Source organism: Moschus berezovskii, chromosome 14, assembly GCF_049115385.1.
Source record: "Moschus berezovskii isolate FMDL1 chromosome 14, NW_MosBer_1.0, whole genome shotgun sequence".
Classification (NCBI taxonomy): Eukaryota; Metazoa; Chordata; class Mammalia; order Artiodactyla; family Moschidae; genus Moschus; species Moschus berezovskii.
Genome location: NC_142473.1, coordinates 69,715,384 through 69,859,562, shown reverse-complemented (window position 1 = coordinate 69,859,562; position 144,179 = coordinate 69,715,384). Strand labels below are relative to the sequence as shown.

The window sequence follows — 144,179 nt, the reverse complement described above, 5'->3', positions numbered from 1 at the left end:
AAACAGAAAAGTAATAAGGATTTCCAGATTTGGGCAGAGAACCCATAATGTGAACTTTTCACTATTATAAACATGAAGAGAATAATACCCAGCAATTTCAGATTGGAGGTTACTTGGGATGGCATAGAGTGATGAAGAACCTGTCTACACTTAAGACTTCAGCTGGCTTGGTTTTTAAAGTGTTCTGTGGAAGGATAATTCTACACACTTATTTTGATGTTTGGAATAAATCATAATAAATTTCCATTTGTTTAGGATTAATTTACATGCAGAAAAGCACAAAAATCTTAGCTGGCCAGATTGGTGAATTTTTATATAGGTGTTCAGTTCAGTTCAGTTCAGTCGCTCAGTCGTGTCCGACTCTCCGCGACCCCATGAATCACAGCACGCCAGGCCTCCCTGTCCATCACCAACTCCCGGAGTACACTCAAACTCATGTCCACAGAGTCGGTGATGCCATCCAGCCATCTCATTCTCCGTCGTCCCCTTCTCCCCCCCCCCCAACCTTTCCCAGCATCAGAGTCTTTTCCAGTGAGTCAACTCGTCGCATGAGGTGGCCAAAGTATTGCAGTTTCAGCTTTAGCATCAGTCCCTCCAATGAACATCCAGGATTGATCTCCTTTAGAATGGACTGGTTGGATCTCCTTGCAGTATAAGGGACTCTCAAGAGTCTTCTCCAACACCACAGTTCAAAAGCATCGATTCTTTGGCGATCAGCCTTCTTCACAGTCCAACTCTCACATCTATACATGACCACGGGAAAAACCATTGCCTTGACTAGACGGGCCTTGGTTGGCAAAGTAATGTCTCTGCTTTTTAATATACTATCAAGGTTGGTCATAACTTTCCTTCCAAGGAGCAAGCATCTTTTAATTTTATGGCTGCAATCAGCATCTGCAGTGATTTTGGAGCCCAAAAAAACAAAGTCTGACACTGTTTCCACTGTTTTTCCATCTATTTCCCATGAAGTGATGGGACCAGATGCCATGATCTTTGTTTTCTGAATGTTGAGCTTCAAACCAACCTTTTCACTCTCCTCTTTCACTTTCATCAAGAGGCTTTTGAGTTCCTCTTCACTTTCTGCCATAAGGGTAGTGTCATCTGCATATCTGAGGTTATTGATATTTCTCCCAGCAATCTTGTGTAATCCACTCATATCAAAATATAGAACATTTTCAACTCCAATAAAGGAGAAAAATACCCCCAAATCACTCACAAAAATCAGTTTCATTTCTATACACTAAAAAAAATTCAAAAGAAAAGAAAATAATTTCATTTACAATAGCATTGTAAACAATAAAATACTTAGGAATAAACTTAACCAAGGAGGCCAAAGATTTATACACTGAAAATTACAAAATGTTACTGAAAGAAATTAAAGACACAAGTAAGTAAAAAGACAGTGTTCACAGATTAGAAGACTTAACATTGTTAAGATGTCAATACTATCCAAACTAACCTATAGAAGCAATGAAATCACTCTTAAAACCCCAATGATATATTTTCCAGAAGTAGAAAAATCCATCTTAAAATTCCTATGGAATTTCAAAGGACCCTAGAGAGCTGAAACAAATTTGGAACAGAACAATGCTAGAGGCCTCACAATTTCTGATTTCAAACTCAGTAATCAACAGTGTGGTTCAGGCATACAGACAGTTGGCCAATTTAATAGAATAGAAATATGTCAAATGACTTTTGACAAGGGTGGCCAGACCATATAGGGGGAGAAGAACAGTGTTTTCAATATACATTACTGAGAATACTAGCTTTCCACATGCAAAAGAATGACGTTGCACCTTTTCTTACATCACCTATTAAAAAAAACCTCACAATGATATATGATCTAAATATAATAAATGTAAGAGCAAACTATAAAGCTCTTAGAACAAAACATAGAAGAAAAGCTTCGTGACACTGGGTTTGGCAATGATTTCTTAGATACAACACTAAAGGCACAGACAACAAAGGAAAAACATAAATTGGACGACATCCAAATTTAAAACCTCTGTGTATCGAAGGACACTGAGTGGGAAGGCAACCCGCAGAATGGGGAACAATCTGTAAATCACATAGCAGATAAGGGGTTAAGATGCAGAACACAGAAGAAATGCCTACAATTCAGTAACAAACAACCCAATTAAAAGAATAGGCGGAGGACTTGAACAGATATTTCTCTAAAGAAGAAACAAAAATGGCCAATAAGTACATGAAAAAGATGTTCAAAATCACTAGTATCACTGGGCAGTGAAAGTCGCTCAGTTGTGTCAGACTCTTTCTGACCCCATGGACTGTGTAGTCCATGGAATTCTCTAGGTTAGAATACTGGAGTGGGTAGCCTTTCCCTTCTCCAGGGGATCTTCCCAACCCAGGGATCAAATCCAGGTCTCCCGCATTGCCGGCAGATTCTTTACCAGCTGAGCCACAAATGCAAATTAAAACCACAATGAGATACCACTTCACATCCACTAGGATGCCACTACAAAATTAAAACAAAATAGAAAATAACAACTGTTGGCAAGGATGTGGGGATATTGCAACCCTGTGGGTGGGAATGTAAGATGGTGCAGCCCCTCTGGAATCCGTCATGGCACTTCCTCAGAAAATTAAACACAGATATACCATATGATCTAGTCATTTCACTTCTGGGTGCATACCTAAAACAATTGAAAGCAGAGGCCCAAGAAGATATTTGTACCCCCATGTTCATAGCAACATTATTACCAACAGTCAAAAGATGGAAGCAATGTGTTCATTGATGAATGAACTGATAATAAAAAAAGTGATATAACATGCAATAGAATACTATTCAGTCTTACACAGGAAGGAAATTCTGACACACGCTACAACATAGATGAACCCTGGAGACATTATGCTGAGTGAAATAAGTCAGTCACAAAAGAACAAATACTATACGAATCCACTTAAATGAGATACTTTGAGTATTCAAAACACACAGAGACATAAAGCAGAATGATGGTTGCAAAGAGCTGGAGAAAGATGGGAATAGGGAATTGTTTAATCAGTATAGAGTTTCAGTTTTGCACAATGAAAAGCATTCTGAAGATGGATGATGGTGATGGTTGCACAACAATGAAAATGTACTTAATATCATTGAACAGTACACTTAAAATGATTAAAATGGTAATTTTTATGTTATGTGTATTTTACCATCATTTGAAAAAATGTCCAAGTATACTCCACAGAAATGTAATTCAAGAGGTGATTAAAAGGCCAAAATAAAGTATTTATATCAATATGAAAAAAATTTGTTTGCTTTTATTAAAAAGCATTTAATAAAGAACCTCTTTGAAAACTTACAGCATGGCACAAGAAATAGATGTTCATTGTAGAAAAATTTTAAAAATATGGGAAAAATAAGAAAATATATTTGAAAACCACCCATAATTTACCATCCAAAGATACCTATGGCAAACTTTTTGGTGTATATCCTTTAAATACATATATCATATGCATATGTATATGCTTGATATATGTGTGTGTTTATTTATATATGAGTTACACAGAGAGAACAAAAATTTTATTTATCATAAGATATTCATTTACAAAATGAAAAGATATCACAGGATCTGCCAACACTGGTCCTGACACGCTACTTGTAATCACAGTAATGTAATATTGCCTACGTTTATACTGACATCCACACATATTCATATACAATATTACCAGTGAGAATTGTTGTCTGTGGATACTGATAGGACTGAACAGATGAAAGTGACCCTTTCTACCACTGTACACAGGAAGGCTGTTTTACCCCCCGTTTTGCTATGAATACTTCCAAACAAACAGTTCAATTCAGTTCAGTCGCTCAGTCGTGTCCGACTCTCCGCGACCCCATGAATCACAGCACGCCAGGCCTCCCTGTCCATCACCAACTCCCGGAGTTCACTCAAACTCATGTCCATCGAGTCGGTGATGCCATCCAGCCATCTCATTCTCTGTCGTCCCCTTCTCCTCCCGCCCCCAACCTTTCCCAGCATCAGAGTCTTTTCCAGTGAGTCAACTCGTTGCATGAGGTGGCCAAAGTATTGCAGTTTCAGCTTTAGCATCAGTCCTTCCAATGAACACCCAGGATTGATCTCCTTTAGAATGGACTGGTTAGATCTTCTTGCAGTACAAGGGACTCTCAAGAGTCTTCTCCAATACCACAGTAAAGTTGAAATAATTTCCTAGTGAACACTGCGTATCTACCACCTAGGTTCTACCTTTGACATTTTGTTATGCTTGGTTTACCCCATCCATCTATTCTTTCCATCCATCAATATATCTTATTTTGTAAATTGCAGATGACAAAACATTGTTGTTGTCTGGTCACCCAGTCGTGTCTGACTCTTTGCGACCCCACAGACTGCAGCAGGCCAGGCTCCCTGTCCCTCAACATCTCCCAGAGTTAGCCCAAGTTCATGCTTATTGTACTGGTGATGCAACCTCATCCTCTGAAGCCCTCCTCTCCTTCTGACCTCAATCTTTCCCAGCATCGGGGACTTTTCCAGTGAGTTGTCTGTTAGCATTGAATGACCAAAATACTGCAGTTTCAGTTTCAACATCAGTCCTTCCAATGAATATTCAGGGTTGATTTCCCTTAAGACTGATTGGTTTGATCTCCTTCCTGTCCAAGAGACTTTCAGGAGTCTTCTCCAACCACCACAGTTTGAAGGCATCAATTCTTTGGCATTCTGCCTTCTTTACAGTCCAGCTCTCATCCTAAATATTTCATCATGCATATTTTAACTTGTTACTTTAAGATGAAATTTATACACAATGAAATGCACAAATCTAACACGGACATTCATTGAGATTTGACGAATGCATACAACTATTTAATCCAAACCTACCAGGCTATAGTATATTAACTTCACCCAAGAAAATTTCCTCATGCCTCATCCCAATCACCTCTGTCCACACTCCCCGGGGGCAACAAATGCTCTGATCTTTTTTCATGAAATTTGTAGAATTTCATGCAAGTGGGATCATGCCTCCACTCAGCATAATTAAGCCTCTTACTCATGAGCTCAGATAGAAGAATTTGGGAACAATTTACTTCCTTCTGGTCTCCAATGTGATGAGTCACTCATTCACTGCTGCTCGCCACTTGATGTAGCCATCCCTTCTTCAATTGCCACCACCTTCCTCTCCTGCAGGTTATTTCCCTCCTGGCCTCAGATTTCCCCAGGTAGGGGCTCATTTGCATTTCCTTATGCAGTTCATGCTAGTGGACACACAAAGGTGAATCTGGGGGCAAATTTAACAAACTGGAAGGATGATCTATTCCAGATTCTTCTGGAGTAGCCTGGTAGAGTAGGGTATTTTATTCGGTGCTAAATCCGTGCAAACACTAGCAGCTAGTTTTGTGCGGACTTGCCAGTCTGTGAAGTTGATGATAATGCCAGGCCACCATTCACTGGGGTCAGAGGAAAATGGAAATCATAGTTTAGGTATTTATGAAATCCATGCAGAAAACAGACACTGCCCTGGAGAGCACACAGGGAGAAGTCAAAACAGTCTTGAACTGTGGTTTTTGTCATCACTCAGTATAAATCATCTTATTTTGCACCTATTTTACAATAAATCTTGTAGGCAACAATGAGCCAATTTTTTTCAAAACTAAACTGAAAGTATACATTTAGTGAGCAGTTAAATACTATGCTTCTGTATCTCAAGAGAATTGATAAGTGAAACGTACACAAATATGTTTGGCATTTACTATCAAATGCCACATTCAGTTCAGTTCAGTCGCTCAGTCGTGTCCGACCCTTTGCGACCCCATGAACCGAAGCACGCCTGGCCTCCCCGTCCATCACCAACTCTCGGAATTCACTCAAACTCATGTCCATTGAGTCGGTGATGCCATCCAGCCCTCTCATCCTCTGTCGTCCCCTTCTCCTCCTGCCTTCAATCTTTCCCTGCATCAGGGTCTTTTCAAATGAGTCAGCTCTTCACATCAGGTGGCCAAGTATTGCCATTTCAGCTTCAACATCAGACCTTCCAATGAACATTCAGGACTGATCTCCTTTAGGATGGACTGGTTGGCTCTCATTGCAGTCCAAGGGATTCTCAAGAGTCTTCTCCAACACCACAGTTCAAAAGTATCAATTCTTCTGCAATCAGCTTTCTTTACAGTCCAACTTACACATCCATACATGACTACTGGAAAAACCATAGTCTTGATTCAGTTCAGTTCAGTTCAGTCGCTCAGTCGTGTCCGACTCTCCGCGACCCCATGAACTACAGCACGCCAGGCCTCCCTGTCCATCACCAACTCCCGGAGTACACTCAAACTCATGTCCACAGAGTCGGTGATGCCATCCAGCCATCTCATTCTCCGTCGTCCCCTTCTCCTCCCGCCCCCAACCTTTCCCAGCATCAGAGTCTTTTCCAGTGAGTCAACTCGTTGCATGAGGTGGCCAAAGTATTGCAGTTTCAGCTTTAGCATCAGTCCCTCCAATGAACATCCATGACTGATCTCCTTTAGAATGGACTGGTTGGATCTCCTTGCAGTATAAGGGACTCTCAAGAGTCTTCTCCAACACCACAGTTCAAAAGCATCGATTCTTCGGCGATCAGCTTTCTTCACAGTCCAACTTTCACATCCATACATGACCACCGGAAAAACCATTGCCTTGACTAGACGGACCTTGGTTGGCAAAGTAATGTCTCTGCTTTTTAATATACTATCAAGGTTGGTCACAACTTTCCTTCCAAGGAGCAAGCGTCTTTTAATTTCATGGCTGCAATCAGCATCTGCAGTGATTTTGGAGCCCCCAAAAATAAAGTCTGACACTGTTTCCACTGTCTTTCCATCTATTTCCCATGAAGTGATGGGACCAGATTAGACGGACCTTTGTTGACAATCCTCACTACTAAAGGTAATATCTCTTTTAATTAGGGTGTCATAGTGATATCACAATTACTTGAAAACCAGAAGGTACAAATCTGCTGCAGAAGAAGCGTCGTCACCGACTTAATCATAAGTGGATACTTTTAAAATTTTTAATGGGAGGATAATTGCTTTACAGTGCTGTGTTGGTTTCTGCCATACAACAATGTGACTCAGTTTTAACTATATATTCCCTCTTGAGCTAAGTGGATATTTAAACAATGTGTCTGTAGATAATGACTGCAGCTACAGAATGTACATTTATATATCACTTTATGAAGCATGGCTTTTCTACTTAAATCAATTGAATATTTTTCTAAATTAATTTCACTTATTTTTACTTTCAGATTTATTGTGCACATTTAAAATTAGTGTTTTGAAACTGAAAGGGGAAAAGTGGGAACTTTGCAAACAGTTAAATAATTTCAATTTTACCCACCACTGTCACTTGATACTTCATATAGAAAATCAATTATTTTCTGATATTAATTTGCTTTTTGAAATCCAAATTTCCTGGTGGCTCAGCTGGTAAAGAATCCACCTGCAATGCTGGAGTCCTGGGTTCAATCCCTGGGTTGGGAAGATCCCCTGGAGAAGGGAATGGCTACCCACTCCTGTATTCTGGCCTGGAGAATTCCATGGACTGTATAGTCAATGGGGTCACAAAGAGTCGGACATGATTGAGTGATTTTTACTTTCAAGGAAAGTTTTGGAAGTTTATACTGTTCATAGTGAAACACTTGAGGTTTTATTGAATGTTTCTATAAATTCAAGTGAAATGTTTACCAGTGATGACAAATTTATTTGCTTTTCCATTAATATAAAAGCAAATTTTGGTGAAGCATAGTCATATAGTAAAAACAGTGTTCTTATTAAATAAAAATAGCCTATAGAGTCAAATCACAGCTTATGGGTAAACACATAAGCCATAATTTTAAACAAACAAGTCACAGTATTTTACCAATTAAAAAAAAGAAGCTAGAGCTATCAAACTATATGTATACAGATACAAAAACTAAACTACCAAATTTTGTGACAAGTTTAATGTTGAAAATGAAAACAAACCTCAAACATTGGCACAGTAATAGGAGTTTTACTTCCTTGCTGCGCATAATCAGATGTAAAACATTTTTAGGTCTTTCAATTTTTATTTTGTTAATCAACCTGTGTGTCCTGTGTGCACTTAGTCGCTAAGTCATGTCTGATTCCTTGCGACCCTATGGACTATAGCCTGCCAGGCTCCTCTGTCCATGGGATTTTCCAGGCAAGAGTACTGGAGTGGGATGCCATTTCCTCCTCTGGGGGATCTTCTCCATCCATGGATTGAACCCATGTCCTGCCTGCATGTCCTGCATGACATTGGCAGACAGATTCTTTATCACTTGAGCCACCTGGGAAGCCCAAAAGAGAATAGTATTTAGCTCTTTTTCAAAGAGCTGTGAATATTGGAAAACAAATGGAATGAGTCCTCCAAAAGTTGGATATTGAAACCAAACCCCCTAATATTACAGAATTAAGAAGTAGGATCTTTTGATGGTGATTAAGACTAGTGTCCAAAAATGTATCAAACTTCTGTTTATTTATTTAGAAATGAGAGCTCTAAAACTTGGTTGAATTTCATTTAAAATAAGTTGGAAATTAAAGTATGCAATAAATGGAAAGCCCTCAAAGTGCAGCTTTTGGAATTTTGGGGGAACTGCCATGAATAAGGGAAAGCTTGCCAATGAGGAGACATTGAAATATCTTCTTATTAAAAGAAAGATGGAACTAAACAAGTCAAATAATGAGCATTCAAACAGTACATGAGATTTGATTTGGAAAATTGGTAATTGAGTTTGCAGTATCTCAACATGTAGGAAGAATAATTTGATGGAGCATCTATTTTTTATTAGATAATTTGATAATGTGTGCTGAAGTAAAAACCATATGATTTTTCACCATTTAAATTTGATGAAGCTTTAAAAATAATAATAAATACAGGCAGAGTTTTAAAAAAATAAATTTATTTTTATTTACTTACATATTTATTTGGCTGCATCAGGTCTTAACTGCAGCCCTGACCAGGGATTGAACTCAGGCTTCCTGTATTGGGAGTGAGGAGTCTTAGCTACTGAACCATCAGCGAAATCCTAATACAAGCAATCTTTATGGTCAATTTTGTCTTTAAAAATATTTGTCGAAAAAAGTTACTTCAATTGAAGCTGAAAGATAGTATCTGAAGTATTCAAGCTGAAATATTTAGCTATTTCAATATAGAAAAATAGTTTTGAGAATATCCTTCATCTAACATAAATCATCCTGATCTTACCAGCATCTGTAACTTATTTTTTCAATTAAAAATATATATTTTTTACTACAAATAAGAGTTAATTGAATATGTCAAGAATTTTAAACCAGCCAGAAATTACAATTTGACGATCTCAGAAATTTTAAGGAAAAAAATCCAGACAAAAATAGAAATACACTAAAAAATTCTTTGGAAAAATACTAGTGACACTGTTTTAGAGTTAAAAATGGCTAATGAATAAGCAGAACATAGATGATTTTTCAGTCCAGTTCAGTTGCTCAGTTGTGTCCGACTCTTTGCGACTCCATGAATCACAGCATGCCAGGCCTCCCTGTCCATTGCCAACTCCTGGAGTTCACTCAAACTCATGTCCATCGAGTTGGTGATGCCATCCAGCCATCTCATTCTCCATCGTCCCCTTCTCCTCCTGCCCCCAATACCTCCCAGCATCAGTCTTTTCCAGTGAGTCAACTCTTCTCATGAGGTGGCCAAAGTATTGGAGTTTCAGCTTTAGCATCAGTCCTTCCAATGAACACCCAGGACTGATCTCCTTTAGAATGGACTGGTTGGATCTCCTTGCAGTCCAAGGGACTCTCAAGAGTCTTCTCCAACACCACAGTTCAAAAGCATTAATTCTTCGGCAATCAGCTTTCTTCACAGTTCAATTCTCACATCCATACATGACCACGGGAAAAACTATAGCCTTGACTAGACGGACCTTGGTTGGCAAAGTAATGTCTCTGCTTTTTAATATGCTATCTAGGTTGGTCATAACTTTCCTTCCAAGGAGTAAGCATCTTTTAATTTCGTGGCTGAAATCAGCATCTGCAGTGATTTTGGAGCCCCCAAAAATAAAGTCTGACACTGTTTCCACTGTTTCCCCATCCATTTCCCATGAAGTGATGGGACCAGATGCCATGATCTTAGTTTTTCTTTTTTCATGCTGGGTGTTCTACACGACTGTTGTCCCTCAAGTGGCTTGAAGCGCCATGGCTATCCCATTGCCTTTGCTGAAAACATCGCCGTGACTCCCTTTATAGAACTGCTTTCAGTTCTACAACACGAGGCATTCTTTTAACTACTCTCGATCCCTGGTATAGGATCAAAGATCCCATGTGTCTGTAGCCAAAGAAAACAAAACAAGGGCTTCCCTTGTGGCTCATCTGGTAAAGAATCCATCTGCAATGCGGGAGACCTGGGTTTGATGCCTGGGTTGGGAAGATCCCAATGGACAGAGGAGTCTGGCGAGCTATAGCCCATGGAGACGCAGAGTCAGACATGACTGAGCAACTTTCACTTTTCATTCTAAACTGGTTATATAGGCTTGATACAGAGAAGTGAGAAAACATGGAAAAGTAAAATCCAATAAAAATAATCTAAAATATTATCTTCAAGAGAAAATTAGTCATTATGAATATTCTGGTTTGTATATTCTTCTAGTGTTAATTACATTTATACATTTTGTTTTAGATAAAAGTGGAATTATATTACAGTGTTGATTTTATAAAAATAAACATCGTGAATGTGTACAAGGAGTGTTTCTTCAACTGCCCTTTCTGTTGCCACCTCTCCTGGAGATTAAAGTCTCAAAGTAGATGTATTAATTTAGCAGAGGGAGAGTTAAGATGTCTCATTAAAACTTGGATGAACTCCCTCTCTCATAGCTTATTTATATAAGGAGCTTTCTTAAATGGAGAAGGAAATGGCAAACACCCCAGTATTCTTGCCTGGAGAATCCCATGGACAGAGGAGCCTAGCAGGCCACAGTCCATGGGGTCACAAGAGTCGGACACGACTTAAAAGACTAAATGACAGTGACGAGCTTTCTTAAAATCAATGGCTCTAACAAGACATCCACATTAATGTCCCAGAGCCACTGAAACACCTACTCCTTCCTTATGTGTGTGTTGTGAATATATATAATATGTATATAGTATATATATAAATATATAACATTTTTCCTAATATTGGTAATTTGTGTGGGCTTTTTTTCCTTGATAAATCTTGCTAGGGGATTAAAAATGTTGTTAATCTTTTAAAAAACCGATTTACTTTATTCATTTTCCCTATTTTCTATTTTACTGGTTTCTGTTCTCAAGTATTTCCTTTCTGTTACTCCTTTTGGCTTTAACTGACTCTTTCCTCCCTTCCGTGTATTCTGCACATATAACAAACATTAGCTGAGATGTGTCAGCTGCTCTGAAGGGCAAGATTAAAAAATTACACTTCATTTATGATTTCCATGAACCCCAAAAAAGAAAAAGAAAATCAAAGCACAACCATCCGTGTCACACTGAACTTGGAAGAAAGTATAAATAAAACACGCTTTGAACAAAAGCTGCTGGAATATGGAAAAATCTTTCCTAGCCAAGGATCGCCTTTGAGGTTCACTCCAAAACCAGGCAACCACTAGAGACAGTTGGTCCATAATTTTGAGTGTCTAAAGTGCAGCAATTCCAGTTCATGAGCACTAATATAATTTGTGAAAACAACGCATGCATCACTGGCATCAAACTCAAAGTTTAACAAGATCTCTCTTCTCCCGGAGTATATCGTTGGCTGATTGCTCTGAGTCATTAAGTTGGAAGAGACAGTCAGGGAGGATGCATTGGAGGAGCATACAGAACCAGGTGATTTAATTATTTCTCACATTTCTTTCTTCTTGGTAGTTAATTAGCAAACATTCCTTTCTCTCCCTTATCTCTTTTGAGGTCATATCAGCAATTATCGCCCTCCAGTTTATGCAAAAACTACCCGAATAACTCACAATGCAGAAGAACTTATCTGCTTTCTTCCATTTCCTTTTGCCCAAGAATGATTAATAATGAAATATTTCAAACATATGGCAAAACAGAGAGGTCAATAAAACCACCCAGATTTAACAGCTGGTAATGCTCCACTGCACATACTTAATAAAGCTCTTCAGTCATCCCTGCCACTTTTACAAGAATATTTGGCCTTTTCCTATCACATGTCTTAGGCACACATCTTTGTGCATAAATCTCTACATCTCTCTCTGAAGCAGCTGCAGAGCTGTCAGCTCCATGGCCTTTATTGTTGCAGTAAGTCCAACTCCCCAGGGCAGGGGTGAGACACAGTGGTCCGGTGGTTGCAGCGTAGTTTGGGGGCTGTACAGATCTGAGTCCCAAACCCTGTCAACTAGTCGAGTGAATGTGGACAAATGTCTGTACCTAGGTTCTCGATACCTCCTTCTAGAGATGTTGGAAGGCGATGTAAGTGAAGCATTAGAAGAGTACGCAGCCCATGGTTAAGTGGTTGTTATCAGCTTATCTGTTGTATATGTACTGAACAATCCTTATCAAGCTTGTGTCCATATCCAACTGAGACTATATTTACCAGGAACTAGCCAACCACTATCCAGATAATTAACAATTCCTTACCTGCAGACTAATACATATCACCTTGGTATTGTTGTAGCCACACGTTCCGGGAAACAAACTCACTCAGAAGGACAATGCAGATAGTGGAGTGCAGTTTATTACACTGGTGGGCCCAAGGCAGATTCTCCTCTTAGCCAAGGACCCCAACCAACATTTGTGAAAATCTTTTATACCCCATGCGTACGTGTCTGAACCCACAACTCCAAATTCCTTGAGACTTACATAAACCAAGGAAAATACAACCCCAGTAACCCATCATTCATGTGCTATGTGCTCATGTGCTCAAACAGTCAAACAATTAGCCAATAATCAATAAGCCCGAGGTTACACTCAGATAGATACAGAAAAATTTACGGCCTGTCTGGAGGAAGGGGTGATTAGTATATGTTTTCTCTTAGGCGATGAGTAACTTAGATACGATCTTCAAGGTTCCCCTGTCTGGAGCGGGTCTTATCCTTCTGTTGACGTTTTCATAGGCACTAAACACAGAGTTCAGAGTCCACTGGAAAGGTGGCTGAGCATGGTCAGCCCTAAGATGGAGTCCAGGCCCTACGAATTCCTTCTTCAGTATGTGAGGCCAGATACAGCCCAGGGAAATGGCAGTCTTTTCCTGTAATAGTTGGAGGTGGCTTTTTCCCAGTGCTTTTGATTTCAATAACAAAATTGAATTTTATAGTTTTATAGCACTTACTTTGATGTAAAGTCAAATTAGCCCACGAGATAAGGCAACAAATTATAAAAGCAAGGTGCCTTATGATCATGGACATTATTTAGTTGTCTTTTTTAAAATTTATTTTATTTTTTAATTGAAGGGTAACTGCTTTACATTTGGTTGTTTCTATTTCTATAAGCATCTCCTTTTTGTATCCTTAGGTTTCTTTATTATTTGCATGAAAACAAATTACCCTTAAAAAAAATCTACATTTTTAAACTCAGTTTCTCAACCGTGGCTGAGGCTCAAGGGCACCTGTTATCCATCCCAAGGTCCCCACCCAAGACACACTGGGACTCTCTGGGAGTGATGGGGGTGAGAATAAGATGGATGGGATTAACGTTCCATTCAAGTGAGGCTGTTGTAGACCCAGAATTGAGAATCACACTGGGTTAACTACTTGAAATGGTACCTATCTGAAAGGCAGTATTAGATTTTGGGATTAATCAGAAAAATCCTTCTATTTGTTTTCCCTCAATAGCTTAGCAAGGATGCTGCTATGCCAAGTCTTCTGTTGCAGCTTACGTCTTCCATAAGAATGAAGGGTATGCACGGTCAATCCAGGCACAGTGTAAATCAAAACACATGTCAACCTCTGGAACAAGTGTTCGGACCATCTAACTGGATTCCACTAGAATGAGGCTGTGCTACACCACACTGAAGTAATTGAAAACCAACCCCTCTTTAGGATAGCCAAAACATACAAAAAATTGGATTTAACTCAATTTTCAAAAAGAAATTGCTTCTAATTGCATAATGCATATATCATATCCTTTTGCAAACAAAACACACCAAATGTCAGAACCTGGCCTGAGAGTACACTGGTTTCTAGCCCTGAATTTGTTGCCTATTCCTGCCAAAGTTCACCTTACCTCTCCTGCTTCTTTATTCCCATGAGCTGCATGCTCTGAGGTAATCGGGCAGAAAAGTACATCTGAAGATGGAGACCATTAAGAAATCACGCTTCTCTTTATTTATTACAGTCTCCATGGCAAGAGCAAAATAAAAGAAAACTGTGTTTCAAAGCAACGACAATAAAGGAAGCAGCGTCTCTCTCAGGCAGGCAAATCTCAGAAACTATATGCTTGGTGTCAGACGATGCCATGTGCCCTGCCCCACATGGAAATGCATGACTCCCCGTGGGGCTGGCCTTATGTAGACACACAAACTCCAGAGAACCAGAACCCACTGCTAGAAGGTGCCAACTTTTATACTGTCTTTGGGGATCAGGTTGCTAAGCTTCTCTTTCAACTGACTTCCAGATATCAGATGTGAAATCTCTGGGGCTTTCCAGGCCACCTAATTCAAAGTAATCAGGAACCTGAGGAGGGTCAGAATGCTGGCTGACCTCTTTCAACAAACAGGGACCTAGACTTTGGGCTGCTGAGACAGCCAGTTCTATAGCTCTGGACAAGAGTCAGCAGATAACACGTTTTCTAATACTTGAGGCAGGCAACTCCAAAGCTTGGCCCTCTCCCTCTAAGAAGTCGGGGTCTCCAGACTTTTTAGTAACGCAGTAGTGTACTCCCTCAGTGTAGTCTCATCCCATTGTGTCACCTTGGCCGTGTATTCAAGTCCTTTGACCCATATCAATTGCAGCAAGTTGCTTCCCCCTTAATAAAGGCTCTGAGTATCTAATCATAAATTTCCTGAACCATCTAACCCAATGACAGTATTCTCCCTGGTGAGCTTCCAAGAATCCCCACCTCCTCTCCACTCTACCCTAGAAGAAAGTGGAAAAATAGGCATAGAGAGAATGGTGAAAGCAGTAGTTTCTAATAGCTTGCTTGCTTTTTTTTTTAAAGGGAGGAAATTCCCTTTGTGGATTTACTTAGAGCAAAAATGCTATCTCGGCTTTGGACTTGCCCCTATATTCATTAACGCTGGTACTTTTTATTTAGTTTTGTAGGTTCCCTTTGCTTAAAAACCCAGGGGGGAAAACCCAACTCTTTAATTTACTCACATCCTGCTGGGCTTTCTCAGGCTAATCATTTTCACACCAGCATTAACTGCAACATCCTAGTTAGAAGGAAGGGGAGACAGTTCTACTGGAGGTGGCCAGACCTTAGAAGGAAGGAGGTCCGTGCCTCTTGCCGGAAGCCAATACCAGGCCCACCCTCAGCTATTTCAAAGGTCAGCAGGCGCAGTCCTAAAAGAAAACTCTACACTTACTTCCCAACCTGCAGGGCTCAGGGAGGCATAAAGATTCAATTAAGTAAATTAACTGACAACATGCGGTAACTGCCAGTTCCTGAGAACCCAAGAGATAAACAGTAAGTTATCCTCACCCTTCAGGTGATTGAAGAATCTATCTTGATGCAACAAAAATAATTACTTAACAATATTGTGATGGTTTCTGCCATACATCAATATGAATCGGCCATAGGTATACATGTGTCCACCCATTCTGAACCCCCTCCCACCTCCCTCCCCGCCCGATCTCTCCAGGTTGTCACAGAGCACTGGCTTTGGGTGCCCTGCATCAGACAGCAAACTTGCACTGGTCATCTATTTTACATATGGTAATGTATGTTTCAATGCTATTCACTCAAATCATCCCACCCTCTCCTTCTCCCAAAAGTCTGTTTTAAATGAATAAAAATTTTTTAAAAGAATAGGAAAAAATAAAGCAAGCGTGTGCTCTGCAGACTTGGAGAGGAGCTCTCCTCCTCGTCCTGGGGGTGACCCTGTGTCCCTGGCTCTGGGAGACCACTTGACCAGCAAGGTTGACAGCTGCCCCCCACCCTGCTCCCCCCTACACAAAAGCATAAACTTTGTAATCATGGCAACTTAAGCCTGGGGACTAGTTTTATCCAAAGGGAGACCTTTCTTTCCTATCACGGCAGTTCACACTGCTTCATCCTGATCTTTAGACTGAGGTTCAGTCACAATGAAATGGACGATAAGGGTGATCGAGAAGGAGCCAATGGGGGAAGGAGGCAAAAGAGGCAGTCAAGAGGGCCCTACTCTGTCTGGTTGGTAAGGACAGTTAGGATCTTGGGGGAGGGATGGTGAGAATATTATGTTGCTACTGTGTGAGAGAGGATTATATAATAAAAGATGCCCATTTTACTGCCTGGCTGCCCAACTGAATAGGTTTAAGAACCACAGGTCTCTTTTCTAAGTCCTGGCTGGCAAATCCCCTTCCCCCTCCTCCTGTGCAGTCCCCCTTGGTCACCATAAAGTCATCAGTTCCCAACAGAGTCCCAGGGCCCTCTAAGTAGGGGCATTCTGGCCCCTGGCTATTTGTAATTTCGTCCTCTGAAATCCTTGTGTCTCCTCCTGAGTTTGCACACTGACTTGGGCATTATATTCTTAAACTATAAAGTCATCCCCTTTATGCCCATTCAGAAAGCCTAAGCAGATAAGACTAGCTCATCTGAGAAATAGCCAGCTTGCTATATGGAAATCTGATTCTCTCACTGCCCACAAACCATGGACCACTAAAAAGATGCCTCAGTTGGCAGAGCTCAAATGCTTGACCTCCCTCTATCCCTAACAGCCATGCAACTTTGGGAAAAGTTCTATCTTTTCTTTGGATTTAAGTTTTTTCCTTTATTAAAAAAGGGGAACAACCAGCCCCACCTCTTTCAGCTATAAATTCTATGTTTGGAATTGCAAGGGTGAAGATCTGAGAATCTGCATGCCAAATGGGCTTAAAAATAACAGTACCTAACACTCAAGTCGGAGAAGGCAATGGCAAGCCACTCCAGTACTGTTGCCTGGAAAATCCCATGGATGGAGGAGCCTGGTAGGCTGTAGTCCGTGGGGTTGCTAAGGGTCGGACAAGACTGAGTGACTTCACTTTCACTTTTCACTTTCACACATTGGAGAAGGAAATGGCAACCCACTCCAGTGTTCTTGCCTGGAGAATCCCAGGGACAAGGGAGCCTGGTGGGCTTCCGTCTATGGGGTCACACAGAGTCGGACACGACTGAAGTGACGCAGCAGCAGCAGCAGCAACACTCAAGTACTTCACAAATATTAAGTCATTTAATCTTCATTGGAGGGACTGATGCTAAAGCTGAAACTCCAATACTTTGGCCACCTCATGCTAAAAGTTGACTCACTGGAAAAGACTCTGATGCTGGGAAAGATTCGGGGCGGGAGGAGAAGGGGACGACAGAGAATGAGATGGCTGGATGGCATCACCGACTCGATGGACATGAGTTTGAGTGAACTCCGGGAGTTGGTGATGGACAGGGAGGCCTAGCGTGTGTGATTCATGGGGTCACAAAGAATCGGACACGACTGAGAGACTGAACTGAACTGAACTGACTGAATCTTCTCCAGAACCCTATGAGGAAGGTATAATGATGACCCCAGGTTTTTCAGATGGGAACAAGTCAGAGAGGTTGAGCAGCTTGCCCTGTGTCACATAGCAGTGGTAGAGTCAGGCTCTAAGGTAAGTGCTTGTGATCACCATGGATACAGGATAGCAAGCAGATCAGAGGGCTCAACTTCCTCTTCACATGCTTAGGTGAGAGAGGAAGTGTTAAGATGACAGTTTACCTGAAAGTCAACAGCATGAACAAAGAGCCAAAAGGAAAGGTAGCCAGTGCCCGCTCTCTCTACCTACCACCTGCCAGATTTCCCTGCATTATTTAGTGTACACATCACCATAGACAAACAAGCACTTCATGGCAAAGGTGTAAATTGGGATGATCCTGGCAGTAAAGCCTGAAATCATTAAAAAAAAAAAAAAAACATTGATCAGCTTGGGATCTCTTTGCACCTATCAGTGCATTGAAATAGTCAAATGATATTGCATGAGGGAACACAATAGGCCAGACCAAAGAGAGCCACTTTCAAGACTAGTTTAGAAAAATAAGCTGTCTCTAGCGGTCTTTCAAACAAAGTCACTGAGGTTCTGACCGCCCTATTCTAGACTCCCAGCTTTAGGTTCCTCAAAAACAAGTGCCTTTCACTGAGTCCAACACCAGTCCAGCAAGATCTTCGCAGAGGAAAAGACAACATGCTTGACCATTTTTAAAAACAGGTACAGTAACAGCCCCAAACCCTACAAGACTCTCTACCAGGAAATTCTTGCCAATTCACTGAAGAATGATACTGATGAGAATTTATAATACTATCTTGATTCTAAGCTTATAGCAAGCACTACGGCCCAAGATCCTGAATTCAGCCTCTTTTCAATGCTTAATGACTACAGAACAGTTTCATTAAAATGAGTGGTGTTTGGTTCTGTGCCCTTCAGGTTTTTTCCATCATTAATCCTTTTGTAGCAGGGTGGGGCTGGGCTGGGAACGACACATAACTCTGGTTGCAGCTGTCCTTGTGCAACACAGCACATCCACGAGTTACACATGACCTTTTGGGGGAAACCAACACAACTATGCTGTTTTATGCAGCTTTAGGCTGTTAAGTGGTCACTGATATGTACTACCATCAACTTGGAAAGTATATTGATACTTTCTTCGACCTTATCAACCAGATGGCTGTGTGGCATACATGCTGTCAACCTGAATGAAACATCTCTCTTCCCCTGAGCGAAAAGCACACGTATTAAGAAGCTGTAGATTCTTTACTACCATGTCATTGATTTACCTACTGGACTTTGTTAACCCAGGAGAGCTATGAATCACCCTTCTTACCTTTCCATTTAATAAAATAGGCTTCCTTTTGATACAATCTCTTCTTTATCTAGATTTATTTGTTCTGAATCCTGAGGCATTCTTATGGCATTATTTCTTACCAAAGACAGCTCTCCCTCAGTGTTTGTTTAACGATAATTTTTATTTCAAGCTCTTCCTGACTGGTATGTTTGCCCTCTCTCAAGGCTTTATATTCCTAGGAATACTTGAGTCACATGTTGTCAGACTGCCAGCCCGCATCAATCACAGACGGGGGTCACTCACACAGGTCACAGGATGGTGTTAGAATTCTTTAAGAGTTGAGCTCAAAGACAATCTTTTTTCTTTCTTTCCTCTCTTCGTATTCATTCATTTTAATTCCCAGGCATGCAACAGGTCATTCATTCATTCAACCACTAGTTGAAGAATTACTACATGTCAGGCATTTTTGTTGGGTGCAGGAGATAAGAGTTGAACAAACATGGTCTGCTTTTAGGAAGGTCACCATGTGGCAAACAAGAAAGGTCATGATTAGATAAAGCTAGAAGTGTCCTAAGGAAAGATCCACAAGGTATTTATAGGTGTGCAGAGGGCTGTTTGACTCTATCTAGAAGATTCCAGAATACATCCCAGAGCCAAGAAGTGATGCTTGATCTAAACCTTATTTTAAAAGGCAAGCAGTGGTCATTTCAGGGGAGGCCAAACAACAGATGGATCCATGTGGATGCAGTGAGGGACATGATTAAGGGAGAGGCTAGAGACTCTGTTTCTTGAAAGTCAGATTCTGTGCCCATTAGCTCCATCTGGCATTGCTTCTTGGCCCCAGGGACAGCATACAGAGTATGCAGAGGCTAGTCAGGGGTTAGTGTCAGTTCAGGGCATCAGCCTACCCCTCCAAGAGACCTACAGCAGTGACCTTAGGCTCAGCGGCACTTGTTCTGTAGTCTGGTCTGCAGAGGGTTACAGGGTAGTAATCATCCTGGAAGCCTCCCTGGAACAGCATCTCTTTGCATAAGGTCATGATATGAGGGATCCACGTAGCAAAGAGCAATGCAAATGGCATTTGGAGATAGGAAGATAGTGGGTGCCCAGGGGTAGAGACACCAGTCAGTAAGCCTCACATGTGACATGTCAGATAGACAGGGGTAGGGGAAGAGGTGTGTGCATGCTGTGTGCTAAGTTGCTTCAGTCATGTCCGACTCCACAACCCCATGGACTGTAGCCCACCAGGCTCCTCTGTCCATTGGATCCTCCAGACAAGAATATTGGAGCGGGTTGCCATGCCTTCCTCCGGATATCTTCCCAACCCAGGGATGGAACCTGGGTCTCTTATGTCTCCTGCAATGGTAAGGCAGGTTCTCTATCACTAGCGCCACCTGGGAAGCCCAGGGGAAGAGGTAGGGGACACAAAAGGGGTCAGATCTGCTGGTTCCCTTTGTGTCATGGGCATGCTGCTGCACAGACTATTACAGGTTTCCAGTCAGAGCGGCTAAAGTAGAAGAAAATAAGAGTAAATGGTCTCGGCACAGACGTGAAGTACTACCAGAAAATTAGTAAAACAAATCTCATGGTTTGCCTGCTTCTCTTTTCAACCTCTGTTCTCCACGTCCAACAGCAGCCTGCCTGTCATATCTAGTTAGACATTCTCCCTTTGAAATCATACATTCATAGAGCTTAAGGAAGCTTTTAGATAGCAAGGTCATTACTTAAAAAAAGTAAAAATAAAAACTCAAGTAATGCCGTAATCATCTCCTATTTTTGTTTCTGTCTGTAGCATAGCTCATATGCACTAATGTACTTAATGCTCGTCAGAAGACTTGGAAATTGCTCAGGAGGAATGATCTGACTTCTAATGAACCCTGAAAGATCCCCCCTCCATCCACAGGCACTAGCTTTTTAAATTTTCCATTAGAAATTCTGGGTAAAATGATTAAATAAACAATACAATTTTATGAGTCTATGCAACTTTAGGTTTATCTGATTTCATGCTTTGGCCTCTCGGCTCCACAACTCATAAATTTTTCCCCGATATATATGCTTTATGATGGATATTTCAAGAATTTAAAACTTTCACTCCAGCTAAGGTTCCTTAATTCTCATGAGTAATTTCACTGGCCAGGATGTGTTACAGGGACAAAAGCAGTTTCAAAATTGCTGGCTCACTCCTGCTGCCTGCAAATTATTCAGTCTAGCAAAGAAAAAGGTTTTTGTGTTTTGACTGTCGCCAAAGTCACTTAGGATAGTATGTAATTCCCCAATTCTCTCCCCAACTCTGTCCCAACTGGCCCATAATTTTTATTGCAGTTATAAGAAGACAGGGGCTTCCCAGGAGGTGCTAGTGGTAAAAGAATCCACCTGCCAGTGTAGGGAGACATGAGAGGCAGGCTGGATCCCTGGGTCGGGAAGATCCCCCAGAACAGGAAATGGCAACCCACTCCAGTATCTTGTCTGGAAAATTTCATGGACAGAGGAGCCTGGAGGGCTACAGCTCATGGGATTGCAAAGAGCTGTACACGACTGAACGTGCACACACACACACAAGACGGGTTCTGGGTACTGCACAATGAATACAGGTTCAGTCTGTTTAATGCAACAGGAGTATTTCTACTAATACATGTGTCAGTGAGGATTTTGCAAGCACCATTTAAAATTATCTGAAGGGTATTTTTTAGGTGACTTTCTGCTTTTCATAAAGCAAAAATCCTTTTGAAATGATGATGATATCATTCCCCACTTCCTATGTTCTAATTTCAGGTTTTTATGAATTAATTTCAAAAAAGGATGGAGGCTACTGTTCTCTTACATTTGTTGAATAGCCTGCACACCAACACAAGAGCCAATCGAGCTTTGCTGCTAAGGTTTACTAAACAAAGACATGAAAATATGGGCTATAGGCGATAGAACTTACCCACGAGTCAGTAGCCAGCCAAAAATCTTAGTTCCAACTAATTAGCCCACAGCCTTTCATATCTAGTTCTGCTTTTTCAGTATTTTCTAAGAGTCTGATTTCTAGTCAGGAACTGAGAAAGTGGGGTAGATTCTACTTCTGTAGGATCCACAGGGGTGCTAGCCGAGATTCCCTGTGTTAACAGTGGTAGGAAAAGTGGCTGAGCCCCAGGGTCCTAAACACAAGAACTCGTTCTCCTCGGCCTCCATGCTTGCTCCTCTCCCCACCAGAAGATTCTAAAGGGACATAACACATGAGCAGAGAACAAGGCAAGGCAAAGGCAGACGCGAATGTTAGTAGGACTCCTGCTGCAAACCCTGACATGATGGATCCTGGTGAGCTGGCTTGAACTGTAAGCACTCTTGCCAGAGGTTCCGTTCTGTTCCGTTCAGTCGTGTTCGACTCTTTGCGACCCCGTGGACTGTAGCCTACCAGGCTTCTCCGTCTATGGGATTCTCCAGGCAAGAATACTGGAGTGGGTTACCATTTCCTTCTCCAGGGGATCTTCCTGACCCAGGGATCGAACCCAGGTCTCCCGCATTGGAGGCAGACGCTTTAACCTCTGAGCCACCAGGGAAGCCCTGAGGAATGGTTCTTAAATCTGGTCACACATCACAATCACCCGGGGAGGTATGGTTTTGTTCTATAGTTTTAAGTCTGCTCTCAGACTTATCTCCAGGGGTGGGGCCCTGGACTCTGTACTTTAAAAAGCATAGCGTACTGGCATGTCTTCTCCTGTCCCCAGCATTCTTGGTATTAGGGAACCACTGATTTGAGTTGCAAACGGTAAGGTCAGCGGTGTGCTGAAGATGGCTTGTACCAGCTCGCCAAAGCCGACTGTTCATAATTTTCAGGCACTTTTACAAACACTTATCAAAAGTTAGATTATATAAGCTTACTATTAAATGTGTGTGTGCTCAGTTATATCTGACTCTTTGTGACCCATGGATGCCATGGGACTTCCCAGGCAAGAATACTGGAGTGAGTTGCCATTTCACACACCAGGGGACCTTCCCGACCCAGAGAGTGGACCCAGAGGATCTTCTCTTGGGTCTTCTGCATTGGCAGATGGACTTTTTTTTTTTAAACACCGAGCCACTAGTAAATTATATCAAAACCATAGCTAGTATGCAAAGCTCATTATGTCCTAATCACTTACTACATTTAACTGTTCCCTATGTTCTTGAGGTTTTTACATCTGTTGTCTATACACTGGTGGGAAATCCAATAAAATGGCGCAGAGCCATGCATCTCTTCCCAACTCCACTGTCAGTGACAACACATTGGTAGCTTGAGATTAGAACATTTTATCGTGGAGATCAGCAAATGCTAAAAAACTGGAAATTGATATATTGCTGTCTCTAGACTTGTTAGTGATGAAAAAATGCAAATAATGCAGATTAAACTTAATAATATGTCATGCTTGTAGCTGGTACATTGTGAATAGCACAAAATTCGAGGAAATGTTAATACGTATTTAAAAATTGTCTGATTTTAGAGAACATGTTACTCTTTATTGACAAATAAATTCCAAAACATGACATCTTTGTTGTTTTAACTATCACCTTAACTTTTTTTTTGGCCATGACATGTGGCATGTGCTATCACACACACCCTGTACAGTGGAAGTGCGGAGTTTTAACCACTGGACCACCAGGGAACTCCTTCACTGTACTTTTTCATGTTAAGAAAAACATCAACCGACATTCATGTTGGGAACCCCTTACTCATCAACTGCATTCAACGAAAGCATTCGTTGAGAATCAGTGAGCTATATAAAATTCACAATAAAGAGTACTGTATGTTCTGTGTGTGAACTGCATACTTTTATTGAATTCTTACTGTATTTATACACGTACTGTATTTGAAGCACAAGCTGGAATCAAGATTGCTGGGAGAAATACCAATAATCTCAGATATGCAGGTGACACCACCCTTATGGCAGAAAGTGAAGAAAAACTAAAGAGCCTCTTGATGAAAGTGAAAGAGGAGAGTGAAAAAGCTGGCTTAAAACTCAACATTCAAAAAATGAAGATCATGGCATCCAGTCCCATCACTTCATGGCAAACACATAGGGAAAGAATGCAAACAGTGAGAGACTTTATTTTTTTGGGCTCCAAAATCACTACAGATGGTGATTGCAGCCATGAAATTAAAAGACACTTGCTCCTTGGAATAAAAGCTATGACCCACCTAGACAGCACATTAAAAAGCAAAGACGTTACTTTGCCAACAAAGGTCCGTCTAATCAAAGCTATGGTTTTTCCAGTAGTCATGTATGGATGTGAGAGTTGGACCATAAAGAAAGCTGAGCGATGAAGAAATGATGCTTTTGAACTGTGGTGTTGGAGAAGACTCTTGAGAGTCTCTTGGATATTCAACCAGTCAATCCTAAAGGAAATCAGTCCTGAATGTTCATTGAAAGGATTGATGCTGAAGCTGAAACTCCAATACTTTGGCCACCTGATGTGAAAAACTGACTCATTAGAAAAGACCCTGATGCTGGGAAAGACTGAAGGCAGGAGAAAGGAACGACAGAGAATGAGATGGTTGGATGGCACCACTTACTTGATCGATATGAATTTGAACAAGCTCCGGGAGTTGGTGATGGACATGGAAGCCTAGTGTGCTGCATTCCATGGGGTCACAGAGTCGGAGACGACTGAGCGACTGAACTGAACTGCATTTGTATTTAATGGCATTGTATATTCTATTAAATTTGCAAATTGTATATATTATCTTTTGTGTATCAGTAAAATTTCTAATAGACTCACTTTCGATTATATATGTATATACATTTGTTTTCCAGAGAGCTGGCTGTTCAAACATTTACCAGCGCACTGTGGCCTAAGCCAAGAACAAAAACAGGTTGAACGGCTTCCGTGCCTTCTATCCTATAGGTCCATGCCCTTATCTCAGTCCTTCAGTTTACCATTCCCCAGTCAAGAAGTACACAGTGAATTGTACAAGAACACAAGTCAAAGGCAAGAGATTTTCCCGAAGATGCAAAGCAGATAACTGAATCTGCCTAATTCGGCCCTTCCTAAGGAAGCTGTCTTCAAGTAGGGACAGCTTTACACTGACCTGACCACACCTGCCATGTGGAAAAATAAGGGAGACAACAGGCAGTCTGGACACCATGGCCTAACGAATGTCCTTCCCCTTGAAGCCACATCAATGTCTCCTTGGGAGCAGAGGACAGGCAGGGAGAGGCGTCGAAGCAGTAAACTGGGAGTTTGATCTTTTCGTCAGATTTGGAACACATTTGGTACACAAGGGTCAGTGAGCATCTCCACCTTTCACCAAGCAGAGTGTACACAAACATCATGACTCCTTACACATTTTGTCACAGCTTATGGTTTAAACATATCTTTCCAAAGGTGAAATAAAATGCAATTATCAAACCAAGCTGGCACTAGTGGTAAAGAACCCTCCTGCCAAGGCAGGAGACATAAGAGATGTGGGGTTCCATCCCTGGTTGGGTAGATCCCCTGGAGTAGGGAGTGGCAACCTACTCCAGTATTCTTGCTTGGAGAATCCCCATGGACAGATGACTGTAACTGGAGGGTTACAGTCCATGGGGTCACATGACTAAAGTGACTTAGCATGCAGCACTCATGCATTAAAAAGATGTATAGAAATGTAAAAAATTCTGTCGCTTGGTAATCTTACTGTTTGAAACTTCAGGCCAATGCCAATAGCTAACACTCACCACTAAGGAGTTTCCTTCAGTGCTGGGGGAAACTGCAATGAAACTTTGAAGTTTTCTTTTAACAAAATTTGTCCCTAATCAGATTTCTGACTGTCCATGTTACTTGTGTGTCCCAGTCCATGAATCTATTCAATAGAGGAGTACTTTTCCATTTGTCACAATCTTATCCCCCCTCTAACTTCTTAATTTTAAATACAAAGAAGCAAAAGTCCGCCACATATCTGTTATTTTTATCTGAGTACCATGTGGCAGAAACTTCTGCTGAAGAGTCATCCAATTAAAGTGTAATTTTTCAATTATGAAAAAAACACAACTGATGCAGGTAAGGGGTCTTCAGGTAAACTGCTTTTGAATGTCTTGCGATACTGAAAATATAAAAGCACAAGAAGACCTTTCTGGCCTCCTAACAAAAGATGAGTCAATGCTACCGTTACAAAAATGTTCACATATTTACCCACCATAAAAGGGAAACTGGCCTCAGAATATCTTAGAGAAAACACAATGTAATGGGCTAGTCCTGACAAATGGTAATACTTTTACTTAATCGGTATGTTCTTGAAACCTAGGTACAGAACTGCTCCAACAAGATTCCCCAGGTCCTTAAAATAGGAATGTGTTTGGTAAAGGTCAGACTGACACACTGAGGGACGGCGAGGGATGAAGAGTGGGAGAAACTCAATCAGCCTGACACCCTACAAGATATGAGCCTTGTGTTATATTTTACAAATTAATAACCACACTGGTGATGGTAAGGATGAAGGGTGGAGAGGCAATACACTTCAAGAAAAAACACATCAAGATACACTTGCAAAACAAGCTGGGGGAAATCAAGGAGTTATTTCTATGTACCAAGCTCTGGTATCTACACAGAAAGAACATGTACTTTCAACCACAAAGACATTTATTAAGTTAAAAAAAAAATTAGACATTTCTTTTTCCATAGCTTGTTATCTCATAGCAAAACTAAAGAATTTTTTTGGTCCTCAGCTAATAACTTGCCCTTTAATTAAGAACCCGGGGTGTTTTTCTGGTGGACCCTTAATTATTAATCCATACTATCTACCACCACTCATGAATCAGAAGGTTAAAGGAATAGATCATTCATTACTGTTAAAATCCAGAGGACAGTAAGATTGCTGTGGCTTTAGCTACAGATTTCTGTAATATTCTTATTTCTATAGTCCTGTAGCAGGTGCTACCGAGAAGTTCAACAAGTCATTTTCACTACATTAACAGGCATTTTCCCAACTCATTAAGTCTTTAATGTCTAATCTCCAAGATTTACTACTAAATTGCTATTTTTTGAAAGAGGAATCTCTTAGGAGGCTCTGGGACCAAGCTGCCTGTCTTGAATCCTGTCACTGTTACTCAACATGTCCTTAGTGAAATGCTGATAATATGAATATTGACCTTACGAGACAGTAATGAAACTTGAGTTAACCTCAGGGTGAGCATATGTATAGTTTGAAGACAAGGTCTGTATCTTACTTAACGGCAATGAAATTAACCAGGTAATTAGAAAATTATATTGAAGTTATCTACCTAGAAAATGGGCTTCCTCTGTGGCTCTGCTGGTAAAGAATCCACCTGCAATGCGGGAGACCTGGGTTCGATCCCTGAGTTGGGAAGATCCCCTGGAGAAGGGAATGGCTACGCCATTCTGGCCTAGAGAATTGTACTGTCCATGGAGTCACAAAGAGTCGGACATGACTGAGAGACTTTCAGTTCACTTCACTTTGCCTAGAAAATAAGAATCCTGTAGAGAATTTCTCAAATGATACTTTCAAAACATTTGTTTATTTTTACCAGTTTTTCCATTTTTAAGGCTTTTGAGGAAGCCATTCCTCCTAATACTTTCCAAAGTTGTGATGACTCATTCCGGAAACAAGAAAATACACAAAAGACCCGTACACACTGAATACTAAATTTCCAGTTCTGCCCCATTCATAGGCTCATATACTCTCAGCTGAAAGGAATAATGACTCTTAAGTTTTCTCCAAATAAATGACTAAAATTGAAAAATTTAAAGAGATAGAGTTTGCTCTCAAGAGCAGCTACAATTATAAACCTTAGCATCCATTTCCATTCTAAAGTTGCATGAAAGCACAGTATAAAGAGAATACCTTGGAACTCTTATTTTGATTAGTATTTAATTAACATTTGAGATAAAGTATATTCTTGCTAATTCATCAATAATAGATAATAATTTAATTTTGGTGTCAAAATGAAATACCCACAAATAGTATGTTATTTAATAAGTAATGAAAACTAGTTAACTGTGAGAGCTGTGTAACATAGGAAGAGCTACACGGTGCTGGAAGATGAAGAGAGTTGGCCTCAACTTTGCTAACATTCATTTTGAATTAATACATGGAAAGAACAAACTAACTTGATATTTAGCATTAGAAATACCAAACTGTAAAAGTAAAACTTGATTTTTACCTGCTCCTATAGTTTTGCTGTCTGCTGGAGAACAACTATTAGAAATGGAAAATGGTATCTGAATACAGAACTATCCCAGCTGAATAACACAACCTAGAAGGTCATATACTGCAGTGTGCGGAGCTTGAACTTTGGCACTGCAAAGACCGAGGTTCAAATCCCAGTCATGGCACTTCTGAGCTGTGTGCCACAAACAACGTAATCCCTGAGTGTGTTTCCCTAGTCTGCCTTGCGATGATGGTCGTAAAGTAGCACATACCTACCTCATAAAACTGAGAAGATTAAACAAGATAAATAACCATAAATGTGATTCATTTTCCCTCCTATTTCTTCACGTTATAGGTAAGAGAATACTGAAGTACAGAAATGAGGTTCTTTACCAGCAGCACAGTAATTTACAGATAAAGTTGAAACTAGGCTTAAAATATTCTTGTGTTAAGGATGCAAACATGGCAAATGATGTATTAAAGACCAGTAGCTCCACCGAGAAGGATGGTAATTTATTAAGTATCATCTTCCCTGGTGGCTCAAATGGTAAAGAATCCACCTGCAATGCGGGAGACCTGGGTTGGATCCCTGGGTAGGGAAGATACCCTGGAGAAGGAAATGGCAACTCACTGCAGTATTCTTGCCTGGAGAATCCCCATGGACAGAGGAGCCTTGGCAGGTTGTAGTCCATGGGCTTGCAAAGAGTCCAACATGACCGAACGACTAAGCACACACACACACACACCTTATAGCTAAACTGCCATTAGAAGTCTAGAACAAGTGCAACTCATGTGATTAAAATTGTAACATTTATACAATACTTTATACTTTATAAAGTGCTATGACTAATATAACTTAACCTGACCACAATAGCCTTGTCTTTTAAAGACCCATTTTTTTTTTTTTTTGGTTACAAGAGTAATAATTTCATAAACTAAGAAATCTCAGAAAAAACAAGTTACTCTAGGTGTGAATAAAGAAAAATCAGGAAGAAGCAATGATTTTGCTAACAGTTTCTCAACTTTTAATAAAAGCCCAAGTTTCTCTTAACTGTATATATCATACATATGTTAAATTAGAGGCTTAAAAAGTAGCTATTAACACTTTGCTAGGAAGGAAAAGGCTGCTTGGATTTGTTGCAAAAAATATAGGTAAGGAACTTCCCTGGTTGTCCAGTGGCTAAACTCCAAGCTCCCAGTGCAGGGTTCAAACCCTGGTCAGGGAACTAGATCCCACATGCTGCAATTAAAGAGTTTGCATGCCGAGACTACAGATAACGCCTGCTGCAATGAAGATCAAAGGTCCCATGCGCTGCACCGAACACTGGCACTGACAAATATATTTTGTTTAATTAAAAAAAATTGGTAAAAATTTAAAAATTTGTAAAAAATTAAAAAATTGGTAAAAATCGTTAAAAAATTGGTAAGTGATAAAATGTCAAAGTAAATTTTATATGATCAAAGAAGTAAAAGATTGCTACTAATAGAGGCTAATGGTTTTTCAAAATAGATCTTTATACCTTAAATTTCAATTAAACAGTGTCTTCAATGTTACAAGTGGCCAAACCACACTTTCCTTAAAATCCAGCTGTCCTCTTCTCTCGAAATCAATAGAGATGCTAGAAAACAAATTTTAAAAATCCACAAAAGTATTTTAAATGATTTTAATAGAAGATTGTTGTATTTCCCATTTTTTAAAAGTCAAAATGTCTCCTGAAATATAGAATTTGCTATATGTAACTTATCAGAATCTTAACCATTTGTACACTGGTGATGAGGGCCATGAAAGGTTCTGTTTTGGACTGGGAAACTGCATCATTGTTACTGCATTACCTGACAGCACACATCTACCCCACATAATAAGGCTGTTATTGTTTAGTCACTAAGTCATGTCCAACTTTGTGACCCCATGGACTGCAGCACACCAGCCCTTCGTGTCTCCTGGAGCTTGCTCAAACTCATGTCCATGGAGTCAGTGATGCCATCCAACCACCTCATCCTCTGTCAGCCTCTTCTCCTCCTCCTGCCCTCAATCCTTCCCAGGATCAGAATCTTTTCCAATGAGTTGGCTCCTGTATCAGGTGGTCAAAGTATTGGAGGGTTAGCATCAGCTCTTACAACGAATATTCAGGGTTGATTTCCTTTAGGAAATATTCATAACATCCCACCGCAAATGAACACGCCGAATATTCTTAAGTTCTCCGTTCGTTAAAGTCCCTGAGCTGACAGAGAATCTAATCAATGGATCTTATACATTGTGGCCAAATTAACTTGAAAGTGATTCTGCACTGTTACTTCCTTTTCAAAAAGTCAACAAGTTTCCTACTAAAAGTGTCACATTTAAAATAATGGTTAATCCCTACCTGCAACACACTTCATTCTTTTATTTCATCACTTCACTTGACCATGATGCAATGTGTAACGAGGACAAATTTTCCTTGAAAACTAAGAATTGTTATTGCTATTTTTCTCCCACACTCTCAGTACAATATATTAACTCACAGCACCACCTATCTTTGAATAAAGGTTAGGAAACTAGTTTTACTTTTAGCATAGTGCCCAAATATCTGGCCTTTACAAATTAGTGTGAAATTAAGTCCAAAATGCCGAAAGAAAAAAAAAAATCTAAAAGCAGAAGTTCCATTTACATGTACACTCAGACCAGTACATATCAATTTCTTAGCAATGTTTCAAATGAGTCTGGCAAGCAGCAAATAAAGATTTTAATTTGCCACAAAATAGTCAGTGAGCTAACTGTGCCTGAAAATGTTAAGTACACGTTGCAGTCAGGGAGAAGCAGGGCCATTTTGACTTCAGTTCAGTTCAGTCGCTCAGTCGTGTCCGACTCTCTGCGACCCCATGAATCACAGCACGCCAGGCCTCCCTGTCCATCACCAACTCCCGGAGTTCACTCAGACTCAAGTCCACAGAGTAGGTGATGCCATCCAGCCATCTCATCCTTGGTCGTCCCCTTCTCCTCCCGCCCCCAACCCGACTTATCAATTCTAATATTCACTGATATTTTTATGCCCAAGTGTAAACTAGAATATGTGTTGCCTTCTCCTTAGCAGTCTTCTCAACATTTTGGTCATTTCCCTTATTTAAATTAGAAAGGAAAAAAAAAAACAAAAAACAGGTATAAAGTTTCATTTTCACATCCTGTCAGTACTACAAATAAATATAAATTTAAAATGTGGAAGACAGCCTGCTCATATAGCACACAGTTCATTCTCTGTAACAATCCCAATCAGGGACACTATGCCCCTTTCTCAAGAAAGTGTTATTCTCTGACCCTTCCATAAACCTAGGAAGTATAGATATATTAAGAGAAAACACTGTTAGTCAGAATGAATGAGCATCTCTACCAACAGCTGAGAACTCAAGCCATGAGAAGCAACTGATTATAGGAAAAGCTTGGCTGTGATGTCCATGAAGAATTAAAATTTATGAATCTATGGAGCATCTCTCCTGTGGAAGGCAGGACAGCTTTGAAAGGCAGGCGGGGCCAAGTATCATCACCCACTTCACCTACCAGGAAACAGACGTGACTACAGAGCAAGAGTGTCAGTCCACTGGCAAAGCAGAACTCCAGGCCAAGGGTGATTTATGGCTGCCTCATGCTTTATTACTCAGATATAAAAATTAGAAAAAAAAAAAAAAACAAACACAATTTCAGTTAAAATGAACTGAAAAAAATGTGACTTATCAAAGTTATTTTGAAAATAGCATTTGGTTACAATTTTTAGTATAACTGTTAATATTACAAAAGTTTTGAAGAGTATTTTTAAAGAATGGTTTGTTAAAACTGAGTAACTGGATTAAACCACTTAGCAACTGATACATTGGGGCTCTAATTATTTTAGAAAGCTCTTTTGTTATAGCATAAGTAGATCATCACATCATAGTATACAACTTGTAGTCACTGGTAAATTAAATCCATCCAATTCCAGTTACAGTTAGTTTCAGAGTTGTTAAAAGAAGGTCTTCTAACCTTTACAACAAGTAGTCAAATTTTCACATTCAGTTCAGTTCAGTCGCTCAGTTGTGTGCCACTCTTTGCGACCCCATGAACCGCAGCATGCGAGGCCTCCCTGTCCATCACCAACTCCCGGAGTCCACCCAAACCCATGTCCATCGAGTTGGTGATGCCATCCAACCATCTCATCCTCTGTTGTCCCCTTCTCCTCCTGCCCTCAATCTTTCCCAGCACCAGGGTCTTTCCAATGAGTCAGCTCTTCGCATCAGGTGACCAAAGCATAGGAGTTTCCGCTTCAACATCAGTTCTTCCAATGAACACCCAGGACTGATCTCCTTTAGGATGTACTGGCTGGATCTCCTTGCAGTCCAAGGGACTCTTAAGAATCTTCTCCAACACCACAGTTCAAAAGCATCAATTCTTCAGCGCTCAGCTTTCTGTATAGTCCAACTCTCACATCCATACATGACCACTGGAAAAACCACAGCCTTGACTAGACAGACCTTTGTTGGTAAAGTAACGTCTCTGCTTTTTAATATGCTGTCTAGGTTGGTCATCACTTTCCTCCCAAGGAGTAAGCATCTTCTAATTTCATGGAATTTAATTTCATAAAATGTTCATATTACCAATGGAACAAAAAGGATAGTTCTCACCTGCTTTACAGGTCTTCTCTTCCACTCTTTCTGAAGTTTTACATTCCACATCCGTGATTTTCCTAATGTCGTATTACAGGTGACCCCACAATAACATGAGTTTGAACTGTGCATGTCCACTTAACACATGGGATTTTTTCAGTAAGTACCTACTATAGTACTACCCAATCCCCATTTGGTTGAATTCCCGGATGCAGAACCAGGGATGTGAGGGATTGACTGTAAACACAGATTTTCAACTGCATGGGCCACCATTATCTACCTTGAGTTGTCCAAGGGTTAACTGTAATTTTAAATTCCTTCTCTCCTTCTGTAGGATCTCGTTGAAGCTGTTCCAGGGAAATTACTAATCTATTTCAAGTTACTAAACTTCTGTGCCCTAATGTTCAAAATACAATAGAAATTTTTATATTTTCTTATATTTTATTGCATAATATAAACTTGATTTAAAATGTATTAACAACATTATGTTCAAATCAACACGAAATTAAAATGTTTGGCAGGAAATTGCATGATTTATTTTAATATATTCCAACTCAGTACGAAGGTGAGCGAGCAGTTTATTTCTGAAGTTTTGGATATTTTAACTATAATTCATTATCAAAACAAATATTTTGGTCTCTTTCTTCATCTTTAATTTTTTAAAAAATTCTTCTTCTTTAAGTTCACAGTGTCATGGAAGTGTAAAATAAGACTGATAAAAACCACTTTAAAACATATGGCTTTATATACATAAAAAATTCAATAATGTTGCCACAACCCCTAATGCAGTGTGATTCTTATTTATTTACTAGTATCCAGAATAAACTTCTGTACATATTAAATTGTTCAAGTATATCTAGAGCAGTGCGTGTAAAAGTGAGGTCCCACTGCTGCAATAATGGGTATCTCTTTGAAGACTTCTAATTCCAACACAATTAAGGTAGAGTTCTAAAATTTTTTCATTTTACAGTTTATCATACATCCTCAAATATCCTAAAATGCTCCATTGAGCCAAACATCTAATTTAATTTACATCTATAGTTTAACATCCCTTTAGTACAGCACCAGTGGTTAAACTAAAAATGCATCTGACTAACCAAATGTTTTCATTCTTCTGTTAGTTACAGTTTGTTATTTACTTCCATAACATCAAACCCAAATGAAAATGAAGACGACTCAGGTCAAACTCTTTCACCTTAAATAAATAGACATTTCATCCACTTCATACTTAAATACCTAATTGTTTTCCTATAGTGTATGTTTCTCAGTAACAGCAATACAATTAACTAAGCTAAAGACCAACTTCTTATCTTTGAGGATCAGGCAAGTCGGAGAGGATTCTCCAGGTTTGCTTTAAAACTTTCCAGAAACCTGGTGGCCAGTTCATCGTCTACCACCCGGCTGTCACTGGACATGGTGACCGTCATGAGCTGACGCTGCTGCAGCTGGGCATTACCCTCTTCATCCTGAGTGAGCTTCAGCACAGGTCGGAATCTCCCTACAGCCAAAATGCAGGCCTGAGGAGGGTTGATCACGGCAGTAAATTCATCGATGCCAAACATCCCCAAGTTGGAAATACTAGGGGAAAACAAAAAGCTCTGAAGGTGGTATGTCTTTAACCAAAGAACCCTTTCCCTGAGTCATACATTTCTACTTTACTGAAAAACTGTGCCCAGTTATTCAAAGACCAAAGAACACCATTTACTATAGTATCAAAAAGAAACCAAGTAACAACACACAAATACTGTATCTAATATAAACATATATTCAGCATTGAACTGTAAACCCCAGGCAGAGAAATATGGCAAGAAAAAGAAATAGAAAAAAAAAAAATAAATAGAAGAGTATAAGGGTTAGAAAAAAGAAATAAAATTTTGTCTGCAGATGAACTGACTGTGTACAAAGAAAATCTACAGATAGACGAGTAAGACTAGTGAATTTAGCTAAATCACTAGATAAGTCAATGTAAAAATTTGTATCTATATACAAGTTGCTTTCATTAGAAAAAATTAAAATAATACCATTTATAATACTATAAAAATCTAAATCTAATAAAACATACATATGATCCCTAAACAAAAAATTACAAAATACAGCTGAAAGAAGTCAAAGAACTAAGTAAACAACGGTTTATACCATGTTCATTCACTAGAAGACTCAATGCTATAAGGATGTAAATTCTCCTTAAACGTAAATCGATCAACAATTCAATGCAATCCCAACAAAAATCCCAGCAACATCACTGCATGTGTGTATGAAAAAAAGACAAGCTGATTTAAAAATTTATTTGGAAATACAAAGCCAGGAAAGACAATCTTGATGGTGAACAAAATTGGAAGACTTCGACTGTCATAGATCAAAATTACAGTTAGCTTGTATTAAGCAAGCAAAGGACAAACAGACCAACTGAAAAGGTGAGAATACAGAAAAGAACCAAACATGGTTACCTTCTCAATGCTATAGAGTAGTAACGGTTTCAATAACTGAGATTTAGTCATTTAATTATACACAGGGGGAAAAAAGAGAACTTTGACCTTTACCTCCATATCACAGACAAAATCTGATTTCAGATAGATAGTAATCTACGTGGGAGAAACTATAAAGCTTTGAAGATAACACAGAAGAATAAAACTTCATGACTCTGGGATAGACAATAATTCCTAGCAGAAAAAAAAATAAGAGTACTAACAACAAAGAAAAATACTAATACTGATAAATAGGATTTTATTAACTCTGAACTCCTGTTCATTAAAAAACACCATCAAGAAAATTTCAAAGGCAAGGGACAAAGAGGGAAAAGTATTTGAAATAATATATATCCTAAAAAATCTGTGTATCGGGAAAAAGAAACTCCTATAAAACATTTTAAAAAACAGACACAAACTTCAGCAGGTGTTTTACCTGGTAAGTAACCAGATACCCAAATGGCTGACAGATAAATGAAGACAGTATTCAACATCATTAACTTTCATTTCCCTTGGGCTTCCCAGGTGGTATCAGTGGTAAAGAACTTGCCTGCCAAAGCAGGAGATGTATGAGACACAGGTTCGATCCCTGGGTTGGGAAGATTCCCTGGAGGAGGGCATGGCAACCCACCCCAGTATTCTTGCCTGGAGAATCCCTTGGACAGAGGAGCCTGGTGGGCTACAACCCCAAGACTCACTAAAACCTAATAATACCAATAGTTAACAAGAATATGAAGCAACAGAAATTCTCATACACTGTTGATAGGAGCAAAAAATGGCAGAACCATTTTGAAAAGCTATCTGGCAGAATCTATTAAAGATACAAACCCAGCAATTCTACTTTCATGTTTATATACACCAAAAAATACATACACATAATCACCATTAGACACTGACAAGAACGTTCATGGCATCGGCATTTGTAAGAGCACTAAACTGTAAACAACACAAATGCCCACCAGCGGTGAAATGGACACTGGCATATTTACACAGAATACTACAAAATGCTCCAGTGCAATAATAAGTAAATGACTTCACACAACATAGTTCATCTCCCAGACGTTAACGCTGAGTGAAAGAAGCCAGACACTGAAGAATGTGTATTTACATAAAGATCAGAGCTGGCAAAGCAAAAGCGCTGGTAACAACTTTCAGAACTGTGGTTACCCTCTCGGGGGTCAGAATTAGGAGGGATAAAGGGAGGCTCATGACATGGAGGGAATGTTCGTAATCTTGCTTTGGTCGGTTACACAGATTTCTTCACTTTGCAAAACATTCCAGCTACATTCAGTGTACTTTACTGTATGTAAGTTACACTTAAACAAGAATAGAGCTGATAATAACTCAAGAGTCAGAGTGTTAATATTTTACCCCAAGAGACCTTAAAATAAATCACAACTAGAAAAAAAATAGTTGGGGTTTATAAACCTACTTACTATATGTCAGAACCTGAATGTCATTCTGTGAACATCTGAATGGGCTAACCAGCTAACCCTAATGGCTTTCTACTAGCTTTGATATGAAAGCCTAACTATTCTGAAGAACATTTTCACATATTCTCTCGTCTAAAGCATGATATTTAGCTTAAATTTTAAAAAAAGTTTCAGAAAATAAAACAGGTTGACAAGTACTTTATAAATCTTATGTCTGTTTCATGCTACCAATAATTAAGAGTTTAAATTTTACCTAAAAGATCCTCCTTGATATTCTTCAGGTAACAATTTTCCATCTCTGGCTTTCTTTGATAGAGCCTGAGAAAAATATAAACAGAGCATGATAACCAACACTACATTATAAAGCTGATTTTGTCACTTTAAATATATTTTATAGGGTACACTCTCATCTTTGATAGGCCTCGACTTTATAAGAGAGTATACATACATATGCATGTACATATTCATTTTAAAATTATATATATATAATTTTCTCTACACACTTAAAAATGAGTAAGTTAGAGCACAGTTAATCCAAGAAGCTATAAATCTGTGAATCAAAACTCTAGAAAAATCATTTCCATTTAAAACCTGTTCAAATATTGGAATTATCTTGTATACTATGCAGAGTGTTTCAGTGTTCTTTATATATACAATGCAATTTCTGCTTTGCCTATAAACTTTTGTTCTTGCAAGACAAAGTATTAGAAGAGCCCTTTTTGTTAATCTAGTACTTTTTAAATAAATTATTCAATGGCAACAATCTTACAACCAGCACATCAATTTTCCTCTTTCAGCATTTGCTTCTCTTTTACCCATAATAGACTAATTTCAAATAGTTGCTAAAAAAAACAGAATTTTACATTTACTTCACAATATTATAAGCAGCTTCAGTGTTACTCTTTATAACTGATTTTTTAATGTCTGTTTACCATTTCTAAAGATTGCATCTGCCACAATTCAGTCATTTTCCTAGTGGTGTAATTTGTTTACGTTGTTTCTTTTGAATTATTTCATATGATTTCTCAGAAGTGGAATTACAAAGACCTAGAAAATGGACTTTTTGTTGTTGTTTTTGATCCTACAGCTAAAGCATTTCCTGAATGAGCTAGTCTACACTGCTACAAGGGATGTAAAAATGTAGTCATTTCATATCACCCTAAAGCTGATGTCTAAAAACTTACACAGGAAAAGACAGATAATACTCTGAAAGCGAAAAGCAGTTAAATTTTTCTCTACTTGTATTTGCAATTAACCGTACTTCTCTTAATTTTTATTTTTCAATGCTTCAAAATCAAGGGGACAGAGACTGAATCATTACATATGAATAATAAAGAATTATTTTACAGAGTAGGGATAAATGAAGCTATTGTCATTGGGTAAATGATACAAATCTAGGTCTTATTCAATATGATGTATTATATAGATAACAAAGGTTCATTTACCACTGATAGCTATTTAATTTTAAATCATAGATGATTCAATTTTTGAAAAATAATTCTTTAAAAATCTAAAAATGATCTCAACACATCATTGTGACTTACTTCCAAATGCATCAATTACAGATTTATATTATTAGTATACAGTTACTTACAAAATTATATAGATCCGGAATGAAAAATTAAGAGATGAATTTAGACTTGTACTTGGACTATCAAAAATAGAACAACTGACAAATGCATTTGCTCCTGCCTTAAGCAATATAACTTCACATGATCTGAACAACAAGCACGATCACATGAAACTTAAAAGGTTTTCTCTAAAGGCAGATGATCACAACACATCCTGATAAGTTACCAGGCTAAAAGAAATAAAAAATATTTATTAAAAAAAAAAAAACAACAGACTGCAAGCATACATAATACACTTAAAAAAAATCTCTATAAACCCAAAACATATCAGTAGGATATTCATGTCAATGAACTCAAGAGAGAGCATGGAGTAAGGATAGACTCTGATAAGGATCACTGGTTCTAAAATTAACTAATCCTCATTGGGATTTCCTGGTGATGTGAACTTAAAAATCAAAGCACATGTTCCTTGAACCATCCAGTTGACAGGACATAATACAAGCTAACTAGCAATTATTTACAAAATTACCTCGTGCATGCATGCTAATTCGCTTCAGTCATGTCTGAGTCTTTGTGACCCTATGGATTGGAGCCCACCAGGCTCCTCTGTCCATGTGGATTCTCCTGGCAAGAATACTGGAGTGGGTTGCCGTGCCCTTCTTCAGGGGATCTTCCCAACTCAGGGATCGAACCCGTGTCTCCTGCATTGCAGGCGGATTCTTTACTGCTAAGCACCAGGGAAGCCCAAAATATATCACATGCCTTACTAATTCATTCAAAAAATTTTCTGGCTACTAATGAGGTAAACTTTGCTTCTGTCTCTTAAAACTGCTGCAATTAATGAAGAATAGCGTGGAATTTAAGGCTTGTTACTGTATTACTTTATTTAGGAAATATAAACCTGAACTTTGCTGAGGCATGCCTTTAGTCCCAGACACTAACAAGCTTGCAATTCTTAAGCATCAAGAAGTACTTAGAGCAGGCATTCTTAACTTAGAGTCCAAGGATAGATATTCACAGTCTAACAAATTCCTTGAGAAACTACTTCCAACAGAATAGTTTTTATTGAAACCCTTCTTTTAAATAAATTCACTGAGCAACTATTATCTTCTAAGCACCATCCAGAATTAGATATATGGCAATGAACAAGACAGTCAACATCAGAGTGTTGGGAACATAGAGGCGTCGACAAATAAATAAACAAGGTAAATTCAAAGACTTTTAAAGCATACGAAGATAATAAACAGGGTAATTGTTTATTCAGGAACCTACTTTAGCTATGGAAGCCACAGAAGGCCTAAGAAAGTGGCAGTGGAACTGAGAAATGCCTGGGTTTAAATGAACAACTCCTAGTGCTTTCCAGATGCAACACTGTGGGTAATTTCTTAAAAGTGCTAAATCTCAGTTTCTTCAGTTTGAAGTTAAGGTTCTAACTATGATATAAAGCTACTAATATTGAGTGAAGCGCTTAGCCTACTGTCTGGTACATTATAAGATAAGATAAGATAAGATAAGATAATGAAGTGAAAGTCACTCAGTCGTGTCTGACTCTTAGAGACCCCCACGGACTATACAGTCCATGGAATTCCCCAGGCCAGAATATTGAAGTGGGTAGCCTCTCCCTTCTCCGGGGGATATTCCCAACTCAGGAATCGAACCGGGGTCTCCTGCACCGTTTATCAACTGAGCTATGAGGGAAGCCCTGCTGCTGCTGTTAAGTCACTTCAGTCGTGTCCGACTCTGTGCGACCCCACAGACGGCAGCCCACCAGGATCCCCAGTCCCTGGGATTCTCCAGGCAAGAACACTGGAGTGGGTTGCCATTTCCTTCCCCAATGCATGAAAGTGAAAAGTGAAAGTGAAGTTGCTCAGTCATGTCTGACTCTTCGCGACCCCATGGACTGCAGCCTACCAGGCTCCTCCGTCAATGGGATTTGCTAGGCTAGAGTACTGGATTGGGTTGCCACTGCCTTCTCCGGAGGGAAGCCCTGCTGTTGCTGCTGCTGCTAAGTCGCTTCAGTCGTGTCCGACTCTGTGCGACCCCATAGACGACAGCCCACCAGGCTCCCCCGTCCCTGGGATTCTCCAGGCAAGAACGCTGGAGTGGGTTGCCATTTCCTTCTCCAATGCATGAAAGTGAAAAGTGAAAGTGAAGTCGCTCAGTCGTGTCCAACTCTTAGCGACCCCATGGACTGCAGCCTACCTGGCTCTTCCGTCAATGGGATTTCCCAGGCAAGAGTACTGGAGTGGGTTGCCACTGCCTTCTCCGGAGGGAAGCCCTAGTGGTCACCGACCTTGAAGTGGGAGAGAGGCAGGCAGAGGGGGAAGCTCAGACAAAAAGCCAGAGCGAACAGACCCAGGAGCTGCTGGAAGTTACAGGAAATGCTCAAGGCCCACCAGAGGCCCTGGGACATTCCCAAGGGTTGGGAGGGCCCTTCCCATTGCTGGGAGGCGGGTGACACTGCTTCCTTACCACCTCAATTTAGTTTCTTTTAGGATGCAAGGAACAGCAAATGCTAACATGGCTGCTTTAAGAATCATATTATAGGACTAAAATTGATAAATTGGTTAGAACCAAAGAAACCTCCCTGTAACAGTTAATTTTTAACTCTATAGTTAAAGGAAATTCTAACTCTATTGTTTAATCTAATCTCATATGAACATCACAAAAACACTAAAATTACATGTATTTCACTGCTGCTGAAAACTGTTCATGAAAAGGGGTGCAGCATCTAAGTAATCCAACCTTTATTACTTTTTTGAATACCACCCTTCAATTTTAAAAAAGTTCCTTTTTCATATATAAAAACACTCTGCAAATCTTTTCAAAGAGGAGGGAAGAAAGATCTAAGTACACAAATTCCACTAAGGTCACCTTTAATTATATTTAACTCTAAGATCCAAGACTACGCATTTTAAATTAGATTACCTACCATTCATTGGGGCTTCACTGGTAGCTCAGCTGGTAAAGAATCCGCCTGCAATGCAGGAGAGCCTTATTCAAGTCCTGGGTTGGGAAGATCTGCTAGGGAAGGGACAGGCTACCTACTCCAGTATTCTCGGGCTTCCCTGGTGGCTCAGCTGGTAAAGAATCTGTCTGCAATGCAGGAGACTGGGTTCCATCCCTGGATTGGGAAGATCCCCTGGAGAAGGGAAAGGCTACCCACTCTAGAATTCTGGCCTGGAGAATTCCATGGACTGTATAGTCCATGGGGTTGCAAAAGAGTTGGACCTGACTGAGCAACTTACACTTTCCATTCATTTATTTACCTGGGGTAAGTAGGTTTACATATTTATACAGCTCCATAAAGAAGTATTATATTCTACTTTTTAATCCCCCTTATAACTTGTTTTACACACACACACACGTATTTTTATCAAGGACCTGAGAGAGATATATATGGAAAAAGAATCACTTATCTAAATGAATCTGAAATTTTCAAAGGTAACACTTCAACACCTGGGATACTTCTGTCAAAAATTACCCTTGGATATTAATCGAGGCTGTCAAAGCTGACCTACTGTGTATGTTCCTTGCCTATTCAATGCAATAATTTTGGTGAGAGCTGATTCTTCCATATTAGAGCCCAGGGGAAAAAACAAAACTTTGCTTCTGGAATACTAAGTACTTTCAGTGGTCTCAACCCTAGAGAGGAAACGAATAAACTTTTAAGAATAAAGTGCTGTGAAAAGTGAGCACTTTAATAAAAATATAGTTTCAGCTTTAACTTTAAAATCTATTTAAAATATTATATTTAGGGTCAAATTATTTAAAGCAGTCATCTGTAGTTTGAATGCAGCTGGCCCTAAATATGCATGTTATTTCTGAATGTTTGAATGCAAAATAATCTGAAAATGGGTTGTATCTGGATCAAAACTTAAAAACATCTATACATAATCGATAATCATTTCAAAATGTCAAAAATCTCTCTCTCTCTCTCTCACACACACACACACACATCTATTGCACAGTGTGACCGGATCATGTCAAGTCTTTCCCAGAAAGTAAATTCCAACATTCTGCAAGTATAGTATTGCTTAAGACCTACCTTTACAGAGTCAGCAATCTCCTGTAGACCCTTAGCAGCAGCATCTTTTATGACTGGTGTAATTAGACCTCGGTCTGTTGCCACAGCCACTGAAATGTCAATACAGGGCAGTTGCTTCGCACTCTCTCCATCCCAGCTTGCATTAACATTAGGCATTTGCTAGAAAGCACAAGAAGAAAAAAACATGTTATTAAAGAAGGCGCTTTAGACTAAGGTTATTAGAGAAAAATAACTAATGCTATGCATTTTTGAAAGTGAATATAGCTAGACTGAAGGAAAGAAAAATTTGATTTGAAAAAAGTGGTTTGGACTTCTATATTAAATAATTTTTATGTTTGGGAAGAATAAACACACTATCTTTTTGAAGCAAGCTTAAGGAAATTCTGATGATACATGTTTTGATCTCTTTATATAATGGTTAAGAAAAAGGCTTTTTTTCTTAAACCTAATTGCTAGGGAGTATTTAATGTTTGTGAGCCTTCCTGCCTCATATGATGACTGACATGACTTTGAGGAGAAGAGAAGAAGGTAGAGGGGTAGTGACATTCAAACACATTATTCCTGTGGCAAAAGGAAACCTGACTTCTTAGTGTAGCCCTGGGTGATATTAGCAGACCCTTAATAAATGACTTCTCTATTTAAGAGAGATTTCCTAGGCTTCATTACATATGCTATATACTATATATGGGGCTTTGCTGGTGGCTCAGTGGTAAAGAATCTGCCTGCTAATGCAGGAGACATGGGCTTGATCCTGGGTTGGGAAGATCCACTGGAGAAGGATATGGTAACGTGGCAACCCACTCCAGTATTCTTGCCTGGAAAATCCCATGGACAGAGGAGTCTGGCAGGCTACAGTCCATTGGGTCGCAAAGGGCCAGACATGACTTAGCAACTAAAATAGCAACATATACTACATATGAGCATGTACATATTTAATATACATACAACTGCACTGAGGATGAAAAAAAACAGAAGAAATTACCAAATGCCTGGAAACAGTGTGTATTGATAATGTCGTCAACTATCCCAAGAGAAAATGATGCTGAAAAATGGAAAGCAACAACTAATTTCTTTTCAAAAATTTGTCACTTTCTGCCAAGTTAGATCCAAGCCTCCCAGCATGTCATTTAAGCACAGCAATCCACAATTTGATTCCACCCAGTCTCTTTAATTTTACTCCTGACCACTCTCTTAAAATGAATTTTCACTCAGGTTTCTCACAGTTATGCTACACTGATTTCCATTTCATTACTGTTCAACTACTCATTTCACTTCTCCATCCTTCAAGGCTCAACTCTTTTATTCAACGATGCCACTACATCCAAATAATAAAGCCCCAACCTTCTGAGGATATTAAATTCTTCATAGATAATAATGAAATGAAAGAAGAAAATAAATCAAAACAAATCCTCACAAATGAAGAATGTCTGGTCCAAAAATTAGAGACTACTTTAGAAGCCAAAATTATCTGGGCTTACTTTAAGTGTAACAGCTGCTGCCTTGATGATAAAATCGTTTACTGATACTTTAATGTCATCTGAAAGAAAAATAGCATATGATGGTTAATATCCAAAATAAAACTTTAAAATGAACAATTATGATTTCAAACTCAAACTATGAACTGTACTGACAAACAATGGTAAAAAAAAAAAAACATTACAGGTCTTTGTTTGCTTAGTTATAAGGTTTCCTTGAGTAGAAAAATTTGCGTTATATGAGGTCGTGGATAAATAATATTAACCATGAAATGTAAACATTTACTCCTAGTCCTGATTACAATTCAGATATCATACACAAGTACTTGAAAGATACATGACAACCATAATCAGAAAAAAAAGAATCAAGTCCTGTGTCTCTAAAAAGAAAATGGTCTGTCCACAGAATGTATAGTCAGGAAGTTTACAAGAAGATTCATTTTCTTCCAAATCCTTTTCAAATGTCCGTATCCTGTGTACTCTTTGTAATACACTGAATATATTAGAACAATCACCTTAAAAAAACAAGCATATATATATATATACACACATATATACACACACACACACGGGTGGGGGGTGGAATTTTCAGAAATTTCTTTTTACTAACAAGGCATGCAATGAAAAAATTTAAAATTACTACATTAAATAAGAGCTGGTTTTTAACTTAACCAAACAGGATATAGTAAATGCCAAAGATGAAGCAATGTTGGCACGGATCCTAATGCAATGAATGATATGAGGTCTCTCACTAGTTTTATGGTGAATTCAATTAAATCAATGTTCTTCCAGTATACATAATGATTTTAAGATAAAGCTGGGGTCCCCTCCCTTCCCAGAGGGCTAGTCATAACAAAAGCATTGGGTTTATACCTCTGCTTTACCAGTGTGTATGAAAGTGGAAAATGGAAGCTATATTTGATTCTTTATTGCATGGGCTTCTAGAAAAAAGACTTTAAGATCAATATCTAGTCATGGTATGTGGAGGATACACAAATCCAGTTACTATAGTATCATGGAATTTTACACAAACAACAGTTCATTCCAAAGGCATGCTAAGATTTCAGAAAGGGATTAAATGTATCACCATAAACTGAAGTACTGCCAAACTGTCACAGTAACTGTCAGCTGCTTTTCTAATATTCAACTTTATAATTCAGATTTCCAGAAATACAGACATCTTTGTTTAAAACTCCTTTAAGAGCAGAACACTGTGCTTATTTCTCGTGTAGCTCAGCATCCTTCTCACTTTACCTACTATTCATAGGTGTCCCCAGTGAAGACTTCCCAAATCACCTACCAGCTGATGATTTCCAAATCTAGGGCCCTAGTGGGCAGTCCTCACCTGATTTCCCACCCTCATCATATCCTGTATTTGACTACTTTCTTCATCTTGAAACACGTTCTCTTTCTGGTATCTGTGTTACAGACTCTCCTGGTTTTATTCCACGATCTGCTCACTCTCTTTCAGTCAGATACCATTTATATGATAATGATTCCTTCAAATTCTATCTTAAATCCTTCTGTATCTGGAGTTTCAGTCTCAAACACACACTTTCTCACATGACATTTTCACTTATATTTCTGATAGGCACCCCAAATCTAGTATGTGGAAAGAAGATGTTTTCCCCAAATTCCTTTCAAACATATAGAAAGGATACCATTGCTAACATTTTATTAAGAACAGAGTAGGACATAACTGTGGAAAATTCTGAAAGAGATGGGAATACCACACCACCTGACTGCCTCTTGAGAAATCCGTATGCAGGTCAAGAAACAACTGTTAGAACTGGACATGGAACAACAGACTGGTTCCAAATTGGGAAAGGAGTATGTCACGGCTGTACACTGTCACCCTGCTTATTTAACTTATTTGCAGAGGACATCATGTGAAATGCTGGACTTTTCGAAACAAAATGGAATCAAGGTTCCCGGAAGAAATATCAATAACCTCAGATATGCAGATGACAGCATCCTTAGGGCAGAAAGTGAGAACTAAAGAGCCTCTTGATGAAAGTGAAAGAGGAGAGTGAAAAAGTTGGCTTAAAACTCAACATTCAGAAAACTAAGATCATGGCCTCTGGTCCCATCACTTCATGGCAAATGGGGAAAAAATGGAAACAGTGAGAGACTTTATTTCTTGGGCTCTAAAATCACTGCAGACGGTGACTGCAGCCATGAAATTAAGATGCTTGCTCCTTGGAAGAAAAGCTATGACCAATCTAGGCAGCATATTAAAAAGCAGAGATATTACTTTGCCAATAAACGTCTGTCTAGTCAAAGCTATGGCTTTTCCAGTAATCGTATATGGATGTGAGAGTTGGACTATAAAGAAAGCTGAGTGCTGAAGAATTGATGCTTTTGAATTGTGGTGTTGGAGAAGACTCTTGAGAGTCCTTTGGACTGCAAGGAGATCCGACCAGTCCATCCTAAAGGAAATCAATCCTGAATATTTATTGGAAGGACTGATGCTGAAACTGAAACTCCAATACTTCGGCCACCTGATATGAAGCATGACACACTGGAAAAGACCCTGATGCTGGGAAAGACTGAAGGGGAGGAGGAGAAGGGGAAGACAGAGAATGAAATGGTTGCATGGCATCACTGACTCAATGAACATGAGTTTGAGTAAACTCCGGGAGGTGGAGATGGACAGGGAGGCCTGACGTGCTACAGTCCACGGGGTCGCAAAGAGTCGGATCCTACTGAGCAACTGAACTGAACTGAGTACGACATACACTACTCAGTGAGAGAATACCAAATACTTTCATTTGCATATTATTACAAAACAAAGTGTGAAACATGCTTATAGAATGTTATAGATTATAACCTCATATAAGAAAGAAGAGTGGAGATGTATGGGTAATGTGGGCTCTTTGAAGACGCAACAGAAAATCCCTAATTGAAAGGACAAACCAAATCTGGGGAATGCAGATGCCATATGAATCCATACTCCACTGAAATAGTACTGCTTCCTGTCTCATGAGAGGAAGGAATTACGAAAATTATTTCCACAATAACCTCTACGTCATACAAAACCAAGCAAGTTTGATTTGAGACCAAGGGGAGCTTCCAGGGTTAAGTTTCTGACTATTGATCACTCTGTCTAAAATAGCCTTCCATTTGGTTCCTTGGACTGTTAGAATCTGTCAGGTTTGAAAGTCTACACCTAAACTGACTTACCAGTCCTGCTTTCATGTAGGATACAGAAAGCCATAAGAGAAAGCTGTGCCCATCTGAATAGGGTGAGAGGAAAAGCGAGATACACTACAAAATCGTAACTTTCTGGAGCCCATTAGGGAACTGAGGTTATATCTAACTTTTAGAATTATGTCTAATATTTATAATTAGAGCTCAAAGGAGAAAAAAATATGAAGAAGATATAGTTACAAATAACTGTATCTAGAAGTTGTCAAAATTAATCAAAGACAGAAACCACAAAACACATAAGCTAAGAGAAACCCAGACAGGATACAGGCAATAGGTCAAAAAAAAAAAAAAGGGAAATAAAAAGCTTTAAGCACATAACAGTCATACTGCTAAAACATCATATATATATATATATGTATATGAGAACAAAGAAAAAGAATGTCAGCCATTATTCTGTTAAGTCAGAAGATAACGGAATGATACCTTTAAAATTACTGAAAAAACAAAAACAAAACAAAACAAAAAAACACTCATATCAGTTTACTTAAAATTCTACACCCAGCAAAAATATCTTTCAAAAATGAAGGAGATACACCCATGAGAATGGCTACTATCAAAAACACAGAAAATTACATAATTTTTTACTAAAAAGTTTATGTCTCTCAGCAAACTTAGTTTCAGTTGATTTGGGAGAGGAACAATACAAATTTAATACCATGAAAGTATATTTTAAATATGAACTAAAAATTAAAATGTATAAAGAAGAGTGATATCTTAAGATATCTTTAAAATATTCTTAAATCAGTTTTGGGTATTTTTACGCTCTAAAATTTAAGAATTGCTTCTTCAGATATCATTCCAAAAAGTATGATGTATTCAACACTATGGAATCAATTTATTTCTTATAGGAAAAGAGAATTCTTTTCTAATACTAAAATATGCCCAGATGATGAAACTGAAGTAAGAAGATACACAATGTACATGTTATAAACAAAGGATATCGTAACAGTTTAGCATGTATATGACATTAAATAAACTCAGTTTTACTAACCTCTGACCAGATTCTGTCTAGCTTTTAGGACAGCTCCAAGGTCACAGTCAGTAGTCGCATATGCATGAGGTATAGTACTTTTAGATTCAGTTAATCTCTTGGCAATAACCCTTCTAATATTGCTAGCTGGGATTTCAGTGAATGTGCCCTGCAAAGAATGATAACGTGTCCATTAAATCATAAACTGAACTGAAAAAAACAAGCAAATAAACTGTATAACTGAAATCCGGTCTCAATGACCTAACTTAAGAAAATAAAGTTTAATACAGGAAAGCCTGTGAGCCACAACAGAGAACCCTTGAGCTGCAATGAAGACACAGCACAGCCCAAAGTGGCTGTCAGGAATAAAGACCACACTTTGTTGAAAAAAAAAAGGAAACACACCAAATCATAAATAATCCCCTAATGGGTGTGCTTACCTATAAGCCTGTAAGTAGCTTCTGTTACAAACATCACTTCTTAAAACTCAAAGCAATCAATATATCAACAAAACAACTACAGGGAATTCTTACTTATTAAAATGGCATACATGAGAAAAAGATAATCCAAAATACTAGATAATCTCCCAAATTATTTCTATTTTGGTTTGTAATTAAGAATAAAACAAATCACATGAGATCTTATTTTCAATAAACTCATGAAGTATGAATGAGATAAGAAGGTCTTCCTATAACTTTACTGTTGCTTTTCAATTCTGTTCCTTGAACCTCTAACAAAAACATGATGGGCCTTAAATTATGGCTAATTCCTTTTTTGTCCTTCATTCTGGGGCAGGGTTACAATCACTTAGGATAATAAAAACAAATCAAAAGTACAGCTGATTTTTTTTACAAATGCTTTCTAAGAGAATCAAACATCTTATGCTAGCAAAACACTTGATCAAATAAAATAAATGATGTTTATATACTGAAAGAATTTTAAAGTTTATCTGCCAAATTTGAATAACTTATTTTTTAAAGAAATAAGATCTGATTACTCATAAACTGTTGTGTATGTAGACATGAATCATCAATACACATTTGAAAAGTCTGTTTCTCAAGAAATTTGTACTGTTTTTAATTCTTTGACAATATTACATTTAAATATATTTCTCCATCAGAAAAGGCACTGTAGGTTTATTTTTTTCAGTAGCCGTTCAACTTTAAAAAGAAATGATTATCCTGCAATTCTTCTGATGGGAAGCAAATGACATAAAAGGTACTAAGAAAGGGAGACAAAAAGGTAAAATGGAGTAATTTGAAAACAAAAAAGGGCATGTATCCAAGAGGGAGAGAATGATTAGCTATATAATCTCTACAAGTTTTTCACTGTAAGACTATCAACACTGTTAGTCAAAAATAAAACATATCCACAAAAGGGAGCTGGTGTCAGCTATTAATAACTAATAGCACACGCAAGGAAAAAAGACATGAAAAGTATCATTATTACAGAGCAGATACATGGCACGTACACTGTGAAACTTGTGGCAAACTTAAATTGAACCATAATTCTATTTGGAAGTTAGCACTGTATAAACAAATTTTGTTTACTGAAATGTGAAAAACAGAGTATTTCTGTCTTTACCACTTTGAGCTACTACTAGTAGCTCATAATGGACTAGTAAAAGAACCCCTAAGAGTAATGGTTCTTATTTTTTCTCTCAGTTAAATCTGAAAAATAAAAATCTGTTCAGATGACATTACCTCTACATTAGGCTGTCCGGGAGTGGATACAGGAGGGATCATTGGCCGGGGATAAGACGGTGTGGCTGCAGCCTGTGGGGGCAAAGGCGCTGTGGGAGTGGTTGGCAGGGCTGGGGTGGGTCTGGGTTCAGTGATCTTGCCCGTCTGTTTCAACTGGACCAGTTTGAGAGCATCCCTGGAGATAAGGGAGTTAGATAACCATGATTAGCAACCAGGAATCTAAGAACATTCAGAAAATGGAGGCTACACGTGAAGGGGAGATAGAGGAAATGAGCATTTTTTTCGGGAGGGAGGTGTCTTTTGGCAGATGAGCAATTCATAAAGTAAGCCATACCCTCACTCTGGGTACTTGTGAAATAATTTTTACATAGCGTTCACAGAGTGGTAAGCTTACTGCATGTATGACTTTCATTAGGATATTTACTAAATAAAGCACTGGAGCAAATCTGACTGTTTATGGCCAGGAAATCATACCACTTAAAATTATGCCCAAATGCTATCAGCACAATCTAATGTTAATAAACCTAACCCATAAATGCATTTAGAATGAAAAAGAACTAAACAAGTAACAGACTTGCTTTTGTATTATTCTGCAAAACAAAGGTGTCTTTGTTTATTAAAAGGATATAATTAGACTACCATGTCAAGTTCTCAATCCATTCTAAGTTATAGTGGCATAAAGTCATGTATTTCCTTATACAAAACAGCTTTTTGGAAAATTTTAACCTGACAATTCAATAGTACTTAAAAATGTCTTACATTAAAAACGTTTTAAACCTAATTTTTTAAATAAAAAAGATTTTACATAATCTAAAAATGACTTCAGGGTGACACAAACCCAAAGGCAAATTATATTTCTGAAATTCCTTAAATGCAGTTAGTGATCTGGTATTATCACATGGCAGGAAGACCGTTAACTCTGAGACAGCCCAATATTGCTGTTCTGGTGTATACACCCCACATCATCTCTCTTGAGTGTAGCTGGGCCTGTGAACATGATGGATGTCACTCCCATGATTAGGTTGCCTTTGAGGACAAAGTGATGGATTTTGTAGACATATCCATTAAGGTCCTAAATCAGTGACATCGAGTTAATCAAAAGGCAACCTATCCAATGTTCAGACATATCAGGTAAATTCTTTAAAAGGAAGAGAAAATTCCTAAAAGACGAAATCTGAAAGGAGAAAAATTCTTTTACTTGCCTTGGAGAAACAAACAGGCATTTAGGAACTGTCTATGAAGATGACCATACAGAAAAGATCTGAAGGAGGCCTCCAGGAGGTGAGAGCAATCTCTGGATGAGCTAGCAAATAAACAAGGGGAAGAGTTCTACTATCCAAGGACATGAATCCTCCAGGTTGAAGAGGGGTCCAACCTGCAGATGACACCCTACTCCTGGCTGACACCTTGATTTCAGTCTTGTGAGACCATGGGTTGGCACCCCAGCCATGATGGGCCGGGATTTCTGATCCACAGCACTGTCATACAGTAAGTGGGTGTTGTTTCAAACAGCTGCTAGGTTTGTTGCAATCTGTCAAGCAGCAATAGAAAAGCGACACAGATAGGAATGCTCCAGCCTGGGGGACATCACGGGAGGGATTTCTCAAAGTGCACAAGCACATTTTTAAGGAAGGAGAGTCCATGCTTTTTATATCAGGTCCAGAGAGGGATACACGAACTTAACATTCAGTTCAGTTCAGTTCAGTCGCTCAGTTGTGTCCGACTCTTTGTGACCCCATGAATCACAGCACGCCAGGCCTCTATGTCCATCACCAACTCCCGGAGTTCACTCAAACTCATGTCCATTGAGTTGGTGATGCCATCCAGCCATCTCATTCTCTGTCGTCCCCTTCTCCTCCTGCCCCCAATCCCTCCCAGCATCAGAGTCTTTTCCAGTGAGTCAACTCTTCGCATGAGGTGGCAAAATATTGGAGTTTCAGCTTCAACATCAGTCCTTCCAATGAACACCCGGGACTGATCTCCTTTAGGATGGACTGGTTAGATCTCCTTGCAGTCCAAGGGACTCTCAAGAGTCTTCTCCAACACCACAGTTCAAAAACATTAATTCTTCGGTGCTCAGCTTTCTTTATAGTCCAACTCTCACATCCATACATGACCACTGGAAAAACTATAGCCTTGACTAGATAGACTTTTGTTGGCAAAGTAACGTCTCTGCTTTTTAATATGCTGTCTAGGTTGGTCATAATTTTCCTTCCAAGGAGTAAGCGTCTTTTAATTTCATGGCTGCAATCAGCATCTGCAGTGATTCTGGAGCCCAAAAAAATAAAGTCTGACACTGTTTCCCCATCTATTTCCCATGAAGTGATGGGACCAGATGCCATGATCTTTGTTTTCTGAATGTTGAGCTTCAAGCCAACCTTTTCACTCTCCTCTTTCACTTTCATCAAGAGGCTTTTGAGTTCCTCTTCACTTTCTGCCATAAGGGTAGTGTCATCTGCATATCTGAGGTGATTGATATTTCTCCCAGCAATCTTGATTCCAGCTTATGCTTCTTCCAGCCCAGGGTTCCTCATGATGTACTCTGCATATAAGTTAAATAAGCAGGGTGACAATATACAACCTTGACATACTCCTTTCCCTATCTGGAACCAGTCTGTTGTTCCATGACCAGTTCTAACTGTTGCTTCCTGACCTGCATACAGGTTTCTCAAGAGGCAGGTCAGGTGGTCTGGTATTCCCATCTCTTTCAGAATTTTCCACAGTTTGTTGTGATCCACAGTCAAAGGCTTTGGCATAGTCAATGAAGCAGAATTAGATGTCTTTCTGGAACTCTCTTGCTTTTTCCACGATCCAGCGGATGTTGGCAATTTGATCTCTGGTGCCTCTGCCTTTTCTAAAACCTGCTTGAACATCTGGAAGTTCACGGTTCACGTATTGCTGAAGCCTGGCTTGGAGAATTTTGAGCATGACTTTACTAGCGTGTGAGATGAGGGCAATTGTGCAGTAGTTTGAGCATTCTTTGGCATTGCCTTTCTTTGGGATTGGAATGAAAACTGACCTTTTCCAGTCCTGTGGCCACTGCTGAGTTTTCTAAATTTGCTGGCATACTGAGTGCAGCACTTTCACAGCATCATCTTTCTGGATTTGAAATAGCTCAACTGGAACTCCATCACCTCCACTAGCTTGTTCGTAGTGATGCTTTCTAAGGCCCACTTGACTTCACATTAAGTGCAAGTAACTTACCTGCTTCAAAGTTAAAAAGTTGACATTTAAGATAAGAGGTCAGACTGATAATGAAATCTCAAATCATCCTCGACCTTTAGGTAAGGAAAGAGGGAACAGAAGTGGAAAAATGAGCCTCTTGTGTACCTATTGTGGTTATGCTAATTACGTAATCTTACATCACCCATGTGAGAAGATATTACTCCCAAGTTATGAATAAGTCGGTTCAAAGAGGTTAGCGCACAGGGAACTCTATGTAATAGACTATGTGGGAGAGGAGCCTAAAAAAGACGAGCTATGTGTACATGTCTGATTCGCCGTGCTGCACACCTGAAACTAACACAACATTGTAAATCCACTATACTCCAATAAAAACTAAAGCAAAAAAACAACAGGCTCCATTCCATTTCTAAGTTAGTACTTGTGAAGCACCTACTATCATCCTAGGTGTTGAAAATGCATGGACATGTCCCACCAAGGAGCGCTATTCTATAGGCGAGTCACATATTAATCAGGTAAACAAATGAGTAGATAGTAAGTAAAGAAAATAAAGCAGAGTAATGAGGTTGAAAGTCACGGGTGAGAGGAGGTGTTATTTTAAAACAGGGTGGTCAGGGAAGGCCTGAGGACATATTATTTCTGTGAAGGACATGAAGGAACAAATCAAAAGAATAGCTGGGAAAGGCAAGTTTCGAGGCAGAGAAGTGCAAAGGCAGGGAAATTAGGGCTTCTAAGAACAGACAAAGCCCAGTGTAGAAGGAGTGCAACGGACACAGCGGAGAGGCTCTACAGATGAAGCTGAAGAGGTAGGCGGCTAGGAGCTGCCAGGGCTGGGACCAAACCTTGGTATGACCAACTCCAAAGCCTCGGTATTTTCCACTACTTTTCTAATACCTATGCAGAGTATGTCAACTAAACTAAGGCAAAGTCAGAACAAATTTTTCTCATAAGAAAAGACTAGAATAGAATGAAATAAGCCTACCTCAGACTGACAGCAATTCTGGACTGAGGACGCTGCGGGCTACAGACCACAGGGTTGTAAAGAGTCAGACAGGACTGAGTGACTGAGCATGCATGTGTGCCGGGCCTGAGTGAAGAACTGTTTTATCTGCCTCGCCTATACAGGGAGCTAAAAGCAGGACCTCCTGACAAAGGCCCTTCATCCGTCACACAAAATTAACAGGAACATAACTGGAGGCAATGGTGGTGCTCCAAGGTTGAGCCACACCACGGTGGTGATGACAGAAAGACCGAGGGTCCCAGGGAATGAACTTATGTACTCTTAAGGCTTTTGACCACAAGCTTACTTCTGTTTAGAAGTTAACTTTTCTTTACCCTGATAGTTCAGTTGGTAAAGAATCTGCCTGCAATGCAGGAGACCCCAGCTCAATTCCTGGGTCAGGACAATCCACTGGAGAAGGGATAGACTACCCACTGCAGTATTCTTGGGCTACCCTCGTGGCTCAGCTGGTAAAGAATCTGCCTGCAATGTGGGAGACCTGGGATCCATCCCTGGGTTGGGAAGATCCCCTGGAGAAGGGAACGGCTACCCACTCCAGCATTCTGGCCTGGAAAATTCCACAGACTGTATAGTCCATGGGGTCACAAAGAGTCGGACACGACTAATTGACTTTCACTCACTTTAACTTACTTATGGTATTTATAACCAGAAGTGGCATTTTTTCCAGTTAATTGTGACAATTTATATGTGAAATAAATGACTGCCCTATATAAAATAAGACCTTTTACTGATTTTAAAAAATGCCTTTAACAGAAGATATTTTGCTTTTAACAGTTCTTACAAGTCACAGTCTAACATTACTAGTCCTCTTTCATCACCTAAGGTAATTAAATATGTCTCTCTAATAAAATCGATTATTAATCTGGGTATTAAAGTTCAGCATCAGAACACGCTGATTTTCTTCATAAACAGAATGGATCAGAAGTAACTCCCTCTTTTCTCTTCTACTTGAATTTTTGGTTGACAAAGTAAGGAGAAAGGATGCTCCTCACTATTCCAACAATGTGTACTAAGGTATTTGGGGGCAGCTTACACCAAAGCCTGCAATTTCTCAGTCTTACCAGAAGTAAAGCTTTCTGTACATGACATGAAGACAAAGTTTTTTCCAAAGCTCACCTCAGTGTTTAACTCAAAACACAGGCATCTTTAGTGGTATACAAGCATGCTTTAAGGATCCATTTTTCTCATAAAATCTTTTGTAATATGTCACAGTTTGAAGACTGAAGGTTTTGACTCTCTTATGGTAAAGATTTAAAGAGTCAGGGCAGGGAAAGGATCAGGTAACAAGAAGACAAAGATGGCAAAGATATCAAAAACATAACTCTGCAATAGTGCTTCCTTTCAGTTCAGTTCAGTTCAGCCGCTCAGTCGTGTTCGACTCTTTGCGACCCCATGAATCACGGCACGCCAGGCCTCCCTGTCCATCCGGGTACCCAATAAGATAACACCATTCTGTCCTCCTTAGGAAATGTCAGACCTACTATGATGACTTTCAACTTGGGTTTAAAAAAGATCTTTATTCATCACTGATGTATTAAGCACATACGGAGAGAAGGGAAAGAGGAAGAAAACTCTACTTCTTTATCCCACTGCTCTCACACCACTGATCTGCCCTCGAAAAGGTCACTAATCACCAACTTCAAGAGCCTTTTCTCAGATCCCTTCCTCCTTGCCTTACATACATCTCCTAGATACCCTCCAACACAGAAATCTGTGCCTTTTAAAATGCTTCCCTATTGATTATCTCAGTCATAACTTTATCACTTTATTATCAAACTTAGGTCTCTCGTTCTGAACTGTCTCCTGAGACGCATCTTCACCTCAGTGACCCTGATACATGTAATCTGGCTGGTTGGCACTGACAGTAAGCTTCAAACCAGACACCTGATTCACCAGTTACTCCATCAAGACAAGTGGCTCCGCCAATCCCTTATTTCTATTTACGGGGCTAAGACATCACCTGGCCCAGGATCCTAAGCGCACTCCTTGAGTCGCTGTTCTCTTGCTCCATTCTCAACAGATTTCTGGATTTTCTTCTTATAATGCTGTCTCCATCATTTGCATTCTCATCCGTGTTCAGGTACTCATTCTTTTCCTACCTGGACTACTTTATGAGCCTATTAACTTATCTCCTTACCTCAAGTCTTCTTCTGCTCCAATGTATCTTTTACAAACTTGCAACATTGATTTTTCTGTGGTACATCTATTATTATTTGGCATTTCATCAAGTCTTCAACAATTAATGAATTACACACAGACTCTTTACCTTCTTCAGATATACAGGGAAGTGTGTCATGTTACAAAGAAAGCTGTTTTGACCCATTTTTACAGAGACTTTTTACTAAGGTATAGGTTGGTAGAAGATTAACAAATTAACATACGAGTAGCAGATATTAAATAAGGATTGATGTGGGGAAAAACCTAGGCTTAACTACCTATCAGGATTCTTTATTTTAATTTTTAATGGTTAAATGAAACTTGTAAGTTGTTTAATGATTTACTGTTGCCTTTCAGCCAGGTGTCAGAACAGCTGATTTCCAACTCATGTGAGTATGGCACAAGCTTCACATTATGTGCTTAAGAAACAGACAGTAAGGCTGAAGCACAGATGACAGGATATCTGAAAACTAAAGCTACACCGCTTTCATTAAAAGAGATTCATCGATAAGCCAACGCTTTAACGAAGAGTAAAGTAATCCAATGAAAAGAAAGGTCGCCTGGTCAGGCACTGCCACTTAATAATTTAATAACTTTGCTCTATCTCAACTTGTAAAAATTTTAGCCAACATTACTGATCACTTCTTATCAACATTAGATAAACTGGGAAGAGTTTATTGCTTCAAAATGCTAACTCAATTTGAAAATTTAATATTACTCTAATAGGAATGTGGCATACACTACCACAGTAATTTCACATTAGTTCACATGCCTATTTGATTAATCTTTGACTGCCCCACTAGACTAATTTTCAATAGAGCAGGGGCCATCTTTTTTAATATGTTCTTGAAAGACACAAAACTTAAAATTAATTTAAAATATGATATAGCCCCAATAAAAATATCATAGTCTTCCTGCCTAACCCCACCAGTAGGGCTAGATAAATTATTTAAAAACCATTTGGAAGAACATAAAAAAAACCCAAGAAAACTGGTCGATTGAAAAATAAGAGAAAAGATAGCGCTATCAGATTTTATTTAACTTCTATGCAGAGTACATCATGAGAAATGCTGGGCTGGATGAAGCACAAGCTGGAATCAAGACTGCCGGGAGAATTATCAATAACCTCAGATATGCAGATGACACCACCCTTATGGCAGAAAGCGAAGAAGAACTAAAGAGCCTCTTGATGAAAGTGAAAGAGAGTGAAAAAGTTGGCTTAAAACTCAACATGCAGAAAACTAAGATCATGGCATCCGGTTCGACCCATTACTTCATGGCAAATAGATGGGGAAACAATGGAAACAGTGAGAGACTTTATTTTTGGGCGCTCCAAAATCACTGCAGATGGTGACTGCAGCCATGAAATTAAAAGACGCTTGCTCCTTGGAAAAAAAGCTATGACCAACCTAGACAGCATATTAAAAAGCAGAGACATTACTTTATCAACAAAGGCCTGTCTAGTCAAAGCTATGGTTTTTCTAGTAGTCATGTATGGATGTGAGAGTTGGACTATAAAGAAAGCTGGATGCCAAAGAATTGATGCTTTTGAACCATGCTGCTGGAGAAGACTCTTGAGAGTCCCTTGGACTGCAAGGAGATCCAACCAGTCCATCCTAAAGGAAATCAGTCCTGAATATTCATTGGAAGGACTGATGCTGAAGCTGAAACTCCAATACTTTGGCCACTTGATGCGAAGAACTCACTCACTGGAAAAGACCGCGATGCTGGGAAAGATTGAAGGCAGGAGGAGAAGGGGACGACAGAGGATGAGAAGGTTGGATGGCATCACCGACTCAATGGACATGAGTTTCAGCAAGCTAGCTGGTGATGGACAGGGAAGCCTGGAGGGCTGCAATCCTTGGGGTCGCAAAGAGTTAGACATAACTGAGCATCTGAACTGATCAGATTTTAAAGCTTACCGTAAAATATTTCTAATTAGGAGTGTGGTTAAAAAAAAAAACAGGTACTACTTCATGGATAAACTGATCAGTGGAATAGAAAAGAAAATCTAAAATGAGATGTAAATTGCTTTGATCATATACATGTGATTGCATCATTAGCTCGTAAGAACTTAAAACAATGCAAAGATTCACCACTATGCACACTACTTTTCTTCATTTATCATCATTTCTAAGGTTCTGGCTTAGTTATCAAATTAGAACTGTTCTTCTGTAATGCTGCAATTATTGAAAAAAACAACCCTTGCACAAAATACAATTTTATGCTGACAAAAGCAATTAAAAGTACAAAACAGCAGTGAATTTCCTTTTAAATCTTACGCTGAATAAGTCCTTCTTTAAACACTTCCAGAAATAGATGATCATGATAAATACTGGAACTGGGTATTACAAAAAGCACACACATACTCTTTAGTGAATATCCCCCGAGGGCCAGTGGCTGTACCCTGGTTAGCATCCAGCGCGTGCTTTTCCAGAATATTGCGGGCAGCTGGACTTAAACGGAACCTAAGACAAAAATATAAAATTAAAGGAATCAATTAACACTTATATTTGATTCTAAATGTCAACAGCTTTGCTGATAATTAGAAAAATAAAAATGTATAATGAAGCTAAAACAACTTCTATAAATAGTGAGAGTCAAATAAGTTAATCTACTAATCTGGTTTATTTTACTAATAAGACATTATCATACAAATTTAATTACTATTCTAAAATATTATAAGAAACTATACTGTTTCTTCATGTAGTTTTTTTATAGCAAGATAATGTGTAAAATTTAGCATTTGAAGCATTTTTAGGTGTTTTTATTGAGTGGATTAAGTACAGTAACAACGCTCTGCAGCCATCACCACCATCCATCTCCAGAACTTTATCATCCTCCCAAAATGAAACTCTACACCAATTAATAACTCTCCATTCCTTCCTCCCACCAGCCCCTGGCAACCATCATGTTACTCTCTGTCTTTACTAACTTGACTACTCTAGGTAACTCGTAAGTGAAACCATTCATTATTTGTCTTTTTGTGATTGGTTTATTTTACCTACATATCTTCAAGATTCATCCATACTATGTGTCAGCATTTCTTCCCTCGTTAAGACTAACATTCCATTGTGTGTATATAGATATACATGTGTACAAAATATATATACACATATATATTGTATATCGAGCTCTAATGCCTGTCAGAAACTCAAATGCAGGGTAATTAGAAATGTGTGTTAAAATTCTAATTTCATTTTATATCAGTTATACCTTTGAAATTGGAATTCACATTACAGTAATTAGAATTCCATAAATAGGAACACAATATGAAGTTTGGTACACTGAATTCCATTCTGGAATCTTAAAACCTAACTCAGGAATTCAATGCAGACACTAAATATCTGCTTTGCTCTCCACAGGATGTATAGGGCCTTCACAGTACTTGGAATATTTAGCTATTCAATACTATTTGTCTGTGGAATAAATGGTGATGGTAAAATAATCATTCCTAGACCTCAGTTTCCTAAGAGAAGAAAGGGAAGGTCAGCAACTTCTTACTTAATCTACAAAGATGTTTTAAATAGGATAATGATTAAAATATTCCAAAAGTTGCATAATCTTAAAAAAAAAACAAAAACACAAACATTATTCAAATAAGTGTCCCTTGTGGCTCAGATTGTAAAGAATCTGCCTGCAATGTAGGAGACCTTGGTTCAATCCCTGAGTCAGGAAGATTCCCTGGAGAAGGAAATGGCTACCCACTCTAGTATTTTTGCCTGGAGAATCCCATGGACAGAGTAGCCTGGTGGGCTACAGTCCATGGTGTCACAGAGTCAGACACGACTGAGCAACTAATACTTAGCACGTTCACATTTAGATCAAAAAACAGATTTAAGAATGTACCATTTTGGAGAAGGGAATGGCAACCCACTCCAGTATCCTCGCCTGGAGAATTCCATGGACAGGGAGCATGGCAGGCTACAGTCCATGGGGGTCTCAAAGAATTGGACACGACTGAGTGAATTTCACTGTCATTTATTCAAATAAACATACTCACTGCAGTTTTCCTGGTGGGTGTTCCTTCTTGACAGGGGTAGAAATCTGTGGTTCTGATGAGGGGGGAGGCACTGATGGTTTTGCAGCCAGTGGTGGAGGACCTATATCTTTAGGAATTTCAACATGTTTCCAATCTTCTCCTTCTTCAACTAGCAAACCAATCAGTGAACCCAACCGTATATTTTTAGATCCTTCCGCCACCTATATTTTAAAAAGAAAATAATTGCAGAGAAAGATTCATGATTTTGTGAAGTAGTTTATTCTTTGGATAATTCTGTACCTGTTAGAAATCTCTCTTAAAATGAGCTAAAACCTACATCTGAGCTAGCCTACCCCCTCCCTTCCACTCACCATGTTCCTTGCCTAAGTTCCCTCACTTACCCCTTCTCACCACTCTCCTCCTTCGTTACTAAAGCTAACTCCTGAAATTAAAAAGAAAAACAGAGAATCTCTCCTCTTTCTGACAGGCTTCAAATACGTAAGAGCTACCATGACCGTCTTCCTTTTGATGTCATTCAGTACAAATCTAAAATAAGAGTTGTAGTATATATCTTAATTATTTGTTTTTCCACAATGGCTTAGGAATTCCAGCACCTCATAAGGGATTAACTCCTTCAAATAAGTCATATGCACTAAAATTAAAGTAAAATCTTTTCAGTAAACTTAGTCTCTGGAAAAAAATGTCCCATTGTATGGATGAATTGGTTAATTACTTTGGTTAACAATAAGTGTGTGTGTGTGTGTGTGTGTGCACGCACATGTGTGTTTAGTCTCTCAGTTGAGCCCAACTCTCTGCGACCCCATGGACTGTAGCCTGTCAGGCTTCTCTGTTCATGGGATCCTCCAGGCCAGAATACTGGAGTGGGTAGCCATTCCCTTTTCCAGCAGATCTTCCCAACCCAGGTCTCCTGCATAGTAGGCAGATTCTTTATCATCTGAGCCACCAGGGAAGTCCATAGTAAGTGTCCTTTCCACATTTCTTTTTCCCTTGTATGTGTAATTACAAAATCTAAGCCATAAAGTAAAATCTCATGAATTTTTTATCAGTATATGAGAAACATGGCAGTGTCTTAGCTAACCATTCTTTCATAGATAATGTCAATTAAATGCATAAATAAAGATAAGATGATTTTTTTAATGCAAATATATTTTAAGCATTTTGGCAGGATTAATTTACAAAGAAAAGGTTGATTCTTACTTAATTATTAAAAGAAGTCCCTGGAGAACCTTCAGATGCTAAGTTCAGTACTGGAAGAAAATGTCATTCCTTTAAAATTTTCTATTATTCTCTTTCAATTACTTTAAATAAGGTTCATTAGAAACATTCTTTAATGAATACTATACTATAGGATGTTCACTAATATAGTAATTATAAGTAAAAGTGTGACAGAATGGGGTTGACATTTCTAAGTAACACTAATTTTCATGCTTATTAGTATGTGCACAATTAAAATAATAAGTTTTGAGAGTTAGGAAGCTTCCTAAACTTACTAATTACTGATGGAGCAAAACACATATAAAAACCTGGTATATAAAACTAAATAAAGATGTTTAATGAACAGCAGCTGAGGAAAAATGGTAAACAATCCAAGAACAATTTGTTTGTCACACACTAAAAAGTTTTACTTCTTTGGACTGCTCATTTTTTTTAACTATGTCAAAAAGATGAGTTAAGATTATTAATAGGTTAACATTTTTTCGTCTTTTAAAAATGTCTATTTGCTTGCTTATGAACTGCTAACTCAAAATTACAAAGTAAAATGACCAATTTTCTTAAAAAATTGATAGAAGAAAGTATTAAGTGATATGAAGTCCATTTGACGTTAATTCCTATCAAAACTGAACCAGAAACAGGATCAATATCCACGTTCAAAGAACACCACTCAAATAAAAAGCATGTTTAAAAAAAGGGAAGGTTTATTCCAGAGATATCAACGGGTTTCTGAAATCAGACATTATACTGAATCTGAAACTGACACCTCACCTTGTTTCATTTACTGCAATAAATCATATAAATGATTCTGTATATACCCTACCTATTGATATCTTCAGAAGCAGGCAATAATGAGCACTTAGTATCATTTTCCTTTTCACCATATCTAAGTATTAAGTAAATTTTATTTTTAACTACTCATATTTTTCCATTAAAAAATGACATGATGGAACATGAAACCCAAATGCAATGAACAACGGTATACTACCACACAACTTGAATATATTAATAGAAAGTAAAATAAAACAATGTCTATTATAGTTCCATTTAAAGCCACACTAAAGTCACTATGCAAACTTAAAGATCACTTCTCTTTTTCTATTCCCTTAGTGTGGTAAAGAGATCTTTTAGAGGTGTGCTAGTTTCCTGTAGATATTTGCTTATGTTATAGTTGGCAAATATTTAAAATTGATGAAGACCTAGTAACAAAAGAATAAATCACGCTCTTTTCAAAGCTGTGTTGAGAAACCAAACGAGCCTGTTCCTGCTCCGAGTTAGGACTGTGGATGTGCCCTGCTCTTAACAGTACCTGGAGCTTAATGACACCTCAGAGGCCCAGGTCTTTTCCCAGGCATTTGACTTACTTGATCAAAACTCTCTCCTACTCTTGTGGCACTAATTTCTTAATATTAAAAGAAAGAGTTTTACACTTAGTTCTGCTAAAACAGCTCAATAATGTCCAAATATTGGATCTAGAATCTGTCATTTAAATAATAGGCTCCCCTCCCAATTTTTCACAGGTTCCTTGGGTTTCAATGCTGGCTCTGCTACTGACTAGTTATGTGACCTTGGTGAGGTTTATCTCACCCTGTCTGCTTCTTCATCTGTAAAATGGAAATAATAATAGTAACTACTTCATCATTATTATATGAAATAAATGAGTTATATATAAGACACTTAGAATAGTACCAGACATCCAGGAAATGCTACATGGATGGGAAAGATGCTATTATTATGATTAGTGGTGTCTTTCTCCAAGTTACTATGTTTCTTGTATAACATATATATATGTATTTATTTAAATTCATACCTTATGTACATATAGATGCACATATTTATTTATTTCTCTCCATTTTTTTTTTCAACTTTCTGCCCTCAAGGTCTATCTGTGTTGTTTCAAATGGCAAGATTTCATTCTTTTTTATAGTACTCCACTGTGTATTTATACTCGTTTCTTCATCCACTCACTCACTGATGGACACTTAGGTAGTTTCTGTATCGTGGCTGTTGTAAATAACCCTGGAGCAAACATGGGAGAACAGATATCTTTCTGAGTTAGTGTTTTTTCTTTGGGTAAATGTCAGAAGTGGAATTGCCGGATCATATGATAGTTCTATTTTTAAATTTTAGGAACCTCCATATTGCTTCCCATAGTGGCTGCACCGCCAACAGTTTACACTCCCACCAGTAGTATACAGGAGTTCTCCTCTCCACATCCTTACCAACTTGTTTCTTATCTTTTTGATAACAGCTATTCTAACAGTTGTGAGGTAATACCTCGTTGTGGTTAGGTTTGCATTTCTCTGATGATTAATGATGTTGAGCATCTTTTCATGTAACTGTTGGCCATCTGCATGTCTTCTTTGGAAAAATGTCTCTTCAGATTTTCTGCCTATTTTTAAATTGGATTGCTTTTTTTTTTCTATTGAGTTGTATGACTTCTTTATGTATTTTGGATATCAGCCCCTTATCAGATATATGACTTACATACATTTTCTCCCATTCTGTAGGTTGCCTTTGCATTTTGCTGATGGTTTCCTTTGCTGTAGAAAGCTTTTCTATTTGATGTAGTCCCACTTGTTTATTTTGCATCAAAAAATCAGAGCTGAGACCTATGTTAAGGACCTCACCAATTAGGGTTAGGATTAGGGTTATTTTTAAAACAAAAAATATACTCAACATGGATCAAACAGGAACTACAGGGAAGTGCTCCTCATTGCTAAAGGTTGAAAATTCATACAAAAAGGCTCAGCCACGAGGCTGAGGTGGTGAGGCCTATGACAAACTATTTCTCGATATACATACACATACAGAGTCTGAATTCTATCCGGAGGCCCAGATCCCTAGTATGAGTTCCCTTTACCAGAGACATCCCCACAAGCTGAAATGTATTATCTGCAAAAGTGCTAAAAGACAGCCCCTCTAATAAGCTCACCAGTCTACCCAAGGATATGAGATACTAAAGACACAAAATATCTACGGCAGTGCTTCCCAGGAGAGAAACTGTTTGAGGGGGTTCATTCCATTAAAGGTGCTCATAAATACTGTCTGTTTTGATTCTGACATTAAAAAATAATCAGTAAGGAATTATTTAAATAGTTTTCTTCTTTAAAACAGAACAGCTTGAGAGTTGCTGAGTGAGGACTGAAGGCACAACACAACGGTTAGCAGAAACGAGCTGAGTCACATGACTGACTTAAAAGTTGGTTTAGAACCAGTCCAGAGTCTCCCAGCATAGTTTGAACCACTATACAGTTTGAGATTTCTGTCCTTTAATGTATATATATTTAACTTAAATGCACAAAGAACAGTGGTTTAAAAGGAAGATACGTTAAGAAACAATGAAGCAGAAAACAAATCAACGACAAGCTAAAATGCAAAGGGGAGAAGGAACACTTCAGTCTTTTTAACACTTAACCTTGAATACTGGTCTGCCTGCCACTCAAGTGCTGGGCACTGTTCTTGCACAGTACTCACTCATTTAATTCTCTTAAAAACCTTCTGAGGTGCTATTATTATTCCCACATATAGATAAGGAAACTGAGGCTGAGAAGGAAAGGCTAAATAACTTGCTCAAGATCACAGGGCTAATAAGTCAGGAGTCAAATGCAGTGTGACACTAGAGGCAACATTCAATATGATCAGGACCGTGTCTGTAAATTATATTCACATGATCAAAACGATCACACAGCACCTCAAGACAGTGCTATTTTTACAAGGAAGCTTAAAAAAGAAGAGTAGATGATAAATGATTTAGTTTTTAGCTCATGGGAAACAGGCTCATTTACTACTTTAATGTCATTTATCCATTTCAATATTAAAAAATTTAGAACTGAGACTATTTCCCATTTAGTAGAATTTGCTCTGAGCTTTGAGAGGGTATTTTCTCGATTAAAAATACAGTCTATGAAGAAAAATCAACTGCAAGGTCTCACAACTTCAAACTTCAACCGATAATTTTCAAACTACAAAAGGTAATTTTGAAGAAGACTGCAAGCAATTTAATAAAAAATAAGGGAGGGTAGGAGAAAACCTAACAATAAAATAAAACCACAGTGAAAAAAGCCCATTCCTTAGAAAACAGCAGTGACACAGTACTGGGGTGAGCCACAGCGAGGGAAGGGGCTGAATCAGAGGAGCAGTGCCAAAGACGGCCACGGTCTCTTGTTTTTGTAACAGGTTTCCCAGCTGGCTCCAGTGCAGAGAATCCACCTGCCAATGCAGGAGACGCAAGAGACACAGGCTCAACCTCTCAGTCAGGAAGATCCCCCACGGTAGGAAATGGCAACCTGCTCCAGGGTACTCTTGCCTGGGAAATGCCACAGACAAGAAAAGCCTGGGAGGCCACACAGTCCATGGGGCCACAGAGAGTTAGACATGACTGAGCATTACTTTTAGCAATATTCAGATGATCAATAAAGGAATTTTTAAAATCTTTTTTAATATATATATAGATGTTAAAATTCAGAAAGAATTCTATTTTTGAAAATTGCTTTGAAGAGTAACAGCCTATCCCAAAATAAAAACCAATGACTGTATTGCCAATCAATAAGCTAAAATTTTAAAAAATTATGTTTAAATATATCCTAACATCTTACATCCTCTTCACCCTCAAAAGCATCTTGACTTATATGACAAATTATATAGTAACCCTAAATATATTTGAAGCCAATCTTAAACTCTTCAAAAAAAAAGTCATCTTAATATTCTATTTTATTGTTATTTAATCGCTAAGTCATGTTCAACTCTTCGCGACCCCCATAGACTGTAGCCCTCCATGCTCCTCTGTCCATGGGATTTCCTAGGCAAGAATACTGGAGTGGGTTGCCATTTCCTTCTCCAGGGAAACTTTCCAACCCAGGGATCAAACCTGTGTCTCCTGCATTAGCAGGCAGATTCTGTACCAATGAGCCACCAGGGAATCCCCTCCATTTTACCACTTTACCATTTAAAATATCTGCTATCTAATTTGCTGAACAATAAATTTAAGACTAAACTTATGAACGGATACATGTGTAACAGTTTGAGGTTTTTACATGACAATTTACTAGTGTGATTAAATGAGAATTTAACAACTCTCCCATTACCTTAATTGGAAATCATAAAATTATCTATACTGGCAGCAGTTATTCTTTATTAATATTATTAAGAGTGTCTAAGCTTTTTTTATGGCTCTAAATGAGCCACCAGGACTTCCCTGATGGCTTAGATGGTAAAGCATCTGCTTACAATGCGGGAGAGACCTGGGTTCAATCCCTGGGTTGGGAAGATCTCCTGGAGAAGGAAATGGCAACCCATTTCCCATCAAGAATAAGAATCCTACAGAGCTGACTATGGTTCACATCATGAACTCCTAATTGCGAAATTCAGACTTAAATTGAAGAAAGTAGGGAAAACCTCTAAACCAATCAGGTATGACCTAAATCAAATCCCTTATGATTATACAGTGGACGTGACAAATAGATTCAAGGGATTAAATCTGATAGAGTGCCTGAAGAACTATGGACGGAGGTTCCTAACATTGTACAAGAGGCTGTGATCAAAACCACGCCCAAGAAAAAGAAATGCAAAAAGACAAAAGGGTTGTCTGAGGAGGCCTCACAAATAGCTGAAGAAAGAGGAGAAGCTAAAGGCAAAGGAGAAAAGGAAAAATATATCCATTTGAATGCAGAGTTCCAAAGAATAGCAAGGAGAGAAAAGAAAGCCTTCCTCAGTGATCAATGCAAAGAAATAGAGGGAAACAATAGAATGGGAAAGACTAGAGATTTCTTCAAGAAAATTAGATATACCAAGGGAACATTTCATGCAAAGATGGGCACAATTAAGGACAGAAATGATATGGACCTAACAAAAACATAAGCTATTAAGAAGAGGAGGCAAGAATACACGGAAGAACTATACCAAAAAGATCTTCATGACCCAGATAACCACGATGGTGTCATCACTGACCTAGAGCCAGACATCCTGGAATGTGAAGTCAAGTGGGCCTTAGGAAGCATCACTACAAATAAAGCTAGTGGAGGTGGTGGAATTCCATTAACCTATTTCAAATCCTAAAAGATGATGCTGTGAAAGTGCTGCACTCAGTATGCCAGCAAATTTGGAAAACTCAGCAGTGGCCACAGGACTGGAAAAGGTCAGTTTTCATTCCAATCCCAAAGAAAGGCAATGCCAAAGAATGTTCAAACTACCACACAATTGCACTCATCTCACACGCTAGCAAAGTAATGCTCAAAATTCTCCAAGCCAGGCTTCAACAGTACATGAACCGTGAACTTTCAGATGTTCAAGCTGGATTTAGAAAAGTCAGAGGAACCAGAGATTAAAAAAAAAAAAAGAATGAGAATCCAGGATTCTTGCCTGGAAAATCCCACGGACAAAGGAGCCTAGTAGGCTACAGTCCATGGAGCTGCAAAATGTCGGACACGACCGAGCGACTTCACTTTTCAAGCTTTTCTTCTGGCTCTAAATGAAATACAATAATTAATATTTTATATTTAAAATGGAACTCAGATATAAAAATTATGAGTACTAAGAAAAGAATAAAATTGGGGTGGGGGAGAAGATAAAAAATCTCTCGAAGACTATGGAAATAAATCCCTATGAAGAGCAAAACAGGTTATAATTCCTAATCTTTCAAACGTGGGCAAACTAAAAATTGGAGTTTTATATCAACACCTGCCTTTTAATAAGCTCAATTAACCAACTCCTTGATTCTGAAAGTAAGATTCTCTTACACGTATTCTTATAAAAATCATTTTATTACAGGTGCTAATGTGAGAATTATTCCAGAATGAAAGACCAAGATGTAACTTGCGAATGGGAAGGTTAAGAATGGAGGGGGGTAAAAGGCTTTAAAAATGCCAGTAAGACCACCTTAATCTTCCCTCCATTTTTCCCCCTGTAAAATTGCACACACTGTGATATGAATATACTCCCATTCCTATTATCCAAAATGCATGTGGAATAATAATAAAGCCACAGAGCTCTAAAGCACATACAAACAGCCTTTGGCAAGGAAATAGCTATGTGTACAACTAAAGCTGTTATCAATCATACCGCCTCACACCACCTTTTCAGAGCTTTGGGGCCCAGATGAATAGGTACTCCTGACCTAAGACATCATTATTAATCTGAAATGTATCACTAAGCACCTGAGTGAAAAAACGCTATCAATTCTGGAAGACTTTCATAGCCAAACAATCCAGAACTGAGGCCAAAGACACAGCTTGCCAAAAGCACACACAGCTTGGCTTATTACATGTGCTAATTTAAACAACATTTTTTCTTTTCAAAATGCTGCATAAATTAGTGAAAGAAACTATTTTCGGTAAGAACATTTACTTTTTTCTAGTTATAAAGGTACAGAACTTTTAGTCTTCCATTCATATTTCCTCCTAGGAAGTATTTTCAACAATGTGTTTTAACATGGCTATCAATAGGGAAGATGACAATTGAAAGGAATTTTAACAAATCAGAACGCAAAAAATAAAATATTAAGTATGACATTCCAAAGTACAGTCTCTGGACAGAATGTACAAAAGAAGGCATTATATCCACTGTCAAAGTGGAGGCTCAGAAGTGAGACCGCATCAAGGGACTACTAAGATGTGCAGCGTGTCTGCGCAAATCATGCTACAGAGGCATGAATGGATGCTTAATGTCTGTCACAAACACCAACACAAATCATGAGGTAAACACGCCGGCTGAAGTGGGGGTGTGGTCAGCAAGACTGAATGAACAGGTGTAAGAGTAAGGGGAACAGCGCTGTTTACCAGCACTTGGTGGGTGACAGGCCTTGTAATGAGCACATATGCATTATCTCAATCTCTACTATTACCCCATTCAAAATTACTACAGTATATTAAAACTTAGGTCTAAAAGGAAATGACTGATTTTACTAGACCCCACAGCATATTTTCTTTTGCTCATGTAACAGAAAATATGCTATCAAAAGATATGACTGTCAACAACATGCAAGAATGTGAAATATTCCATACACGTATCTTTTTAGGGCTTCCCAGGTAGCACAGTGGTAAAGAATCTACCTGCCCATGCAGGAGAGACATGATCCCTAGGTTGGGAAAATCCCCTGGAAGAGGAAATGTCAACCCACTCCAGTATTCTTGCCTGGGAAATCCCATGGACAGAGGAGCCTGGCAGATTATAGTCCATGGGGTCACAAAGAGTCAGACACGACTGAGCACATAATCACAGATACATTTTTATGCAATTATATTTTAAAAAATTGTAAAAATATAAAGGATGAATAAAACTATATGGATGAGGAAGTATCAGGAAACAGTGTGGCTATGAAACCCACATGCAAGACTCTGCACAGGGCAACTTCAAATAATCTTGTCGAGCGAAAGGAGATGAGCTGACTTTATACACTTTTCAGGCCTAGGAGTCCTGAGGATAGATGAAGATAAGATTTCTCATTTTCATGAGATTACAGTAAAACATTTCTTTAAAAAAATTTTACCAACTACAAACTTGGCAACTGCAAGCTCAAGCTTTAACTATTGTTCTCTTTTGTCTTTAAATTTCACCTTGAACACTTCTCTCATCCCCAGGTCAGAACCCAAAATACTCAGTATTTTCAACTATTATCATAGTTGAAATAGTTCTATGTTGTCTGATTATCACTGGTTATTATTAGACCCAACACTGAAATACTTTAAACATCTGAATTTAAAATGTATAAGGCAGATATAACACAACACACAACCACAGCAACATAAACAAAGAGGTACAAATAAACACTAACTCAATCTTAAAGAACTTGACAGTTAAGAAACCTTCATCCTGTTGAAGACAATCGAAATAAAAACTTACCACTATCTTGGCCAAGATGCCATCATCACTTGCATCTAAGGTAACCACAGCTTTGTCAGTCTCTATTTCACATAAGGCATCTCCAGCACTCACAGCTTCACCTACAAAACAAGACTGGGTTTGTTTTGTTTTTTAAATATGAATATTAGTTATGTGAGTTGGTGGGTGTAAAGTGTTTAAAACATGATAATAAGTATCAAAATACTCAACAGCTATTTCTGGGCTGTGGAACGACAAGTAATTCTCATACTGTGTGTATGTCTGTGTGTTTCTGTTTATGTGTATATGTACACTTTGTCACATTTTCCAAAAGCCCAATAATGACATAAGTTATACCTCTTATAATAAAAAAGTGATTACAGAGATTGTCGAGCAAATATTAAATCACATTTTATGGAGAATAGTAGGGGGTGCATATCCTCCTCTGAACAAATCAATTCCAGACCCCACAGTCCTTTCTTTTGAATATATTTTGACTATTATTTCTTAAGAAAACAGTTTTACAATTAATAGCACCTCTTTAACATCTTAAGCGAATTCAGAAACCCTGCCGGCACAGAGCAAAAATGAATAAAAACATATGAAGCATGATGAGAGAAAATCAAAGACACAGCTAAGGTCAAATAAGGAATGTTTCTGTGGAACAGAAATGGTATGGATATTCAAAAATGCTGAGCAGAACCTGACCTGCTGGCTTCTGGATCAAAAAGCAGGTGGTACAGAGAAAGGGTGATGTATAGTGGTTTTCTTTGGTGCAAAGGGAACTAAAAGCAGGGTACAACTCACACTGATTCTCTCCTTAAGTCGAGGGTTGGATCATGGCTCCACTTATAATAGGAGACTGATAAAACAAGGAACCCAAACCTCTGACTAGAACTATGGCTTTAAATCAGAAGTATGGGTCTAATAAAGTACTAATAAGGGAACGAAAGACGACCTGAAGACCAGGAGCAGAGCCAAGCCACCCTCTGGTTCCATTACTGCGTCTGCCAGAACACCAAATATCAGCAAAATCAAGCAAAATCCCTGGATTGAGGGGTGGGGAAGGGGAGACTCAGGGAAGAGGTGGCAAGACACTGAAACTAAAACAAAAACATTCCCCTCAAAAGTAAATGGCAAAACAAAGTTCTAAAACATGAAGAAATTTAATGCCAAGAAAGAAAACCACAGAAATCAGGAATCAACTCAGAAATTCATTTCAGATGCAATCTGTTTAGTGCAACCCACCAAAGATTTTAAAATAAGTACCTTAAGGATGTTCAGAAACAGAAACAAAGGTAAAAGATTCATCACAAGAACAAGAAATTAAAAAAGAAAACTAACGTACAGAAACAAAACATTATCAGGTTGAAAGGGGAAAAAAGAACTGGAAATTTTAGAAATGAAAAATACAGTGAATGAAATTTTATTAAAAAAACAGTCAATGGGTATGCTCTACAGGTGAGGTAGTAAAAGAACGATTTGGTATGAACTGCCTGGAACTTAACATGAGCAGACAAAAAGTTAAGCAGAAAAGAGCAGTTAAGGACATAAACGGAGGCTGCAACGGCTGTCCAAAGGCGTTCCAAGGAAGAGGTGGGAGAGAACATGGAGAAATGGCGACCGAAGCGACAACTGCTGAGCGTTCCCTGGAACTGAAGCGAGGCGTGTGTCTTCAGAATGGAGGAGCACTGAGTGAGCCTACAGTGTGGTGATCCAGCATGCGCAGACCTGGAGGGGACACAGGGAGTCTTGGAACTTGCTGGAAATACTCTGCATTGTGACTTGGTGTTGGTAACCGGGATACATGTGCATATAAAAATTAACTGAGTTTACACTTTGTGCACGTAATACCTTGATAAAAAGAATTACTGTATACATGTGACTCCACATGGTAGATACACTGTACAGAAGTTGCATACAGTCAACAATAGAAACGCAATTTTAAACTCTATCAGAGGGAAAAAAAACAGATTACCTCAGTGGAATGACAGACTGAGAGCACACTTCTCAGCAGCTGCAATAGAGGTCAGAAGGCAATGGAGTAATATCTTCAAAAAGCTGAGGAAAAATAACTGTCTAGAATTTTATATGCAGCCAAACCACCATTCAAGAATGAAGGAAAAGTATTCTTTAGATACACAAAAGCTAAGAAAATTTACCACTTATTGATGAGCTACTACAAAATGCAGTTTATCAAAAACAAAGGCAGACAGAGGGGACTCATGGCCTATGCAAAACAAGTTAGCACAGGAAATGATACAGTGTTAACTTCTGATCATTTAAAAGGTAATTTCTGAGGGGTTAAAAAGTTTACAACTCAAACACTAAAAAAATAGTAAGATGGATAAGGTTATTTTTGGCTTGATAAAACATACAGAACTTTGATATAGACAGGAGAAAAAAATACTGGATAACTCTACATTCCACTGGCAAAATATAATTAAATATGTATCCTAAAAACTTAATGGTATATGCCAAAAAATATAAAAATGGAAATTCAACCTGCAACATTCATAAAAGCAGGAAATACAGAAAATAACAAAACGTATCATCTAATTAAAGGCAGATGAATGAAAAGAAAAAAATCAAAGAATAAAAACAGAAAACACAAATATGGCAGAAGTTCAAACATACCAGTAACTGCAATTAATATAAGTGGATTAAGACCACCGACTGAAAGTAAGAGATTATCAAAACAAAAAAATAAAATCTGTGTAAATGTTACTTATAAGAAACAGACCTAAAACAAAAACAGAGTAAAAGGAGAAAGAAAAATATAAAACACAGAAACACACCCCCTTGCATACCCACCAAAAATAGCTGGCATAGCAATATGAATAGGCATACTCAATAAAAGAACATGAAGGAAAATCTAAAACGCAGAAATAACAAATATGCTCTAGAAGTTCACTGTACTAAAACTCCTTCACTGAATACCAAGATTTTCACATAGATGGCTATAATATACCTCAGTTAAAATAGCTCAGAACAACCAATACAAACTATTTTAATGAAATAAACTATCTGTTAGATATTTACTGAACACCTAATAGGCACTCTCTGTCTAATCCCAGAGAGATTTTCCTACTTAACCAATATTTATTGAAAATATATTATGGCACTGAGGATTCAACAGTGAGGGGAAAACAAAAAATAGTTAAGATTTCTGACCTCACGAAGCTTCCTTACTATCTTGTGACAAATTAAGTGGAAATTACAGTGGGATTAGGTGAAGTCAGGATGCTATGGCAACATTCAGGAGGGGCATCCAATTCAGTTTTTGGTAGATGAGAGACGGTTTTCTTAAAAAAAAAAAATTAAAAAAAAATCTGTGCCTGAAAAGATGAGGAGGAGGCAATCTAGTAAAGGGGCAAGTGATCCAGGCAGAAGGCACAGCATACCCAAAACCCCCGAGAATAGGGAACTTCAAAGGATCTGGCTAACAGTATCTGAGAGAAGTGAGCAGAGATTAGGCTGGTGAAGTAAGCAGGAATCAAACCCAAAAAGGAATCTTTGTCTGTCACTCAGAGAAAGCTACTGTGCCAGATTATACAATCTCACACTACTTCTTTATCTGACACATTTCAGGGTAGTTGGACAGGCTACACTGCAAACGGAAAGGAATCATATCCTAATACGTTTCTGTTGTAACCATGGAAAAAACAACTGAAAGAGGCAACCTAGCAGTTAAATCCTTCTTTTAGACACCCAGGAAAGAAATTCTGCCCGTAGGAAAACTATAAAATAGTGTTTTATCATTTGTGCTTGCCTGTTTCAAATTCCAAACACCCTTTGAAAATCATTCACAAATTGTATCTCAGCCATAGATCAACCTAAGTCATTTTGTTCCTATTCCTGAATCCCTAAAGTAGTTGTAATTAATCACAAGTTGCACTGTGAAATGTTATGCTTCCTCTATTTACCAAACTATGAACTTCACAACAGGAACAGGACGCCCCTCAGGTGTTTCATACTCTGCATTCCCCAGGACGCCAGGTAGTGCCTCATACATAATGAGTGTGAGATTAAAGCATTTCAGGAAAAAATTGAAGTAATATCACAATCCCTCATTTCCTTATAAGGTATACATCAAACTGTCCTTTAAACAAAGCTGCACTGTTTCTTTCAGTTCTACATTTGACATTTAAAAACTTATGTATCCTGTCTCCTTTTTATTTTAATGTACACCCATTCACAAAGAACAGACATATATATTAGCTATAACAGAGTCCTTAGAAGAAGATAAAATGTAAAGAAACACAGAAGCATCTAATTATGTGGTGAACTTTCCCCAGGAACCACAGCAAGGTTTAAAACATTGTATTATTATGTAAGGCACATTACCTCTAATATCACACAACTAAGGTTCTACATACACATCAATAATCAAAGATAAAGTGAACGCCAAAGAAAAACTTTGAGCCACGAGGATTCCAAATATTCTCCGTTTCCGCCTTGGTCAACAATTTATTGCTATAACTTGGAAAGCCTGCAAGGCACAGGAGTTACAAGGAGCTCTTCCAACACAGACACAGGTTTATTCCAAGCCCTGACACTTACTGGTTGGTAATTTTCACCAAGTTATTTATTAATCTCTCTCTGACTCTAAGGAAGATTTTGAATTTACAGCCATTAGGAAAAAAAAGTCATGAACCTGCCAATGTTAACTCTTCACATACCTTTTCAAAAAGTACTTCAGGACATCTTTAGATTAAGAAGTTAGATATGTTATGAATGAGCATTGAGAACCAAGATTCATTCTAGTGCCCTACCGCGTGCACACTCAATTATTTCAGACAGATCATTCACACGTTTAGTACATAAGGCATTCATTGGTAAGCACCGGGTATAAGTAAACACCACAGTAAGATGTGGCTCAGAGTCTAGAGGAGAAGCCTGCGAGGCTAGCACGGAGCATCCCGGCTGGCGTGAGGCGACAGGCGGCTCCTCTGCGGCCGCGGAGGAGGGCTGCCTGGCTGTAGAAGGAGCCGGCGGCCTCGCCGTGTCCTGCGCGTCCCTGCGCCATCGCCTCGCGGTGCGGGTCAGCAGCCGAGGTGGAGCGGGCCCGGAGCGAGAGTGCGGGCCCCAGGAGGGGCCGGAGCAGAGGCCCGCCCGGGGGCCGCTCCCCAGCACCGAAGCCAGCATCGTCATCAAGCCGAGCCTTGGTCCCGGTGGGCGGCTGAGGACTGGAGTACACGCAGGCGTCCCTTCTCTTTCAGATTCTGGGTGTGTCCAGACCAGACAGTAAACGGTGATCTGTATCAACTAAGCACATTCTATGACTTTCTGCAAAATAATTCTGTTCTGCCGAATGTGACGGATCAAAAGGTGTGTGTGGGGGTAGGGGTGGGAGACAGAGTAAGTCACGTGGACATGAACATTAAAGGAAACACCTCGTCTTAGTGTTAAAATGAACCACGAAGACAACTATGATGAGAGACAAAAATAATTGTTCATCAACACAAATACTTACTACCTGCCCTATGTGAATGACACTGTGCAAGGCCCGATGGTAAATAATAATAAAATAGACAGACCTGCTTCAAGACGTTTCTAGTCTGACGGAGGAAGACGACTAACAAGCAGGCCAAGAAGTCCCATCCAGTCAGTGCCCACCACCCTGGGAGGATAGAGAAGGGGCCCCTAGTCAGGGTTTGCCAACTCTTTCCATCACACATGAAAAGATACCATTTGTATCCCCACGGCCCAGGCAACTCAGCTCCTAGGCCATCTGTAGTCCTACTCTGAGGGCTGAAGGCATGAGTAGTTGTTTGAGAAGGAAACTGCTAGGCAAAGCTAACCTCCCTTACATCCCTCTGGCTCTTACATTGTACTGCAATGCCCATCACACATGTGGCTAGTGGCTATTACACTGGACACTGCAGACACAGAACACTTCCATCACCACAGAAAGCTCTGTTGAATAACATAATCTGTAATTCCATTCACCAACTCTAGAATTCTGACATAATAGAAATATTAACAATAAATGTGAAATGCTATTCATAATGATGAAATGTGATTCAGCAGCAAAAGGAATGAATTGCTGATACATGCTACAACATGGATGAACTGCAAATTCATGCTAAACCGAAGAAGCCAGTCACAAAAGGCTTCATAAAACATGATTCTATTTACATTAAATGCAAATTTTTAGACACAAAGAGAAGGCAAATTTTTAGAGACAAAAGCAGATCAAGAAAGTGATAAGAGAAAGAAGTGACTGCAATCAAGCATTAGGGAATTTTGGGGGGTGAGAGAAATGCTCTAAAACTGGATTTCGATGATGGTTTCAGAACTCTATATATTCACTAAAAATCACTGAATTGTGCATTTAAAATAGGTGAAGACTACAGTGTGCATATTATACCTCAAAAGCTGTTAAAATAGTAGTATACTGAAACAACACAAGTTATTTGTGAAACACACATTTAAAAAATTTTTCATTTTAGCATCCAAACATGTATACAAAACCCCAGATAAAAACAGAAACCAAAGCCATCTACAATAAAAGCCAGAGACCCATTGAACTTTCCAGTAGCACCTGGTAATAACAATTCAGTGATCAACTCATCCAAGACAGTTTTATTTCTGAATTCTATACACTATAATAGTTAGGTACAGTCTAAGGTTTGCTCAAAAATTGTTTGAAATATTCAAGATTCCCAGTCACATGACAGAAGGAAAGCCCACATAAAATGACGGTTTCTGACAAGTAAGAAACACCAAGAGTGGCGGCAGTAACGTGGCTGATGAAGCAAGTTCTACATGGGTTCCAGACGTGGCCAAGGAGCTCACAAAATCGTCAGTATCTCAGCCTAGCTTTGCTCCAGTGTTTCAGGATATGCTCTTAAATATCTCAAGAAAGAAAACAATGTTTTTCATACCCTTAAATATGCTCTCACAATAGGAGGGAACAATAATAGTTTCTTCCTTTTTGTTGTTTTAACAGATTTGACCTTCCAGTTCAGTTCCGTTCAGTTGCTCAGTCATGTCCAACTCTTTGCGACCCCATGATTTGACCTTTAAATTGATGAAAAAATAATCTATATACACTTTAAATAAAAATATCTGATGCACACATCCCCCATCAAATAACAAGCTTGTAATAAAAATGTGGAATTGCAGTATAATTCACCTTTCAGCAGATTTTGAAATTGTACGTTACCTAGCATTTTTGAACTGTTTTCTCTAACTTAATGATGCATATTCTTTACTTAATCCTCAGACTGAAGTTAAGTATTGTAATATTCATTATGAAACTACTTTTCTAACACTCATTAGATCAATAAAGATGGGAACAATTTACATGCGGTATTATTACATGTTTCCGTGTGATGACAGTGGTTATCAGGAGGCTGTGACCACTTGGCTGTACAAGAGCGAATGGAAGTCCCTCACCCACTCCCTGTCCATGGAATGTGCACTCTGCTTGCCTTCCCAGCCCTAGAAGCTGCTCATGGACATAGCCATGAGATACAATTCTGGTAGTGAGATCACCTGGACAGTGTATGTGAGTGAGCCCAGTCAAGGCCTCTGTATACTTTTAAGATTCTTGCTGGTGGTGTGGGGTTCAACCCGGCCCGTGGCCTCTCATGAAAGTCCCCTTGTTTATTAAACTTGTCACGTTATCAAACTGGAGCCTCTTTCTTCCATTTCTCCCGACCTTCCATGTATGAGGCAGATTTCAGATGTCACTCAGGAAACTCCTGAGGAGGTTATGAAACACTATGACTTCAAAAAAGAGAAGGAAACTGAGTTATCACAGAATTCTGAAGTCAAGGATTTATCTTAGATATCATCTGGTTCAACTCACTCCCAGATATTTCATGGCAGAGTGGGAACCCCAAAGAACAAATCCAGGCAAATGTTAGTTTTTAAGACCCAACTGCCATCCACCAAAGGTTATCAGATCATTCAGTTCAGTTCAGTTCAGTTCAGTCGCTCAGTCGTGTCCGACTCTCCGCGACCCCATGAATCACAGCACGCCAGGCCTCCCTGTCCATCACCAACTCCCGGAGTACACTCAAACTCACGTCCACAGAGTCGGTGATGTCATCCAGCCATCTCATTCTCCATTGTCCCCTTCTCCTCCCGCCCCCAACCTTTCCCAGCATCAGAGTCTTTTCCAGTGAGTCAACTCGTCGCATGAGGTGGCCAAAGTATTGCATTAGCCTTAGCTTAAAAATAAATTAGATTCAAAATTAGATACATTATTCTTTTTCATGAAAAAAATTTCAATCCTCTTAAATGTCTGAAAGTTTAAACTCAGTGTTTGAAATAACAGTAACCATACAATAAAGATCTCAAGATAAAAAGTTTTTTCAAATGTAGCTAGTGAGATAAAAAGTATATAAAAATTTTTCTTACAGAATATAAATGTTTTTAACACATAATGATAGAACCAAGTTGTGTTATCAAGCACTAAATACACTAAGCCATATATAATCCTACCCATGTGTACAATAAAGAACTAAATTATGTTCACACACACCAAAAAAAATTCACAAAGGTGATGAACTTAAAAAAGAAGCCAGTGAATTGTGGAGAACCAAGGATTTAAACATCTCTATTACTTATGTGTACTGGTAAACATTTCTCCTCAGTTGGTAGAACACAGAATTTTAAAAGCAACCACCAAGGAAACAGCCTCCAAGGGCTTCAAGTAAATCCTGGCTTGTCCTATATGAAAATAGCACATGTAATCAAAATTAAAAAAGAACAGAATGATGAAACCATTGTCTCCTGGCTCTTCATCATATTCACCATATTCTAATGGCTGTGAATAACTTATGAGACTGCCAGTGAGCTGAAAGACCAAGAGATAAATGTGGTCCAAAGAACCCTCTTATCTATTAATACTTGCCCCTCAGGTCTCAAAGTGTGAAGAAATTTAATCTTTTCATAATAATCTTAAAAGGCTGGTCTGTGTCTGAATCATTATTTAATGACACCAACAGTCTGTCATGCTGAATGTGGAAATAGCCAAAGGCCTGTAATTCATCAGGAAAAAAGAAACTTAAAAATAGATTCCAACTGACTGCATTATTAATAAAGGTGGAACTTTCTTAGATACTGATAATTATTTTAAAAGGTGGCAGCAACCCTGCAGAGCCAATGGCTCAAAATGCTTCCTAATGAAGCACTGGTCCTTTCATTTATATGACATTTGTCTTTCTCAAATTCTAGAAAAGTCTCTGTCAGTTTTGGTTTTGTTTTTTTTTTTTTGGTATTACCTCTTCCTCATTCTCTTTTTGTCCTTGTGGAATTCTTCCTATTGGGTTAGTAGAGGATTCTCATTCTATTCTTCACGTCTCAGCTTCTCTTTTATATTTTCTACTGTTTTATCTCACTGCTGCATGCAGAATAATTTTCTCAGGTTGGACTTCATGAAACCTTTGGTCAGTCTACATTTTAACCCAAATCTGAGTTTTACAATTTCTAATTTTGGAGACAATATTTTCCATTCCTAGAAGTTCTACTTGTCCTTTTCAAATATGTCTGGATTGTGTTTGTCTTTTTTCATAGTTTCAATTCCTTCTCTTACAAGTTTTATCATTTCAAACATATGTTTTGATATATGCAGTAATTCCAATTAACTGAAGTTCTTGGAGGTCTAATTCTGCTGCTTGTTATGTCTAATAACTTTTGCTCCTAAAAGACAGCTTCCATGTCAATTACTAAATCTGGAATTGTGAATTTGTGGCTAAAGTGGGACTTTATCTGGGAATCTTGTGTGAACTGGCTTAGAGACTATGTTTTCCATAATAATGGCATCTGCCAAGTAACCCAGGAAGATTATCAGCCCAGGACTGCTTCACCTCTACTTGTGCGTTCCCAGAAAATGCAAATACTACAAATCTGAACCCCCAAAGCCTCATGAGAAGAGGCCTATGAGAGAACATTTTCAACAGAGTAGGCATTTTAATTCCAAGTCAAACAAGTATATTTGTCTGTTATCATATGGCTTTAGAGGGCTTCCCAGGTGGCTTGATGGTAAGAAATTTGCCTGCAATGCAGGAGACCTGGGTTCTGTTGCTGGGTTGGGAAGATACCCTGGAGAAGGAACTGGCAATCCACTCCAGTAGGCTTGCACGGGAAATCTCATGGACAGTGGAGTCTAGCAGGCTACCGTCCATGGGGTCGCAAAAGAGCCTCCTTGTATCATACCTCCCGTCTCCTATACTGGCCCAGTCCACAGATCCAAACTCCTGCGGCAAGGCCCATTCTATCATTTGTCTGATTGCCTTTCTAGCACCCCAGTCCTGCCTCTTACCCACAAGAATTGGGTACTTGTCTCTCATACTGCCAAACTTGTACCCCCACTTGTAGCCTTCTTCCCAACCCCAATGCCTGTCGTCACTGCTATGAATGGCTCATTCCCTAGAATCACAGCACAGCCCTGTCATACTCTGAACTCCTACCCACTGCCTAAACTCTCTCTATACCACTTCATAAGCACTAGGCTGGACCATTCAATACCAGCATTTGTCTGGATGACACCTGTGCCCACTGAATCACAGAGAGACCCCGGAAGTCCTTCAGGGTGACTCTCTGAGGTCAGTCCTCCAACCATGTTCTCCATTCTCATCCTCCTCTCTTTACTTGTTTAAAGCTCGGTTTATCATTTATCATTCCGAAGCATAATAATGGCTATGGGGAACTCATGGTCAATATCTCTATACACCTGTTCAACAAACTCTAATGGAAATTCAACTCTCCAGAAGTTTGATATGTTGCAGAAGGAGTGAAGAAGCACAGGGAGATGGCTAGAAGAAGCCATCCCACAGTCAATACCCGGTACATGGCAATGACAGTTCAGTTCAGTCGCTCAGTCGTGTCCGACTCTCCGCGACCCCATGAATCACAGCACACCAGGCCTCCCTGTCCATCACCAACCCCCGGAGTACACTCAAATTCATGTCCACAGAGTCGGTGATGCCATCCAGCCACCTCATTCTCCGTCGTCCCCTTCTCCTCCCGCCCCCAACCTTTCCCAGCATCACAGTCTTTTCCAGTGAGTCAACTCGTCGCATGAGGTGGCCAAAGTATTGCAGTTTCAGCTTTAGCATCAGTCCCTCCAATGAACATCAGAAAGGAAAAAGAAAAAGAAACCACCTGCCAGAAAAAGAAAGAGTCTCCTTCTCCAACTTCCTCCACAGTAATTTTTCCTCTGTTCCTTTGTGCCATGAGCACTGTAGCATCCTTATCTCTTTGGCCTCCATATACTTAGTCTTACTTTTTAAAGCACCATACTAAGTATTTAAAACCTGGCAAAATACTTATTTACAATAATTATTGTAATACTTTATTTGTATAAAAATAACCTATGTGATCATCAACAGATGAATGGATAAAGATGTGAGACATATACATAAATACATCATTTAATGCAATACTATTCAGTCATAAAAAAGATGAAATTTTGCTATTTGCAACAGCATGGATGGACCTTGAGGGTATTATGCTAAATGAAATAATTGAAAGAAAGATAAACATGATTTCACTCATACAAAGAATATAACAAACAAAACAAATAGATCAACAAATCAAAACAAACACACAGCCACAGACAACAGAATAGTGGTCACCTAGTAATCAGGGGAAGTGGGGGAAGGAGGAGAGGATAAAATGGGTAGAGGATCAACCACTTGGTGACAGATGGAAACTTAAGTTTTTGGTGGTAAGCACACTGCAGCATATAGAGAAGAAATATGAGTCTGTACACATGAAATACACAATGTTACAAACCAAAGTTACTGCAGTAAATCTGGTAAAATGGTTGCTATAAGTAAGAGATTAATAGAGCTTAGGTACTATTATAACAAATATTCTCTTACTAACAAGATTCAAAATTCACACTGAGTTTATAAAAAGCTGAGCAAAGAGTAGTTTCTCACTCCAAGTTATATCCCAAAGGCTACAGACTGTACAACTTTAGAAAAGATTAGCACAAAAATCTCAGAAGTGATGAAGAGAGTTAATAAACCAACTTAGAAACTTTTACAACTGTCCACTGACTCATGAACAACTTTGCTCATCCTCCCACCAGAGGTTTTTTGAAGTTAATGCCAGACATACTGTCATTTCATACATAAGTATTTCAACTCATATCTCTTAGAGATAAAATTTTTTAAATGATTATCACAGTATCATTAAACCTCTTAAATGATTAATGCCTTAATCTCATTAAACATGTAATTTTCAAATGTCCCCAAATGTTTTAGTTACTTGAATCATAAACAAAATAAGGTCTCTACATTGGAACTGGATTATGCTGGTATACTCCTCATGGTGTCACTGAATACATCCTCTATTATCTCCTGAAAACTGGTGTCAGAACTATAAGCTTGATCACATTTGGCTCAAGTTTCTGGCAAGACAATCTTGTACCTGGTGGGGTGTACGAGCTGGATTTCTCTCTTTTTGTGGTAACAGTGCACCATTGATGATCACTGGCAATCTCCCTTAATTCATCAGAGTCTGCAACATTGTGACACAGTGACATTCTATCATTCCTCCATCATTTAAGAATTGGGAAATGTGCCACTAATTAGAAATTTCTTTGCACCAACTACATGGTTACTCTGAGCTACAATTTGCAGAAGAAAGGCAAGGATAATACGTGAGTCTTTCCACTTATTGTCGGTTTTCAAAATGAGTTTACTTTACTGGCATTCCCTAAAGGAGACCAACTCCTAGTGTTTTTCTTTAGTATTATTGAAAGCTTTGAATTCAAATATATTTAATGTGTTTCGAAATACACCATAGATACTATTCTTACTGATCCTCAAATCGACCCATTTTTGAGTCCTGAGTCCATTAAGATGCCCTCAGGAGTTTTGGGGGAACTTAGCTTGAAAGGTTTCCCCAGTGGCTCAGACAGTAAAGAGTCTGTCTGCAGTGTAGGAGAACCAGGTTCAATCCCTGGGTTGGGAAGATCCCCTAAAGAAGGAAACGGCAACCCACTGCAGTATTCTTCCCTGGAAAATCCCATGGACAGAGGAGCCTGGTAGGTTACAGTCCATGGGGTCGCAAAGAGTCACAGACGACTGAGTGACTTCACTTTCAGGAGTTTTTGATAACTGCTTTACTTTCTAAATTGACAATATGTTCAAGCAGGAGACCCCAGTTCAATTCCTGTGTGGGGAAGATTCACTGGAGAAGGGATAGGCTACCCACTCCAGCATTCCTGGGCTTCCCTGGTGGCTCAGCTGGTAAAGAATCCACCTGCAATGTGGGAGACTTGGGTTTGATTCCTGGGTTGGGAAGATCCCCTGGAGAAGAGAACCAGTATTCTGGCCTGGAGAATTCCATGCACTGTACAGTCCCTGGGGTCGCAAGAGTCAGACATGACTGAGTGAGTTTCACTTTCATGTTCCATCTTGTACACTGCCTGCCACAGACCTGGAAGCAGCGATTTTCCAAGAAGCTCTGGTTAACTTTAGCAGGAAATGGCATTTAGAGACTATAGTCTCATTGTTAGGGGTGCTCACTGCTAGCAGGTTTGTCATTTTTCCAGGCCCTGCCACGGAAAAGAGCTAGAAAATTAATCATCACAGGATCTTTCCTTAACCCTAGCTATCTTTCATATGTCTTCCTTTAAAACACACCCAAAGGCTGGGTTCCCAATAATATCAGCTTAATCACTCATCTGCTTTATCCCATAAAACACATTTTAAAAAACCTTAGAGTAACAAAGACAACCAACATAACCACTATAATACAATTACTCTAAACAGTTTATATTTTTAGAGCTGTCATTGTCTTTCAGTTACAATTTAGTAGGTATATATAGTCAAGTTTACTGACACTTGAAATAGCCCCTCTCTGCACGGTTATTGTATCAGTTAGTCAGTATATGATTAGGCCCTTCTGCTTCATCTGATTTCCACGGTTTAGAGTCTTTTAAAATTAAATTGTGTTAAAATTATGCAAAATATGTGTATGTTCTAAAGTTAAGGAGACAAACAAGATACATTCAGAGAAATCCAGCTTCTACGTTCTCTCTCCACTCACCACACTGTTTCCTCAACTGCAGTACAGATAACCACTTTTTTTTTTGTTAATTTTTTTTGTTTTAAAATTTTCAAATATTAGTACTCCTATCTCCTTTTTTAGTGAATGATACATACTATATTTACCAGTTTCCACCTTGCTTTTCTGCCCTGAAGATCACGCTACAGTAGTATACAGAGATGCTCTTCATTCCTTTTACAGCTGTGGATACAGTGTATGTTACTCATCAAACCCTGTGTTGACCACAGCTGGACCGTTTCTACCTTTTGCTATTATAAACACTGCTGTAACAAACAGCTTCACATGCGTGTCTTTTATTTTTGCCTTGAGATAGGACCCCTAGAAATAGAACTGCCTGGCCAAAGGGTAAATATAAATGTAACTTTTCTAGGTATTGACAAATTTTCTTCCCTAGCATCATTGACTTAATGGACATGAGTTTGAGCAAACTCCAGGAGAGAGAGAACAGGGAAGCCTGGCGTGCTGCAGTCCATGGGGGTAGCAGAGTCAGACAGGACTGAGCAACTGAACAAGGGCTTATGCCATTTTGCATTTCCTTCAGCAGTGTTTGAGAGTGCCTGCTTCCTCCCATTCCCTGTAGTCTCATGAACAGGATAACTTATCAAAATTTTAAATTTTTGTTAAAGTGATTGGTAAGAAATAATAAATCAGTGTAGTATTAGTTTGTGTTATTATTAGTACAAAATATTAAGTAGCTTTTCACATGTTTAAAGGCAATTTGTAGTTCTTTTTCTGCAAATCATCTACTCCGATATCTTGCCCATTTCCTTGCTGAGCTGATAGTTTTCTTATTCTGTACTTTTTAGAAATACTAACCCTCTGTGGTTAAAAACTGCAACACCCTTCTCCAACTTGTCACTTTTTTACTCTATTTATTATGTTTTCAGCTATACTAAAGTTATTATTTTTACTATCAAATTATCTGTAGCTCCTTTATTGCATCTGGAGTTTGAGTTGTAGTTGGGGTAATTATCTACTTCCAGAGGAATTCACCAGCTTTTTTCCCCTAGTACTTGTCCGGTTTCATTTTTGTACATTAAGTGACTGAGTTATTTGCAATTTATCACTGGCACGGCATAAGGACTAAATCTGCATTCGTCCCCCTTCACCATTTACACACTGAATAACAGTGTGTGTCTGTGTCCACTTCCTCCTTTTCTGTTCAGTTTCTAGTAGTATGTCTTTCTGTGCACCGATACCACAGTTCTAATTACACAGGCTTAATAACATGTTTCAAAATCTAGTAGGTCTACAACTCTCCTCTGCTGCTCTTCTACAAGTTTTTTTCAGTATTTTTACTTATGTGTTCTTTCCAATGAAGTTTATAATCAGATTGCCTAGCTACAGGAAAACACACATACACAGAGTCATTATACAGTCACAAACTAACTTTAGGGAATTGACAGTTTTATGATGCTGAAACTAAACAAGTGTTCAGAACTAAAACTTGCAAAAAAGCCTTAAAACAGCTGATCATTCTCTGCTTGTGAAAAGATGCAGGCTAACCCCATAAAACCTTTGCTACGTTACCACAAGAAATTTTTATTTAAACAATAAAGGTTAACAAGCATAAGAACCAATCATTTCATGTATATCATGCATTGTGTAAACCAGCAGATGAGAAAAAAACAAAAATGATCAAATAACACAGGTATTAGTAATGCACGACTCACCCTCCTTTTTCAGCCATTTCACAACGTTCCCTTCTTCCATCGTAGGAGACAGTGATGGCATTAGTATCTTAATAGGATCAGCTGAAATTCAAAAAAGGAAAGATCAAACTCAAAAAGTAATACACCTCATGAGGCATCAACAAAAAGTTCAAGTAAATTAATATGAAATTCAATCTGAGGAAAAAAATATTCCAGTCTGAAAGACACCCAACTTGTCAAACTAAGTGTTCAGTAATCTTTTCCAGAATATTTTAATTCCTTTTTCATCGTTCCCCCAAGTCCTCTATGCATATTTTCAAGCCAGGTGCTTACAAGATTTAAAAAAAAAAAGTTGACTTATGTTTCATCTTTTTCTCCTTCCCCTTTTGTCACTACAAAAAGACACTTACAAGTAAAACAACCAAAGGAAAAGACAAATAAAAAGAAAATAAACTGGTTTCTGATAACCTACAGCACAATAATTAAGATGAGATTTACAAGAGAATAATCAAGATTAAACTTTAAGAAACTGGTTGTGTTTTTACTTTCATGGAAACGGTAACCCACTCCAGTATTCTTGCCTGGAGAATCCCATGGACGGAGAGGCCTGGTAGGCTACAGTCCACGGGGTCGTATAGAGTCGGACACAACTGAGCAACGGAACGGAATATACTATTCAAGAATCAAGGGTTCTTGCTGCTAAGTGTGAAAAGAAGAGGTTTGCCTTGTTGTGGGTGATGTGGCAAGAGAACTTATGTAATTAAATTAATCTGAGATTGTGTTCTATACCAGAATTCGATTAAGGATCCAAAAAGACAGACTCAAGCCAGGGTGACCTCTCCATAAAGCAGAGCTACTTTTCCGTCAGGTATCAAAAAAGAAGATACTTCATATATTTGCCAGATGTGCTTCCCAAGAGTTCCACCTTCCAGGACCAGAGCACACAGTTGTTACATTACAATATACAGAAAGTTTATACTAATAAATAGTTACCCACTCCAGTGGTTATTTAGCAGCAGCTGCAGTAACAAACTACATTCCCTGAAATCCTCCACAAAACTTATTCTCTTCCTATTCAACTCTCTGACATAAAAAAGCAAAACATATCACATCTAGCATATTTCAAATGTGGAAAAGAGTAGAACAGGACTTTTCTCCCCACTGATGTTCTGGGGTTGGAAATAAGGAAATTTAATACTAATGTTAAATGAAGTTAAACATTTTCTTTGGGAAACAAATAATTTTCATGTAATTTCAAATGGGGAGTTCCTATGGCTTCATCGTAAAGGAGTTTCATCTCTGAAATATTTGGAAGGAAGCTTCTGTCCTCCCTCCACTTTTCACTCACTCCCCTCTAAAGGACTGGGAAAAGGACCTGAACAAAGACACCTTGCTTCAGTCTTTTACTCATTTTAAGACCTGCCTGCCTACAGTGAGTCTGCATTTTCCCTTCAGTTCTTCTATGTACTAGGCATAAATGGACCTACCTTCACAGCAAAGAGCAAGTCCAACTCTCTCTGTTCCTGCCAGCAGGCCCAGTGGGTGCTGGGAAGTTACTCAGGATGTGTAGTTTATAGACACACTCTCTCTGAAACAAAAGCCCAGAGTCTACACAGGGGCTGTACTGAGGAGTCCAACTGTAGAAGGTCACAGACTTAAGTCACATTTTCCAATTGAACAAAATCATCAGCGTTAAAACTGTTACTCTGATCTCTATCCATTTGACTTTTTGCCTCTTTCTCAACTGGTACTAAACTATAAGGATACAAATGTAGAATCATCACTCTTAATAATATCCCAACAACGACAGAGCCCAAACCAAATTCTAAGTCAACACACCCATTTCATCAGTGAGAAAAACATAGCCCCTGATCTCCTACACTCTATTACCACTCATCAATAATTGATGATCCTTACCAATATGGACCATCAATTAATTAATCATCAGTTATTTATAATGCCTATTCACTCAGAAATTCAAATGAGAGTATTCTTCATGTGTCCAATCAAATAGCCTAACAATCCCTCTCTATTAAAAGTTCAAGCCTGACATTATGAGATGGGATACTTCACAACCATCTACATAGCAAATTTATACATCAAATAGAGTTTCAATACAAGGAGGCAAACTAAATGAACTGCAATGATTCTATGTCCAGATTCTGATGTATGACAAACACGAACTCAATTTTCTCATAGCAAAGTCTCTCTTCAATATTTTTACACCTTGGTTCTAGGTGCCATGATACAATATTTATTTTATGATTCTCTCCTATTATAATCTCTCACCTATGAGACGATCACATTTTCCATTATTTCTGACAATAAATACTTTATTATGAAAATTTCACATTATTTTATGAATTCCCACATCAAGAACCACAAAATTTTTCATATTTTAAAAATAAAAACATCATTCTTCATACAGTCACCCTTCATGGTGAATTGGAATTGCTTCTCTGAATAATGACAATAAAAACATAAAAATTCTGTAATAGATCATTATCCTTCTCTGAAATGAAGGTGACAAAAAAACAAAGACATTCTGGACATTTCCATTATTCAGTACCATCTCCTGATTGATTATACTGACTTATGGAGAGTAAAATGTGCAATGTGTTTTCTGATTAATCTGACCAATCTATCCTCAGACTCTCATGCTAGAAAATCATTTTAAAAAGGAAGTATTAATTTATTAATGAAAATGAATATTTCATTCTAGTGTATCCTCGTTCTCCCTGAATATTATACACATCTTTTCCAAATATATTTTTTTCAATGGGAAGGTAATTATATAATCATAATACCAGTTTTGAATGAAGGGCTTCACATAACTAATATCTGATGGCTGCTGTCAATTCTTTTGAAGATAGTATGGGCTTTTCTAGACTCCTTGAATTTTAACCTATACATAACATTGCTTAACATATCATTAGAAGTTATATATCACTTCCCCTTTCATTTCAACAAGCAGTACATTCTACCTTTCTCCTAGCAAACTGAGGAGGCCTTAAAATGGGCACCAACTACAGTTCCTATTCATAACTGGGCACAACTATAGTAATAATAAAGGAAATGTGGTTTTTTATTCCCCTGGTCATACAGGTTATTTCAATCAGTACTCAAAAAATACCCCATATTTTGTTAAGACTTTAACCCTCTTGTAGTTATTTTAGTGTTGTTTCTTTTTATCAAGCTAAAAAGTATTTCTATTGGCTGATAAGTCTGCCCTTCTGAAGCAATTAAAGACAATATTTAAAATATTTTAAGGTAACTAGAGTAATGTACATTTCCAGTTTATATTTAAATATATTGATTTTAGAGTCTCATCAATCCATCACAACTGTTTTAATCTCTTTTACTGCCTCAAGAAAATGGCACTGTCAGTTTTTAGTATATATTTTATATTTTTAGAACACATTTTTCCTTAGTATATTGCTGCTTTACCTTCTTCATCAGGCATTTGATCACATGAGCAATCGATCACTCACTGAATCTACAGCAGTTTTTCTGAACAATTCCTAATTTCTTCAAATCTGATCTTTCAATCTTTCTAAAGCATAATTCAGTTTTCAACTTCAAATATAGTGCATTAATCTAATTTCTTATTCTCTAAAGCATGTCTTTCATTTTAAAACACTCACAGATCATTAAAACCGATAAAAAAAAAAGTTTTAAATTGAAGACCTACACATCAGTTCTAAAAGGTCTCTAGATTTTTTAAAAGATTAATATAAGCAAACTCTTAAAATACAAAGGCAGAACAAATAGCTTGGTGGCTAACATGAAGCAGATCTAAGCTCCATTACTCTAACAATTAAGGAAATTCCGCAATTTACATATGGTACTACTTGAGAGTCATGCTCTGTTCCATTAATACGACTATAATCCAAACACAAAAATCATGAAGTGAAGATAGACAAATCGAAGAAATAAATTACCCAGTACTTTATTAGCAGAGCTCTATGTTCTTTACATTAATTTGCTTATTTCTTAATAGAGAGAAAGCTTTTCATTTAATCACTTCTCTTTCTAACGCAAGAACTCATTAAATAAAATTGACCTTTAAAATTTCTGCTTAAATAAAGCAATTCTGCCACCTGCAGGGTGGATGAAAAAAGGCCATATGAAGTACAAGTAATTTCAAAATCAGTACCAGGGCACAAAGTAATATTAACATTGCATTTTTGAATAAAGAGAGGTAAAGATGTCACATGGGTCTTTGTTCAAATACTTATTTTGATATAAGAATAGATTGAAAATGTCAATGAGCAACAACAGAAAACATATGCAGAATAAACTATATGTGCATAATAGTTTGTCTGAATATAGTATTTAAAGCAACAAATACAGTGAAAGAGGTCCCTCAAACAGTAAACATGGCATATGTAAAGGACAGGGAAGCAGCGCTGCAGGCCATGGGATTGCAGAGTCAGACACAACTTAGCGACTGCACACACACACGCACACACGCACACACACACACGGCATAATCCAATTTCTACCTATTTAGCTTGTATGTACACAAAGACGGAAAGGATTCACTCCAAAATGACAATAGTACCTGTCTCTAGTTGATGGCTTCATTATATATGCTTTTTGTTTCTTTGTTTCTTGTTACTTTTAGACATAAACTCACAAGAACAGGGAGAAAAGAAAGAACAACAGAACAACTTCTGGAAGCAGAAAAGTGAATAATGTAGATAGTAAGACAAATGATTAACTAAGAAAGTCTAAGAAAGCTGAATACTAAACCAGAAGTGGAAAAAACTGAGATAATCAACCTGGTTTATATAAGAATTTCCCAAAGGTCCAAGAACTGGCAGTACTGAGGACCTTTGGAAATACTGGCCCTTTGAAGACTTGGGTGAGTGCTATTTAAGTGCTGAGTAACACCACCGTTATGACCAACCTTGATAGTATATTAAAAAGCAGAGACATTACTTTGCCAACCAAGGTCCGTCTAGTCAAGGCAATGGTTTTTCCCGTGGTCATGTATGGTTGTGAGAGTTGGACTGTGAAGAAGGCTGATCGCTGAAGAATCGATGCTTTTGAACTGTGGTGTTGGAGAAGACTCTTGAGAGTCCCTTATACTGCAAGGAGATCCAACCAGTCCATTCTAAAGGAGATCAATCCTGGATGTTCATTGGAGGGACTGATGCTAAAGCTGAAACTGCAATACTTTGGCCACCTCATGCGACGAGTTGACTCACTGGAAAAGACTCTGATGCTGGGAAAGGTTGGGGGCGGGAGGAGAAGGGGACGACGGAGAATGAGATGGCTGGATGGCATCACCGACTCTGTGGACATGAGTTTGAGTGTACTCCGGGAGTTGGTGATGGACAGGGAGGCCTGGCGTGCTGTGATTCATGGGGTCGCGGAGAGTCGGACACGACTGAGCGACTGAACTGAACTGAACTGAACTGAACACCACCATCCTTCAACAGAAGACTGGAGGTTGTTTCCTCTGTAGAGGTAAAAGAGAAGACCTTTGGGAGACAGGCTGAACCTACACACCTAGAGAAATACAGAAACTACAAAAGTACATTAACTGAGAAATCAGCTGATGTGACTGACAATACCAGAAACTGTGCTAAGTAGGTATTAGATGGTGTGGGACAAATAGGCAAGTTAAAGAGGAAAACTAAAGAAAAGAGTTTAAAGGGAAAGATTTAGAAAAAAAAGCAGAAAAGTTCAGTTCAGTTCAGTAGCTCAGTAGTGTCCAATTCTTTGCGACCCCATGGAATGCAGCACGCCAGGCCTCCCTGTCCATCACCAACTTCCAGAGCTCACGCAAACTCATGTCCATCGTGTTGGTGATGCCATCTAACCATCTCTTCCTCTATCGTCCCCTTCTCTTCCTGCCTTCAATCTTTCCCAGCATCAAGGTCTTTTCAAATGAGTCAGGTCTTCGCATCACGTGGCCAAAGTATTGGGAGTTTCAGCTTCAGCATCAGTCCTTCCAATGAATATTCAGGACTGATTTCCTTTAGGATTGACTGGTTGGATCTCCTTGCAATCCAAGGGACTCTCCAGAGTCTTCTCCAACACCACAGTTCAAAAGCATCAATTCTTCGGTGCTCAGCTTTTTTATAGTCCAGCTCTCACATCCACACGACTACTGGAAAAACCACAGCTTTGACTAGACAGATCACTGTTGGCAAAGTAATGTCTCTGCTTTTTAATATGCTGTCAAGGTTGGTCATAGCTTTTCTTCCAAGGAACAAACATCTTTTAATTTCATGGCTGCAGTCACCATCTGCAGTGATTTTGGAGCCCAAGAAAATAAAGTCTCTGTTTCCATTGTTTCCCCATCTATTTGCCATGAAGTAATGGGGGTGGATGCCATGATCTTCGTTTTTTGAATGTTGAGTTTTAAGCCTACTTTTTCACTCTCCTCTTTCACTTTTATCAAGAGGTTCTTTAGATACTCTTCACTTTCTGCCATAAGGGTGGTGTCATCTACATATCTTGAGGTTACTGATATTTCTCCCAGCAATCTTGATTCCAGCTTGTGCTTTATCCAGCCCAGCATTTTGCATGATGTACTCTGCCTGTAAGTTAAATAAACAGAGTGACAATATACAACCTTGATGTACTCCTTTCCTGATTTGGAACCAGTCTGTTCTTCCATGTCCAGTTCTAGCTGTTGTTTCTGGACCTACATACAGATTTCTCAGGAGGCAGGTAAGGTGGTCTAGTATTCCCATCTCTTTAAGAATTTTCCAGTTTGCTGTGATCCACTCAGCCAAAGGCTTTGGCATAGTCAATAAAGCAGATGTTTTTCTGGAACTTGCTTTTTTGATGACCCAACGGATGTTGGCAATTTGATCTCTGGTTCCTCTGCCTTTTCTAAATCCAGCTTGAACATCTGGAATTTCATGGTTCAAGTACTGTTGTAGCCTGGTTTGGAGAATTTTGAGCATTACTTTGCTAGCATTGAAACAGCTCAATAGCTATTGAATAGCACTGCAATAACTCTGACCAGGAATGCAAGAAGCTGATGTTGAACAGTTCTATGAAGACCTACAAGACCTACCAGAACTAACACCCAAAAAAGATGTCCTTTTCATTATAGGAGAATCGAATGCAAAAGTAGGAAGTCAAGAGATACCTGGAGTAACAGGCAAGTTTGGCCTTGGAGTACAAAATGAAGCAGGGCAAAAGCTAACAGAGTTTTGCCAAGAGAACACCCTGGTCATAGCAAACACATTCCAACAAAACAAGAGAAGACTCTATACATGGACATTACCAGATGGTCAATACTGAAATCAGATTGATTATATTCTTTGCAGCCAAAGATGGAGTAGCTCTATATAGTCAGCAAAAAAAAAGACCAGGAGCTGACTGTGGCTCAGATCATGAACTCTTTATTGCCAAATTCAGACTCATATTGAAGAAAGCAGGGAAAACCACTAGACCATTTGGGTATGACCTAAATAAAATCCCTATGATTATACAGTGGAAGTGAGAAATAGATTCAAGGGATTAGATCTGATAGACAGAGTGCCTGAAGAACTATGGAAGGAGGAGTTTCATGACATTGTACAGGAGGCAGTGATCAAGATGATCCCCAAGAAAAAGAAATGCATAAAGGCTAAATTGTTGATGAGGCCTTACAAATAGCTGAGAAAAGAAGAGAAGCTAAAGGCAAAGGAGAAAAGGAAAGATACACCCATTTGAAAGGAGAGTTCCAAATAGCAAGGAGAGATAAGAAAGCCTTCCCCAGTGATCAATGCAAAGAAATAGAAGAAAATAATGGAATGGGAAAGACTAGAGATCTCTTCAAGAAAATTAGAGATACCAAGAGAACATTTCATGCAAAGATGGGCACAATAAAAGACAGAAATGGTATGGACCTAACAGAAGCAGAAGATATTAAGAAGAGGTGGCAAGAATACACAGAAGAACTACACAAAAAAGATCTTCATGACCCAGATAATCACCATGATGTGATCACTCACCTAGAGCCAGACATCCTGGAATGCGAAGTCAAGTGGGCCTTAGGGAGCATCACTACGAACAAAGCTAGTGGAGGTGATGGAATTCCAGTTGAGCTATTTCAAATCCTAAAAGATGATGCTGTGAAACTGCTGTACTCAATATGGAAGCAAATTTGGAAAACTCAGCAGTGACCACAGGGCTGGAAAAGGTCAGTTTTCATTAAGAAAGGCAATGCCAAAGAATGTTCTAACTACCACAAGATTGCACTCATCTCACATGCTAGCAAAGTAAGAAAGGATAACAGTCATAATATGGGATGATGCATAACAATTCTTAGTTAAGCACACTTGGTTGGTGTCAACACTAAATATAGATTTAATTAAGAATTGAAAAATAACTACATTGGGAGAATGGGAGAGAGAAAACGGGGGGATGACTGATCAGAAGTCATCCATAGATAATATATAACAGAGAGAGATAAGCAAATGCCACAGGACAGTTAGGAGACAAAACTTGTTGCTTCTAAGGAGGATGACTGGGAGAGTAGGAAAAGATGGGTCAGAGATCCACTGTGTTGCCATAAGCCTTTTAGTACCATTTGCCTATTTAAACTACACACATGCACTACTGTATTAAAATAAGCTATTATTTAATAAAATAGGTCTAAATGGGGTTACTCATGTCAAGAGATTACAGTGGGGCCTGGCAAAAAGTTAAGTCTCAAAAAGTGTAAGCACTTAATAGGCAGCACAGAAATGGTTAAGAGGATGAACTCTGAAGGCATGCAGTTGGCTAGATAAATGATGGTGTCCTGGGCTTCATAGGTGGTTAGTGATAAAGAATCTGCCTGCCAATGCAGACACAAGAGCCACAGGTTTGATCTCTGGGTTGGGAAGATCCCCTGGAGGAGGGCATGGCAACCCACTCCAGTATTCTTGCCTGGAGAGTCCCAGGGACAGAGGAGTCTGGTGGGCTACAGTCCATAGGGTCACAGAGTTGGACATGACTGAAGCGACCCCTGGCCACACACACACACGACAATATCTTACTTCACAGTTCATTTAGGTAAGGAGAGACAGATTCATAGGTTCCTCTCACCTTCGCAACCTAACCTTGAAGGTTCCCTTTCTACTCTTTACCTTATCCAGCCTTGTCCTCATTGCTGAAGTGCACTAACTCTTGAACCCTTTAACTGTACCGCACATTTGAGAAACTAAATGTTGTACCTCCCGTGGTTAGTGTCATAATACTGCCTACTAAAGCGAAAGGGCAAATGAGGCATTCAACAAACGCTTACAGAGCTCCTGCTGTCCTAGCCCTCAACCCATAGAAGACCAGAATCCTGACCTCAAAGGATTATAGTTTAAATGGGTTGCAAGACAAACCTACAAGCGCTAGAGGGTAGCAGATAGCTGTGCTGTCAGAACGCCAAAGGGCTTAGACGAGAGTCCAGCTGATCAGGAAAGGAAATCCTGATTTGTGTGCTAGTACCGCTTCATCCTCTTTAGAATGGCTATTATCAAAAACACAGAAAACAAGTGTTGGCGAGATGTGGAGAAATTAAGAGCCCTTGTGCACTACCGGAGGGAAAGCAAACAATGCAGCTTCAGTGTAAAAACAACCCAATGGTTCCTCAAAACACTGCACACTGAATGACCACTTATTTGATGAGGCAATCTCACTTCTGGCTATATACCCAAAAGGAATGAAAGCAGGAACAAGAATGGGTGTTTGCACAACCATGTTCATAGCAGCACTATTCACAGGGGCCAAAAAGTGCAAACCACCCAAATGTCCATTGAAACGTGAATGGATAAACAAAATGTGGTATATACAGCCAAAAAAACGTGATTCGGCCTCCAAAACGAATGAAATTCAGATACCTGCAATAACATGGATGAAACTCAAAGACATTATACTAAGTGAAATAAACCAGACACAAAAAGACAAATATTTTATGATTCCATTTTTAATGAGGTACCTACCTCGAACAGGCAAATTCAGAGAGGAGGTAGAACAGTGGTTACCAAGGGATGGGTGGAGAGGGAATGGGGAATTACTGTTTAACGGGTACAGAGTTTCAGTTTGGGATGATGAAAAAGTTTTGGATACCACAATAATGGCCATACAACAGTGTGAACGCTCTCAATGTCCTGGAACTATACATTTAAAAATAGTTAAAATGTAAATTTTATATATATTTTTTACAATTAAAAAATAACATTTAATTTAAAAAAATCTGCCAGGCAAATAAAACTTGGTGAGGGACCGACCAACAGAGATATTCCAGGATAGGGAAACATCATATGCAAACAAAGAGAAAGGAAACATAGCTTAGTTTGGCTAAAGAGTAGGATATAATGAAAATGAAAAGTGGGTCAAGGAAATTCAAAAAAGCATGCTGGGACTACTACCTAATAATACACAGCCACCGTGCCTTCCAATACACTTTAACACATGGTTAATGGCCTTGACATTCTATAAATAGCAATGAAAAGGCATGAAAATATTTTAAGTGAGTAAAAGCAATAACACAATAAAAAACTGAACTTGTTTGCAGTGCCATAGGCATAGCTATGTCCACAAGGATATAACTGACAAAAAAGAAAAGAAAAACTGCACATGCTTTGAAATAGTCACAACTATAAAGCTAAAATAATGGGATTTTAAATGCAAAGTAAAGATATCCATGAACATGTTACCTGTTCTCCTTTACTGACTTAAAATACTTGTCCTGAGACTGAAAAGGCGCGTAAAGGACCAGATCCTTCTAAGAAAAGTAAGGAGGGTAAGGGGACCCAGCTGCAGGGAGGAACTAGTTTCCTGGTCGATCAGAGAAGCCACCCTGACAAAGTGAGCGGAACCGAATGGAAGAAGCCATGCAAATCTCTGACGGAAGGGCCTTCTTAACAGAGGAAAGCGCAAGCACAAGAATGAGCTGAGAGCATACTTGGTTTGCTCAGAATTCACCGAGGGAGCCGGTGTGCTAGAGTGGACTCAGTGTGAGGAGAGGCACGGTCAGAGCCGGAGTCATAGAGGTGGAGGGTGTGTATCATTTTGGGCCTTGAAAACCGGTCAGGACTTCAGATTTTCTTCTGAGATTAATGAGAAGCTCTTGGAGGGTTTTCAGCAGAAGAGTAACATGACCTGGTTTATAATTTAAAAGTGACACTCTGAAAGCTGCAGGGAGAACAGTCCGTACCGGGCCAAGGGTGTGGCGGGGACATCAACTGGAACACTCCTGCAATAAACCGGATTAGAGGTGGCGGTAGCCTGGACCAGGCTAGTTGGTGGAACAAGTGGTGAGGAGTGGTCAGATTGCATTTAAAAGGTAAAGCCAGTGAGAATTTCTGGTAGTTCAGCTGTGGCATGGGAAAGTCAGGAATCAAGGATGACTTGATTTAGGAGCACTGGTTTAAAAAAAACAACAACAGAAATCCAAATTAGATGCCTCTGCTCCAAAAACAACATTCTTCTTCCTGTAAAAAGTGCCCTAAAAGCCTACATAGCCTTGATTCCTATTCAGCTATTCAAATGTAGACAGAAAAATCCTATTAAAAATCAGGTCAGTTATGAAGAGCCTGTGCTTGCTCTTGGCAAAGCACTGGCCCAGGGAAACAGTCCAAGGAAACCTCGTTTGGTTCTTCCAAGTGTAGAAACGACACTCACTCTCTTCCCCTCTTAGCATGAGACCTGCCGCACACACACACACACGAGCCAGTAGCTGATGGCATCAGTGCTAAGCCTGAGGCATAACGTGGAATGACTAGCGGCTGTGAGTCCGGTGGGCCTGCGAGGCGTCTCCCACCTGCCCTTACAGACCTAGTCGTCAGCCCTCCCCAGCACGACTAAACAGGCCACACTAATAGGCTTCCCTGCCTTGGCCTCCACCAATAGGCAGCATAAGGAGACTGAAAAGGAGAGAGGAGAGTGAGGTCAGGCTATTTCCTCAGCTCCCTCCTTGTGTGGTTGCCTGACCTGGCTGGATCCTTTAACTGACGGGCACAGCTCCATCAGAGATCACAAAGGCTCCCCGCTTCCCAGTTCATGAAGTGCCCCTTGTCCATGCCTCTCCAAGCTGAGGGTGATCACAGCACCTTACTCAAAAAGCCCCTTAGTACCGCCCCATCTCTATACCCTAAGTTCACAAAAATGGTCACTTATTAAACTCCACTCAAATTACCCATTTTTGGAGTGTCATCCATTCCCTGACAGGTCCGTATAAGAAGACTTAGGAGGGTGGCATTAAGTAACAAGAACAATTTCAAACCACAGGCAGGTCACTCCCTTTGAACGAACAGTATGAGCAGAAAGGGGCTTCCCTGGTAGCTCAGCTGGTAAAGAATCTGCCTGCAATGCAGAAGACCGCGGTTTGACTCCTGGGTTGGGAAGATCCCCTAGAGAAGGGATAGGCTACCCACTCCAGGATTCTTGGGTTTCTGTGGGGGCTCAGTCAGTAAATAATCAACCTACAAGGCGGGGGACCTGGGTTTGATCTCTGGGTCATGAAGATGCCCAGGAGGATGGCATGGCAACCCACTCCAATATACCTGCCTACCACCTTTCTTGTTCTCAGATATGGCAAATACCCTTGCAAAGAAGCACAATTATTTTCTATAGGAAATAAAATGTTCACGGTAACAGGTTGGAGACCAGGTGGCATTATAGATAAATTACAGGGAGATCTACAAGTTCCCTGGAATCACATAGAAAAATTTGCATTTTTCTGAAGAAGTGATGAGTTTTACAGTTTTCAAATAGATTTATGCCCCTCTAAAAAAATCAATGTGAACAGATTCCCAAAGAAATGCTCCTGAATTATATATTTACCAACCTTAATTCTTCCCTATAAATATTTCGCTAATACAAGAAAGACTGTGATTGCAGGACAGTATCTATTAGACCACCAGCTACAGTAAATGGACTGCTTCAGTTCAGTTCAGTTCAGTCGCTCAGTCGTGTCCGACTCTTTGCGACCCCATGAATCACAGCACGCCAGGCCTCCCTGTCCATCACCAACTCCCGGGGTTCACTCAAACTCATGTCCATCGAGTCGGTGATGCCATCCAGCCATCTCATTCTCTGTCGTCCCCTTCTCCTCCCGCCCCCAATCCCTCCCAGCATCAGACTCTTTTCCAGTGAGTCGACTTGTCGCATGAGGTGGCCAAAGTATTGGAGTTTCAGCTTCAGCATCAGTCCTTCCAATGAACACCCAGGACTGATCTCCTTTAGAATGTACTGGTTGGATCTCCCTGCAGTCCAAGGGACTCTCAAGAGTCTTCTCCAGCACCACAGTTCAAAAGCATCAATTCTTCGGCGATCAGCTTTCTTCACAGTCCAACTCTCACATCCATACATGACCATGGGAAAAACCATAGCCTTGACTAGACGGACCTTGGTTGGCGAAGTAATGTCTCTGCTTTTTAATATGCTATCTAGGTTGGTCATAATTTTCCTTCCAAGGAGTAAGTGTCTTTTAATTTCCTGGCTACAATCAGCATCTGCAGTGATTTTGGAGCCCAAAAATAAAGTCTGACACTGTTTCCACTGTTTCCCAAGCACAAAAAATAAAGAGGCACAATACAGTCCACTTTGTTTACAGAACCTGTTGATTCCTTTACACTTAGTACCCACCCAGTGATTTGAAGGTATGTCAGTATGGCTGCAGAACTATTTCCTGAACAAAATAAACCAGACACTTCAGAAGAGGTTTCAGCTTGCAGCACTGGTCTTCCTGGTATTAAACTAGAAAATTTAAATTCTACATGAATCCCAGTTAATTCTGCAATCCTGGAACAAAGGCAAAAAGAAATCACCACTCCAGAGTATAGTGGAAGAATGAACATATGACTAACAGTTTGGGGATTTATACATCTTGTCATAAAGGCAAATGAGGCTAAAGACAACAATAAGGTATATTCAAGAGTGGATCATCTTAGAAACTTACACAGAGGACACCGACATATACTTTAACTCTTGAATGGTCCTAACATCCTTTATACAGTCTAGAATGTTAGTATCTTAAGTTATTTAAAATAGCTTAAGACATCACAACTGTTGCTGACAATTTCACAATGAAGGTATTACTCAAATGCCTCACTTATTAAAAAAAAAAGGTGTTCGCTAATACCTACACAGTGAACAAACTTCAGCACGCTGACACTGTTCTGCTGATGTCTACAGTCAAGTTATTACTTGGCACTGAAGAAGGCTGTGGTTAGGGAAAGAACCGGCTTTGGTGTCAGGCAGCCTGGGTTGAAACTAGATTTCTATCACCAGAGCACAGCCATTAGCTGTCATAAGTACTGAGTGAATTCACATAGAGTTCTGAGAAAGGGGAATGGTACATGGTAAGCTCTCAATAAATGCGATGTATTACTCCCAAACCCACATTTCCAACTTTTTTCTGGCTGGCAGAGACCTGATTCTGTTTGGCTGTAACCCTTTCTTGTGAACATGTGCCCTGAGTTGATGAGCCCACTGCCCAGTGCCCTAGTCCATTCGGACTATGAGAAAATACCTGAGACTGGTGGCTTATAAACAACATTTATTTCTCACGATTCTGGAGGCTGGAGAGTCCAAGATCATGATGCTGGCCAATTTGGTATGGTGGCTGATGAGGGCCCACTTCCTGGTTCACAGAGAGCATCTTCTTGTGGTGTCTTCACATGGTGGAAGGGGTGAGGCAGCTCTTTGGAGCCTCTTTTATAAGGGCACTAAATCGCATTCATGAGGGCTCCTCTCACTCTGACCCAGGCCCCTGCCAAAGGCCCCCACCTCCTAATACCCTCTCACTGCCCATTAGATTACAATGTATGAATTTGCGGAGGACACTCCCAACTTCATGATTAGTCAAAGTCAGTCTGCTCCAAGATATCCAATAAGGAAGGACCTCTTTTCTTCCTCTGTATATTATCATACGCATAGTTCCAAAGTAATCATTCACTTACTAACCTTGGACAAACCACTAAGCCTCATGGACTATCTCTTCACCCATAAAACACAACTAACCTTTGCATGGGTCTTATGATTAGAAGTAACAGAGGTAAAGAATCTTTTTTTTTTTTCAGGCCGTACTGTGTGGCCTGTAGGATCTTAGTTCTCCAACCAGGGATCAAACCTGTGCTCCCTGCATTGGTATGCAGAGCGTTAACCACCAAACCACCAGGGAAGTTTGAAAAGAATCTAAAATGAAGTCTTGCAAATAGTGAATGTTCAGTATGTAATGGCTCCTTGGAATATCCCACTTTAATATTGTGAATGAAAAGTTTTAAAGCAATGTGTACTAAGTACTTCCTGATAATCCAGATCTTACCAGATTCTCCTGCTGCTTCTTCTAAGATCTCATTCATCCCCTTTCTATTTTCCTTAGATGACCAAAGATCTCAACTACTGAGTAGCCTATTCTGCCTTGTTTAATTGATCACCCACTTTCTCTAGTCAATTCAGTTCAGTTCAGTGCAGTCGCTCAGTCGTATCCGACTCTCCGCAACCCCATGAATCACAGCATGCCAGGCCCCCCTGTCCATCACCAACTCCCGGAGTTCACTCAAACTCAGGTCCACAGAGTCGCTGATGCCATCCAGCCATCTCATTCTCGGTCGTCCCCTTCTCCTCCCGCCCCCAACCTTTCCCAGCATCAGAGTCTTTTCCAGTGAGTCAACTCGTCGCATGAGGTGGCCAAAGTATTGCAGCTTAGTCAATACTTAACCCCAAAACAATTAAAATGAAGGATTTCACTACTCTAATCAAGTGGTCAGAATAACAAATGTCATTGATTCCCAACTCACACTTCCCTTTTAATGTCCGAACTGCAGTCTTCGATGGAATCAACCCTGTGTTCTATACGACAACTGACCTACATTGGGTCATCAGCTTCTCTGCCCAGGGAATCTGGAATTAAAGCACAAAAATGGTGGTGTGTGCTTGAACTAAACTGAAAGAGCAAGGAATGTAAGGACTCACATCAGCACTAAGGCAAGGCAAGTTGACATGATAGAAAAAGAAAAACCATGAGTAAGTAGATTGGCAAGTCTGTGGAGAAAACCAACGTAAATCAGAGAAAGAGAACAGACAATGGAAGCCCTACAAGAAATGGATATGGCCCAGCCACTCTGGTGTTGTACCCTTCTAAGAAATCCTATCTTTATTTTAGCAAGTCTGTATGTTTCTGTTTCCATGGTTAAAGAACTCAAAGAACAGTAATAATAGTCTCAGCAGTGTAAGTGTAGAAAGATTTAATTACAGCCAGGCCTAAAACAGTATTTATGCTTTGGCAAAAATACCTGCAAAAATTAATAAACAGAAACTTCAATTAAATAGAGTTGGGAGACCAGAAGGGGGACCTCTCACACCCTGTGATAACTGCAAAGCCCAACAGGAAGAAGACTTATTCCTCTTCTTTCCTGGTGAGGACTCAGCCAATGAAAAGCCGTGGACTCTTTGCTTACTGTGGCCTCCCACCTTCCTCTGCCCCTCTGTATTAAGTGTTCTCCTGCCTGAGCTTGTGGACATTAGCATGTGGCTCCCCATGGTTGCAGACCTCAAACTGCTCTTCTCCGCAGATCCCGAATAAACCCATCTTTGCTCAAGAAATATCTGGAGGTCAGGTATAGGTCAACACGCCACACCACTGAGTCTTAACAAAGAAGTCCTCTCCTTGTTATAGAACCACCATCAAAAACTCAGATGCTTAGAGGAAACAGGAGAAAGAAGTGGGTTATCAGCACCTTGTAAGTTTCTTTAGCTGCAGTCATGCTTCATTTTCATATTAAATCTATAACAAATTTCTTCCTTTACACACACACACACACACACACACACACACAACCCCCCCCTCCCATTTTTCCTAACCTATCTCTCGCTTTCTGCTTTCCACAGAGATAAGAGTACAAGAAAAGAACAACTAGAGGTGATGACAAATTTCAAAGGACATTAAGTCTTGTTGGTTGAGAGGTAACAGAGAAGAGAAAATGGTCAACTAAAAAGTTTGTAATTTCCTACCTGAAGAGAACGGTGATTACTCAGTCTCAATCGTCTGTCACCATATAGGTCCTAACTTTCAGTTTTCAAAGACAAAAATTAGACTGTTTATCTAAAGTTCCTAGTTTTTAAATGTGGTCAATAAATTTAATTTTCTCCTAAAATGACACAGACTGGCTCACTGGCGGCAAACGTGCAATACTGTGGACCTGTTTTTTCATATAACTTCTGAGATTTTTAGCTTCCCCAGATATGTTTATTTAACATCTATAATATGCAAGGCCTATAGTCAGATATTGGGCAAAGCACTACAAAGACTGAAGCTCATTTATTTTCCTCCTCTCATGTCATTTTACATTCAACATGTTATTCCTCAGAGACAACTTAAAACCAACAATATTAACATCTTATTAATAATTAATTCCAAACTAAGCCATTTTCTCTGAAAGGGCAGCAATGGAAACTCTTCAAGGTTAAATGCCTAAGGTATGATGAAAAATGGTTTACAAAGGCTTTGCCACTTCTGTAAATATCACAGCTAGTCTGTGGGTCTTTATGTCTGCTACTCTTTCAGCCTGGAAGGGCTGCCACCTCCAGGAAGCCTTCTTATGTTCTCCCTTATCATTCTGAACTTAGCCCCTCTGAGCTCACTACACACACTACTGAAACCATGCCGTTGTTTACTTCCCCATACTTTAAGCCTATACAGAACACAGGATTCTATCTCCAGAAGCATGACTAGATGTGCCTGAACACACAGAACCTGTTCCTTCAGTAAGGCAACTACTTTCTTAGCAGCTACCAGGTACCATGCAACTAGGGCTCATTTCTTCACTCAATAATAGTATGGTGAATAAGTCTCTGCCCTCTCAGTACACATTGCGGTTCAGAGCATGAAACAGTTAAGGATTTGTTCAACACAGAGTAAAAAAATACATGGCTCCTTTTCAGGTCATTACCATTGCAGTTGTGTGGCTTTGGGAGGACCACTTAATTTCTCTGAGCCTTATGATCTTCTGTCCAATAAAAATGCAGATAATGCCAACTTTACTAGGCGGATGTGAGAAGTGAATAAGGAATTCTAAGAAGGGTTAAGCACATGGCATATGCTACAGTTCATAAATATGCTGCCAACAAACACCTTTTAAAGAAACCAAAACTCCAAGTGACTTCACAACTGTCTCATTTTTAAATCCTTGACAGTTCAGTGAAAGAGGAAATAATTCAATAATTGTGTCAAATTCACAGTCTATAGACTACCAAATAGTTGTTTAGTTTTATGAAACTACAATTTCTACCAAGTTGGAGAAAAACCAACAAACACCTCATAATCCAGGCCTTGTAAAGCAAATAGTTTCAAGGATTGTCATGTATATTTATCATGGCAAAACAAAAACCCGTATGTGAAAAGTCAGGAGACAAATTTTGGCTTAGCATTAGGAAGAAAATCTAAGATTTCCAAATAACCTACAGCTATCCAATAACCTACAGTAATCAGCTTCCATGTAGAGACACTAATGCCTATGCCCCACCACCCCCAAGATGTTCTAACCCCAGAACCTATGAATATGTTATGTTACATGGCAAGAGGGAATTAAGGTTGATAAAGAGATTAGAATTGCTAAACAGCTGACCTTTTTTCAAAAAATTTTAAATGACTTTGGCATATTTTTTTATTTATTTTTTGGCCGCACTGCACAGCATGTGGGATCTTACTTCCCTGACCAGGGATTGAACCCATGCCCCGTGCAGTGGAAGCGTGGTCTAAACCACTGGTGCATGTGTGTGTGTGTGGATGCTAAGTCTCTTCAGTCGTGTCCAACTCTTTGTGACCCTATGGACTGTAGCCCACCAGGCTCCTCTATCCGTGAGATTCTCCAGGCAAGAATACTGGAATGGGTTGCCATGACCTCCTCCAGAGGATCTTCCCGACCTGGGGATCGAATCCGTCTTCTGCAGCTCCTGCACTGCAGGTGCATTCTTTACTGCAGGTGGATTCTCTACCGCTGAGCCATGGGGGAAGCTCTTTAACCACTGGTCCACCAGGTAAACACCTGAGGACCACCACTGAACAGCTGATCTTGAAATAGGGAAAGAAGCCTAGATCACTGAGGGGGGCCCAATATAATCACCAGGGTCCCGTATACATCAAAGAGGGAGGCACCAGGAAGCTAACACAGCTTTCCTAGGATTCTTTACAGATGAAGTTCAAGCAGATAGACAAGTTGTTCGCAGTGTTTTGGAGGGTAGATAAAATGTCATGATGCCTCAGATAAGGACTGTCGAGTTGGGTCTAAGCAAAACCCCTGAAATGGCATGCACATTTTTGAGTATGCAACACTTGCCCCCTTTCTCAGTAGAGAGAGTTTAAAATGTTCAAAGATTCTCAAAAGGATCGGTTTAATAAGAACATTCTTTCTCAGTTATTCCTAACAGTGAGCTTTAATGTTTCATGATTTTCTAAGAGAGCAAATCTCAAAGTGTAGCCCATCAAACACCAAACGTTGATGTTTTGTATATGAAAATTCACCAAAGGTTGTTTGTAAAATGTAGATTGCTGAGTTCCACCCCAGACAGAATCTCTGGCAGCTGTAGGAAAGTTCATTATTTAACAAACTGGGGGAAGAGAAGACAGGGAATGCCAAAACACAGTTTAAAAAGCCACTGCTACAAGAGGGATTTTATGAAACATTAGGCTGAAGAAGTTAAATTGTTCCCTTAAATCTTAAAATCTCAGTGCACTCACCATGCCATTAACTTCATATAACATTTTTTTTTTTTCTGGGCTTCAAGTAGCTCAGAAAATGTAAGCAAGTGCCTACGCCAAATTTTTTATATTACAATTCATCTTATGGAGCAACTGAATGATCGGCAGGTAATAATTATACATCACGTTCAGTATGCATTCGCCCCTCTTGTAAAGAAAAATAATGCCTGGCACACTACATTGCAAACTATTAACTACTAGGAGAACTGTGTTGTGTTTAACGACAACTTTCTATAATAAATTTTGTGAAGAAAAAGGAATGTCAACGACTATCCAGTTCCACAAGGGTTAATTCACAACTCACTGCTGTTGCCCAGCAACAGTGAGACCTGAGAGGAATTCAAGATGAAGCATCTGCTTTGGATAGACAGGCTCTAGGATAGTTCAAAGCACATCTCAGGAAGAATTTAAACAACCCGAGATTCTTACATATCTCCATCCATAAAAAAACACTAAGATAATATTAAAATCATTAACATGACATATCTATTATGTCAGTAATCTTTGCTAAGATATACGCTTGACTGCATGCATTTCCTAGCCAAAAAAATTAATATGCAATCTGGCTTACCCCCCACTCCCACCCCTGCAGAGTAGTTCCTCAGAGCTGAGTGGCTGTCTCCTGGGCTATAAAATTCAGTTAAGGCCTCGAATAAAACTTAAACTCACAACTCTTACATTGTGTCTTTAAGTTGACACCTTCGTAAGATTCCCCTCCTAAATTTTCACTCTTTCAAGCTCATGTTTTGCTTAAAACATTCTTCCGGATCTATGTCTGATGATGTCTAGACACTTACAAATGGGGTCCTTCACCAGTCGTGGCGTAGAGCAAACCCAGTGGCCTCGAAGGGCTCCTAACTGAGACGGGTCAGGGGAATGAATAAAAGCAGCTAACGATGACGTCTGAATGTCAGCAACCTTGGGCAATTAGCGAAGTCTAAAGACACCTGAAATATGACTGGGAAGGGGCCTGAGACAGGCCTCGGAACCCAAATTCCAAGGCAAGGTCACGAAGAAGCCAGGCGGCCAGGGACGGAGTCAAGTTGTCCTAGCTTCCAAAAAAGCCCTTTGCGGCATGCACTGGAGCACGTCAGCAGACCCTCTTCCAGAAAAAAGCATTAGGGAACGGTGAGCTCCGGGCGCCTCCGCACCCAGATGCAGGCCCTCGATCAAAAAGCCCCTACCCCAGGCCCATTGCTCAGGTGCAGAGAAGCTGAGCAAGCCCCGGCCACTCACCCCGCAGCCACTGCGTACTGTGAAACCATCTCCAACTAGCTCCACGGCCGACAGACCACCTAGCAGCCCCCTTAACCAGCTCTGGGCTTCTGCGACTGCCAAAGCCCAGAAGGCAACGCAGCAGCCGCGGGTCACAGCCCAGCCTCCAGGAGGCCGCCATCTTCCCGGCCTTCTCCCGGGCCGCCCTCAGCACAGCCCGATCGCTCAGTCATCAGGGCCCGCCCATGCCCCGCCTCCCGCCCGGGGACAGGTTCCCCTAGAGGCCGGCGCGCCTGTGAGTCACGGTCTAGCCCCGCCCCCAACCCGCTTGGCCCCGCCCCCGGCCAGGCGGCTGCGCGGTTGGGTGAGAGAGGCCCTCCCAGACCCGCCTTTCCTCTGGTCCGCCCCGCCCGCAGGCTGCCTTCAGAGCCGCCTGATGCAGTTTGGGCCTCGTCGCGCTGGCCCAGGCGGGGCGCCGGGGGCGAAGCCGTGCGGAGGTTGCTAGGCGCGGGTGCCGCCGAGTCCCGGCCATGTCTGGCTCTGACGCCCCGGAGGGAGGCTGCTGCTCACGGCAGGGCCGCGTGCAGGTAGGGGCGGGGCCGCCGGGGCCCTCCATTCCCAGGAGGCGCGGCGGCGGCGGCGGCGGCCGGACGTCGGCCGGGTGGGGCTTTGCGGGACCCCCGGCGCCGCCGCCTGCTCCCCGCACGTGCAGCTGAGGCCCCGGCCTCCGCGGCGAGCTCTGCTTTCCGTGCCGGGGGCTTTCGGTGGCGAGGGCCGGGCACCAAACGTGGAAAAGGGAAAGATAACCGAGGGGGAACGTTGGGCGTCGTTAATGGGTGTTTCAAAACCACTTCACATAAAGACAGATCTTCAGGGAAACGCGAAGCTCTGGAGTGGATTTGGACTGTGCTCTGCAGCTGTTTTCCTGTCTCCTGGCGACCATCCATCCCTTCGTTTGCCGCTCAGCAGGCAGTGGGAAAACGGCCGCGGAGCCATCTCTTCGGACTGTAGCCAGCACTTTTACTCTGCGCAGTTGCTCTTTGACTACCTCGGTTTAGGCTGATTATGGAATGATCTTAAAAAGGGTTTTTCCTTAAGCAGAAGAGGAAAATCCACCCTTGGGCTGCGCATACCGTTTCATTCTGGAACACCCACGTGCTCAGGGTGATGATTAAGGGCTTGGGCTTGGTTATGGAGGCGATCTAGAGGAATAAACGATTACAACGTGAGAAGCCTCGCTTAATTAAGAGGCACAGAGGGAAAGCCCCCCCGAAACTCGCTTCTTTATTTCTCCTGTTATTATCTCTTGGGGCTGAAGGTCCCAATCAAAAAGTAGGAACGTGGCAGGTTTTATTGGGAAATTCTTGGCAACCACTATTCTTGTGTGAATAAGTGACATAACACAGATTAGCAAAGTCTCGTATTTGTTTTCTTCTTCCCACGTACTACAGTTTATTTCTCATTTCACTGCCGTTTAAAAACTCGCCCACTGTCTGCCTCTACAAGGGTTAGGTCAGTACCTGCTGGAGTTACTGACTTTCAACACACCCTGAAAAGAGTAGAGAGAGGAGATCAGGAATGAGATACTCTAGGGAAAACTGGCAGAGCAGGCTATCAGACAGTTGTTTTCAAGAGAACATTTATGAGTCTTAATTTCTTGCATTTTTCTCCTATCTAGAAAAGCACTAAAAGAATTTGTGGAGACGTCTGTTCCTTGTGACTAGCGTCAACCTTCTGGTGATTAACATCAACCCTTGGCCAAAATGTCGGCTTGATTCCATGTGACTCCCCTTCACTAAAATTATCTATCTACTGACCTCGCTTCTCACCGCTTTGGATCAGTTCCTCAGAACTGAGAGGCTGTCTCCCTGCCTATAGTCCTCATTTTGCCCCCAATTAAACTTAACTTTGAGGTTGTGCCTTTTTTTTTTTTCTTTTTCAGTCAAGATAGCTTTTTAAAAACTATCCCCTGGAGTATAAATTCCGTTAATGGAATGAGTTTGTTTTGTTCATGGCTGAATTCCCAGAAGGGCTTCATGCATGGTAGACAGGCAAGCAATACTTAAAACTTGTGTCACCATCCACTTAGCAACTCAGCCAACTGAAAACTTAGAATTCCTTGAAGCCTCTTTTTTTTAGGTTTTCTTACCCAAAGCCTGTCCTTTTTAACTTCTTTATCTTCCAAATCCATCTCCACCATCACACTTTGAAATTTCTTTTTGAAACTATTTTGCACAGCCTTCTGGTCTGGTCTGGTCTTTTGCTTCCTTGGTCATTCTTCAGGCTTTCCTCTTACCCCTGTAGAAATGTTTCAAAAACCAGATGTGATCCAGTCGTCTACTTAAAATGACTCAGCAGTTATCAACCACCTGTAACATAAAGTCCAAACCCCAGTGCATGGCATGAAAGATCCTTACAGTCTTTATCCCTACCTGCCTCCACCCCACAGAACCTAATTCTGGCTGCAGGTACTTAAGGGTTCTCTTGACTGAAATGCCCTTCCTCCTCTTTACATACCTGCATACTCCGGCACATCCTTTATTAAAACGTAGCTCAGCATCCCTTCCTCTCTAGTCTTTCCCAACTCCTGCTCCCTCCCAGCAGTAGCTTCTACTCACGTAATGCCCTGGACCGTCTTGTTTTATATATTGTTTTGTGATTTTACAACTTTTACTAGAGTTTGAGCCCTCAAGGGTAAGGATTTCATCTTACTCATATTTATTTCTTTGGGGCCTTCAGTAAAGGTTTGTTAAGTGAATGAATGAGAGGGCTATTCAGTAGGTACACAGAAAACATACAAAGGGCAATTGCCATGACACAGAGTTTGAGGAAGGATCACTTCTGCCTGAGAAGATGAGAGAAGGAATCATAGGGGACGTGGGTATAAAGGCTGATCAGCAAGAATTTGACAGCTAGAGTTGGGATAATTGGAGATCCAGCATGAGCAATAACAGTGCAAAGAGAAAAAGATGTATACTTGGCTGTCAAGATAATGTGTCTTAGTCATCTATTGCTGCATAGCAAGTATTCCACAAGTTAGGCATAACACACAATCATTGTCTCACAGTTTTGACAATTAGGAATGCAAGAGAATTTAGCTCAGGGTTCTGGCTTAAAGTTTCTCAGAGATGGCAGTCATGCTGTCAACTAGAGCTGCAGGCATTCAAACCTTGACTGCAGTTGGGATATGCTTCCAAGCTCACAAAGTTACTGGCAGGCCTCTGTTCCTCCCATTTTATTGGCCCAAGCCTCAGTTCTTCCCTGTATGGTCTTCTGCATAGGTAAAACCCTATAACATGGTAGCTGCTGATCCAAAGGAGAGCACAGAAGATAGAAGCTGTAGTCTTTAGTAACCTGATATCAGCAGTGACATACTATCACTTCCCAGTCAGTCTTCACACAGACCAACCCCATACAATTTGGGATGGAACTCTATACCAGGATGTGGAAACCAGGAAACTGGGGTCATCATTAAGGGCCATCCTGGAGGTTGATTACTACGTAGGTAGACTAGAACTGAGAGATTTATGTAAAAAAATGAAAATATTTGAAAGTTAAATTGGAGCAAGAAAGCAGAAGGACTTATGTTGGTCCTTTAATGGATCAGAACATGGTGGTTCGGAGTCGACCGATGAGAAAGTAAAGGAGAAAGAAAGAGGCTGTTATTCTTTGGTTTACGCAGAAAGCCAGTAAAGCCCCTGGAATGGGGGCTTGCTCTGTTCACGAAGGCCTCAGGCGCCCTCTCAACGGGGTGAAGGCACAGAGCCCCTTCTTGAGAGGGTCTTAGAAGCCCGGGCAGGAAGGTGAACACAGAAAGCCTCTATGCTCCAGGAATTAGCCTGAAAAAGAGAGAGAAAGCAAGACACGGACACCAAAGCTCTGATGGAGCAAAGGTGTTTTATTCAACATTGTGTAGGTATTTATACTGTCTTACAAGATAGCTATTTTCAGCAGAGATAAAATCAAAACTTACAAGTTATCAAGGAAACATGAGGTCATCCATATGAAAGATAGTTGTAAATAGTCAGTTTTACCATATAGTTCATAAAAAGGAAAAGGGTACTTATCACCGTATAGAAAAACTAACAAAGGAAAGCTTGGATTCCTCGGCCCCATGGAGAGGCTTGCCTCTCCTCTTAAGGAACAGAGAATTCCTGACAGATCCAAAACCACACAGGAAACCTCCTGTTATTTGTTTCCGGACAGACTTAAATAACAGACCTAGGACGTGGTATCTGAGAATTAAATGATTTGAGGAAGGGAGTTTAAGTGATCAAACTAATGTATTATATTAGTACTAAAAATAAAGTGAAGGGTAAGCTGGAGGGAAATGGAGAAGTTGTAGGCAAAGAGGCCAAATAAGAAAAAATAACCTTCATCCTGGCCAAATATGAGTCCATGAGAGCTTTACACTCTATTATTATAAAGTAAGAAAAACGAGGATGATGGGAAAGAAAATTCCACAAAATTAACTGCATTCAATTTAAAGGACTACCTTTTATTCTGACATTATCCTTCCTACTCTTTTTATGTTAAACATCCACTTTCTTTTTTGAAGAAAGTGATAATGGTTAAATATAACTAACGTTGTAACTTGGCAATCTTACGTCAGTCCCTAAAATTTAAAGAACAACAACAACGAAAGCTACTGGTCTTGAAATTCAGAAGTCTAGGAATCACTCATTTTTTAATATAAGGAACTCGATACCCAGAAAGTCACTGACTTACATAGGGCCCTCAGCTAGTGGATATCAGTGTGAAAGCCAGGCTCCTTGTGTTACCAAGTTCAAGCTCACCTGTTTGCTGCACGATAGGCCAATGCATTGAGAGACAGTGTGTTGAGGCAAGGAAGAGACTTTAATTAGAGAGGCAGCAGCCTGAGAAGATGGCATGCTAGCACCTCAAAATAACCATCTTATTGGGGTCTGGATACCAGGTTCTTTGATGGTTTAGAGAGAAAGAAGCAGGGAGGAACTAAAGTCGAAAGGCAGAATGGAGAGGGAGATGCAGTGGGAAAGTAAAGTGAACGAGTCTTCATTCTTGCAAAAACCAAGGTAATGTCCAGCCTTCAGAAGGAGTGTGTTAATCTCTTCAAAGAGACGCTTCAACAGTAAGTGAACTGATAACTTCCGGATGTTCAAGCTAGATTTAGAAAAGGCAGAGGAACGTGAGATCAAATTGCCAACAACTGTTGGATCATGGAAAAGGCAAGACAGTTCCAGAAAAGCATCTACTTCTTTATTCAGTTCAGTTCAGTCGCTCAGTCGTGTCTGACTCTTTGCGACCCCATGAATCACAGCACGCCAGGCCTCCCTGTCCATCACCAACTCCCGGAGTTCACTCAAACTCATGTTCATCGAGTCAGTGATGCCATCCAGCCATCTCATTCTCTGTCGTCCCCTTCTCCTCCCACCCCGAATCTATCCCATCATTAGAGTCTTTTCCAGTGAGTCAGCTCTTTGCATGAGGTAGCCAAAGTATTGCAGTTTCAGCTTTAGCATCAATCCCTCCAATGAACACCCAGGATTGATCTCCTTTAGAATGAACTGGTTGGATCTCTTTGCAGTCCAAGGGACTCTCAAGAGTCTTCTCCAACACCACACTTCAAAAGCATCAATTCTTCAGTGCTCAGCTTTCTTCACAGTCCAACTCTCACATCCATACATGACCACTGGAAAAACAATAGCCTTGACTAGATGGACCTTCGTTGGCAAAGTAATGTCTCTGCTTTTTAATATACTATCTAGGTTGGTCATAACTTTCCTTCCAAGGAGTAAGCGTCTTTTAATTTCATGGCTGCAATCAGCATCCGCAGTGATTTTGGAGCCCAAAAAAATAAAGTCTGACACTGTTTCCACTGTTTTTCCATCTATTTCCCATGAATTGATGGGACCAGATGCCATGATCTTTGTTCTCTGAATGTTGAGCTTCAAGCCAACCTTTTCACTCTCCTCTTTCACTTTCATCAAGAGGCTTTTGAGTTCCTCTTCACTTTCTGCCATAAGGGTGGTGTAATCTGCATATCCGAGGTTATTGATATTTCTCCCAGCAATCTCGATTCCAGCTTGTGCTTCTTCCAGCCCAGGGTTCCTCATGATGTACTCTGCATATAAGTTAAATAAGCAAGGTGACAATATACAACCTTGACATTCTCCTTTTCCTATTTGGAACCAGTCTGTTGTTCCTTATCCAGTTCTAACTGTTGCTTCCTGACTTGCATACAGGTTTCTCAAGAGGCAGGTCAGGTGGTCTGGGATTCCCATCTCTTTCAGGATTTTCCACAGTTTATTGTGATCCATGCAGTCCAAGTCTTTGGCATAGTCAATGAAGCAGAAATAGTTGTTTTTCTGGAACTCTCTTGCTTTCTCCTTGATCCAGCGGATGTTGGCAGTTTGATCTCTGGTGCCTCTGCCTTTTCTAAAACCTGCTTATTTTGAACATCTGGAAGTTCATGGTTCACATATTGCTGAAGCCTGGCTTGGAGAATTTTGAGCATGACTTTACTAGTGTGTGAGATGAGTGCAATTGTGCGGTAGTTTGAGCATTCTTTGGCATTGCCTTTCTTTGGGATTGGAGTGAAGACTGACCTTTTCCAGTCCTGTGGCCACCGCTGAGTTTTCCAAATTTGCTGGCATATTGAGTGCAGCACTTTCACAGCATCATCTTTCAGGATTTGAAATAGCTCAACTGGAATTCCATCACCTCCACTAGCTTTGTTCGTAGTGATGCTTTCTGAGGCCCACTTGACTTCACATTCCAAGATGTCTGGCTCTAGGTCAGTGATCATGCCATTGTGATTATCTTGGTCATGAAGATCTTTTTTGTACAGTTCTTCTGTGTCTTCTTGCCACCTCTTCTGAATATCTTCTGCTTCTGTTAGGTCCATACCATTTCTGTCCTTTATCGAGCCCATCTTTGCATGAAATGTTCCCTTGGAATCTCTAATCTTCTTGAAGAGATCTCTTGTTTTTCATTGACTATGTCAATGCATTTGACTGTGTGGATCACAACAAACTGGAAAATTCTTCAAGAGATGGGAATATCAGACAGCCTTACCTGCCTCCTGAGAAATCTGCATGCAAGTCAAGAAGCAACAGTTAGAAACAGACATGGAGCAGTGGACTGGCTCCAAATTGGAAAAGGAGTACGTCAAGGCTGTATATTGTCATCTTTCTTATTTAACTTATATTTAGAGTACATCATGCAAAATGCCAGGCTGGATGAAGCACAAACTGGAATCAAGATTGCCAGGAGAAATATCAATAACCTCAGATATGCAGATGATCCCGCCCTTATGGCAGAAAGTGAAAAGGAACTAAAGAACCTCTTGATGAAAGTGAAAGAGGAGAGTGAAGAAGTTGGCTTAAAGCTCAATATTCAGAAAACTAAGATCATGATCCATTCCCATCAATTCATGGGAAATAGATGGGGAAACAATGGAAACAGTGAGAGACTTTATTTTCTTGTGCTCCAAAATCACTGCAGATGGTGACTTTAGCCCTGAAAATTTAAAAGATGCTTGTTCCTTGGAAGAAAAGTTATGACTAACCTAGACAGCATGTTAAAAAGCAGAGACATTACTTTGCTGACAGAGATCCGTCTGGTCAGAGCTATGGTTTTTCCAGTAGTCATGTATGGATGTGAGAGTTGGACCATAAAGAAGGCTGAGCACTGAAGAATTGATGTTTTTGAACTGTGGTGTTGGAGAAGACTCTTGAGAGTCCGTTGGACTGCAAGGACATCCAACCAGTCCATCCTGAAGAAAATCAGTCCTGAATATTCATTGGAAAGACTGATGCTGACGCTGAAACTCCAGTGCTTTGGCCACAATGTGAAGAACTGACTCATTAGAAAAGACCCTGATGCTGAGAAAGATTGAAGGCGGGAGGAGAATGGGATGATAGAGGATGAGATGGTTGGATGGCATCACCAACTCAATGGACATGAGTTTGAGTAAGCTCCAGGAGTTGGTGATGGACAGGGAGGCCTGGCGTGCTGCAGTCCATGTGGTCACAAAGAGTCAGACACGACTAAGCTACTGAACTGAACTGATAGAGATTCAACTTATTGCTATAGTGGATATTGTCCAGTTTCTCTTTATTATTTGTAAATCCAGGATTCCTAATTAATTTCATGTATAGGTGTTTTGAATTCTCTTCGGTACACACAGTTGTACCATCTTTTTGATTCCCTCATTAGTTGATGGGCTAAAATGCCTTTGACAGATGTTCATTTTATGATTGTAAGAGAGTCCCCCCCCCAGGAAAACCTCTGAGAAATACTTGCCTCAATTATGCTTAAATTGAAAGAAAAGGTGGAGGAAATTAGAGCCATGGCTGGCTGTGAGCAGTTACCTCAGTGACATTCAAGGCTGATTTCCTTAAAATAACTGTCATGGTCTGGACTCGGGTTGGAAGAGAATTTTCCAGACATGAGACTGCATGAGAGTTAAATAAAGTTTATTAGAGTGGGAGAAGCTGTTAGAACAGTGGGCCAGCTCAAGGGAGAACCAATGTTGAACAGGGTCCTTAGCCTACTTTTATACCTAGGGTACAAGGAGTAGGATAGGGGACTTGCGGGTCATTTGCTGATTGGATGAGGCACTTATACTGGGTGGGGTGACAAGTAAGGCAAATACCTTCTCCCTATGGGGTAGGAGGGGAGACAGGTTATACTGCTCAGGAGGACCTGAAATCCATTAATAGTTAAAACACAGGGGAGAGAAGGATGATAAGGCTCTGGTTTTTCTGTTCCTGCATTCCAAGACCCTCCATGGTTTTACCTGCTCTTTCGTTCTTGGGTCACAACAATAACTAGATTGAAAAATTGGGGAAATAAAATATTGATTCAAAAACTGTTTAGGCCTTAGTTTTTAATATATACAAAACAACCCAGATGGATGGGGTGGGGAGGGAGGTGAGAGGGGAGTTTAGGACTGGGGGACACATGTATACCCATGGCTGATTCATACAGTATGGTTAAAACCACCACAATATTGTAAAAATTAGCCTCCAATTAAATTAAAACATATGTATATATATAACAAAATACTGTTATATGTTGCCCCCTAACTGTATGGAACCTCTACTATAAGAAGTTAATTGCAACCTATCTTTATATATCTTTCAAAACCGTTATTCTAAGTGAAAAATCAGACTTAATAACAAACGAGATACTATTGACATTCAGGGGAAAGCTAAATCTTTTCTTTCTTATCAATTCTTATTAAAATATGTATTCTGATTTTTACTTTTCCTACGATTCTGGGTAACTTAAATGACTGCATTTTTAGTAAATATACCTCTCTTGGTTCCTGCTGCTAAGTGATTATATTTTTGAAACAGTAATTTTGTGGATTTGAATGAAACCTTACTAACAACAGCTGCCTTGTCATTGTTACTCCTGTAGCAGGAAGCTGGCTAATGGTTCTAATACCGCAGTACTGGAAAGACAAAAGGGAAATGGGGTGGGGAATGGGGCTTAAGAACAGTCTATTTCCTATAACGTTTGCAACTTGCCGTGCAAATTGATGGTTTTAAGGATTGAAAACTGCAAGAGTCTTCTCATTGGTCTGATACCTCAGTACTGGAAAGACAGAAGGGAAACGGGGTGGGGGTGGGGTTGGGGGGGAGTGGGGCTTAAGAGCAGTCTATTTCCTATAACGTTTGCAACTTGCTGTGCAAATTGATAGTTTTAAGGATTGAAAACTGCAAGAGTCTTCTCATTGGCTGCATTTTATTTTTTTTGTTTTGTTTAATTTTTATTTTACAGTATTATATTGGTTTTGCCATACATTGACATGCATCCACCACTGGTATACATGTGTTCCCCATCCTGAACCCCCCTCCCACCTCCCTCCCCTTCCCATCCCTCTGGGTCATCCCAGTGCACCAGCCCCGAGCATCCTTTATCATGCGTCGAACCTGGACTGGCGATTCATTTCACATATGATAGACATGTTTCAATGCCATTCTCCCAAATCATCCCACCCTCACACCCTCTCCCACAGATTTCAAAAGACTGTTCTGTACATCGGTGTGTCTTTTGCTGTCTCACATACAGGGTTATCATTACCATCTTTCTAAATTCCATATATATGCGTTATTATACTGTATTGGTGTTTTTCTTTCTGGCTTACTTCACTCTGTATAATAGGCTCTGGTTTCATCCACCTCATTAGAACTAATTCAAATGTATTCTTTTTAATGGCTGAGTAATACTCCATTGTGTATATGTACCACAGCTTTCTTATCCATTTGTCTGCTGATGGACATCTAGGTTGTTTCCATGTCTTGGCTATTATAAACAGTGCTGTGATGAACACTGGTGTACACGTGTCTCTTTCAATTCTGGTTTCCTTGGTGTGTATGCCCAGAAGTTGGATTGCTGGGTCGTATGGCAGTTCTATTTCCAGTTTTTTAAGGAACCTCCACACTGTACTCCATAGTGGCTATACTAGTTTGCATTCCCACCAACAGTGTAAGAGGGTTCCATTTTCTCCACCCCCTCTCCAGCATTTCTTGCTTGTAGACTTTTGGATAGCAGCCATTCTGACTGGTGTGAAATGGTACCTCATTGTGGTTTTGATTTGCATTTCTCTGATACTGAGTGATGTTGAGCATCTTTTCATGTGTTTGTTAGCCATCTTTATGTCTTCTTTGGAGAAATGTCTGTTTAGTTCTTTGGCCCATTTTTTGATTGGGTCGTTTATTTTTCTGGAATTGAGCTGAAGGAGCTGCTTGTATATTTTTGAGATTAATTCTTTGTCTGTTGTTTCATTTGCTATTATTTTCTCCCATTCTGAAGGCTATCTTTTCACCTTGCTTATAGTTTCCTTTTTGTGCACAAGCTTTTAATTTTAATTAGGTCCCATTTGTTTATTTTTGCTTTTATTTCTAATATTCTGGGAGATGGGTCATAGAGGATCCTGCTGTGATTTATGTCGGAGAGTGTTTTGCCTATGTTCTCCTCTGGGAGTTGTATAGTTTCTGGTCTTACGTTTAGATCTTTAATCCATTTTGAGTTTATTTTTGTGTATGGTGTTAGAAAGTGTTCTAGTTTCATTCTTTTACAAGTGGTTTACCAGTTTTCCCAGCACCACTTGTTAAAGAGATTGTCTTTTCTTCATTGTATATTCTTGCCTCCTTTGTCAAAGATAAGGTGTCCATAAGTGCGTGGATTTATCTCTGGGCTTTCTATTTTGTTCCATTGATCTATATTTCTCTCTTTGGGTGAGTACCGTACTGTCTTGATGACTGTGGCTTTGTAGTAGAGCCTGAAGTCCAATAGGTTGATTCCTCCAGTTCCATTCTTCTTTCTCAAGATTGCTTTGGCTATTCGAGGTTTTTTGTATTTCCAAACAAATTGTGAAATTATTTGTTCTAGCTCTGTGAAAAAAACCGTTGGTAGCTTGATAGGGATTGCATTGAATCTATGGATTGCTTTGGGTAGTATATTCATTTTCACTATATTGATTCTTCCAATCCATGAACATGGTATATTTCTCCATCTATTAGTGTCCTCTTTGATTTCTTTCACCAGTGTTTTATAGTTTTCTATATATAGGTCTTTTGCTTCTTTAGATAGATATATTCCTAAGTATTTTATTCTTTTCGCTGCAATGGTGAATGGAATTGTTTCCTTAATTTCTCTATTTTCTCATTATTAGTGTATAGGAATGCAAAGGATTTCTGTGTGTTGATTTTATATCCTGCAACTTTACTATATTCATTGATTAGCTGTAGTAATTTTCTGGTAGAGTCTTTAGGGTTTTCTGTGTAGAGGATCATGTCATCTGCAAACAGTGAGAGTTTTACTTCTTTTCCAATTTGGATTCCTTTTATTTCTTTTTCTGCTCTGATTGCTCTGGCCAGAACTTCCAAAACTATGTTGAATAGTAGTGGTGAGAGTTGGCACCCTTGTCTTGTTCCTGACTTTAGGGGAAATGCTTTCAGTTTTTCACCATTGAGAATAATGTTTGCTGTGGGTTTGTCATATATAGCTTTTATTATGTTGAGGTATATTCCTTCTATTCCTGCTTTCTGGAGGGTTTTTATCATAAATGTATGTTGACTTTTGTTACAGACTTTCTCTGCAACTATTGAGATAATCATATGGCTTTTATTTTTCAATTTGTTAATGTGGTGTATTACATTGATTGATTTGCGGATATTGAAGAATCCTTGCATTCCTGGGATAAAGCCCATTTGGTCATGATGTATGATCTTTTTAATGTGTTGTTGGACTCTAACTGCTAGAATTTTGTTAAGGATTTTTGCATCTATGTTCATCAGTGATATTGGCCTGTAGTTTTCTTTTATTGTGGCATCTTTGTCAGGTTTTGGTATTAGGGTGATGGTGGCCTCATGGAATGAGTTTGGAAGTTTACCTTCCTCTGCAATTTTCTGGAAGAGTTTTAGTAGGACAGGTGTTAGCTCTTCTCTAAATTTTTGCTAGAATTTAGCTGTGAAGCCGTCTGGACCTGGGCTTTTGTTTGCTGGAAGATTTCTGATTACAGTTTCAATTTCCCTGCTTGTGATGGGTCTCTTCAGATTTTCTATTTCTTCCTGGTTCAGTTTTGGAAAGTTGTACTTTTCTAAGAATTTGTCCATTTCTTCCAAGTTGTCCATTTTATTGGCATGTAATTGCTGATAGTAGTCTCTTATGATCCTTTGTATTTCTGTGTTGTCTGTTGTGATCTCTCCATTTTCATTTCTAATTTTATTCATTTGGTTTTTCTCCCTTTGTTTCTCGATGAGTCTGGTTAGTGGTTTGTCAATTTTATTTATCCTCTCAAAGAACCAGCCTTTGGCTTTGTCGATTTTTGCTATGGTCTCTTTTGTTTCTTTTGCATTTATTTCTGCCCTAGTTTTTAAGATTTCTTTCTTTCTACTGACCCTGGGGTTCTTAATTTCTTCCTTTTCTAGTTGCTTTAGCTGTAGAGTTAGGTTATTTAGTTGACTTTTTTCTTGTTTCTTGAGTTATGCCTGTATTGCTATGAACCTTCCCTTTAGCACTGCTTTTACAGTGTCCCAGAGGATTTGGGTTGTTGTGTTTTCATTTTCATTCATTTCTATGCATATTTTGATTTCTTTTTTGATTTCTTCTGTGATTTGTTGGTTATTCAGCATCGTGTTGTTCAGCCTCCATATATTGGAATTTTTAATAGTTTTTCTCCCGTAATTGAGATCTAATCTTACTGCATTGTGGTCAGAAAAGATGCTTGGAATGATTTCAATTTTTTTGAATTTACCAAGGCTAGATTTATGGCCCAGGATGTGATCCAACCTGGAAAAGGTTCCGTGTGCGCTTGAGAAAAAGGTGAAATTCATTGTTTTGGGGTGAAATGTCCTATAGGTATCAATTAGGTCTAACTGGTCTATTGTATCATTTAAAGTTTGTGTTTCCTTGTTAATTTTCTGTTTAGTTGATCTATCCATAGGTGTGAGTGGAGTGTTAAAGTCTCCCACGATTATTGTGTTATTGTTAATTTCCCCTTTCATACTTGTTAGCATTTGTCTTCCATATTGTGGTGCTCCTATGTTGGGTGCATATATATTTATAATTGTTATATCTTCTTCGTGGATTGATCTTTTGATCATTATGTAGTGTCCTTCTTTGTCTCTTTTCACAGCCTTTGTTTTAAAGTCTATTTTATCTGATATGAGTATTGCTACCCCTGCTTTCTTTTGGTCTCTATTTGCGTGGAATATCTTTTTCCAGCCCTTCACTTTCAGTCTGTATGTGTCCCTCATTTTGAGGTGGGTCTCTTGTAGACAACATATATGGGGGTCTTGTTTTTGTATCCATTCAGCCAGCCTTTGTCTTTTGGTTGGGGCATTCAACCCATTTACGTTTAAGGTAATTATTGATAAGTACGATCCCGTTGCTATTTACTTTATTGTTTTGGGTTCGAGTTTATACACTCTTTCTGTGTTTCCTGTCTAGAGAAGATCCTTCAGCATTTGTTGAAGAGCTGGTTTGGTGGTGCTGAATTCTCTCAGCTTTTGCTTGTCTGTAAAGCTTTTGATTTCTCCTTCATATTTGAATGAGATCCTTGCTGGGTACGGTAATCTGGGCTGTAGGTTATTTTCTTTTATCACTTTAAATATTCCCTGCCATTCCCTTCTGGCCTGAAGAGTTTCTATTGAAAGATCAGCTGTTTTCCTTATGGGAATCCCCTTGTGTGTGTGTTCTTTGTGTTTGATCTTTGTTAATTTGATTAATATGTGTCTTGGGGTGTTTCGCTTTGGGTTTATCCTGTTAGGGACTCTCTGGGTTTCTTGGACTTGGGTGATTATTTCCTTCCCCATTTTAGGGAAGTTTTCAACTGTTATCTCCTCAAGTATTTCCTCATGGTCTTTCTTTTTGTCGTCTTCTTCTGGAACTCCTATGATTCAAATGTTGGGGCATTTAACATTGTCCCAGAGGTCTCTGAAATTGTCCTCATTTCTTTTAATTCGTTTTTCTTTTTTCCTCTCTGTTTCATTTATTTCTACCATTCTATCTTCTACCTCCTTATCCTATCTTCTGCCTCCATTGTTCTACTGTTGATTCCCTCCAGAGTATTTTTGATCTCATTTATTGCATTATTCATTATATATTGACTCTTTTTTATTTCTTCTAGGTCCTTGTTAAACCTTTCTTGCATCTTCTCAATCCTTGTCTCCAGGCTATTTATCTATAACTCCATTTTGTTTTCAAGATTTTGGATCATTATTTGGAATTATTTATCAGGTAGATTCCCTATCTCTTACTCTTTGGTTTGGTGGGCATTTATCCTGTTCCTTTACTGCTGGGTATTTCTCTGCCTCTTCATCTTGTTTATATTGCTGTATTTGGGGTGGCCTTTCCGTATTCTGGCAGTTTGTAGAGTTCTCTTTATTGTGGAGTTTCCTTGCTGTGGGTGGGGTTGGACGGGTGACTTGTCAAGGTTTCCTGGTTAGGGAAGCTTGTGTTGGTGTTCTGGTGGGTGGCGCTGGATTTCTTCTCTCTGGAGTGCAATGAAGTGTCCAGTAATGATTTATGAGATATTTGTGGGTTTGGAGTGACTTTGGGCATCCTGTATATTGAAGCTCAGGGCTATGTTCCTGTGTTGCTGGAGAATTTGCGTGGTATGTCTTGCTCTGGAACTTGTTGGCCCTTGGGTGGTGCTTGGTTTCAGTGGAGGTATGGAGGTGTTTGATGAACTCCTATCGATTAATGTTCTCTGGAGTCAGGAGTTCTCTGGTGTTCTCAGGATTCGGACTTAAGCCTCCTGCCTCTGGTTTTCAGTCTTATTCTTACAGTAGCCTCAAGACTTCTCTATCTGTCACTTCCAAGGTGATTCCTTCTGTTTTAGCTTCTGTTTGCTGGTCTCTTCGGTGTCTAATTTCCACCCTGACACTAGGGGGCGGTGGTGGACACTTTTCAAGGCTCCCTTGTTCAGTCATGCTGTGGGAAGGGAGGAACGCTGCAGACAAATATCTCTGGCGTCTGTGGGGAGTGCTCGCAGTGTCTCGGCCACACTGGGTTTGCCCCCGCTCATGGCGTGTGTGCTGTCCCAGTCTACACTGCACAGGCTCTAGGTTGCTCTGCTGGGAACTGTCTGAGGCCGGCACTGGGTTGCATGCACATCCCAGGTCTAAGCCACTTAGGTTCAGATACTCGGGTACTCCACAAAGGCGCAGACTCGGTTGGGCCTGTGTTTTGTGCCCTTCCCTGGTCAGAGCAGCTCAGGTGAGCAGGTGTTTGGAAAGCATGGTCACTGCGACTTATCGCCTCCCTGGTCCCTGCCACTCGGTTTTCTGGGTGTACAACCCACGCACCTTCTCAGGCGGATGTCGATCGGCCAGAATCCCAGGAAGTCTTGGTTAGCAACGAAGCCTGCTTGCAGTTTGGTAGATGATGCCTCTCTGGGGCCACGATTGCCCCCTTCCAGCTCTGGCTGCCCTCCCCTGCCTGTCTCAGTGGGGGTGGGCCGTCCACAGCCGACTAGCTCTAGTCTGCCCTTTGTTCTGTGAGCAGGCCTGGCAGTGTCTTAGGTTAGGCTTTTTGCGGGGTAGCTACCCCACAGTCTGCTTTGCTACTAAGTTAGCACCCTCAGATTGCCCTCGCACATTCAGGCTTGGTCCTTACTCTAAGCCATGCAGCCCGCGCCTCCCTGCCCAGCCCCCGCTTGCTAGTGGCGGATGCAGGCGTCTGCACTGCTGCTCCGCTGGGAGTTACCTTGGGCATGTAATCTGTGGGTTTTAATTACTTATTTTTCCTCCTGGTTATGTGGCCCTCTGAGGTTCCAAGGCTCGCCACAGACTCGCCAGTGAGAGTGTTTCCTGGTGTTTGGAAACTTCTCTCTTTTTTAAGCCTCCCTTCCTGTGATGGATCTCCATCCCTACTACTTTTGTCTCTCTTTTTATCTTTTATATTTTTTCCTACCTCCTTTCAAAGACAATGGGCTGCTTTTCTGGGTGCCTGATGTCCTCTGCCGGCATTCAGAAGTTGTTTTGTGGAATTTACTCAGTGTTCAAATGTTCTTTTGATGAATTTGTTGGGGAGAAAGTGGTCTCCCTGTCCTATTCTTCTGCCATCTTAGGACTGCCCCCTGGCTGCATTTTAATATGTAATTAAAATATCATTTATATTCCTAAAAAAGGAAATAGTAAATTATACAAGGCATCAGTAATTTTGACTAGATTTAAAAAGGAAAAAATAAGAAAAACCGACATAGCTTTATTCATTTTAATTCAGAAACTTTTCATTTATTAAAGTGGAAAGGAAATGAACCTTGTGACACACATTGTGCTGCCTGCTTTATAGCCATTATCAGTTCAGTTCAGTTCAGTCACTCAATCATGTCCACCACTCTGCAACCCCATGGACTGCAGCATGCCAGGCTTCCCTGTCCATCACCAACTCCCGGAGCTTACTCAAACTCATGTCTATAGAGTCAGTGATGCCATCCAACCATCTCATCCTCTGTCGTCCCCTTCTCCTCACACCTTCAATCTTTCCCAGCATCAGGGTCTTTTCCAGTGAGTCAGTTTTTCACATCAGGTGGCCAAAATATTGGAGTTTCAGCTTCAGCCTCAGTCCTTCCAATGAATATTCAGGACTTATTTCCTTTAGGATGGACTGGTTGGATCTCCTTGCAGTCTAAGAGACTCTCAAGAGTCTTCTCCAACACCACAGTTCAAAAGCATCAATTCTTTGGCACTCAGCTTTCTTTATAGTCCAACTCTCACATCCATACATGACTACTGGAAAAATCATAGCTTTGATAGTTATGGTGAATGATGTCAGATTTGTGATCTCTGAAGAAGATTTAGCTTTGGGACTAGGGACCAGGATTGATCAATCTAGAGCTTTTGTGTAGCAGAGTTTTATTAAAGTAAGAAAAGGGTCAGAGAAAGCTCCTGACATAGACATCAGAAGGGGGACGGAGAGTGCCCCCCTCACTAGTGTTAGTGAGGGAATTATATCCTTTGATGAGTTGTTACAATAAATCAAAAGAATGTCCCAAGGTTGTAAAGATATTACTAGACCCACTTCCATAATTCACATTTTAAAATAACAGGATTAGCCAGAAGGTTTTCAGGAAGGAGAAACTGTCCTCAAGCAGTATACATTGTGGTTATATGATCCCTATTACAGAGTTTAAACTGAGTTGTGTAATCATCAGTTCCGGGCTTAAAGAAAAAAAAGGTTTTTTTGTGACTAAGACTAAGGAATGTAGAGAGGGAAAAAAAAAACCCCACAAAGTTTGTCCTTTCCTCCTCTTTGAGCATTCCAGACCCCTCTCTCCTTGGGGACCCCTGGATCTTATCAATCTGCCTGGGAATTGACTCTCTCAGTTTTGACCAGACGGACCTTTGTTGGCAAAGTAATGTCTCTGCTTTTTAATATGCTGTCTAGGTTGGTCATAGCTTTTCTTCCAAGGACCAAGTGTCTGTTAATTTCATGGCTGCAGTCACCATCTGCAGTGATTTTGGAGCCCCAAAAATAAAGTCTCTCACTGTTTCCATTGTTTCCCCATCTGTTTGCCATGAAGTGATGAGATCGGATGCCATGATCTTAGTTTTCTGAATGTTGAGCTTTAAGCCAACTTTTTCACTCTCCTCTTTCACTTTCATCAAGAGGCTTTTAGTTCCTCTTCACTTTCTGCTATAATGGTGGTATCATCTGCATATCTGAGGTTATTGGTATTTCTCCCGGCAATCTTGAATCCAGCTTGTGCTTCACCCAGTCCAACATTTTGCATCGTATACTCTGCATATAAGTTAAATAGGCAGGATGACAATATACAGCCTTGATGTACTCCTTCCCTGATTTGGAACCAGTCTGTTGTTCCATGTCCAGTTCTAGCTATTGCTTCTTGACCTGCATACAGATTTCTCCGGAGGTAGGTCAGATGGTCTGGTATTCCCATCTCTTTAAGAATTTTCCATAGTTTGTTGTGATCTATGCAGTCAAAGGTTTTGGCATGGTCAATAAAGCAGAAGTAGATGTTTTTCTGGAACTCTCTTGCTTTTTCTGTGATCCAACAGATGTTGGCAATTTGATCTTGTGTTCCTCTGGCTTTTCTAAATCCAGCTTGAACATCTGGAAGTTCACGGTTCACATACTGTTGAAACTTGGTTTGGAGAATTTTGAGCATTACTTTGCTAGCATGTGAGATGAGTGCAGTTGTATGGTAGTTTGAACATTCTTTGGCATTGTCTTTCTTTGGGATTGGATATATCCATTATATGTCATTTTAATCCTCAACATGTTCTCATTTAACTGATGAGTAAACTGAGGCCTGGGCTTCCCTGGTGGCTCAGTGGTAAAGAATCCATCTGCCAATGCAGGAAACACCACTTCGATCTCTGGGTAGGGAAGATCCCCTGGAGAAGGAAATGGCAACCTACTCCAGTATTCTTGCCCGGAGAATCCCATGGATAGAGGAGCCTGGTAGGCTACAGTGCATGGGGTCACTAAGGAGCCAGACAGGAATGAGCAACTAAACAACGAAACTGAGGCCCGAGGTCATGTAAGCAATTAACCCCGAAGCCTGTGCTGAATCAGAACTTTAAGAAATATCAGCTTTCCCATGTCCTTAATTTTATATTCTTAAGTCTGCTCCATTAAATTATCACTAGCAATACTTATCTAAAATAAAATAGTATGTATAATATTAACAGTGAATATGGGAAAATACCATAATTTCAAATACCCATATAAGTAGCTAAAAATGTAGTCTGTTCAATAATAACCCCTCTGTGGACTCAAAAGATGTTTTTTCCCCTTGACCCAATGCTGAGATTTCTACAGGCAGGTTTGCTGACTGTGCTTTGCTGCACGGTGCGTCTGTTTCTTGTTCACTTTAATCTGGAGAGTATAGTCCCTTGAGGTCCCATGTGTGTGTGGGGATTTTCTATTGGATGCCCCGTTTGGAGCACACCTTATGTTTTATCCTGTGCTTCTAGTGACTTGCATAGCTATCAGAATTGAAGCAATAGGTCACCAGAGTTTTGCAGATGCATTCAAGGAAGTTAATAGGAGTTCACTCCTCTCCCAGGTAGACTCACTCTTTCCTTTAATGGCCCCTGTGAAACCTTATTTTCCAGCCAGCTAAGCAATATATTTTGAAATATTTTTAAAAATAATTTATTCAGCTGTTTTAGTTGTTTTTAAGATAAGGGTTGTAAATCATTACTGCCAATGGAATTCATGGTATTTCTTTATTATTGTTTTTGTTTTCATTCATTTTAGCTTTACCAAAAGGGGGGAAATGCTTTATTTTCTTTTTCTAAACAAATAGTCACCAGACATATGTAAAAGTGGGGCTTTTATTTCAGCTAGATTTATTGTATTGAAAATTTCACCATCTATATAAATGTAGAATCATCATGTACATCTGAAACATAATGTTATATATCAATTATATCTCATATGTTACTTATATGACATCTTAAACAGTAAGATGTTTTCCCAACATATATCTTCATAGAATGAGGCCTAGAAAATATTAATTTTGATTGCTTCGAGTGCTTTTTATGTCATTTTGAGTTATATTCCGTAATGAGTATACATTGATTTTGTAATAATAGAAAACAGTATAATTACTATGGAAAAAGGACTTTTTTTAGAAAAATAAAATTGAACCAACACAGAGAAGATGAGCAAATAACTCTCATAGTATATATTATGTACATCATGCCTTAATGAGGTGTTTTGAATAAGATGTTTTGTTTAAAGAAATCTTCTGGGTAGGCTGAAGTGTGCTTCTTTCAGCACTAGATTCTGTTGTATTTCAACCATTTCAGTAAGACATTTTGTAATATAATCTGGCATTTCCCCACCTTATTGTTATAACTTGTTCCATAGTATTGGACTGTGTGGCCCTTAACTGAATGATTCTAGGTTGCCAAACAATATGGTAGATCCACTTTCCAAACATTAAAAACAAAGTATATTTTGTAATAATTTTCTCTCTCACAGTACCCTCTGTATGGTAGATATTCTTAAACTTTCTTAAATTCGTTTTTTACTAGAGATATCTAGTATATATTATAGTAAGTATGTTCCGTTCCATCGCTCAGTCGTGTCCGACTCTTTGCGACCCCGTGGACTGTAGCCTACCAGGCTTCTCCGTCCATGGGATTCTCCAGGCAAGAATACTGGAGTGGGTTACCATTTCCTTCTCCAGGGGATCTTCCCGACCCAGGGATCGAACCTGGGTCTCCCGCATTGGAGGCAGACGCTTTAACCTCTGAGCCACCAGGGAAGCCCTATAGTAAGTATGTAACTATGTATTATATATATTATTGTAAGATATCAAGTAACTTACTATAATAGTTAGTTGATAAAATAATGTCTATTTAGAAATCACTTTCTTCTTTTTAAGGACAAGGAACATCCAAGATACCTGATCCCGGAGCTTTGCAAGCAGTTCTACCATTTGGGCTGGGTCACTGGGACCGGAGGAGGGATTAGCTTGAGGCATGGGTAAGTTTCTCCATATAAGTAGAGCACCAAGAGCCTAACATATATTATGTCAAAGGAGAGCTGATGATCAGTTTCTTATGGTGCTCAAGGTCGTTGGTTTCCAAATACCTATTTAGAAATAGGCATTTGCATAACCAAGTAGAGTAAGTTTGCTTTAGATGTTGCATGTATAATAAATACCTGTAAGAACCACAATTTGTAATCCAAACGATTTGGTCCTCAGTCTTTGGAGTACCAGAGTTAACTAACATGCTGCTGGATATGTTCATGTCTGGAACGTTAAAGGATCCTCTCTGGGTAGACAGGATTTGTTTCAAAGGTTCAGATACATATTTCAGAGTCACTTAGATACAGATGGTTAACCATCCAAGAATCCTAAAAATTACATTTTGAGTAAAAAAAGGCAATATGCCTTTCTAACTACATGTATCGTTATTAATGGACTTAATACCTGTGGGTGCATGTTGCTCACAGGACAAAACAGGAGGTATTTGACTTCAAATAGAAGGAATAAATAATACTTAATTGTTCATTAGATTTATTCAGTGTCATTCCTTTAAGAGGATGAAAAAATAAGTAACCTATTTACAATGAAAATAAAAGTTGTAGAATCTCATTCCCTTAAGTGTTTCTGGAACAGGATTAATATTTTTCCTCCTGAAATGTTTTAGGAATATTAATTGTCTGGAGGCTGAATATTAAATTGAGTAACTTGATTTATTTCTTTATCCTAATTCACTTTCTTTAACAAAATTGGACTGCTGCAATATTTATGTGATATTGAATATATAAAGAAACACCTCCAAGGAGGCTGCATTGTTTAGAAAAGAATGGAATGTAAAATGTAATCAGTAAACTTTTTTTTTTTTTTGGCTTCTCAACATGCAGTTATCTTAATTCCCCAACTAGGAATTGAACTCTTGCCCCTTGCATTTTAAGCATGGCTTCTTAATCACTGAACCACCAGGGGAGTTTCCATAATCAGAACATTTTGGACTGAAGGGATTTTGTGGCATACCACAAGATAATGCCATTGAAACTTCATCTGCTTCAAATTACCAAGAAACTCATGAAATATAATTAAATTGTGGGACACGGCAGGAGAGCCTTACTCAGTAACAGCCGTCAGAGTTCACATGTAGGGAGGCTCTTGTTCTGCAAAGGCCCTGTTTCACGTAGTGCGTGGTACCTCCATTACATGGATCCTCTTACCATCAACCCAGTGCTAATGTGTCAGTCAGTATTTCACAGGTTTTCAGAGTATTTTGCCGAAACTTTCAAGTTAACCTGTTCACAACAAAGTCCTGTAACGACACTTGTTGTCATTATAGTTGTTTCATTTTTTCATTTAGGGGTTGAGTCCTAGTAATTTTGTTTTTGAGCTGTATTATTTATGATAAATCATATTCTAAACCTTGCCTTTAGTAACCTGCTTTTTAATTGCATTGTCAGAAATACTAGTTTGTACATGTATGAATAAGGGCTTCCCAGGTCGCACAGTGGTCAAGAATCCACTTGCCAGTGCATGAGACTCAGGTTCGATCCCTGGGTTGAGAAGTTCCCCTGAGTAGGAAATGGCAACCCACTCCAGTATTTCATGCCTAAAAATTCCATAGACAGAAGAGCCTGGCAGGTTTCAGTCCACAAATTTCATGGACAGAGGAACCTGGCAGCCTGCAGTCCATGGGGCCACAAAGAGTTGGACGTGACTGAGCACGCACACACACCCAGGCAGTGCAGTGGTAAAAAAATCTGCCTGCCAATTAGGAGAAACAGTAGATATGGGTTAGATCCCTTGGTCAGGAAGATCCCCACTAATAGGAAATGGCAACCCATTCCAGTATTCTTGCCTGGAAAATTTCATGGACAGAGGAGCTTGGTGGGCTACAGTCCATGGGGTCACCAAGAGTCGGACACAACTGAACACACACACACACACGTACATATGTAAGAAACAGAGCTTTCTACCAAACTGAATTAAAATAACTTTTCCAATTGGCTCTTTTAAAAAAAAATAGCAAAATTAAAAATAGAATGTAAGCAAGGGGCCATTGCAGATCTCAAGAGAAAAATTTTTTTATCATAAAGATATAAAAAACTATGTAGTTAAAATGTAGAACCATTCACTAAAATTGTGTGTGGTTATGCTAAAGCACTGAGGGGCACATTTTAAATTAATTTACTTTGTAGCATTACAGTAAATTTGTAGGGAAGTTGCATTGTATTTGTAAAATGCTTATTAGATTCTCTTAATTGGTGAGGAGCGCCGCCTGGAGGTCACAGGTGAAAACAGCCATGATTGTATGTCACTGCATTTGGGATCTTACTAAATTTGTGCTCCATAGAGTAAAATGGGTAATTTGTAGTAAAATGTTGAATTTTCTCCCTAATATTTAAATGACTTTGTAGACCCATATCAATAATTTTATCAATGATATTAATATTCTCATGTTAGTGAAGTTTTTTTCTGATGCTTCAAGAGCAGATATATTTGGAATGAAGCACAAACCCAATTGATTATGTTTCCATAGTAAGTGTGGCAATAAGCCCTTTGGAGAAAATGAAATTATTTACATTTCCAAGGTTTATATCAGTCCAGTTTATATGCTCCTGATGTATGGTGCCAAACAAGAAAAGACAGCTTAAGACACAGATGAGTGTTAAATCAGAAGGAAGAAATGGAGGACCAAGAAAATAACAATAGTCAAGGCTATTCCAGGATACTTAGCAGCCATTGTGTTTAGGTTGGGCTCCTACCTTTCACGTTTAACATTTCCTGTGTTCACAGCATAATGCTTTTGTGTGTCAGAAACACTAATTCTGTTGTATGCTGCTAGAATTAAAATTAATAAACCCATATTGTAGACAAGATAATTGAAGCATAGTAAGATTTAAAAGATCTTTTTAAGCAGATAAGAGTAGAAGCAGTACACGTATTATGAACTCTTGTGGTTTGTCCCCCTGCTCACCACAGTGAAAGAGCAGGGAGTGTGGAGAAAATAAATTCCCAAACGTAATACCTTGAAACTCAACATGCTTTCTGTTTGTGGCTTACAGTCCCAAGAAATACTTTATTTTTAGTCTTTAGCATTTGTCCTTCCCAAAATAAAAGCTCTATCAACTCTGTATTTTTATCCAGATATCTCCTTCCTTGTAGGTGTAAATATATTTTTTTCTAAAATCTATTTAGCTAATTGTTTAATCAAAATTGACCAAAGTCTAAACTGATTTCTATTTTACAAAAGTAGTAATAAAAACAGATTTAGCATACCAGGGAATTCCCTGGCGGTCCAATGGTTAGGATTCCATGCTTTCACTGCTGCTGCTGCTGCTGCTGCTAAGTCACTTCAGTCGTGTCTGACTCTGTGCGACCCCATAGACGGCAGCCGACCAAGCTCCGCCGTCCCGGGGATTCTCCAGGCAAGAACACTGGAGTGGGTTGCCATTTCCTTCTCCAATGTGTGAAAGTGAAAAGTGAAAGTGAAGTTGCTCAGTCGTGTCCGACTAGTAGTGACCCCATGGACTGCAGCCTTCCAGGCTCCTCTGTCCATGCGATTTTCTAGGCAATAGTACTGGAGTGGCTTGCCATTGCCTTCTCCGATGCTTTCACTACTGAGGGCTTATTTCCAGCAGACTGTTGTGAACTTTATCTGGGTCTCTTCCCGGGACTGCACAAATATCTTCCCACATGAGAAGACCTACAAGTCCACTTACCAACAGAGGTGATTGGGCTATGTACCACACGTGATTCCAGAGTCTCTTTCATGTTCTTCATGTTACATGAGGACAAAAGATTTGGATCTCTGGTATTTATAAGGGGTCCTTTTTAACAGTATGATTCCTATGCATTGCCACTGGTTCCAGAGGAATGCCACTCTATGATTTTCTTAGGCAACAAAGTTCTAAAGCAGTAACTACTTTGTGAAAATGAATGTTTGGACAAAGCTTATTGTGCTTTGGATTTCACTCCCTTTATCAGGCATTTTGGGCTTCCCTGGTGACTCAGATAGTGAAGAGTTAGCCCGCAGTGCTGAAGACCTGGGTTTGATACCTGGGTCGAGAAGATTCCCCTGGAGAAGGGAATGGCTACCCACTCCAGTATTCTTATCTGGAGAATTACATGGACAGAGGAGCCTGGTGGACTACATTTTCGTAGGATCACAAAGAGTCAGACATGACTGATCAACTAACACTTTGACTTTCATATCTAGCATTTATTTTCTAGACCTTAATTTATGAGTAGACCTTAAAGGAACTTCCTTACATTTTGTCAGTTTTAAGTCTATAGGCTTATTTGTAACCCCAACTTCGGCAGCTTGATGCAGTATAGCCAGTCATCCTCATTTTCTGTGGGAAACAGTTGATATTTTTTTAACTCATTATTTTATGTTGGAGTATAGTCAATTGACAATGTTGTAATAGTTTCAGGTGGACAGCAGATAGACTCATGCATACATATACATATATCCATTCTCTTTCAAACTCCCCTCCCATCCAGGCTGCCACATAGCACTGAGCAGAGTTTCATGTGCTATACAGTAGGTTCTTGTTGGTTATCCATTTCAAATACAGTAGTGTGTACATGTCCAAACTCCCTAACCGTCCTTTCCCTCATCCTTACCCCCAGCAACCGTAAGTTCGTTCTCTAAGTCTGTGAGTCTCTTTTGTGTGTTCATGCTTAAGTTGCTTCAGTCCTGTCTGATCCTTTGCAACCCCGCCTGCCAGGCTCCTCTATCCATGCTACCCAGGGATTGAACCCATGTCTCATACATCTCCTGCATTGTCAGGCGGGTTCTTTACCACTAGCGCCACCTAGGAAGCCCTGGGAGCCTCCTTCAGAGACAGTTAATATTGATGTAGTGTCCCTCGTCCATGCCTCAGTGGCAGAAGCTGGAGCATGCAGGTGCTGATATTTCCTTCATTTGCATTATGTGGCAGCTCTTTAACACCCTCTGGCAGCAACTGAAACTGATACATGAGCCAGAGGATCTTTGTTGAGGATGGAGAGAATTTCGAGAAGATTTTGAAATTAATTTCCAAATCAAATGTGAAAGCCCCTTGTGGTAATGCTGTAGCACCCTCCCTTAGCACAAGTGCTGTATAACAGAGATCTCCAGATGTAACCATGCCTTTTACGTTTTTAACTTTCTGCAATTGTTTTAGCTTTGTTACCATGTATTTTCACAAGATACAAGTATTTTTCAACTAGGAAGCATACTGTTCCACCCAAAAAAGTAGGCCAGGGTTAAAGCTGTAATTTAACCAGCCATCCAGCAGAGGTCTCTGAACTTCATGTTTTGTAATAAGAGCATTTCAAACAACAAAATTAAACCCGATTCCTTGCAAGACTTTGAGTGAGCCTATTTTCCTCCGATTGGATTTTAGAATTACTGTGTTCCATGTCTAGCAAGATCAACTCTGCTTATTGATGCTTAAAGATGCTAAAGACTTGTGTTTTCATATTTGTATTTATCCTAACTAGATGAAAGCCTGGTTACCATTAATTTTGCACCATAAAAAAAAAATAAAGAACTTTATATGAAAATGTAGAAGACAGGAGCAACTATCAACATTTTACTGTGTCACCAGCGTTATAAAGACATTAAAGTAGCTTTCTGTTCTTTCTATACAACCTATTCCATTAATTGAATAAAGCTGCTATTTGTATCACTTGATTTATAAAGATGATTAAAGATTGGACTGCAAGGATACACTTTTCTTTTTGCAAAAGCAGAACAATAGAGTTAAATACCAATTTCTGTATTTTGTATCACCAGCAATGAAATCTACATTGCTCCTTCAGGAGTGCAAAAGGAACGGATTCAGGTATGGTAAAGGGATGCTTCTTAAACCTAAATGTCTGCTCTTCTCTACCTGATTATTGTTTTGTGAAATGGAATTAATATTAAAAGAAATGTTAGTTTTGAAGGGAAATTATATTGTGATAATTTAAATAACTAATCAATAAACATTTGTTAAGTAACTACTAAATTTTTTTAAGGTAGTAATGATCCTACATGTCATCAGGTGTTCTAAATTTTCTTTCAGCCTCTAGAGGGCAAAAGTGAATAGTGCAGTCTTAAATCATAATAAAAAATGATTATAAGTTTGCAGCATTATAACACCATCTTTATCAGGCTAATAGGTTAATCAGATTGGACCAAATGGGCCAAATTGACTCATATTTAATAATGGCAAAGCTCTTCCAAAGTTATAAAACTTTGTTTCAAAATTTTGAGAGGACCCCTTTTGTATTAACACTAGAATAATACCCAGAATAGAGTTAAAACAAGTATGTAATACTTAATTCTCTCTAAGGCATAATGCTTTGTTAATAAAGAATTTATATTGTTGTTTATAATAAACCCTGGCAAATGAAAGATACAAGTCAGAAATATGCATGTATTACTAGGAAAAACCTGTGGATCTACATAATTCCTTAGAACTTAAAAAATAATGTGCCTCATCGAGATTAGCATTTCTGAGTACCAGGTAAGATTCTCAAGGAATTTTATTCTCTGTTTTTCCTCTTATATTGTGAAATATGAAAAAAATACCTATCCTAAAATACTGATTATATAGTCTCTCTGAAATATAGTTGTGAAATTACATGGCAAAACCAAGAAATTAAATCAATGAAATGTAACCTCATACTTGCATATTAAATTTTCCATATCAATTTTTGCCTTCAAATTCTAAAGGTGGATTTTTGTTAACTCTTTTGAGATTATTTTGGTTAGTAGAAAACATTTTTTTATTTCTCAAAATGACTACAAATATTTAAAATGAGTTACACATATATTAACACATATATACACTATAGACAAACAAGAAAGAAGACATTTCTTATCGATATTTTATGAACCTTTTCTTTTCTTTTTCCTTCTGTAAATAGCCTGAAGACATGTTTGTTTGTGACGTCAATGAAAAGGACATAAGTGGACCTCCGCCATCTAAGAATCTTAAAAAAAGCCAGTGTACTCCTCTTTTCATGAATGCTTACACAATGAGAGGTCGGTAGAAACTGTACTCAACATAATGAATATTTGCAGAGTAGGCTCCCCTAAATGGGCTTCCCTGGTTGGCTCAGTGATAAAGAATCCTCCTGCTTATGCAGGAGATGTTCAATCTGTGGGTAGGGAAGATCCCCTGGAGAGGGAAATGGCAACCCACTCCAGTATTCTTCCCTGGAAAATCCCTGGAAAATCCCATGGACTATAGTCCTGGAAGGCTATAATCCATGGGACTATAAAAGAGTCAGACATGACTTAGTGACTAAACAATAAACTCCCCCCTAAACAATGGCAATTATTGTTGTAATTCAAATTTCTTAAATACCTGCTATGTACAAGAATTCTAAATGTGTTAACTGATTCATTCCTCACATCAGCCTCTGTGGAAGGTCCGTTAGTTCATTTTATACATGAGAGGACAGAGGCTGTGGGAAGATTTTCCCAAAATAAACAGCTAGTGAGTTTTGGGGCCAGAATTCCAATCTAGATGAGTATGACTCCACTAGTTTGTCAAATTAACCAACTAACTATTATACATACAATCCAATTCCTACTCTTAGTTTAGAGTTATACCTCTGTGAACTTGTAGTAGAAATTAATCAAACTACAAAGGAGGGAAAATCATGGTCTTTTCTTCACTTCAGTGGGAGTGGTCCTCTCTTTTTTTGAAAAATTTACTGTATGACAGAAGTATGACTCATTTTATTAGTAATTCCCAGAAATTGTGGTAGAAAACTCACCTAAAAAGGTTGAACCTAAAGGACAATGTAAAAATAAGACAGTATAACTGAAGTACTGACTTAGCCATTGCAACAAAGTCATAAAGACCATGCTTTAGTATAGCCCCTGAATGAAATCAGTCTACGGTGAATAACCATGCTATGTTCTGTTCCTAGACATTACCAGCTACTGTTGACAGGCTGAAATTTCAGCAGCAGATTCTGCCAGCCTGAAGAATCTTTCCTAGCAAAAAAACTAAATAAACTTCCAGTTGCAAAAATAGCCATTACTGAGTTTTATAGTGTACAAATTCTTTTTTAGGTAAATCCATTGCATCTATATCTTAAAATCCCAATCATCCCTTATGTCACCAAGATGTAGCCTACACGATAAAGCCTATCTTGATTAAGGGTCAGACTGACCTGGGTTCAAATCCAAGTTTTCAACTACTGTCTAAAGTTGGACAGTGTAGTTAAATAACCGTGGATAAGTTATTTAACAATCTCTGAGCCTTGACCGTTAAATGGGAGAGATGGTTGTTGTGATGATACAAAGAGAAAACATCTTTAAAGGAGACGTAGGAATACCTAATTGAGTGGTCATAGTGTTATGATAATGATCTCCATTATTATAATAGCTATACTTCAGACCATCTAAAAAATGTTTTTGAGCATGTGTCAAGTATTGCGTGCATTGTCCACTTGCTGGATAAAGTTTAATGTTTCTTCTTTTCACTTTCTGACTCTTCTCTTTCCTGCCTCCCTTCCTCCTCTCCTGCCCAGTGCCAACTTATTATTCCATGCCAAAAAAACAAGTCCATAGCCATATATAAATATGTGTGTGTGTGTGTGTGTGAGAATTCTTTAAAAAGGGTAATTTACTTTTCACTGAGCATGTGACTGTATTCTTCCCCTCCACCCACACCCCAGGAGCAGGTGCTGTGATCCACACCCATTCTAAAGCTGCTGTCATGGCCACCCTTGTCTTCCCAGGAAAGGAGTTTAAAATTACCTATCAAGAGATGATCAAAGGAATAAAGAAATGTACTTCAGGAGGGTATTACAGGTATTTCCATCCCCCTCCCTGCCCTTTTTTTTGTGCTTAAATAATTTGAACAGTATTTCTCCTTCTTGTGATAAATGGGATCCTGATATGTTTATGTGTTTAATGCGATGTTATGTATCTGTGTTAGTTAATACCCCACTTAATATTATACTTCCAGATCTATTCTCAATGACACAAATCAGATGCCTCCCTTCCTCCTCCCATTCCCAACCCAACCTTGGTAAATTATTGCCATCAAAAATAACGAATGTTTGTTGGAGTAAAAAGAAAAGGCCTTGGCTGAGATTTCTGTAGAGATGGAAAGACTGTGTTCCTCTATCGAAACAACCCGAGAATAAGCGCTCCTCACCTTCACTTTGTCTTCAGGAAGTTTCAGCTCTGACTAAAGTTTATGGTTTGTTTGGATTTCATGTAGTATTTCTGTAGAATTTTCATTAAAAAAGTTTATAATTATTTTAATTTAGATCTCTATATGCTTATAATTTTCAGTGTGGAAAGGGGCATAGATAATATAGAACAGAGGTCCTTTAGACAAAATCAGCTAAATCTACCAGCCCACAAAAATGTGGCCATTATTCATCAATCTAGAATATAGTGACATGAATAAACATGTTTCTGGGACTCAGGGACAGGCTTAGCATTTCATCTAAATGTTTGGGCATTCTTGTTCCTGAACCTTCACCCTTCTTAATTTCCTAAAGGGGCTGAATCCACTTTGGCTTGTTGAGAGGAAAAGGGTGCCAATTTCACTGAAGTGTTCTTAGGGCTGTATGTTACTGTTACTGCACGTAATAGACAGTACGTGTTTAAACTAGTGTGCTGAGAAGTTCATTTGACTTGATTTTAGTTAATATTTATTGTGTGCCTAAAGCATTCCTCAGCACTGGGAAACACCTACGTACAGAAGTTAAATATTTAAATTATGAAAGTGTACATACTAAAGCATAGCTGCATACTACCTTTTCCACATCTGGGTCTTGAAGGAGAGGCATTTGTGTGTTACCAATTTCATCGGCATTTGATTGCTTCAGTGAAGAAATAAAAATAGGTCAGAAGAACATGTGAAACGGTGGGTATGGGAGCAGATCCCAGCAGAGAGTTTTTGGAATTTGTGGAAAAAAGAATGACACTAATGCAAAGATGCCATTTGTTATGCATCACAGTGTATATACTTTCTATATATTATGTTCAGTGTTTCAGAACTTAAAGAGTACAAAGTTTTTTGAGACGTTTTTGCAATTCTGTTTGAGCCTGGCTGGGAAATGAGTAACAGGGTCATTATCCCAGCTCTTGGGCAGTAGTACTTCATCAGATTTTGGGTAGAATCCTAAGTATCCGGTCAAAAGAGGGGCAAAAAAAGTTGGATGAGGTAGGAAAAAGGATGGAGTTTTTACATTTTCTACTATACTTTTTAAAAATTTTAATTGCATCTTAAAAATAATGATAACTTTCAAATGCCTACATCTTACTGGGGAGGTAACCATGTTAATGTAACTGTCCTCCCTTTTGAAGGCGGAATGCCTATGGAAGGGTGAAAAGAACGCTGTTTGGTTGGTTGGAGGACTACCCCTGGCTCTGCTCCTGTAAAAGGAGTAGATCGGACTGGATTAGCTTTCAGGTCTTCTTTTACTGTGAAATTATTTTGCACCTGGAGCTATTTCTGACTGTTTGGTGTATGGTAAAGGAAAATATAAGTTCGTGGTTTTCATGGCCAATACAAGGAAAGACTTGGGACTAGCAATTTTTCCTTCCATGTTTAAGGATATTTTATAATTACCTCTGTTTTCCTTAAGTGAAATAATGGGCAACCTCATTCTGTTAATGATAATGATTGGCCAAGTTCTTTATCACATGACCACTATTTATTCTGTATTTTCCCTAAAGTAGTAATTTCTGATAGTTTATTGATAGAACTTATTTTGGTTAAATGTAACCATTACAGAGGAGGTGAAAAAGCAGATGATACATTAACAAGGCAAGAGAAGTTCATGTTAAAAGGAAAATATGTCTGAGTTTTGATTGGTTGTAAATGACCTCAGAAATAGTTGTAACTTTACCAGTGACAAATTATTTGCTTGAGTATTATTACAGAAACAAAAAAAGAAAAATGCATATTTTGATTTCATCACATGTACTTACTAAAAATAAGGTAAAAATAAGTTCTAACGTCACACATTTGAGAACGTTCTAAAACTGTTATCATACCCTTAATGGTTTGCTCGAAAGGTTTTTGCTATCCCAGGACCATAAACCACACGTGTATTTATTTGCCTATCCAAGACACTTTTGGGTTCTGCAGAGATAGAATAAAATGATTTCGTACTGTTGGGAAATTCCTGCTTTAAGTAGTTCAGTTGTTAATCCTATGTTCAAAACACTGTGATTCTCTATGCTTCATGAAAATACTTGTATGATCTTGATAATTTCTTTGTTAGGTTTTGGTGTCCTGTACAAATTTCTGCCACTTCTACTTAGGATTAGAACAATGCCTGCTGGATTCCCAAGGCGTCTTTTGATATAGTTGTTCATGCCGGATACACAGACTGACGTGCAACATCTTGTTCATAATTTGGAGTGACTTCTCAGATATAAGGAGAATGTCTAACTTATTATTTGAAAAAGTGATCAGTTTTATATATGAATACTTTTGTTTTAAAAAGGAGCATGTTTTGTCTTACAGATACGATGATCTGTTAGTCGTACCTATTATTGAGAACACACCTGAAGAGAAAGACCTCAAAGAGCGCATGGCTCAGGCAATGAATGATTACCCAGACTCGTGCGCAGTGCTTGTCAGGCGGCATGGAGTCTACGTCTGGGGAGAGACGTGGGAGAAGGCTAAAACCATGTAAGTGTGAACCAAAGAATGTCAGGGCCAGTCACCACTCTTTAAAAGAAGTGTGAGGTTTTTTTTGGTGTGTCCCTGTTCAAATTGGTTTAATCTGAATTTAAACCAATTTCTTAGTTTATCATTGTTATTTCTAGATATTTTGTTTGTATTATATTTCTTTTGTTAAGAAATAATTTTCAGATCAGCTGTTGTTTGGCAAGTCACTGTGCTCTTTGATATAAAGAAGGAGTAATAGCTCTTGTTCTCTCAGTTGAGGGCTAGAATGATTTGCTACATTTATTTACAAAAGTGGCACATAATAAAAAATTTAAATTTAGGTAAGTAGTATATTTTAAAATCTCTTTTATTTCCTGAGAAGTATATAGTATGATATACTATATACTAAGCATGATACGGTATGATTCCTTTTTTAAATCATGTTAGAGACAAAATAAGAAACCCTTTGTATAGAATTGAGGGGTGAAAAATTACTTGCAACAGGGTTCACTTGATGCAGAGGAAAAATGTGATTATTAGAAGTGGAGAACTCTGACTAAACACTTTTAATGCTTTTTGCTTTTTATTTTTCTAAACAGGTGTGAGTGTTATGACTATTTGTTTGATGTTGCTGTATCAATGAAGCAAGTAGGGCTGGACCCTGCACAGCTTCCTGCTGGAGAAAATGGAATTGTATAAGTCAGTGGAAGTTTACTATATAGAGAGATAAAGCTTATCTTAATTATTACATAAATGACATGACCTTTTTTAAATGAATTGAAAATGTCTATGAAAATATTGATTTGTCACTAAACAATGCAGATCTTCTGACACTGGGTGATATTTGCTTACATTCTTATAATTTTAAATGACAATACAATGGAATAAAAATTTTATAATGAATGTGTTTTGGGTTTTTTGACTGTGCTTTCCTGCATATGGGGTCCTAATTCACCAATCAGGGATCGAACCCGTGCCCCCTAGAGTGGAAACGAGGAATCTGAACCACACAAGAAGTCCCATTAATGTTTTTTATGTTTATTTCTAAACCCCTTAATGGCAAAATATTTCCCTTTGAATTAATTTTTTTTTGTATATACTCCCAGAGAATTCCTATTACTCTTCAAATTTGTTGGTGATAATAGAACCCATTGGAAAATTTCCACTAAATTACAGAATGAGCATTTTCTTATTTTAATATTGGTAACATAAATTTACATGAAAAGTTAAGACCAGATGTGCCACTCAGTGCTAATGTCAGATCAATTTTATGGATTTCCTCTTTATGCTGTACAGATTTCCCTATATCGTGATGTAGAGCAGTCATGTTATAGTGGGTTCAGTTGTAAAGTTCAAATCAAGTGATATTCACTCAAACTCTCCTGATGAAATAAACCGTGACCAACCCAGAGATGGAGAGGGAGGCCTGGCATGCTGTGATTCATGGGGTCGCAAAGAGTTGGACACGACTGAGCAACTGAACTGAACAACTGAACCCAGAGATGTAATCAGAAAATGCTTTTTTAAATGTAGCCAAAAGCAGCAGCATCTTGATCATAAGGTTTTATTTGGTTAATACTATTATTTAACTGGGAGAGAAAATAATGCACCATCTCCAAAATCATCATCTCACCCACCAGCCCCCTCTGTTGATCGTCTTCAACCATTCGAATTCATTTACCCCAATTCTTTCTCTCCAGCAAGTCTTTCGCCTCATCTAGACTTCCGGTCCCTTGATCCTACATCATTGTCCATGCCTTCTTCCATATCCTTGCTTCCTTATGGAGCACACATGATGGCATTTGCACCACATTATTGGAAACATCCTAACCCGTTGGCCCCTCCATCATACCTGTCAAAACCCTCGGTCTTTGAGACCCACTTTCTTGGCACCTGTACCCAAGCAGCAAAGCCTGATGGGAAGAAGTGCCCAAGTACGTTGACTGATCTCACTTCAGATTTTTGACCACACCTCTCAGGTGGGCACTTGTTGCTGCCAAACAAACCTTTAATTCCCTGGTGGTAGTTTAGTTGCTGAGTCATATTCAACTCTTTTGCGACCCCATGGACGGTAGCCAGACTCCTCTTTCTGTGGGATTTCCCAGGCGAGACTACTGGAGCCGGTTGCCATTTCCTCCTCCAGGGACCGAACCCTCGTCTCCTGTGTCTCCTGCATTGCAGGCGGATACTTTCACTGCTAAACTGCCTGGGATGCCCTGTAATTCCCTAGTAAGTTCACTTTCTCTCTCTGTTGACTATTTCTCACAGTGCTACTTATCTGACATCAAATACCCAACCTTCCCACGTTACCTCTCAGATGATAACCTCCTCAGACTTTTAGAGATGAATTGATTCAAAGAACTAACTAATCTCCCCATTTCACATTTCTGCCAGCCTTCCTGCCTCCAGCCTTCTTTGTCACTTTCCTTCTACTGAATTCTAAGGTCAGTTCTTCCACTTATGCCTTGGATCCCAGCACCTGCTGACCTCAAGGGCTTTGCCGCTGCAAAGATCCCCACATTTTACTCCATTTCTTTCTTGCATTGTCAATTTTTACCCTCTGATTGGTATAAAAGTGTGCTGTGATACCTTTCATCTCAAACACACAAACTTTGCTTTCAATCATTTGGCTAACTCCAGCACCTTTACTTGGAGAAGGCAATGGCACCCCACTCCAGTACTCTTGCCTGGAAGATCCCATGGACGGAAGAGCCTGGTGGGCTGCAGTCCATGGGATCACGAAGAGTCGGACATGACTGAGTGACTTCACTTTCAATTTTCACTGTCATGCATTGGAGAAGGAAATGGCAACCCACTCCAGTGTTCTTGCCTGGAGAATCCCAGTGTCGAGGGAGCTTGGTGTACTGCCATCTCTGGGGTTGCACAGAGTCAGACACGACTGAAGTGACTTAGCAGCAGCAGCACCTTTACTGGTAGCTCAGCTGGTAAAGAATCCGCCTGCAGTGCATGAGACTCCAGTTTGATTCCTGGGTCGGGAAGATCCCCTGGAGAAGGAATAGGCTACCGACTGCAGTATTCTTGCCTGGAGCATCCGTAAGAACAAAGGAGCCTAGTGGGCTGCAGTCCATGGGGTCGCAAAGAGTTGGGACATGACTGAGCAACTAAGCACATGCACAGCACCTTTCCAACAGAGCTTTCTGGAAGCGTTACCCACTTTTCTGCCAACTTCTGTTTTCTCACTTGCTCCTTGACCCACCCACTCCAATCCGGTTGCACCACAGCCACTGAAACAGCTTTATTTAGCAAGAGTAAGAATCCCCCCAATACTCCTCCTTCTGAAAGCTTTGTTTGCTTGTTTTGCTCTAAGTGAAACCTGTTTCTCCCCTGGGGACACCATCCCCCTGAGGCCCTCAAAGACTGTTTTCACTTCCGCTCTTACCCCAGTGTTGCAGGGAGTGAGTTCCTTGAACACTCAATATCCTTCCCCTCCTCCTGTTCCATTGTACTCTGCAATCCTTCAATCGCAGTTCATTCCAGCTCTCTCCTGACTCCAGACCCGTACTTGTGCGCCTCAATGTGGCTGAAGGAAAACAACCGTGCCGAGGTTAAGTGGGCCCTTAATTCTGCCCATGAATTTTAATTGATTACAGTGGTCTTTCTCTTGATTCCCCTCTTGCCCTTGACAACTGTTTCTCTCCACACTTGAAACACCTCCCTGCATATTCATTCTTGATGACCTTGATTGCTATTTCACTGGAAGAAAAAAAATTAGAAACTACCAGGAGAGAACTTGCTTCCCCCTGCCTGCATGTACTTGCGATGAACAGTCTGTGCCTCTTTCTTTAAGCAGTAGATCTCCCAGTTCCAAAACCAGAATTTCCTGGTGTCTCCCCAACTCAATGGTAACTCCATCCTTCCAGTAACTCAGGCAGATAATTGCAGCATCCTGCTCGAGTTCATTTGCAGGCTTCCATCCAGCTAATCAGCAAATCCCATCAGCTGTACCCTGAGAACAGTCTCTACACTTCTTACTGTGTTCAGTCATTAATACCTCCTGGCCCAAGCCCCACCATGCCTCACCTGTGTGCAGAGTCTCTCAGTTACATCCGACTCTTTGCGACCCTATGGACTGTAACCCACCAGGCTCCTCTGTCCGTGGAATCTTCCAGGCAAGAATACTGGAGTGCATTGCCGTTTCCTTCTCCAGGGGATCTTCCCCACCCAGGATTGGACCCGTGTCTCCTGCATTGCAGGCAGATTCTTTACCCACTGCTGAATCACAGCAATTGCCTCCTAACTAACGTCCTTGCTTTGGGCTTTGCTCCCCACCTCTTCCTGGCCCCCTTAGCGTCTGCTCAATGTGGGAGCACCTGTGAGGTGCTCCTCAGCCCCAAACCCGGGCTTCCTGTCTCACAGTGAAGGCGCCACTCCCTTCCTGCCCCATTCAGTCGCCCTCTTCTCACTTACTCTGCCGCAGCCACTGTGGCCGCCTTCTGAGTCTTTAACGTTGCCAGGCACTTTCACACGTGTTCTTCCCTCTTTAAATGCTCTTCCTCCAGCCGCCTGCATCGCTCAGTCCCTCTGCTCATTCAAGGTTTCCACAAGTCATCTCTGCACTGTTATTTTACTTTATTTCCTTCTTTAATCCCTGCCAGCTCTAGCCTCAGAGCCGCTGTCCTTCCTGCACCCTCGTCCTGGGATGCCCTTCCCATGTGCAGCCCCCCGGCTGTCTTCTGAAGGTCTTCCTTGTATGCACTCCTCCTCCGACTGCCAGCAAAGGACAACTAGGAGGGCTAGTTCTCCCAACACAGTAGGGAAAATGCTGTTTGCTAAGGCTGAATCTTCAAGTAGGGCTTCAGCAAGGTCCTTCTCCCAGTGTCCATATCAGTTGAACACGACCGAGTCAGGTTCAGAAGCAAAGGAAAGCTTCATTATTAATGGAACAATGGACAGTCTCCGGGTCTAGAGCCTGATTACTCTTATTTTAAATTGCAACCCTGCCCTCCACACCTGGAGCGCTCTCTCCTGCTCTTCTTTGCTGCTGTTCAGGCACTAAGTCATGCCCAACTCTTTGAGACCGAAAAAGCCCTGCTTGGGCTTCCCTGGTAGCTCAGCTGGTAAAGAATCCGCCTGCAATGCAGGAGACCCCAGTTTGATTCTTAGGTGGGGAAGT

General features: G+C 39.6%; 2 protein-coding genes across 2 annotated transcripts; one reads left to right on the top strand and one right to left on the bottom strand.

Annotated features, from left to right (window-relative positions):
• Positions 1-33,006: 33,006 nt before the first annotated feature.
• Positions 33,007-106,688, bottom strand: PDHX (pyruvate dehydrogenase complex component X). The gene is made up of 11 exons (XM_055423828.2): positions 106,478-106,688; positions 85,570-85,650; positions 69,875-69,975; positions 59,825-60,024; positions 58,191-58,289; positions 49,461-49,635; positions 47,779-47,926; positions 43,581-43,639; positions 42,103-42,261; positions 36,737-36,801; positions 33,007-34,163 (listed from the first exon to the last, which is right to left on the bottom strand). The coding sequence occupies exons 1-11, from the start codon at positions 106,635-106,637 to the stop codon at positions 33,905-33,907; spliced, it is 1,506 nt and encodes a 501-aa protein (XP_055279803.2). The 5' UTR covers positions 106,638-106,688; the 3' UTR covers positions 33,007-33,904.
• A 148-nt stretch (positions 106,689-106,836) lies between these two features.
• APIP (APAF1 interacting protein) lies at positions 106,837-139,948 on the top strand. Its single transcript, XM_055423827.2, has 7 exons — positions 106,837-107,043; positions 127,320-127,420; positions 133,198-133,246; positions 134,316-134,433; positions 136,083-136,218; positions 138,899-139,066; positions 139,645-139,948. The coding sequence occupies exons 1-7, from the start codon at positions 106,987-106,989 to the stop codon at positions 139,742-139,744; spliced, it is 729 nt and encodes a 242-aa protein (XP_055279802.2). The 5' UTR covers positions 106,837-106,986; the 3' UTR covers positions 139,745-139,948.
• Positions 139,949-144,179: the final 4,231 nt, after the last annotated feature.

What these genes read in the sequence shown, in the direction of transcription:
- PDHX (XM_055423828.2), bottom strand. Translation starts at nt 106,637, where the DNA reads ATGGCGGCCTCCTGGAGGCTGGGCTGTGACCCGCGGCTGCTGCGTTGC. An exon ending in TAGACAGAATCTGGTCAGAG is followed by an intron (nt 43,640 to 47,778) that starts GTTAGTAAAACT and finishes TTTTTCTTTCAG; the next exon opens with ATGACATTAAAGTATCAGTA. An exon ending in CAGCAGCTGTTACACTTAAA is followed by an intron (nt 42,262 to 43,580) that starts GTAAGCCCAGAT and finishes TGTGCTTTCTAG; the next exon opens with CAAATGCCTAATGTTAATGC.
- APIP (XM_055423827.2), top strand. Translation starts at nt 106,987, where the DNA reads ATGTCTGGCTCTGACGCCCCGGAGGGAGGCTGCTGCTCACGGCAGGGC. An exon ending in CACGGCAGGGCCGCGTGCAG is followed by an intron (nt 107,044 to 127,319) that starts GTAGGGGCGGGG and finishes CTTCTTTTTAAG; the next exon opens with GACAAGGAACATCCAAGATA. An exon ending in TGGGAGAAGGCTAAAACCAT is followed by an intron (nt 139,067 to 139,644) that starts GTAAGTGTGAAC and finishes TTTTCTAAACAG; the next exon opens with GTGTGAGTGTTATGACTATT.